Source organism: Echiichthys vipera (genome assembly GCF_963691815.1).
Source record: "Echiichthys vipera genome assembly, chromosome: 4".
Lineage (NCBI taxonomy): Eukaryota > Metazoa > Chordata > Actinopteri > Perciformes > Trachinidae > Echiichthys > Echiichthys vipera.
The window spans coordinates 26,390,294-26,513,569 of record NC_139829.1 but is presented as its reverse complement, the minus strand read 5'-3'; the positions used below and the strand labels follow the sequence as shown (position 1 = coordinate 26,513,569).

The following is a 123,276-nucleotide window of genomic DNA, read 5'->3' as shown; positions in this document are numbered from 1 at the left end:
CTTATAAATATCACGCCCAATACTAGCCTATGGATCAAGTTGTGAAACTGGCTTCATAGTACATCCAAATGTTGTTTATGCACTTGTTCCTGGTGATGTTCCATGATTTACCAGGTGCTACTTGAAGCAGGAAAATGGGGATTCCAAAAGGTCGATTGGCGGCTGTAAAAATATCCAAAGGGCGTCTTCGGGATCAAAAAACTGCTGCTTTTCACCAGATGTATGCTCTGGTAATTTAGTTCCTTCATGCTCTGTCTGGACAATGAACCAACATGGACGGTTTGTTTAATCCTTCATGACTCCAGTAATGGTCCAAGAACTTTTTTTCCAGCGACACAATTTCTTCTACTGCATACTTCCAAAACAAAGAGTGACAAGAACACGCTATACCCTAGGGTTTTGGGTGGACTACCAAGAACCCTATTGGGGTGAAAGGGATTATTCTGCCCTTATAAATATCACGCCCATTACTAGCCTATGGATCAAGTTGTGAAACTGGCTTCATAGTACATCCAAATGTTGTTTATGCACTTGTTCCTGGTGATGTTCCATGATTTACCAGGTGCTACTTGGAGGAAGGAAAATGGGGATTCCAAAAGGTCGATTGGCGACTGTAAAAATATCCAAAGGGCGTCTTCGGGATCAAAAAACTGCTGCTTTTCACCAGATGTATGTTCTGGTGATTTAGTTCCTTAATGCTCTGTCTGGACAATGAACCAACATGGACAATTTGTATAATCCTTCATGACTCCAGTAATGGTCCAAGAACTTTTTTTCCAGCGACACAATTTCTTCTACTGCATACTTCCAAAACAAAGAGTGACAAGAACACGCTATACCCTAGGGTTTTGGGTGGACTACCAAGAACCCTATTGGGGTGAAAGGGATTATTCTGCCCTTATAAATATCACGCCCAATACTAGCCTATGGATTAAGTTGTGAAACTGGCTTCATAGTACATCCAAATGTTGTTTATGCACTTGTTCCTGGTGATGTTCCATGATTTACCAGGTGCTACTTGGAGGAAGGAAAATGGGGATTCCAAAAGGTCGATTGGCGACTGTAAAAATATCCAAAGGGCGTCTTCGGGATCAAAAAACTGCTGCTTTTCACCAGATGTATGCTCTGGTAATTTAGTTCCTTCATGCTCTGTCTGGACAATGAACCAACATGGACGATTTGTATAATCCTTCATGACTCCAGTAATGGTCCAAGAACTTTTTTTCCAGCGACACAATTTCTTCTACTGCATACTTCCAAAACAATGAGTGACAAGAACACGCTAGACCCTAGGGTTATGGGTGGACTACCAAGAACCCTATTGGGGTGAAAGGGATTATTCTGCCCTTATAAATATCACGCCCAATACTAGCCTATGGATCAAGTTGTGAAACTGGCTTCATAGTACATCCAAATGTTGTTTATGCACTTGTTCCTGGTGATGTTCCATGATTTACCAGGTGCTACTTGAAGCAGGAAAATGGGGATTCCAAAAGGTCGATTGGCGGCTGTAAAAATATCCAAAGGGCGTCTTCGGGATCAAAAAACTGCTGCTTTTCACCAGATGTATGCTCTGGTAATTTAGTTCCTTCATGCTCTGTCTGGACAATGAAACAACATGGACGGTTTGTTTAATCCTTCATGACTCCAGTAATGGTCCAAGAACTTTTTTTCCAGCGACACAATTTCTTCTACTGCATACTTCCAAAACAAAGAGTGACAAGAACACGCTATACCCTAGGGTTTTGGGTGGACTACCAAGAACCCTATTGGGGTGAAAGGGATTATTCTGCCCTTATAAATATCACGCCCATTACTAGCCTATGGATCAAGTTGTGAAACTGGCTTCATAGTACATCCAAATGTTGTTTATGCACTTGTTCCTGGTGATGTTCCATGATTTACCAGGTGCTACTTGGAGGAAGGAAAATGGGGATTCCAAAAGGTCGATTGGCGACTGTAAAAATATCCAAAGGGCGTCTTCGGGATCAAAAAACTGCTGCTTTTCACCAGATGTATGTTCTGGTGATTTAGTTCCTTAATGCTCTGTCTGGACAATGAACCAACATGGACAATTTGTATAATCCTTCATGACTCCAGTAATGGTCCAAGAACTTTTTTTCCAGCGACACAATTTCTTCTACTGCATACTTCCAAAACAAAGAGTGACAAGAACACGCTATACCCTAGGGTTTTGGGTGGACTACCAAGAACCCTATTGGGGTGAAAGGGATTATTCTGCCCTTATAAATATCACGCCCAATACTAGCCTATGGATTAAGTTGTGAAACTGGCTTCATAGTACATCCAAATGTTGTTTATGCACTTGTTCCTGGTGATGTTCCATGATTTACCAGGTGCTACTTGGAGGAAGGAAAATGGGGATTCCAAAAGGTCGATTGGCGACTGTAAAAATATCCAAAGGGCGTCTTCGGGATCAAAAAACTGCTGCTTTTCACCAGATGTATGCTCTGGTAATTTAGTTCCTTCATGCTCTGTCTGGACAATGAACCAACATGGACGATTTGTATAATCCTTCATGACTCCAGTAATGGTCCAAGAACTTTTTTTCCAGCGACACAATTTCTTCTACTGCATACTTCCAAAACAATGAGTGACAAGAACACGCTAGACCCTAGGGTTATGGGTGGACTACCAAGAACCCTATTGGGGTGAAAGGGATTATTCTGCCCTTATAAATATCACGCCCAATACTAGCCTATGGATCAAGTTGTGAAACTGGCTTCATAGTACATCCAAATGTAGATGCACTTGTACCTGGTGATGTTCCATGATTTACCAAATGCTACTTGGAGAGTGGAAAATGGGGATTCCAAAAGGTCGATTGGCGGCTGTAAAAATATCCAAAGGGTCGCTTCGGGATCAAAAAACTGCTGCTTTTCACCAGATGTATGCTCTGGTAATTTAGTTCCTTCATGCTCTGTCTGGACAATGAACCAACATTGGACGATTTGTATAATCCTTCATGACTCCAGTATTGGTCCAAGAACTTTTTTTCCAGCGACACAATTTCTTCTACTGCATACTTCCAAAACAAAGAGTGACAAGAACACGCTAGACCCTAGGGTTATGGGTGGACTACCAAGAACCCTATTGGGGTGGAAGGGATTATTCTGCCCTTATAAATATCACGCCCAATACTAGCCTATGGATCAAGTTGTGAAACTGGCTTCATAGTACATCCAAATGTTGTTTATGCACTTGTTCCTGGTGATGTTCCATGATTTACCAGGTGCTACTTGAAGCAGGAAAATGGGGATTCCAAAAGGTCGATTGGCGGCTGTAAAAATATCCAAAGGGCGTCTTCGGGATCAAAAAACTGCTGCTTTTCACCAGATGTATGCTCTGGTAATTTAGTTCCTTCATGCTCTGTCTGGACAATGAACCAACATGGACGGTTTGTTTAATCCTTCATGACTCCAGTAATGGTCCAAGAACTTTTTTTCCAGCGACACAATTTCTTCTACTGCATACTTCCAAAACAAAGAGTGACAAGAACACGCTAGACCCTAGGGTTTTGGGTGGACTACCAAGAACCCTATTGGGGTGAAAGGGATTATTCTGCCCTTATAAATATCACGCCCATTACTAGCCTATGGATCAAGTTGTGAAACTGGCTTCATAGTACATCCAAATGTTGTTTATGCACTTGTACCTGGTGATGTTCCATGATTTACCAGGTGCTACTTGAAGACCGGAAAACTGGGACTCCAAAGGGTCGATTGGAGGCTGTAACAATATCCAAAGGGGTTCTTCGGGATCTGAAAACTTCTGCTTTTCACCAGATTTATGTTCTGGTAATTTAGTTCCTTAATGCTCTGTCTGGATAATGAACCAACACGGACGGTTTGTTTTATCCTGTATGACTCCAGTAATGGTCCAAGAACTTTTTTCCAGCGACACAATTTCTTCTACTGCATACTTCCAAAACAAAGAGTGACAAGAACACGCTAGACCCTAGGGTTTTGGGTGGACTACCAAGAACCCTATTGGGGTGAAAGGGATTATTCTGCCCTTATAAATATCACGCCCAATACTAACCTATGGATCAAGTTGTGAAACTGGCTTCATAGTACATCCAAATGTTTATGCACTTGTACCTGGTGATGTTCCATGATTTACCAGGTGCTACTTGAAGACAGGAAAATTGGGATTCCAAAAGGTCGGTTGGCGGCTGTAAAAATATCCAAAGGGCGTCTTCGGGATCAAAAAACTGCTGCTTTTCACCAGATGTATGCTCTGGTAATTTAGTTCCTTCATGCTCTGTCTGGACAATGAACCAACATGGACGGTTTGTTTAATCCTTCATGACTCCAGTAATGGTCCAAGAACTTTTTTTCCAGCGACACAATTTCTTCTACTGCATACTTCCAAAACAAAGAGTGACAAGAACACGCTAGACCCTAGGGTTTTGGGTGGACTACCAAGAACCCTATTGGGGTGAAAGGGATTATTCTGCCCTTATAAATATCACGCCCAATACTAGCCTATGGATCAAGTTGTGAAACTGGCTTCATAGTACATCCAAATGTTGTTTATGCACTTGTTCCTGGTGATGTTCCATGATTTACCAGGTGCTACTTGGAGGCAGGAAAATGGGGATTCCAAAAGGTCGATTGGCGGCTGTAAAAATATCCAAAGGGCGTCTTCGGGATCAAAAAACTGCTGCTTTTCACCAGATGTATTCTCTGGTAATTTAGTTCCTTCATGCTCTGTCTGGACAATGAACCAACATGGACGGTTTGTTTAATCCTTCACGACTCCAGTAATGGTCCAAGAACTTTTTTTCCAGCGACACAATTTCTTCTACTGCATACTTCCAAAACAAAGAGTGACAAGAACACGCTATACCCGAGGGTTTTGGGTGGACTACCAAGAACCCTATTGGGGTGAAAGGGATTATTCTGCCCTTATAAATATCACGCCCAATACTAGCCTATGGATCAAGTTGTGAAACTGGCTTCATAGTACATCCAAATGTTGTTTATGCACTTGTTCCTGGTGATGTTCCATGATTTACCAGGTGCTACTTGGAGGACGGAAAATGGGGATTCCAAAAGGTCGATTGGCGACTGTAAAAATATCCAAAGGGCGTCTTCGGGATCAAAAAACTGCTGCTTTTCACCAGATGTATGCTCTGGTAATTTAGTTCCTTCATGCTCTGTCTGGACAATGAACCAACATGGACGATTTGTATAATCCTTCATGACTCCAGTAATGGTCCAAGAACTTTTTTTCCAGCGACACAATTTCTTCTACTGCATACTTCCAAAACAAAGAGTGACAAGAACACGCTAGACCCTAGGGTTATGGGTGGACTACCAAGAACCCTATTGGGGTGAAAGGGATTATTCTGCCCTTATAAATATCACGCCCAATACTAGCCTATGGATCAAGTTGTGAAACTGGCTTCATAGTACATCCAAATGTTGTTTATGCACTTGTTCCTGGTGATGTTCCATGATTTACCAGGTGCTACTTGAAGCAGGAAAATGGGGATTCCAAAAGGTCGATTGGCAGCTGTAAAAATATCCAAAGGGCATCTTCGGGATCAAAAAACTGCTGCTTTTCACCAGATGTATGCTCTGGTAATTTAGTTCCTTCATGCTCTGTCTGGACAATGAACCAACATGGACGGTTTGTTTAATCCTTCATGACTCCAGTAATGGTCCAAGAACTTTTTTTCCAGCGACACAATTTCTTCTACTGCATACTTCCAAAACAAAGAGTGACAAGAACACGCTAGACCCTAGGGTTTTGGGTGGACTACCAAGAACCCTATTGGGGTGAAAGGGATTATTCTGCCCTTATAAATATCACGCCCAATACTAACCTATAGATCAAGTTGTCAAACTGGCTTCATAGTACATCCAAATGTTGTTTATGCACTTGTACCTGGTGATGTTCCATGATTTACCAGGTGCTACTTGAAGACCGGAAAACTGGGACTCCAAAGGGTCGATTGGCGGCTGTAACAATATCCAAAGGGGTTCTTCGGGATCTGAAAACTTCTGCTTTTCACCAGATTTATGTTCTGGTAATTTAGTTCCTTAATGCTCTGTCTGGATAATGAACCAACACGGACGGTTTGTTTTATCCTGTATGACTCCAGTAATGGTCCAAGAACTTTTTTCCAGCGACACAATTTCTTCTACTGCATACTTCCAAAACAAAGAGTGACAAGAACACGCTAGACCCTAGGGTTTTGGGTGGACTACCAAGAACCCTATTTGGGGTGAAAGGGATTATTCTGCCTTTATAAATATCACGCCCAATACTAACCTATGGATCAAGTTGTGAAACTGGCTTCATAGTACATCCAAATGTTTATGCACTTGTACCTGGTGATGTTCCATGATTTACCAGGTGCTACTTGAAGACAGGAAAATTGGGACTCAAAAGGGTCAATTAGCGGCTGTAAAAATATCCAAAGGGGTTCTTCGGGATCTGGAAAACTTCTGCTTTTCACCAGTTGTATGTTCTGGTAATTTAGTTCCTTAATGCTCTGTCTGGATAATGAACCAACACGGACGATTTGTATAATCCTTCATGACTCCAGTAATGGTCCAAGAACTTTTTTTCCAGCGACACAATTTCTTCTACTGCATACTTCCAAAACAAAGAGTGACAAGAACACGCTAGACCCTAGGGTTATGGGTGGACTACCAAGAACCCTATTGGGGTGAAAGGGATTATTCTGCCCTTATAAATATCACGCCCAATACTAACCTATGGATCAAGTTGTGAAACTGGCTTCATAGTACATCCAAATGTTGTTTATGCACTTGTTCCTGGTGATGTTCCATGATTTACCAGGTGCTACTTGAAGCAGAAAAATGGGGATTCCAAAAGGTCGGTTGGCGGCTGTAAAAATATCCAAAGGGCGTCTTCGGGATCAAAAAACTGCTGCTTTTCACCAGATGTATGCTCTGGTAATTTAGTTCCTTCATGCTCTGTCTGGACAATGAACCAACATGGACGGTTTGTTTAATCCTTCATGACTCCAGTAATGGTCCAAGAACTTTTTTTCCAGCGACACAATTTCTTCTACTGCATACTTCCAAAACAAAGAGTGACAAGAACACGCTAGACCCTAGGGTTTTGGGTGGACTACCAAGAACCCTATTGGGGTGAAAGGGATTATTCTGGCCTTATAAATATCACGCCCAATACTAGCCCATGGATCAAGTTGTGAAACTGGCCTCACAGTACATCCAAATGTTGTTATGCACTCGTACCTGGTGATGTTCCATAATTTACCAGGTGCTACTTGAAGACAGGAAAATTGGGACTCCAAAGGTTCGATTAGCGGCTGTAACAATATCCAAAGGGGTTCTTCGGGATCTGAAAACTTCTGCTTTGGGTATATATATATATATATATATATATATATATAGTGGGTATATATATATATATATATATATATATATATATATATATACCCACTATTGAAAGCACTTGTACTTGTGTCTTGCCCGGAAATATGAGTTTTGGGGCAACATTCCCTCGCTATATTAATATATATATATAAATACATAGAAATGCACAATCAGATGCAAAGGAAAATTAAATTAATAATATGATGGAAAAAAATAAAGTTGCAGAAAGTCAATCGATAATTTTCACAATTTATGGCCTAAAGTACAATAAAAATATGCCAATTTAGTTCTTCTAGACTTGAACAGAATTGTGGTTCATCGTAAGATATCACAGGCTCTAGGAATTGTGAACTACAGGAGTACACTTTTCAGCTCAGTGATGGCATTCTCTGAAAATAATATCTAGAATAAAATACCATACACCACAAGAAATGCAATCAAATTGAATCAAATAAAATAAGATACATCCAATAAACATATGAACAGGTGAATGAAATTACAATTTCAAACACACACATATTGAGACAGCCTAATGCTACAGAAAAAAACATTCATTGTGCACCTGCAAGCTAGTAACACCTTTTAGTTTTCTTAAACAATAGGTACAACAAAATTGTTAATTTAGGGGTTTTCTTTTGTAGATCTTGGTGTTATGTTAGCAATTCTGCGTTTCATTTTGGCACTCTATCATATTTTCATATTTCATTTTTTTGCTGCTATGCTGTACAGTAGCAATGATATCTTGTTTAAAAACCAAATTGACCATATGTACCTGGCCACATAATGTGGCCGTTGGGACAGCTGATTGGGTAGATGTGAGCCAACTCTATCAAATCAGCTATTTATGTATCTGGTAGCTTCTGTTATATTGCAGATTAACACTTCACATTCAAAAAGATATATATATATATAAAATATATTGCTATTGATGAGATACCCAAAAGTATATTAAATTATTGCTGGACAGTTTACATGTTGATTCATCAAAATAATGATACAGTAATATAATAATATAACTACTAACTGCCTAACAAATAGGGTAGTTTTACGTTTAGTCTTTAGTCTTTAAGTTGCTTATAATTGCTGGCAATATTTCTTGGAAGGCAATACTTCTACTTGTAACTGAGAATTTATAGTAGTGTGGTGTTACAACTTTTGATGACATGACAAATGGGCCTGCTACTTGGACCACTGAGGAGGGTCAGGCAGACAGTTATGAATGTTACTCATCATGTCATCCTGATAGCATATCAAGAGAGATGCTGCAGTGAGGAGCCAACTCAAATGCCAGTGCCTACAGTATGCATAACTACTTTAAAAGCAGATTAATGCAATATGAAAACATAACTTAATTGAAGCTACTTCTGTGAGTTATCATAAACTGTATGCTACTTTCTCTTATTGGCAATGCCTCAATGCATCAGTTTAGTTCAGGCTTTGAAAGTGTCAGGGTAGGTTACTCACCATAGTGACATGGGTTTCAAAAGGGCTCAAACTTACACATACTCTTATAGTATGTATGCTGCGGAGGTCCGGATGAAAAAAAAAGTTGTCTTGAGGTAGACATGACCCGCCCTACTCTGTCTCTTGTTGCCTTTGCATTGGTTAGATGTATCATCAGGTGGAGCCAATGAGAGGCAGAGAAGGGTGGGTCATGGTTCGATCATCCTAGGGAGAAAATATATTCCCTCTGGTTCAGATAAAAAAAAAGACTGGAGACGACTCTTTGAAGACTGCGAGCTGCTTGACCACCTGAGCTGCCAGCTGCTGGACTACCTGAGCTGGCCTGATGGATTGTGGAAGTTCTCAGCCGGTGATGACATAGTGAACTACTAGAATGCATCCAGTTCCATATGCAAATGAGAGAACACCTGACGCTCCAGGACATTTTCGCGGTTTTAAACATAAACATTCTAAACGCGCCCTTGTTTATTTCATGTTGCAGTGTATGTGAACGGGACCCGCTGGCAGGAAGTCAACAATATTGATAGAGTTATTAATGTTCATTTCATACATGAATTATACTTATTCTATAAGCTATTTTAGAGCCGTGATTATCAACTGAAACAGGCAATATTTGTAATCCACATATAAATAGACAGGACATTAGAAAAAAAGTTGCGGGCTGGATGACACTGTCAATAAAAACACGTGGTTCAATACAATTAGCATGTATTTTGGGCACTTTTTGAAACAAATTATAGAAGTGCGTTTGTGCACAGATGCGTAAAATCGACTAGATTCAACAGTACAATTAAATTAAATTAATTTCAATTCAATTTTATTTATAGTGCCAAATTATAACAAACGTTATCTCAGGAAACTTTACAGAGTAGGTATAGACCACACTCTATGACATATTTATGATTTACATAGACCCAACAATTCCCCCTTAGAGTACGGTGGCAACAAAAACCTTCCCTATAACAGGCAGGAACACCGGACAGAGCCAGCTCTATGGAGGACTGTTAGTACAGTTATGATTTAATAAAAAAGGATTATGAAGAAATCCAAACATGACAATAACTGTAGCTGAAATTTAGTGGGCAACAACCTCTATTTTATGAAACACTAACAGCCTGAAGGCCAGGAGGGCAGAGCTATTTTCCCAGGAGTCCTTCTGTCTGGTGAGGATTGCTAACAAATCATATTTTTTATTACCCATTGCAGGTACATTGTTTTGGCAGCAGGTGGGACTGTTGTACCATTTAGCAAGATGGTACATGAACCTATTCAGCAAGATGTTTATTACAAGTAACAGCATCCATATCAATCATCCAATAAACTATCCATAATTGATATTCAGACATTTGACATCTCTGCTCATTTCAAAAGCATCTGTAAGTAGGCAAATTCAGGAAAAAATAATCATTACACTGAAATGGTAAAGGCCAGGAGAAGAGGCAAGTGCTTCCCAAATACAAATAATAATAATAAAATAATAATCGTGGGGCAACTTTTGAGACAATCATTCAACTAAGAAGTCATCCATATACAAGTTAAGCACAAATTAAAATAAGATCTCATCCTTTCTAACTCTGTTACTGGATAGATTATGGTCTAACTTATATTCGTTAGATTTGATCAAATGTTTTGGAGGCATCTATCAAACAGCGGTGTTCAAAAATATCTGTGGTAAAACTCAAATTTCTCACAGTCACTTTAGAAAACATACCAGCCTTTCGGTTACAGTCTATAGCCAACAGTATTCATTTGACTCGTTGTATGTTTTCTGACAGAAACTAAAAGCAGTTAACTCAACTGAAGACGAAATGCCACAGACTCAAAAGCTTTGATGCAGAAAGCACATCTTAGATGTTCTGCAGTGATGTGTGATCAATTATTCCGGTCATTTAGCTTTCTTATCGCTTCAGACGTTATCAAACCTCACTACCATGACGGCCTCAACCTCAGTGTATGTACACAAACAAATCCTGGCAACGCTTTTGTAAAAAGTTAGCAGGCTTATGCTATCTTCATCGTATGAAATAATACACATGATGCTTGGTGCTCAGACAAGGTAGAAGATAACAGACTTCCCTGATGTCAAAGATGCTGGCTATAGTATCTGCCTGGAAAATTACTGTTTTTTTTGCTGCTGTTAACATTCCTCCTGATGCAAATTAAAAAAAATAATTCAACAGGAATGCCCAACTGTTTCTTTTGTTTTTCTTGTATAGCGTAAAGGGATTACAACTGCAATTTAATTTCCTTACAACACTGTGTTGTACAATGACAATAAACAAACCTGGAACCATGTAGATTATAGGTTTCAATGTTATTCACAGATCTATGAACAGTTCTGTTCACTCTCAGCACCCTCAGGAGGTCTGGAGATCAGCCATATGTACATCCATCTAGGTTTAGATTACAAATAAATGTTTGTTTGTCATACTGTGTCGCCTACTCTTTGGAGGAGACATAACAACACCAAAAATAAATATGACAAATCTAGACTGTCTGTGTCACGTGTTTTTGAATTTATGAATTTATTTCAGACATGTCAATAAAAAGAATGCAAAAGTATACAAAATTAAATTAAATTAGTTTTACAAATAAGATAGAAAAACAACAACAACAACAACCAAAACCTGTAACAACATATACAATTTATTCTGTCTGAAAAGGAGTAGGAAGACGTTTTCACTCAAGGTGCTCCCTTGAATGTTTTTGTGAGATGGTAATGTGAAAATAAAACTCCCCCAATGATGGTCATACATTTTATGGGAGGACGGTGTTTTTTGCCCTTTTGTTTTGATGTTAGTACAGTTCACAGTGAAATCATGTGTCAGCAGGGGCTTTATTTTGAAACCTGATACCGGAAGTTGTATACTTTTGTTTTGATGTTGTTGACACTTTGGGTGATTTTCAACGGCTGTCCATACAGGTGCACCCAGACATCTGTGGGTAATTTGCGGGCGACATGAGATGCGCGTTGACTGTGTGAGTGCATGCTGTTTTCGGCGTAACAGGCAGAGATGCGCGTCCACAGCCGAGCGGCTCTGAACGGCTCTGCACCTCACACGCTGAAAACCGTGCAACTGGGGCATGCATGCACTTTAACACAGCGGTCCAACAAGCTGCTGTAGTCTGTGGCACATCCACGGGAATAAAACGACGTCTTGGTTCTCTGCGATAACACTGGATTACTGGGGCTGCAGGAGGTGGGTCTGAAGGAAGATTTCATCTCTAAGGACACGGGGAAACGTACAAATCACAGATGTGAAAAGGCAGGTGCGTTTCGAGATTCGCACCTCGTTTTTTTTTTTCTTCTTCTGCAATCTGATTTTCGTTCGGAGCCTGTGAAATGCAGCCTCAACCTGACAGATGTGTGGCTCCACAACTGCAGCCTACAGGTCTGTATCGCTAGAATCAAGTCGTGCGTGTTGTGCATGCCATGAACAAAAAAAACATTCAAAACGAACCATAAGATTTAATAGTAAGGAATGGTAGAAGCAACAGAGCCTCTTGCCTTCTGCGTGGAACATGTCTGGATGATATTTTGTCTGCTAGGATTATGATGGCATCTGGCTGTTATGCACACTGCCCTGTCCCCTCTCTACAAATCTGATGACAATCACAATTATTTTGCAGCTGAAACAGCTCATATAGGCCTGCATTTTTTTGTCACTGCACTTAAAGTAAACAGAAATGCAAAGAGGTACAGGCCACTAATGAGACTATAGCACATAACTGTTTCCGTTTGTGTCATCTCCTCTGAAAAAGCGCTGTTTAGAAATAACTCATGGGCTAAATCACAGTATTTGTTTACCAATGTGTTTTTTTGCTCCTCTCTTTCGTTTAGAGAGCATCTCCTGTCTTCCTGCTGCTGATCTGCTGTGGTCGGCTGTAGAGGACTGAGGCTGCCACAGCTGCAAATCTCCTCAACATCAACGTCTGCCACTTCAAACACGACAAGACACAAGAGAACAGAGGCTGCTTTTGGCCCATCAAAGAGCCGGCAGTCACAGAGCACCTGTAGACGATGACTCCAGCAGAGGTGCTCACGTGAAAGCAGCATGAGATAATTTGAGGAGTACCCTACTGAACGCTGATTCAAGCCTTTTCCTGTTTGATGATGATGAAAATGTTCCAGTGTGTCAGTTGACTGACAGGGTTGCAGTGCTGTTCTAGCCCGGGACATAGCCAGAAGCTGAAGCGCTGACACCACGAAGAAGATGGCTCGTCCAGGATCAGGGTTGCTGGCGCCCGTCAATGGGCTGGGGTACCCCCCTCAGAACCTGGCCAGGGTGGTGGTCTGGGAGTGGCTGAACGAACACGGGCGCTGGAGGCCCTATACGGCAGCGGTTTGCCACCATATTGAGAATGTACTGAAGGGGGATGCCCGGGGAACTGTAGTCCTGGGGCAGGTGGATGCCCAGCTCGCTCCTTACATCATCGACCTGCAGTCCATGCACCAGTTTCGACAGGACACGGGTAAGAGACGTGGCCGTTTCCTGTCTTTGTACACTGATGTCACAGATGGGGGGTGCCAACAGTAACAACAGTCATCAATACATTAAAGGGCTGTTATACAGTAGTTCTGTCATCTGGATGAGGTAAATGAATGAATTATGTTTGGCTGTCTTTACCACAGATGATGTCATAGTATCACCTTGGGACTGATTAAAATAGAGCCCGCCCGGATGTGGTTTCTACACAATCCGTATGTAACTTTCAGGGGAATAAGTGAGCCCTGAATGCCCCGTGTAGATGAGCCACAGGTTAAACTGAGATGCTTTGCAACAAACAGGAAACAAAGATGACAAGTGTAGTAATGATTTATTCATTCAGCAGTGTCTTTATGCGGCTGCTGGAATGCCATGACCTTCCCAAAGGTCGCCATATGACTGTGCATCCATCATGAGTGCTGTAGCTCAGTGCGACACTCCTCACTCTTCTCAGCTGATTGTATTGATCAAGTGTGTTGTTCTGCAGTTGTAAGAATGGCAATCACAGTGGTTGGTGATAAAGTTACACAATTGCTGTATAAGACTGTGTTCTTTGAAGATCAGTTCACCTCAGTTTACAAACCGCCACATGATGGAAAGAATAAACAGTATGTATGAAAAAATCTGGTTATATATTTGATTTTGGAGCAGTATTCAAGTATGCCTAACTAGTGGCTAATTAAAAAGTTTATATGAAATGTGGGTTCTACAGGAGAGCATTGGACCAACAGTATCCAGAGTGAGGGATTGATTATCTCTGGCGATAACATGCTTACAGTAGTATGATAAAAGTAATAATAATATGTGTAATATGTGTCACGTTAGAGTGAAATTCACCCAGCACGTCCTTTATTTGGTCGACTGCAATTCTCTCTGATGACTACTACCTATGTAAATAAAACCAGATGGTTTTGTGCTGTGCTCCACCGAGGCTCAACACACTCTCTGTGTTCGTCTCTCTGTGTGCATTCACCTTCCTGCTGTTGCAGCGGTTGAAGCAAAGACATAGAGAGGTTTTAGACATCTGTTAGAAGAATCAGCCTCGACCGAATCTCACCTGCCCGAATCATTCTTCTCGTCTGATTCGGCTACACATCACTGTGTAAGAGTCAGTCATAAATCGAGCTTCTGTGTTAGATGCTCTAGGGACAGGTCGTGTAAACCATAAAAAACAATGTGTCATCACCTCATTGATTAGGTGAGGCATTTAGAGTAAACCTCCCACTGTAAATCAGATATGTTATTCCAGGGCGTTATGTAACCTCAGTGCATCACAAGACACACAGGGCATGGAGAATATACAGAAGGTGACCTCACTGAGCATGAATCTGCATGATGTCCCCTTTCATTAATTTGCAATGCCTCATTAACTTTTCATTAGTACATATTTGTGGATTTAGTGGGCAGTGTTATTTCAGAATGCACAATAATAAGGAATACTGCTGAATTTGTTCAAGTCCTTGTAGTCGCTGTCGGCCAAATAACTGATTTATTTATGGAAAATGCCGTCAAAGTGTAACGAAATGAAAAGCAAGCTGACCTGATTGAATTCAAACGGTGTAATTACCACAGATATATGTTCTTTTATTATTGCACTGGAACTGGCATAATCCTAGTGTAGTATTATTGTATATATATATATATATATATATATATATATATATATATATATTTTATTACGCACATGTTGATCGTGCTTATGTGATTTTTGAGAGACATTTCTCCCCGAGCTCTTTTCGCACGCTCAATTTTTTGACCTCCTTATTTTGCCATGTTATTACATTAATGCTGAGACTTTGTAGCACTGTTTACAAATTTCACTACATTTTATTATCACATTATCAGAAAAATCCCAGCATAGAAACCACACAAGTATAATCCTTTGATGCCTACAATACAACAGAAGGGCTACATAAAGAAATCCAAACCAGGTGTGAAGGCTTTTGAAAGCACTGAAAAGGCTAGGGACCCCATATGAAAAGTAGCCTTTTAAGCATTTAAGGAGGGCGGTCTGAGTTTCCACACAACAGAAAGATGTGTTATTAACCACCCAGCCAAATCTGAATTAATAAAAATATCCCCAAGTATAAAAAAATAATGTTATGCACAGTTATTGGCGCATGCTTGTAGCATCTATGTGCAATAAAGGATTTATTTTTCTTGTTAGGATGTTATTAATGAAGCTAACTTCCAGTAGAGCATGTATGGTAATGCACATTATGTGTTAGCATTGAGCTAGCCTACTAACTGTATCCACTTTCAGCTTCATAAAGGCTCAGTTTTCCTGTCTGTGTGGCTCCAGTGCATCATCGAGCCATGATTTCAGGCCTGCCCCCAAAAATGTGAAAACCTGTTTAATGCTCTAACTCCATAATTCAGTATTAGATGAATTGTCACATGTGTAATGTGTGTTACTCAGATTTTAATGTATTTGATTTATAGCAGTGACTCCCAACCAGGGGTACTCGGGGATACTACAGTTAGCATATGGTACGTGAAAAGATTGTAGGGTTAGGGTACTAGCTCAACTAATTTGGAAAAATAGAAATATGTGGTTGATAAGTTATTAAAAGAATATATCCACATATTAACACTATGTCAACTGTAAATACTTATTGCAGTTCAAATGTGTTTAAGTAGTAGCTAAAAGTTGTGAATAAATGGTAAAAAAAAAAAGAAATAGCCAAAAACAATGACTGAACAGTTGATTGATTAACAAAAAGTAATGAATAAACAGTTTAAGTAGTTTGCATTTGCTCTTTAAAGTTTGAAATGGTGAATATGAGAATGGCAGTATTCTGCATGACTGTCAGGATGGTTGTATAAGGTGCTACCTGGATGTATTTCTGCTGCTCCTGTTGGCTTCTTCCCCTCTGATAAAACATTGCACAGAGCAGCATGTGTGTCTGGGGTTGACTGGCTGCGAGATGAGCCACTGAGCCGTTTGTCAGCCATTACCACGGCGCTGGGGCTAGGCCTGACATTTATCGGTCCTCATTGTGCCGTTCGGTGTGTTACCTTCCCCCTCGGCTGGGATAACCTGTCACAGCATTGTCTGACGGACAGCAGCCCGGACACCCATTGCCTACTCTCCCTCCTCTTTCCTCCTCCTCTGAACACTCTATTCCTGTCCCCAAATATGGGAGAACCTCTACCAGGCCACAGCCATCGATCCGAGGTCTCATGAGGCCTAGCTTCCAGGCTGTAGTGATGTTGTTACGCTGCTAACACATAGGGCCTCAGTGAGTTTGTTGTAATGTGGATTATGATGCATCTGTTTCACATCGGGATATTTGCTACATTTGTAGCTTAGCAGGTGACCCGCAGCCACTTGCTCTGTTGTAGGCTTATAGTGTCCCTGTGGGGAAACCCCGTTTTGTTGTGGAGCCAGCGATCTCGTCCTCTGAGGCTGTTTTTTTAGCAAGAGCTGGCTCGAGCGGGCTTAGTGTCTCCTGTGTGTGCATATGTCCTTGTTTCTGTACATCTGTGAGTTTGCTGATGATGGTGCACTCTGCCAGCTGTGGTGTTTGGGTCCTCTCCCTGCAGGCTGTGTGGGGGTGCCCTGCTCCTCCTGTGGGTTTGGGAGGAGCTCCTGTGGGTGGGAACCAGGCAGGGCTCCTCGGACTAATGAGACAGCAGCTATAGTTTATCTCCATGGCTCCCTCTAATCAGAGCATCATGACGACAACACACGCACAACAGGCTACGCACCAGGGCCCCTCTCTGTGGAGAGCAGCCTAAACACATCCTCATTTAGTTGGCATTCAAAAACACAGGGTATAGAGTTCATAATATGGTGAAGAACTCCTGTCTGTGGCTAAATCCTGAACCCCACTGCTTTATGACTGAAGGCTTAGAAGCTCATATATAGTGTGGATGAATATCTGGCTGAAGGCAGGGAGAGGGTTGGCTCCCAGCCAAGGAGGATCGATCCGTTCTCCTCCCCAGAGGGGCATTTGAACCTCTAAACACTGCTGTGGACTGATCCCCTTTCACTACACCCACTCCTATAGCAAAACACATGGGCTTATCTGCCATCTCTATCATATACCAACACTTGTGGCCTGTCTGATGGATTTGACACCTCAGCTATTGCTCCTGCTGCTTGGCTTTTAAACATTTATCTCATCTGTATTGTCTCTTATGATGGAGAGGTGGCACAAAGCAGAGGGACCAGCAAGTGTGCATTCATGAAAGATAGATAAATCAGTAATGCCATCAGCACCATTCAGAACTTAGAATATTATTCTTAAATGAAGATAGATTCATTTAAGTTACTGTTTGGGCGCTATAGTCGTATAACTGCAAGAGGAATTTTCTTTACAACACATCGTTATTAAGGCACAGTAAAAGGTTCAATTACTGAAGTGAAGAAAGCTGAAGAAACCTGATCAGTAGCATTTTTAACTGAGGCAAATGTGTCCAACCTTGATGTTACATAAAGCATTTCATTTTTTAAAGTTACACTAAAAATAAAATACATTTTGCAGTTGCATTGTGTGTTTGTTGTTACTTGTACTGTTGGCTAAACTACTTTGGCTAAAAATTGTAAATTGTAAAATTGTTTTCAGTATCGACCGATGATGTCTGTTCTGTAATTTGATTGGTCCAATATGTGTGTTGGCGTGTACCAACAATATCACTTCAATATCACTTTAACCAGCTAAGGGACCGACGTTGTTATTTGTTGCGTAGTCTCATCTTTTATTTGAGCACTCCCTATGTTACTCCCTGCCTCCAAAGGTTATGTGTTGTGATTTGAAGCATGTATGGCGTGTTGAGGTTACAGAAGTAGATTTTTGACAGTCCAGCAATAGCCTTTACCAATAGATCCATTAAAAAACCTGTTGTGGGAGTTCTGTGCTAAAGTTTTCAAACTAGGCTTTGTAGCTTCTATTCAGCATAATTTGCAAGTACTTGTGGATAGGAATACAAACTTAAAGGGCCAGTGTGTAGGATTTAGTGGCATCCCCCTTTCCTCACCCCTCCCTTTCCAAGCATGTAGGAAAATCTTCAGTGGTCTTCAGGTAATGTATCTTAAAAAAACGTGAATGGTAATCTCTCTGGCCTGTGTCTGGTATGTCCGCCCCGGGCTACTGTAGAAACATGGCCTTGCAACATGGTGGGCTCCATGGAAGAGGACCTGCTTATTTTATGCTAAGGAAAACACAACAGTTCTTAGCCGCAGGAGATTATATGATGGGTCCTCTTAACGTTGAATGTTGTGAACAGAAGGACAGGTATTTTCATGAAGAAAGCACTGACTTGACTGATTCAGAAAAATATATTTTATTGCAATGATTTTGACTAGTATTGCAGTTGCAATATGACTGATGATGATGGAGGAAATATACAGGGATATGACAGGTAGTCGTGCGCCACAGTCTTTGACTGCGTCTCCTAGCAACGGTGGTCCGCACGTCAGTCAACCACTTCCAAGGGAAACACCCGACCAGAGGTTTGAAGCATGCTTTTCACTGTTTCATCCTCATTTGAAAATTGTAAAGAATAGCTGCAATATCATTAGAGTTTACATTTTCTGACATGCAACACATTTCAGTTCAACTTAAAGTCAAAAAGATGTAGCATGTAGTGTGCAATTTATGTCCAAGTCATTTCTGTTTGTGTTCCTGAAATGAAAAGGCCATAACAGTTGCTCGGTACTCACTGTTGTGAGATGGCCCATGTGTGACTGCAGAGATAACCCCTATCAGCGGCTGTCGGCTGCTGTGTTGCCGGAGTGGGGCTTTGTTTGTTTTGGTTCCACAGGCGTGAGAACCTCCCCTCCTCTGGCCCGTTTCCCTCGGGCCAGCAGCCCTCCCTGACTAATTACATTGAAAAACACCAGAAAACAAAGAAGAGATGGTCCTGTTCTCATGTCTGTTTTGTGTTAAGCTGACAAACAACAGTAGCTGTGGTTGTGGTTGGATACTGCCTGGAAACTTGCAGAGAATGTAACACTGCAGATTGTCGAAGAGGGCGGTGCTTTTTCTTCTTTAATGTAGTTTAGTATGTAGTAAATGTGTGTGGGAACTGTTTTGGTGGTCTGTGGGAGGAAGCTGTAAAAAAGGATTCCCGTTATGTACGTGCTAAAGGTCAGGTGCTGTATGCATCAGCTCTGACTGTGCAATCCCACTTGCGTCAGAAGAAAGCAGAATGAGCAAATAGTGGAGCCCGAAGGCACTAAACTGAGTTATTTAGCTCTGTATATGTTTCTTTCTGGCTTAGGCACTGTAAGACTGTTGTTTGTACAGAGGCCCTGAGAGGCAAGGGGATTTTTCTTTCCATTTTTCGCAGCCAATGCCTTTCTATAAACTTTTCACCTTACCCCTGAGGACTTCTGTATGTCCATGATTATACTTGATGATGTATAATCGAATTGATGTAGTATAGAGGTTGTTTATTGTATATAGATATCTATAGATACCAGCAAAGTCCACTCCTGACCATCCTCAGTCATGCAGAATAAAGATAAACAGACATGGCACATAATGACCAAGTTCTTTTTCTCTTAGACTCTTTTGTAATTAGTCAGTGAAGGCAGAATCAAAATGGTGCTTAGCCAAGGTGGTGCTAAGGTGTCATTGTATGTACACAAGGGTCCATTATGTCCCCAAACAGCTAGCTGAATTGCGGTTAGATGTTGGCAGGAAAGGGATTGGAGTGAAGCAGTGGAGAGGGAGGAGGAGGGGGTTGCTGACAGAGGCGAGGAGAGAAGGGAAACAGAGGGAGAGGTGGAGCGATTTCCTGATGGAAAGTGACAGTCAGGGTGGAGGGAGGGATAATAACACTGAAAAGACCCTCAGCTGTGCACATTCCCCTGCTGTTTCACTCTCACACACATACAGCCTTTTGTCTCTGCGCTCCCAAGTCTCCCATCCAGTGCTTATGTCAATTAAGAATAAATGTGAACATATTTTTGTCAATTATCTGACTTTATATTTTGTTTATGGAATATAAAGGACAGAGGCAGATGCCTGTCACAAGCTACCAGAGTCCAAAGTCCATTTTCATTGTTCTGACCATCAATGACCAATGCAATAAATAATACTCAAGATTCTTCGTTTATACTGACACGAAATGTAGAAAGCAAGTTGGGTTTACTACTTTTTACTTAAACAATAAAATGCCTGGAGCTCAAAAGCAAGCAGCAGCAAAACCCTTTTTTAAATTTCTAAATTATTGTTCAACCTGTAAATTCTTTCTTTTTCAGCTTTTTCGACATAGTCAATTGTGAAAAATTTCTACCTCTATTTCCAGAGCCTATTTGACCTCTTGAAATGACCTGTTTTGGTCAAACAATAGTCCAAGCTAGGGTCAGGACCTGACATGGGTCTCAAACCCATTTTTATTGGGTCGCCAATCAGCATAATGCATCACAAAGCAATGATATGCCTTTTCCTAATTAAGGGGAGACTCTACAGGTGCATAGAAGAAAAATAACTTACATATATCACCATGAAACTTCCCCAGTTGATTTACATTAAAACAAATGTTTTTTTTTGTATTACAAGTTTACTGAAATGTTAATGTTTAAATATGCAAATGAGGCATTGTCTAACGCTAACTTTTGGTGGATTTAGGCGAAATCTACAGACAGGCGGACAAAGTGTAGAACAATACATGTTTTCTTCCCAATAGTCTGAAGAAGAAATGTTAAGGAAGCAAAATAGCCCAAAATCTCAAAATTGACCAAATGAGGGTGTTTCTCCTTAAAATAGAATGAGTGTTCTGTTTTGCTGCCCTGGTCTGTTCAGCTCAGATGCTGTATGTGGGACTTACTTTCTCTCTCTTCTCGCAAACCTTGACCTAAAAGAATTGTTCACGCTCTCTGACTGAGGTAGCGAGTGTGACTTATGTGATTCCCTCAATCTCATTTGTGTGAATCCATGATGTATTTTTGTAAGTTTGGGTCCCAGGTAGACACTTAGTTGGGAACCCCTGTTGTAAAGCATTCCTGTAGTCAGGCTTCTATTCCCTCTTCGGAGCAACCTTTGTTCCTTCGATGGTAGTGTTTTGGTCTGCTCTGGTCACATCCTTCGTGCATTACAATGATGAGCGGGCTGTGCAGCTTCTCGCAGCCTCCAGCGCTGGTAGCAAAAGCGTCTCTCTGTATCGCCTTTTAACTTCTGATCCAGCGGGTCGCCACTTTCAACTTCTAAAATGGATATCGTTTATTTTATCAGGGAAGAAGCTTTAAAGCTTCTCTCTGCCCCGCTTGATTATCAGGCCGGTCAGTCACGTTGAAGGCTGTTGTCTGCTTCAGCTAGAATAGGAATGAGGGATCATCCCTAAACTGGGTAAACGGTCCTCCATCTCCTGGTTACATGTACTGACAGATCTCTTTTTGAAATGTTACCTAGTGTCTAGGATGTTATCTCGTATTCTAACTCTCCTCTCCCACTTTATAAAGCTTTATAGCACACGGCTCTTCAGTATAAAAACCACATGGTAGCTAGTTGTATTTTTCAAAAGGGACAGAGTGTTCCTGCTGTTGCAAATGGAGCGTCTTTGATCTACAGGAGTGCGTGGTCTAACATTTACAGAAAGCATTGTTTGATTGAGACCAGAGCTGCTCTGACGCAACTCGGGCTGCCAGCAGTTGCAGCAAGCCAAGATCCGAGCTCCCTTGATCAGTTTCAATGAGACCCAGAAACACAGCACAGGACTTATTGTTTGGGTCTCAGAATTTTCTCTCATTTTCCAAAAAAAGGCACCCTTAGCCCACTTTAACACAGCAGCAGCATGACAAATCGCTAAAGCCGAAACTGCGATGGCTCTCTCAAAAGCACCTTAGTGGTAAGACAGTCATTATTGTTCCAGTGTAAGCCACTGTAATGGCCAAAAATACCCTCCTAAAGTCTGAACACAAAGGCTGGAGTCACCTCTCTACTATGAGAATGTTACTCAAACAATCAAATTATTTTATTACATTTATTTTTTTCTACAATACGTTATTTATTCCACATAGGACCATTTAAAATGCACACAAATGCCAAAATCGCGCACATTTTCAGCTTGAAGGGGTACTTGCACACTTTATCCATGCTAGTGTCATGGTTCTGGGAATAGTGATCCCCTGACTTCTTATTCAGGTAAAAACTGAATGTATGACTTAATACAACTAGAAACACTAATGTTATTAGCCTCAGCTGCAGCCTACTTTTTATTTAGAGCTAATTAGCACATGTTAGCATGTTCACTGCAATATGATAAACATGGTAAACACATGGATGTATTATTAGACCTGGATGTCGGATCAATTCAATGAGAATTGCTGACCTAGCACGGGTGAGCAAAAAAGTTTCTAGGCTTTCGTTAAATGCAGCCCACTGAATATGAGCATTAGGCATTTGTTTCTCCCGCTTTCTGTGCCCGCAATTTCCCCCTTCACTCGCTTTGCTGGGTTTGAGAAACGTTTTACAAATATGAAATGAATTATAAGTTTATAATCGAAAGAGTCATAATTGTGTGCAGTGGGAGGTGTCCTGTCAACAGATTTACAGACGTTTCTTTTACAATGTTGGCCTATGGAGAGAATCCTTTTTTAACCGCAGGTGTATTTTTTTGTTGCAGTACCGTGAGTGGCCACTGTGCCCAAGAAATATTAAAGTTAAGATAAGATATTCCTTTATTAGTCCCACAAAAGGGACAATTCTTTTCACAGCAGCAAAGTGGTTAGCACACATAGAAGAAGCATCAATAGAAACAGTACATTGTAGAACATATAGGAAAAAATATATAAACAATATAAACAGGGAAAAATAAAATGTAAGAATAACAGGAACAATATATACAGATTTTTTTAAAGTATTTTAAGTGTGCACTAAGGCAAGTTATACTGTATATGAAGCAAAACTTGCAAACAACAATAGTCGTAGATTCACAAACGTGAAATTTTGTTGTATCATTGTGCATTGAATTTCTTTGAGCTTTGACCGTTAGTCAGACAAAAGAAGCCAATTGAGGACTACACCATGTGCTCTAGCAACTTGGCCCCAATGGTCATTTTCACAGTTTTAAGTTAGGAACTACTCAATTAGTCAAAATAAATAATACTAAAAATTGATATAACCATTATTTGCAGCCATGATGTAATGTAATTGAGTGAATGGTGCAATACTACACAGTTGTAGTGTCAATGGTGAAACATCCAGGACATGTAATAATGCTCATGGCTTCTTGCAGTTGTTTGTTAGTGTGTGTGTGTGTGTGTGTGTGTGTGTGTGTGTGTGTGTGTGTGTGTGTGTGTGTGTGTGTGTGTGTGTGTGTGTGTGTGTGTGTGTGTGTGTGTGTGTGTGTGTGTGTGTGTGTGTGTGTGTGTGTGTGTGTGTGTGTGTGTGTGTGTGTGTGTGTGTGTGTGTGTGTGTGTGTGTGTGTGTGTGTGTGTGTGTGTGTGTGTGTCTCTCACCCTCCTCCTCTTTCTGTGCCACCTGTAAGTGCTTCTAAATCATGGTGAGAGTCCAAGTCCTGTGACTTGTCAACGCCCTGATTCCTGCAGTAGCCTGTGTTAGAAGTGAATAACATTTGCCAGGTGCTCCTGGCAGAGGCCTCCACTATTGCTCCTCAAAGACGCTGCTCACACACCATCACTTTTCCAGATATTTCATTATTAATGAGAGCTTGCAAACTCTGAGGATTTATTTCACTGGTGCCTCAAGGTGAATTTTTATCAGACTTCAATAGTAATTGATTCTCCTCTGTTCTGTCCTTTGTATGGATGCATTTAGTCAGAGAGAGATTTGTCACTATGAAAGGGAATGAAATTCACCCCCACATGTCTTAAGTTGAAAGTTATATGGTTTCAGGCTATTATTTACTTCTTCACATGGAAGTCTGAACCAATTATATAAAAAAAACCTTCACACTTCACCAGTAGTGATGTTTTCATCAGGGGACTTGGTAAGGGCCGCCTCGACCAAGGATTTTCTTCGTCAACCAGTGGTCGTCATTAAGAGCCATTAGTCGACTAATTGAAGCATTGAAGCATTTTAAGGTGGTAGGTCAGGTTCCTCGTGGACCAGTGATGTTTGAAGGTTTTCTTGCAAAGTTTGCATGTGACCTTCTAGGGGGTTATCCTTGTTGGTTTCAAAAAAATCTCATCTTTAAGATGTTTTTCCTGACATGATTGGCTATTAACTGTTAACTGTCTAACCACAATGTACAGCCATGGGAGCTGCCGTGTTGAAAACTTCATGTATCTGGCCCTTCAAATTAAAAGCCCTCTAGCCTTTTAGGCCAGTGGCTCCAAATGTTAGTTTTTTCCCTGAAACCATTCGACTAATGAAATTTTGGTCTGCTAATGATTTTTTTGGTCGACCAGTGCGTGGTCGACTATTTGGGGGCAGCCCCAGCCTTGATACTATAGGGAAGAATTATTATTCCAGGAAAATGATCATAAGAAAAACAGAACATTACATAAATTAATATAAAGCATGATCTTCATATAGAGCTGCAATAAAGTACACTATGGAGCTAATTAACACATGAAGGGAATATAGTTACCTGTCCATCACCATGTCAGGAAAGGCAGTTTTCGTATGTGGCAACGTCAACATTGCATTGAGTTATCAGCAGCCTCAGTAAGCAGCTCATCAACAGCGTAAAACAGTACAAAACAGTAGCTGCAACACATACCCAAGCATTTTGCAGGTTTCCCACTGAAGGCAGGTGCTACATCTCAATAAAAGCTTGATGCAAACGGATGTATATAGCAAGCTAAAGCGAACTATTTTCTGTGCCTAGGGCTTTTTTTTTTAATTTTGCTGTGGTTTCAAAAGAGATTTCAAGTCCCATTCTTTTAAATGTGATATCTCAGGAACCCCTGGAGGGATTTTCTTCAGATTTGGTACAAATGTCCACCTGGATTCAAGGATGAATTTATCAGATTTTGGAGGTCAAAGGTCAAGGTCACACATGTGTCCCATTCTTGGGAATTCTTGGTACAGATGTCCACCTGGACTGGAAGATGAACTGTTTGGGTCATAACTCAAGAATTCTGATGCTTATTGTTCCAACAGTTCACACAAAGTCTAATAAGATAAAAAATATCAAGTGATGTCATTTTATATCCAAAGGGTCAAAGGTCAACTTCACTGTGACATTAACAATGTCTCTGTCCATTATTACTCAGGAACAGAAGGGGATACTTTTGGTGATGAATTATTCTTGAATGAATAAATCTTCTGTGCTGCCCGGTTGAAGACCAGAAATACACTTAATACCTTTTAATAAATTCCTTCAAAGTCTCCACTTAATAATTTAAGTCTAGTTTGGGTGCAAACTGTAAATGGAGGCATACAACTGCAGTGCAGTCATTCTAGTTTATACTAGTACTGTATCGATCGGTGGAAATGGGAGGTGTTGTCTGAATGCAAACAACTTTTTGTGAGAATTGCTCTCAACATGTGAGAATTAGCAGTTGGGAAAAGTGTTGAATATGACACAGTAAGTGTCAATAAATAAGTTCCCCTCCAGACATAAGACTACTCTGCTGGGAATTATACTTTGCTTCAGATAAGTTCAATAATAAAATGTTAAATTACCTTGTTAAGAATTCTACATCTACTCCTCCATCGCTGAAAAATTCAGGATCTATGAATATGCAAACATTTTCATTTCAAAGGTTGAACTGCTGGAAACAAAATGTCTCCTACTTTACTAAAAAGCCCATTCGCAGTGTATGTACATCAGAGGTTTTAAGATTCCACATATTGACAATAGTCTCCAAATGAGTTAACTCCATGTGTTAAACCCAGATTTAAAGTGAGCACAGAAAGACTTTCCTCCTTCAGCACATAAATGAGAAAATAGCCTTCCAGTGTCAAACTCTGTGCAGCATCATTCTGTGAAACTGAAACGTTCAACAGAAGTCACAATAAATAAAACACATTTTTGAGTGGAAGGGGACTTCAAAGTCACCTCAAACACTCACCTCCGGTCGGCATCAAAGGTCGGTGTTAGGTGTACAGTTCCAATAGTGACCAGATTTAACATTACGGATAAAAAAGTAGCAAAATTCTCAAACTATTACTGCAGCATAATCTACTTGGCTGCTTTCCAGTTCTGTGGTCAATATGTTACAAGCTGTGATCGTTTCTTCAAAAACATGGTATAATACCCGGCCTCCGGCTGGGCTTCAGATCTTTGAGGTAGCTCTCAGCACGTCTTTTGGGTGGTGTATTACTTCAAGCCCAATAATCCCACCCCTCCCACCCCCTAAGAGTAAAACATAAATTGAATTTCAAAGTTGACCCTCATATGTAGCCTAATTAAGCCTCCGCAGAAAATCCTCAATGATTTATTCACCATAGTCCCATATACATTATTAAGTTTCTTGCAGCGATAAGAGAGAGCAGGAAGTCATCAGCTTGAACTGATTCTACACCATAAACAACCTTCCATTATTATACATTATAAGAGTGACACAAAGTTGGGATCTACCTTCAATACACAGTTTCCCCTAACAACATCGTTTATATTTCAACAGCTCTCTTTCTTCTCTCTTCCCCATAACCAAACTGATGGCTTCTGAAGAGGGTATTTGTGAAATGAGTTTCTCTACAGGCTTTGACCCTCAAAGTCAATGTGCCGCTGTTACACCTCTGTAGGCTTTGGTAAAGCCCATCGGACTCATATTCAAGCTTTAAGCTTGATAAAAGCTTTTAGCGATCCAGCTGCAACTTTCCGAGGACATTACCCTGATTTTTTTTTTTCCAGCCCCTGACATTTAACCTCAGCAAGCACAAGTCTGTTCCCTGAATATCCTCCGTCCCTCTTAATAGAATTAATAGTCAAAATTTGGAAAAGTGAACGTCATACAAACAAGGCAGTAAAAAACAATTGAGCGATTTTAGATGAGCTATTAATACTACAGAAATGAATGTCTCTGCATTAATTTTGTACACAGAGGAGATGTGATTACACTTGTGATTCAGCAGGGAAAAGGTCTGGGCCTAATAATAAAAACTCCATGGGAAAGTAGAACATACTCAAGGAGAAGTTGTGGTCATTATAATATATGGATAAAACACAACTGTCCCCGTGGGGGGGTGTCAGGGACCTCTGACTTCTCTCACACCGTGTCCACTTTACTGCTGATTAAAGCTGACCAGTGTAGTCTAGCACAGAGACAGTTCGCTGTAATGTAGCCAGACGTTTGCTCTGATAAGACCTGACTATGTCTGACAGCCATGAAGTGGGTTATAAAAGCCTGCCTCAGCAAACTCATTTACTTCACGCTGCTCATCTCAATGAGTCAGACTCCTTTTATTTGTTAAATGTAATATTCAGAGCCGTTTTTTCCCCTCCAGGTGCCTCCCACGAACAGCCTTGATGTTATGATGTCATCTGGGGGAAATTGATATCTTTCTTTTATATCTCTGGGTACTTCAAAAGATTCTTTAAAGGTCCCATATTATGCACAATATCAGGTCCATATTTATATTCTGCTAGAGCATGCTTTAATGTTAAAAAACACACACCTTTTCTCATACTGTCTGTCCTAATAGACCTGTTTTAATATCTGTCTGAATTGGTCCTGAAGAAGCCCAGTGTGTTGTCATTAGTCAACGTTTCCAGGTCTTCTGCATCTGCACTCTCGGCGTCTCTGCGCCGTCATTGCACGACTGTAACGTCACTGTAGCAGCACTACCTACCTATGTGTAGTACAGTTGACACCACAACGATATGGAGTTTTTATGAAGTTTTATTTAGCAGGTGACGATCATGCAGAAAACATCCTCTTTCTAGAATTCCACCTTATGCAGCCGTCGTTTACGAAGGTCAGTTTGTGTCCAGTATGCATACACTTCATCGAGCGTGATTGATTCATGATGGTCATGTAGCAGGTAACGTTGCATGTATAGCATGCCAGAGGTCACCTCATGAAGAACCGCGTGCTATTCCTCAAAGTCTCCCCTGACATGGTACGGCCATCAATCGGCTCTCCGCTGAGCAGGCAAAATGGTTTCACTGATGTACAGTCTGTCGTGCTGGTGTGACGGCCGACATGAAATATTGTGTTGTCACAGATAAATACAGCACCGTGTGTGCGGGTGTGTGCGGGTGTGTGCGTGTGTGTGTGTGCGTGTGCGTGTGCATGTGCGTGTGTGTGTGTGTGTGTGTGTGTCTTTCTCTTGTATTAAGTGGAGGGAAGGGTGATGCAGTCTGCGGTGCAAGGTCAGCTGTAGGACTAAGTGGTGTGTTGGGAATCATTCGCAAACATCAACAATATTAATATTGACATCACATTAACGTCGCTATAGTTACATCAATATTGTTTACTTTCTAATGTTGATGTATGTCACGATATGGCAAATAAACACATAAATCGCAATTGCTTTTTAAAGTAAATCCACCAGGTGTTGGCGTGCCCTGGTAGCTCACTGGATAGAGTGCGTACTATAAAGGCTCAGTCCTTACTACAGCAGCCCGGGTTCGAGTGCACGTCATCCTCTCTCTCCCCTGCCTTTCCTGTTTGTCTCTCCCACCATCAAATAAAACACAAATGCCAAAACAAAATAAAGTTAACTAGCCTCATGAAAAGGTTACACAAACTAAACAAAACGATGCTGTCTATCTACAAAAGTAAAAACTAAATATAAAATAAATATTGGATTAGTGGATGGTTCTTTTTAGTCAACACTTAATATGAAACGATAATCTCTTGTTTTGGAAAGTAAATATTCAACATAAAAATGAAATTGAAAATATGAAAATGATGTCCAGATGAAAACCCTCACATTACTGCTTTTCAGATTTCCAGATTTCTTGTAGGAAAACATGTCCTCATTCATAGAAACCTAAGCCTCATGTAACTTGAACCTGAATACTGTTGACTGAAATGTATAGAGTGGTCATCAAATCATACCCGTTAGTTACTCCACAACAATGTTAATTATTTATACTTACGACACTAAAAATCATATTGTTATATGTTATATGCGTCAGGCATCTGTTCCCATTTGAGACATACTTTTAAGATTTTTAACATGTTGTGCAGTATTACTTGGCAGTGCTGTGTTCAAATTGGTCTGATGCCAGAATAGCAGAGTAGCACCCAGGCTTAAGAAGTCATCGGTTGACAGCTGTGGAAGAAATGTTGTGATGAAATAAAAAAAAGCCTCTGTAGTGCACGGTGGCTAAGAAGGCAAGAATCACAGAAAATTAGCAAATGTCAAACCTCGGAAGGAAACGCTGTCAGAAGCTGCACGGACCAAATACGCTGTCACTGTTTTCATTTTTGATCTGTCTTGACGGGTACAATGAACGTTGCAGGATTTTGTTTGCCCTGTGTGAAAGTGACTCCTCTCTGCTAACAAGAAATCTGTTTCACAGTAACCCTGACACTGCTCCTTGGCAGTGCTGCTGGCCTGCATCATGTGTAGCCAAGGCTGTGTGTGTGTGTGTGTGTGTGTGTGTGTGTGTGTGTGTGTGTGTGTGTGTGTGTGTGTGTGTGTGTGTGTGTGTGTGTGTGTGTGTGTGTGTGTGTGTGTGTGTGTGTGTGTGTGTGTGTGTGTGTGTGTGTGTGTGTGTGTGTGTGTGTGTGTGTGTGTGTGTGTGTGTGTGTGTGTGTGTGTGTGTGTGTGTGTGTGCGATGGCACAGCACGGTGCTGACACGCTAACAAGGTTCCTGTTGGCCGTGATGAGGCTGAAGTGGTGTGAAGTGGATGCAATTGTGTTGGTGAAACACACAAAGGCACACTCACCTCTTCAACGTGTAGCAGTACCACTTTACTCTCTTTACACTCTACCAGTCAGAGAGCATCTTTGGCAGAGCTGAAGCTCGTCAGCTGAGGACAGTCACGACGTCCACAGAGTCAGAGGGACGTTTCAGGGTCTTTTGCTTCACTGCGGTACAGGAGCTGGCAGGTAGACAGGACTATAACTTCATTTTCTTGAGATTTTTTTTATCCACTCTTTTTTTTTGTTACCCCGGTAACTGCAAACTCTGCACAAGTGCGCTGTAACGGGCCAGCTCCCTGGGCAGGGGTGTGGGAGAGTTTGGAGAGTTGAAGGGGCTGAGGATGAGGAGGGTTGCAGTGGGAGTTAAGCCACTTTTCCTCACCACTTTGTCTTGCTGGCATCAAAACTGTATTAGCGGGGCCTGTTTTACTGCAGTGTTCACTTTGAAAGCTCAGGCAGAAGTGAGACGTCCTCTTTTTTTATTGTTATTTGGCAGAAAACCTCCACTCATCACATGCCTCCCTCCCGCCCTTCCTAACGTAGAGTCTCTTCTCCTTTTTCTCCCGCCTCCCCTTTGCCTGGCCCTTCTCCAGCCCCCGTGTCACTTTCCTGCTCTCTTTTCCTTTTTCTTCCTCCTTTCCTCTCTTCTCCATCAGTGTCTCTTTCTTGCCTCCCGACACGCTTTTGTTCGCCCATCGCGTTTTCCAACAAAGAGGACGAGGAGGCTTTAGGGAATCCGAGTCGTTGCTCACTAGTGTGGTTCATTATAAAGAATTGCATTCTGGGAAAACGAAAGTGTCATCTCAGTATAGAAAGTGAGCTTTAATGTGTGATTTTGTGAGAGAGGAGCAGGGGGAGCCGTGATATTGTAACGTATAATGCTGTTAAATCAGCTTAATGCCAGACTGTCATCCTCATTATTATGGTCTCTGATCTCTGGGTATTTGGTAATGAGTAGATAATGCTCTTACAGATCCCTCAGACTTTGATATACAGGTATGACAACGCCTTTTGTTCAGGGGAGTTTTTACATCTTAAGCATCAGTGGTACAAGCGTTAATATGAAAAGTTCACTTCTTAACATATTCATATGCTGTAGTATCAGATCTTTTTGAGCCAGATGATGCATTTTTAACTGCTATGCAGTATTCTGTCTCTTCATCATCTCCAATAGCCAGCTCGGGTGTATTGTTTGTGAAGGCCTTTTTGGGAGATGAAAGTCCTTTTTTTCAAGCCGTGCTCTGGGGTTTATGTGAAAACATCAAACGCGCTTCAACTATTTTATTTTCCCCCATACTTTAGAATTTATTAGCATATTCATCATGTGTTCACTATTCATATATAGGATATTATGAAGGCTGTATGATGATAATTCATGGTCTGTGCCTATGCTGATGCTGTGCTAAAGCATCTCACAGCTTTGTAGGTCTTTTGTTTGAACAAAAGTTGATTAACTGTTAAATGAAACGAAGAACAACTTGCGCGGATTTAAACATGTGAAACTTGTTCGCCGGATCATGTTTTATTTTGGCTTATATGGAAGCCTCTATTAATGTGTATTAAGGAGCTGGGGAGGAGGCACAGCCAATGCGGCTTTGTAATACTAAGAAAGGAGCGTCTTGTTTCAGTTACCAGTGAGAAAGAAAGAAAGAAACAGATTAATTTTAGATAAGTTTAAAGGCTGATTATTTGCCAAAACAGTGCCAACGGTTTGTACTTACACATGGAAAAAGGTTGTCATGAAAACATCTATTTTATCTGTCATTGCGACAGTTGTGAGATAAACAGTAGAAATTCAGTGTTGTCATTACCAAGTAATGCTGCATTCATGGGGTGTCAGAATAATCGGGAAAATCAGTTTTCACTAACGCCCCTGCAAGTCAGCGCAACAATTCAGAAAATCTGCAAAAATTGGGGTGCACGACTTGCCGAGTTGCCGTCATATTACACAGATACGTGGCGGACAAATAATGGGTTGATTTTTTATTAAGTCGCGTATATCGCATATTCATTTTTTTCTCAAAAGTAATTTATAATATGGTATTAGGTTGTGACCTTTAGTTGCTGTCCACATAAAGTGACATATCCATTTTGAATTTGCTGTATTTAGAAGCAGTATTTTCTGTTTCCCAGAATTACAAGGACTCTCTGCTTTATGTCGCTCGAGCGTGATCAGCGACAATGTATCAAACAATACAAAAGGTTTTCTGGTAAAGTAAAAGTGAGAATAGGGTGAGAATAATCCTGTGGTCTACTGTGCCTTGTTCAAATAACAAAAAGCCAAAGGGAAAAGGGAGTTGTGTTTCACATCAGCAGCAAGCTGTGGCTGCACGTCGGTGGCTACAACTCAAGTAGAAATTGGTGTTCCTGTCTCTGCTGTGATGAATCTCACCTTGTGATTGGTGAGAATTGTGAGAAAATGAAAAGTATACCACCAAACCAACAAACAAATAATGGCAGAAATACAAAATACTCCACAGAGTAGTGCTAAAGTGATTTTACTATCACACTATCCACAAAGTTGGGGCACTATTCTATAAGAGATAGATTCAGAAAAAAATACTGCCTTTTATTGGTCAGGCTCTTAAATCCTGCAGTGTCCCGCATTTCCCATAATGCAGCTCAGTAGCATCTTTCTTTACCCCTACCGGATACATGTCCATGGTTGTGTTTTTTTCCATCTGTATTAAGGTTTCTGCATACTGCTTACTAAATGTATGATAAGGTGTGCCATTACCAACAGGCTGTTCACACTGAAGTAAACACAAATACATCTTCTCTGTATAACGTGATCGTACCAATCCAAACGTTACCAGTTTGAGCTGCTGTTGAATGAAAATTGTTTGTCACAAGTGTAAATCAACATCACATCTTCTACTCACTTTAATACTGTCCAGTATTATTCTGTTATTCTGTTTGTGTTTAATATTATCTCTACAGTAGCGCATGTGTGCTCCTGTGTTTTTCCTCTTAATTCATGTTACTCGCCATCATTTGTAATTATTTCACCCAGTGGGTTAATTATTTTGGTTATTCTGTCCGCCATTGCAATTGTCTAAAGAGATGTAATGCATTTTGGGGTGGTTGGGTGGTAGTATGGTATGTCTAGTAAGCTCACATCGCTTACTCAGAAATGATTGCTAATCTGGTATACAGCTGGGCATTCATGAACACAAAATCCACAAACTGTGCAGTTGGAACACACTACTGTCATGTCTGCCTGCCTACGTGTGATGCATTTAAACCGTTACAACTACATACTCTAATTTACGTCATACTTAGTATGAATAGATTTGAAAAGTCATTTAAGTCATTTATTAATCTACAATGCAAGATATTTTAATAATAATTAGGTTCAAGCTTCTGAAATATGAGGATTTGCTGCTGATTTGAATAGTTTTGGGGTTTGGGCCTGTTAGTGGACAAAAAAAACCAATCTGAAGATGTACCCTTGGACTCACACTTGCAGTTTCTATTTCACTATTTTTGGACAGTTTAAAAATCAAATGTTTAATTGATTAAATGGAAAAAATCACGGACAGTAATGTGTTGACAGCAACTTAAAGTGGTTTTCTCCACTCCTCAGACAGACACCAGTATTGTTTTCCGTAAGAGTTTTTTCTATTCTGTATATGAAGCATCTCCTCTGTGTCAGAGGTCTGCCTGTTTGCCAGCAGAGACCATAGATTAGCTACCTTGAAATACCTCCCAGACAGCATTGAGCCGTATGATTCTGGACCTGTTATTGGCCTCTCTCCTTCTTTAGTTAAAAGGAAAAATGCAGCACTATGTTTTAATAGGCTCAGAGCGGCCCCAGGGAAACTGATGAGGCTTGCCAGTTATAAGGCTATATTATAGAGCTTGATCAGGGCACTTCTGCCATTCCTCCCACAGCAGCAACAGCATGAGGAAGAACATTAACTACAAAGTGATGTGGGCCCTAATTCAGTGACGCAGATCTCTGCTCCCTGTGTTGAGAGTTGTGTGAGAGCAGGATGGGGTCCAGTGAGTGACAGGGTGGAAAATGTGAAGAATGGCTCAGCGAGACAGCGTTGGTGAGGAGCCAGGAGAGACAGTGGAGAGCGAGGGAAAAGCTGGCGTCAGCAGCAGATGAGTTGAGCGAGCGGAGGAGGAGTTGACTCTGATGCCGCTGTGCTCAGGGAAAGGAATAGTAGGAACGTTCACATACGGTATTCTCACAACTCCCAGCCCCAGGGACGGCTTCCATGACAACAAAACCTTTCCTTAGTGTTTCCGTGACAGCAAAGCCTGAACCTCATGCATTTTGCAGCAGCTGTTCAGGTATTACCTCTGGTAACACATCAGGTGCACGACACTTTCCATTAAGGGTTGTTCCATCTAGGGTTGGGCGATATTGAAATTCCCCTAATGATAATATTGCTTTAAGAAAAACAACGACAACTAAAACAAAAAGATGGAGAGTAAAGAACATAGATATAAATATCTATGGACTTTTGTCAAATGTGTTCCAATACCCGTAAGTGCCCACGAAGCAGCCACAATGTATAGACAGTAAGCGCTATTCTACAGGAGGGCATGCTGAGATCAGTCAGATCCATCAACTATCACTGATCAACATGGATTTATGGCCTACATGCTTAAACCAACCACAGACAGTTGCTTCGTTTGTGGAGTCCGGGGATTGCATTGCCATAGGCTGAATATAGGGGAAACACTGAAGGTATAGACCGAATAGCGCAAAATTCAATACAGTCGTTCTATGACACGTGAGGACCATTATCGCGGCCGACCAATATTGTGTTAAACGATAAAAGTGAGAGGAACACACTCATCAATAACATCAACGACAACTCTAGATAGATTTACTGGCCACTGTGTGGAGCGAAGCCGTTTTATTCCCTGGATGAGTTCTAACTAGTGAGAAGTGGATTTGGTGCCTCAGTGTCACTGCCATGATTTCGTTATTTAATTTACACTTATTTGATAATAATATAATAATAATAATAATTATACTAATATACATGCTTCTTTGAAGTTAAATGACATATTCAAGCCACACTGTATATCTTAAAAAAAAAATACAATATGTGCATGACTTGCATTGATTAACAGTTCTGGTGAAAGCATCTACCAAAGGGAACTACAGAGCATCAGTTGGCCCATCTACTGTCTTTCCCTCCAGCAAGCCTCTGAGGGCAGTCAAGGATGTCACAATGTAATGATGCATGTCCTTCCATTTAAAAGAGTTGTGCAGACAAGTTTCACTTCCAGAGGAAAACAAACTATCAAGGAAAGAGACTGGCACAGCCTCATATGGCGAACAGACTGCAGGAAGTCCCCCCCCCACACAGACACACACACACACACACACACCACCACCACCACCACCAAGTAAGATGTGAGAGGGCAGCCAAGCTCACCCTGAATGCACCTGGCCCTGTGTGACAGTGGGGTTAGACTCCCACTGCGACGCCTGATGTGGCTATACATCACACAGCTACAGCTCACCCAAGGAGAACCATGCTGATGTCGGGCAAAGACAGCTGGAGGACATCGTGGGAGAGAGGAGGAGGGAAGTGAGGGGAGGGGAGGAAAGATGGCTGCCAGAGGCACACAGGGTCAGACAGGAAGTGGCCACTCACGCTTAGTTTCCTGCTAGGAAATGCGTAAAGGGTCACAGGGAAAACATCAACAACTCAGGCCTGCCTTTTTGGCAGAGGTAGGTATATATACAGCAGTTAATTACAGCAGAATGGGTGGAAGTTTGCAGAGTTTCAGGCTTTGTGTTTTGAGTAGAACTTCCATCATGAGGCCCCAGGACTCTTGTGTTGTTGTGGCCTTTGCTCTTTTCTTCTCAAGGTCAGCAACATGTACACTCCCAGCACAGTAATGCAAATATTTGCTAATATAATTTATAATTTAAATAAATACTCAACTATCATTGGAAAGCTTGAGAAACTGGTTAAAATCGTTTTCAATATGCAACAGATGTTTTTGGGTTTTTTTGCCAGATAGTTGGAGGGTTCTCAAAATATTTTCAGAACATCATTAAGTCCTGTTGAACGCCCTTCTAGGCTTTTCAAAAATCGCCTGTTTTGGAATACTTGGGCCAAGCATTGTGACTTAAATGTAATGGTAATACATGAGAGTCACACATTGGGCTTATGCCTGTGAGTGTGAGTCTTCGCCTCGCTTTAGTTACAGTGTAGAAACCTGAGTGCCAAACAGCCATCCCTCTGAGCACACTGAACTGTTTTTAGAAAATCTTTCAGCTTAGCACATTTCATGCATCAGGCTTTATTGGAGCTCTCGTGAACAATTACCAGTACTAATCAGCTTTCAAAGAGAGAGATGCTGTTATCTCTACTCACCAAAGCTGAGATGTTTAAATTGATGCCTGGGAATAACACATATCCACCAACATTTCTGAAGCTCGTGTTAAACTAACCACTGAGCGAGACTGTGTAGAGCTGTGCCACTATCGATCGTGGCCAGAAACATGCAGTCATGCTGAAAGTGTTGAACCTAATGCATCCTCAGGAGCTGCAGTGATAAAGAGTTCAGATGTGCGGCTCGCCTGTGAGCAGGCACGGACGCAACTGGCAGAAAAAGTTGCGCATGACTGACTGAGTGAAGACGTGAGAGACACAGGCAGGGCAGCTGGCTCACTGAGCAGTCATCTGTGAGTGTGAGTGTGTGTGTGTGTGATTCTCAGCGGCTCCAAATGAAATTAGCCATCAAGCCAAGTCCTTTAGAAGCAGTCTGCAGCAGAGATTCAAGGTCAGACTTCCTGATTCTGCTGATGCATTTTGTTCTTCAGAGCCAGTACCAGGCTGCCGGATGAGGGGTTACCGCTGCCCACCAACCCCTCATTCCCACATCCATCCATCCTCTGCACACATCCCTCTCCCTCCATTATCACCCGGGTCCTCCCTGGCAGAGGAGTGTGCATTTACCCGTTAAATTAGGTGGGGGAAGGAGGGGGTTACGGTCTTTGTCGGAGTGCCCTTTGCGGACGTGCAGCAGTGAGATGGATAGGCTAGGGTGTCCTGATTTCCCATGTGACCACAGTAATTGTGTTATAATGGAGGTGGGAGCTGAGTGGCCATCAGCAGAGAGATAGAGGTACAAAGCTACCAGCTTTGTGTCCTCCTTCCTGTCACCGCACAGAACGGTGGACTACAGACTGAGACAGCAGGGGATTGTGGGTCTGTGCTCCTGAAAGGCCATGCATGCAGTTCAGTACACAGTCAGAGCTTTTTGACAGGAAGGATTTCACTATGTGTGCACCCCAGCCTGTTACAATTTGTTTGTATCTTGAGCCACTGACTTATTGCTACAGTTTGCAGCCACATTCCCTCAGGCAGGTAGAGAAGTGTTACACCTCATCTCCATCAGATGGTCAAGTTGCTGTCTCAACACTTGTTGGCTCACTTGATGAGAAATCAAGTAGCAACTGAATAAAGGAAACAAAGCAGCATTAAAACCAAATCTTGCCTCAAACCAGTGTGACCTGATATATGCGTGTTAATGTTTTTTTTCCTAGCTGTCATTAACACAATAATTGATTAATTTAATTAACTCACAAATAAAATGGCATAATCTCAGCACAGGTTAAGTTGAGTTGAGTTTTGATGCCATGAAATAGTGGAAAACAAGTGGCATTTTTAAAGCTGTTCCCAGGAAATATTTAGTATTTTTTTTAGTATCAACTTAGAATCATCTAATTTCTACCAATGGTCAAATCAGTGAATTAAAATGTATTAAAGGGGTTGATTTTACACATGAAGTTCAGTTTACTATCTCAGCTTAGGCTTGAGATCCTTTTTCACAGAAACACAAACTGGAGGTGTGGGGTTTGAAAAATTCAGGCCAGGGAGGGGAGCATTCAAATGTAGGAATTCAAAGTTTTTGGAGCTCGATCCACATTTGAGACGAAAAGTCCATCACTTTTTTTAACCTGTCTCTTGCAAGTCCCCCAGCTTTATGGAAGTGACCTGCTAAATTGAAGGAGTAACTTTTTTTGACACATATAATAAACATTCAAGCGACTTTAAAATTAGAACCATTTTCTGTGGACAAATCAGCTGATCAACTTCAATCTGTAATGGTATGGTCACACCAGCTGCGTAAACTAGCTTAATGTTAGTTGTTGTAGTTTGATCGCTTGGGTTGTAATGCTGGATACGAGAATGACGCGCTGGCATTGACGTTGCGTTGACTTTGTATATAATCGCACTGCACAAATAGTGCGAAACACTGTGGATGTGAATACGCCATAATGCGTATCAAAGATGCATAACATACAATCTGCACTTAAAAAATGCAATGACATTTTGTCTTATTAGTGGTCTTTTCTTCTCAGAACTTTATTCAGTCTCCTGCTCACATAGACGTGCATAGTAGCTGACCGCAACAAATATTTTTGTGATTGTTCTCATGTTCCCTCTCTCCTCTCTCCATTGCTTTTAGGCACCATGAGACCAGTGCAGAGGAACTTCTACGAGCCATCGTCTGCCCCAGGGAAAGGCGTAGTGTGGGAGTGGGAGAACGACAACGGCTCCTGGACGCCGTATGACATGGAGATCTGTGTGACCATCCAGAACGCCTACGAGAAGCAGCACCCCTGGCTTGACCTGACCTCTCTGGGCTTCTGCTACCTCATTGACTTCAATAGCATGTGTCAGACCAACAGGCAGAGCCAGCGCAAGCGACGCCTGCGAAGACGCATGGACTTGGCCTACCCGCTCATCATGGGTTCTATCCCTAAGTCGCAGTCGTGGCCCGTTGGTGCCAGCTCCGGACAGCCGTGCTCCTGCCAGCAGTGCATCCTGGTCAACAGCACGAGAGCCGCCTCTAATGCTATTCTGGCCTCCCAGCGGCGTAAGCTATACGGAGGGACAGCAGGCAACTCAGGCGCTACAGGAACCCTTGCTGTAGTGCGGCAGAGCAACACCTTTGCAGGAACCTCCCTCTGGTCTCCAACATCCGCCTCCTCCGGCCCCAACAACATTAACATAAGTATGGGAGGTGTGCAAGCCAAAGCCGAACAGGTGCAGTTGCCACTGTCGTCTGCCAACTTCCCTTGTTCCCCCGTGATGCCGTCTCTGTCATCCGCTCATGGCCACCACGCTCTCACGATCAACGGACAGAACAACCTGAACCGGCCGGGCACTCAGCGCATTTCCATGGGCACTGCCAGAGGAGCCATCCCACCAGGGTAATGATGTTTTCTAACACAATCATTCATCCCCTTATTTTCTAATGTGTATTTTCCGGAGTCTGCAGTAGCCCGTTACTTGTTCTAGCCGGAGCATAATGCTCAGATTCGGTTGAATTTACAGTTCAGCTGAGGCAATAGGAGGATATAAAATGCAAAGAGACAATCTCCGTTTCTGCTTGTCTGCTTTACAAAGCTTCAGCCTGCATGTGTCTGGGGTATAATTGCACTCTGTCATTTATGTCTTTTTCTTTCTGCTGATGTATGACTATTCTCTCTGATCAATTGATGTGCAGAAAAAGCCTTGGGTCCAGCTGATTTTACAGAGGAAGAACCCTTCTCTTTCATATGTGTGTCTGCCATGGTAACTGCTCCATAATGAGCTTACGTTGGCCCCAACAGGCGTGAAATACTGCAGCTCTTCTGAATCATTCTTTTGCCTCTGCTTTGAACTTATTTGTTACTATCACTCTACTGTACGTTTGTTGTGTCATGGGAACAAACGTGGAATATCTGGATGTGTGTGTGTGCATGTGTGTGTGCGTGTAACCACATCTTTGTTTTATGGTGTGTGTATGTGTATGCACGGGCAGGCATGTGAAGCGGGCACTGGTGTAGCTGTGGAAACCTATTTGCCATGGAGGCAGCGCTCCACTGGGGAAGAATGAATAACGGATCAAGGAAAAATGGGAGCTTCAGCTGAGCGCTCTGACCTCAGAGCGATTCAGCGAAAGGAGCCGAGGAAAAGAAGTGTGTCTGGTGTTGTAACCGATACGTCAGTCCCCTATTCTGCTTTCTTTTACTAAAATAAACCCTCTCCTGATCTAATTTGATTCCATTTTGTCCTCGCCGCTCATGGGGAGAGACACACTTACTGCATGTTTGAATAATATCGTCCTTCACCCGGGCACATGCTTTCACTTGCTGTGGCCTAATTCTGTGTCGCTGAAAGGAAATGTATATGGTTTTTGCTCATGCAGGCCATGACCTTGTTTTATACAGCGAGCAGGTGGGAAAGGATGATGTGCAAAGGTACACATGATAGAGAAAACCAGCGTGGGGTGACCTATTCAGGGTCGTTTCATTTGTAGTTTAAGAATTCGGTGAAAGCACACACAGCTGAGCGCGGAGTTGTGGATGGAATGGGACTTTTCCCCCTCGCAGCACAAACGTTTTTTGCAGAGACACAGAGAGCGTGAGGGAGAGAGAGAGGGGAAGCGATGGGGTGAGGTGGAGTGTGTCGGTTCCCAGGCGAGTGGCTCGACATACAGGATGAGTGTGGTTAACATACACACAGAAGGACATGAGAGCAACACACACATATCCAAACACACACACAGAAACTGAAATGTGAACGTGCGCGTTACCACAACCGAGCTACAGACGGATAACAGAGGAACCCACACGGAAGGTAAAAAACAAGCAGATCTGTTTTTCACACACCCACACCCCAATATAGCTGGTGCCGGGTGCGAGGAAGATATTTGGCTTGTTTACATGAGTTCCTGTTGCTGCTTTACATACACAAACAACCATACTGTATTTTTGCCATGAACATTTACATTTCAAAAAATACTCTTGCGTATGATTTATTTCTTATGTGCACAAGCTAACACAGCACAGTATGTTTGACCTGTGTGTACATCATTGAAGATGAAGTCTGGTGTTAAAATTATGATCTTTATATTGTCTGAAGAAGCCACTGGTGGTGGGCTATGAAAGGTGGTGGGGGCGTTTGTTTGTTGTCTAGCTTCATGCATCTGTCTCGCGTGCACAAATATTAGAAGTGGCACCATCTGCTGGTTTTTGTAAACACATCAGTTAATCTCATTTCTGGGTTGACACAGCACACTATACCACCATCTGCCTTTACATGCTACCTGTTAAGCTGAAGACCTGTGAAACAAGGTCATGTATTAACGACTATTCACGCTGTTGCATGTGTCATACTTACACTTGCTTATTATGGACTGTACTGTTAAATAAGTAGGACTGCACTTTAACATTATTTTCATTAGAAATGTTGAGAGATGTGATCTGAGCTGTGAGAAGTGATAATATCAGTCTGTCAGGTAGATACAGACACAAATGTTGAGGTGGAATGAACACAGGCAGAACGTCAAAAGATCTCTGGGGATTTTTCTCATGTCTTTTTTTTGTCAGCCAAACCACTTCCTCTTATGCACTTTCACATGCGCATTGGTATTAAATTGAGTTACGACATGCAATGCATTTTCAGACAAAAGGAGTGTATGTGTATGTGTGTGTGTGTGTGTGTGTGTGTGTGTGTGTGTGTGTGTGTGTGTGTGTGTGTGTGTGTGTGTGTGTGTGTGTGTGTGTGTGTGTGTGTGTGTGTGTGTGTGTGTGTGTGTGTGTGTGTGTGTGTGTGTGTGTGTGTGTGTGTGTGTGTGTGTGTGTGTGTGTGTGTGTGTGTGTGTGTGTGTGTGTGTGTGTGTGTGTATGCCCACGCTGCCATTGGCTGTGTTTACTGTTTGAGCTTCCCTCTGCTTGTGTTAAGACTGCTCATCTGAGTGTTGGCTGGAGGGCTGTGTGCCGAGTGCAGAGATCATTATCCCTCAGTGGGCTGCTGCACCGCTCTGGCGCTCACCACAAGATCAAAATTAATATTGAAAATAATGAATAAATCATGAGAGCTCATCAGGACCAAACTGATGCAATTTGGAAATTGTTGTTGTCATTATTGCCTATTCTCAGGGCATTTCAGGTGCACTGTAAAGTGCATTACCCATGTTGTAACACCCCCCCCACCCCCACCCCTTCAGTGTAGCAGGGGGCCCCTTACTGCTACTCACACATCAATATGCAATTAGGCACTCATGGAGTTCTCTCCCTCTAACCCCCCGCTCACCATCTTTATGGTGCATAATAAACAGATGAGGAGATATTACTCCTCCGTCAGCACTTTCCTAACTAGACCTAATGTGGTCTCTCTATTTGGGGAATCATATTGCTCTCAGTCAGATTAAGTCCTCAAGGCAAGCTGGAGATTCCCCCAGGAAAGGAAGGATGATACCGAGCAGGAGACAGAAGAGGGACAGTGACCCCTGTGTCATGAACTGACAGGGGCCATAATTAATGTGGTGTTAAAGGGTTAGGTATATACAGTGGGTACGGAAAGTATTCAGACCCCCTTAAATTTTTTACTCTTTGTTAAATTGCAGCCATGTGCTAAAATCATTTAAGTTCATTTTTTTTCCTTTTAATGTACACACAGCACCCCATATTGACAGAAAAACACAGAATTGTAGACATTTTTACAGATTTATTAAAAAAGAAAAACTGAAATATCACATGGACATAAGTATTCAGACCCTTTGCTGTGACACTTGTATATTTACCTCAGGTACTGTCCATTTCTTCTGATCATCCATGAGATGGTTCTACACCTTCATTGGAGTCCAGCTGTGTTTAATTCTAATGATTGGACTTGATATTGAAGCCACACACCTGTCTATATAAGACCTTACAGCTCACAGTGCATGTCAGAGCAGATGAGAATCATGAGGTCGAAGGAACTGCCTGAAGAGCTCAGAGACAGAATTGTGGCAAGGCACAGATCTGGCCATGGATACAAAAAAATTTCTGCTGCACTTAAAGTTCCCAAGAGCACAGTGGCCTCCATAATCCTTAAATGGAAGACGTATGGGATGACAAGAACTCTTCCAAGAGCTGGCCGTCCAACCAAACTGAGCAATCGGGGGAGAAGAGCCTTGGTGAGAGAGGTAAAGAAGAACCCAAAGATCACAGTGGCTGAACTCCAGAGATGCAGTGAGGAGATGGGAGAAAGTTCAAGAAAGTCAACCATCACTGCAGCCCTCCACCAGTCAGGGCTTTATGGCAGAGTGGCCCGACGGAAGCCTCTCCTCAGAGTAAGACACATGAAAGCCAGCATAGAATTTGCCAAAAAACACATGAAGGACTCCCAGACTATGATAAATAAGATTCTCTGGTCTGATGAGACAAAGATAGAACTTTTTGGCCTTAATTCTAAGCGGTATGTGTGGAGAAAACCAGGCACCGCTCATCACCTGCCCAACACCATCCCTACAGTCAAGTGTGGTGGTGGGAGCATCATGCTGTGGGGGTGTTTTGCAGCTGCAGGGACAGGACGACTGGTTGCAATTGAAGGAAAGATGAATGCGGCCAAGTACAGAGATATCCTGGACGAAAACCTTTTCCAGAGTGCTATGGACCTCAGACTGGGCCGACGGTTCACCTTCCAACAAGACAATGACCCTAAGCACACAGCTAAAATAACGAAGGAGTGGCTTCGGAACAACTCTGTGACTGTTCTTGAATGGCCCAGCCAGAGCCCTGACTTGAACCCAATTGAGCATCTCTGGAGAGACCTCAAAATGGCTGTCCACCAACGTTCACCATCCAACCTGACAGAACTGGAGAGGATCTGCAAGGAGGAATGGCAGAGGATCCCCAAATCCAGGTGTGAAAAACTAGTTGCATCATTCCCAAGAAGACTCACGGCTGTATTAGCTCAAAAGGGTGCTTCCACTCAATACTGAGCAAAGGGTCTGAATACTTATGTCCATGTGATATTTCAGTTTTTCTTTTTTAATAAATCTGTAAAAATGTCTACAATTCTGTGTTTTTCTGTCAATATGGGGTGCTGTGTGTACATTAATGAGGAAAAAAATGAACTTAAATGATTTTAGCACATGGCTGCAATTTAACAAAGAGTAAAAAATTTAAGGGGGTCTGAATACTTTCCGTACCCACTGTAGGTGCTCAATTTATCACGTAATTGCATCGGTTTTAGGTCAGATTGAAGCACTGAACGTGAAGAGTACCGCCATAGGAAATGGAAATTCCTCAGCGGCACACTACTGTCCTCTATCAAAGGTTTGAGTGTAGCCAGGCTCGATGGACAGAACGGAACAAAGAAGTGAACACAGGTCAGGAGGAGGAGAAAAACTAAAGTTGGCAGGGTGAAAGAAATTCAGTGGTGACCAGGATTATTCTGGTTCGCTGAACGTGCCTTGTCAGAACGTGGAAAGGCCAAACATCTGCTCTTGTTTACACCGGCGATGGAGTATAATTTCTTGTAAGATGTGAGCATAAGCCAAAGCAGCCTTTTGTCCCAGCTCGTTGGATACTCTCTGCATTGACTTTTGAGCATAGAAATGAGAGATTAGTAATGGCTATGGATTTTGATGCACTCCCAATGGAGATGATGGTGTTTTTATACAAATGTTACGTAAGAGAGGGGAAGGAATAAGGAGCAAGGGGGGGGGGGCATGTTATAGCCAGGGTTAAACCCTTGAAATCATCCAGCATTAGGGATTGTCAGCAGAGTGTGAAGAGATGGCATGTGTCTTAAGCCCTAGCGCTCCAGGCGCAGCCAGAACAGACAAGGTCAGTGCCTCCAGAAGTGCACATTTCTAAAAAAAACAAGATAAGAGAAAAGAGCTTAGCAGTGCCATAGACAGTATACAAGAAGAGGACATAGTCCACAAACCCACATCAGCCTTTGGTTTATGGACTACCATTTTGAACGCTCGAGTTTCACCATCTTGAATTTGTGAAAGTGGGTGTGAGCGTATTTGGACGAGAGGGTGGAGCTGAGTAGGAGAACTAAGCCAGTGTCAATTCGATGACGCTGCTCCAGGCAGCTAAACACTAAACACCAATGTGCATCATCTGGTGGACTTTTTCCGACGGATGAGCATGGAGCACCAGCTGCTGGCACTGTTCATTTGCATATACTGCCCGTGCTGCAGTGACATAGATCCGGATAAAAATCTGAAGAGTCTGCCTTAACTTACCAGCCAACCTTAGCATTAGCTAGTAAGCATGGTTAGCAAGGTGCAACCGAACACTGAACAAGACATTTTTAGGTCACCAAAATGTTACAGTTAGCTTTCATGATGAAAACACGGACCACACCCAAAAACAAGTTCACGGTTATTTTAATGACGGCCTACACAGTAGTGTGGATATGTATTACTAAGCCTCTATCCTGTCGTTAGCACACCAACCTGTAGGTCACAAGGTAGCCACGCCCTAACATATACCCTACTTTATCGTCCATTCTACTTTAAATGGGGCCATAATTAACAAAATGAACATAATACTGTATTGAAGATTGATCGATTGTGATCATAAACTAATTTGCTAAATGTTTACTCAATTACACAATACAGTGCAATGGGAAACTTCTTGCAAGATGTGGATCTCCCTATCTCTGTAAACTAGACCGTAAACAAAGTAGATAAGTGTGATAGCTTGTTACTTTCAGTTTAGCAGATAGAGATCATCAGTAGCTGCTGAAACAGCTGTGCAATCACACAGCTGTTTCATCAACATTGCATACTTATTATGCAATACACTCTCCAGCTGATATCTTTGCTAGAATTGGAAAGCAATAAAGATGAAAGGCATTCCTAATTAAAGTTACGTTATGTTATGAATCCTTACATATCCTCTGTATTGTATGTGTATAGGAGTGTTTAGTTTATTGCAAAGTGTGCAGACAGCCCACAATGAGATGGTCTTAGTGCTCTCATGGTGTGCTGTCCCATTTTTTATCCTAATGAAAATGATTTGTTTGATCACAGCGCTCTCACTGAATAAGATAAATTATACATGCGCTCATAAAGGGAAGCGTCTAGTTCACGACGTGTTTTGATTTGATTTGGGCCTAAGTGCATGTTTAAATGAGGGAGCAATACAGAAGCACCTAATTTGGTTTTAGTGAGTATCAAATTCGACCTTAGCCAATCACTTTCTACTTTTGATATTATATGTTTGCCTTAAAAATGTCCCTCAGCAGTGAAAACAGAATAGCTGATATTGACACTGGTACTGTCACTGAGTGATGGGCAGCTGAGTGCTGAGAACTATTGACTGCTTTGTTTTTGTTACATGCAGCGACTGCAGCAGTTGAGTTCACCCGTTAATTCCTTAGCTGCGGTTGAAGGTGCAAAATCACTCGCTGTGGTCTTTGCTTAAAATTAAATCCGACACCTAAAATCAAACCTCTCTCGGTTTCACACCCCTGGTTCCCACTCTCGGACAGAAGATGTTCATCACAATTGCACATCACTCTGCTTTCATTTATATTGACTAACATCAGTCTGGCACACTAGCTGATCCTGGTCTTTGATCCAGTGGTGTGAGACACAATGTGCAGTGAGTCCCGACTAGAGATGCGCACACATCAGCCTCAGCCATGCCTATTGTCCTTTTTCGTTATTGCACTCAGCTTATTGAAGGGCATCCCCTGGCAAAGGAACAGAGGCTCTCACTAATATCAAAGCAGTCTCTTGATGCGGATCTGTGAAATGCCTAAGAGTTGCGGGGCCAAAGATCTCAGTTGCTTCATGGTCAAAGACTAGAGAGATTTAGAGGTATGAACAGTGCCTGTAGAAAGTCATGATACCCTTTTGAAATAATCACTTTTTTTGTTTTACAGCCTGAAATGATAATACATTAAAATACATGTTTTTCCAGCGTGATTTACACATTTTGCCTTGCAGCATTTAAGTGAATTTTTAATTTTTTTTCAAAATGATGAGTCCCCAGATTTAATACTTTGTGGAGGCACCTTTTGCTTTAATTACAGCCATCGGTCTGTTTGAAAACGTCTCTACCAGCTTTGTGCATCTAGATTGGGAAATAATTCCCCATTCTTCCTGCAGAACTGTTCCAGTTCAGTCAAATTCTGTGGTGAGCAGCGATGGACTGCACTCTTCAAGTCCATCCACAGATGTTCTGTAGGATTCAGGTCAGGGCTCTGGCTCGGACACTGTGTTGTTTTTATGGCGGTGTGTTTTGGGTCGTTGTCATGCTGCAAGGTGAACCACATGCAAGTGTCTAACAGAGGGCTGCAGGTTTTCCTCAAGAATTTGGGTGTACTTGGCAGCATCCATTTTCCCTTTAATCCTGACCAAGTAACCAGTCCCTGCTGAAGAGAAACAAGCCCACAACATAATGCTGCCACCACCATGCTTCACTGTAGGGATGGTGTGTTTGGGGTGGTGTGCTGTGTTTGGTTTCTGCCAAACATAGCGCTTGGAGTTCAGCACAAAAAGTTAAATGTTGGTCTCATCCGACCATATAACCTTTTGCCACATGGCATCAGAATCTTCAATATGGTTTTTTTTACAAGACTCCGTGTGGCATTTTTTCAGAAGAGGCTTCTTTCTTGCCACCATGTCATACATGTAGAACTTGTGAAATTGTGTTCCCATGCACAGAGAGACCAATCTCTTCCATTAAGACTTGTAACTACTTTAAGACCACCATGAGCGTCTTAGTAGCTTCCCTGATCCATCTTTTCCTGGCTCGATCATCCAGTTTGGATGGGTGGCCCAATCTAGGCAAGGTCTGGGTGGAGCCATGTGCCTTCCACTTCTGGACAATACTCTGAACGGTACTCAGAGGGACAGTTGAAGCCTTTGAAAGCATCTTTCCAACCATGATGAATTATTATTTCTGTTATCATGCACTACTAGGTGTGGAATCCTCAAGAACAGCTGATTTTATTCTAAAGTAAAATCAAAAACACCACAATTGATGTCAGGTGGAGACCAATTAACTTGGTGTGTAATCTGGAAGGTGATTGGTTATACCTGAGAATGTTTATAACGGTTATTCTAAAGGGACTCATCACTTTTCCAACCCTGCTATTCTAGTTTTTCATTTTTTTATTAATTTTCAGAAATTTTGAATGGAAATCACTTGAGTGTTGTAAGGCAAAATGTGTAAATCCTGCTGGAAAATATGTTTTAATGCATTATCATTTTAGGCTGTAAAACAAAAAAGTGACTATTTCAAAAGGGTATCATGACTTTCTTTAGGCACTGTATATATGGGGCGCATGGGTGTGTGGATGTGGTTTGAATTATAAGATGAGATTAGATGATGGAAAGGTATCCTCTGCTATCAGTGTATCAATGTCTTTGTGAATGGGTGTAAAAGTGGTCAGAAGACTAGAAAGGTGTAATATAAGTACTCCAGTGGCCCATTTACACACAACTTTTATCTAGATCTAGTCAGAATAGTGTGTTGACACCAAAGCAAACTTCTCGTGGGCGATTACATACAAAGTCAATTCAAAGATGCAAATACGCTTAAGCTTAAGCTGAGATTCTGCTCAGGGTGACACAAAGTAAATGTTTCAACTTGAGCCAGAAATGTGTGTGACGCTGTGTATCCAAAAGATTTGCAGGATACCACTGTAACATAAGAAATTCCACACATAGTAGATTTTGGATGCTCAAAAACTGTACGCTAAATTGTATTGTGATATAAAACAGGATATTGATTGCAATTTCTTTTTTAATGAACCCATAATTTCCATCTAATGCTTTAACCTGAGTTTTTGTTAGTTGTCTTGTCACGACACACTGATGCTTAGGTTTAACCTGAGGAAAGGAAACTTGCTCTGCTGCCCTGTAGCCCCTTCCTGTGCGATGCTGGTTGATTTGAGGCTCATTGAGCCCTCTGAAAGGAGACTCACTGACTCGTATGCTCATAGTCATGCTTCAAGTGCTTTTGTCCGCTCTGCTCAACAGATCTGGAAGTGTGCGCAGGTCAACTGTCTCTGTCGTCTGTGTTCGCTGTGAACTCTAGCCTCTCCAAATGTCATCCTGAATCAGGCTCTGCTGCAGTGCTTCGTACATGAGTCAATCCGTCTCATCCCATTGCATTGCCTCTGTCTTTGTGGTGAAGCACATGTGACATTTTAACTTCAGTGTTTTTTTGTGGCATGCAGAGCAGAATGAGCTGCTCTTCTCACTTTTTTTCAGCTGTTGCCACAGCAGGCAGTGGTGCACGATCAGGACAACTGTTGTCCATTGTAGAGGTCACAGGGCCATTTAAAGAATGTGGTAAAATCTAAGTTTTGTTTGTAGGCACGACATGAAGCACCCAGAGGTGGTAATATGACCCTGATGGACGATGTGAATAAGGCACTGCCTGTGTCCATGAGGTACTTTAAAAACACCAGTCCAGGGAGTTATTTTTTCTTTTCTCTTGTAGGGTTCCTGCCCTCCCAGTAAAGAACCTGACTGGATCTGGACCAGTGCACCCAGCACTAGCAGGTTAGGCAATATTCATTAACCATCTGCTTAGAAAACAACTGAAAAGAGTGTTTTTTTGTGGTCAAACTGTTTCTGATCTTGACAGACATTTACAATGAGTGCCTTTTCCACTCTTCTTTGTGTATTTGTGTGTGTATGTGTGTGTGCTGTCCTTATGCATCAGGTATGACAGGTATCCTGATGTGCGCTGCAGGTCTGCCGGTTTGCCTGACTCGGGCCCCGAAGCCCATACTGCACCCACCACCCATCAACAAGAGCGACATGAAGCCTGTGCCAGGGATCAACGGCATGCGCCGGAAAACCAAGAAAAAGCACCTGAGGAGAGGTAAGATGGAGGAAATGAGAGGAGACGAGGAAGTGAAGAAAGTGTTAACGCTACCATTTTTATAGTGTGTTAGTGAGTACATTCAAACTGCACTGAGGAGTGGAATAGACCAACCACGAATAGTCAGCAGACTTTCTCTGTCCTGCAAGCTTTGCATGATGTTTCCGTCTCAGCTGTCTGTAAGTCTGTCGTTCAACATGCAAACAAAACCAGAGGTGGTTTTATTGTGATCATAGCTCCATAATTGTTCTTTAAACGCCTCCGAGCTCTGTAAGGTTGTTACAGTAAATCTAACCTTGCCCAAGGTCACTGACGATTAGTTAGGAAAACATTCCTGTACCTTTCAAGAAGCTCCTATAAAATGTAACAATGCTAGTTTAGATTTATGAGCAAATGCAGTGCAAACTGTAACAATTTTATAGGTGTTACACTACATGCAGATTGACATAGGCAGTTGTAAGGAAAGTAATTAACAAGGGCTTGTTGTACTGAGCTGGTAGGAGAGGGGATGCGGTGTTCAGTTGGACAGCTTTGTGCTTGAATAAGTGCTGGTCGATCTGTGTCGAGCTGTGGAAACCACCGGCCTCCCAAGGGACTCTTTGTCCTAATTGATCAGGCTGTTGGGCTTCCATCCCTGCACCGTGGTTGTCCTCTACAATCCTCCTATGATGCAGCAATACTTTATTTTATGGGTCTCATAGTTTCCTATAATTTACTAGGAAGCAACTGATTTGACTGTAAATTCAGAGGAAAGTTCCTGCAAAGGATAATGTCCCTAATTACAATTATAAATTTAAAGTGAATACATATTTAAGGGTGTTTAAATGGAGAATCAATAACTTCTGATGAACACCAACTTCGGAGGATATATCATGCTAATTTTCAGGTTCATACTCGTGCTTTTGATTTATTCTAGAACATTTTTACATGCTTTGATGTTCAAAAAACACATTATTTTTGCAGTCATGAATTCACCTTCAGTCTTAAAAACTGTGTTTTAGCCCCTCCTCCTGATTGGTCATGTTGTCCGGGTCTTTCACATATACAGTATATCGCATATATTTACCTATATATAGTATAGTTGTGACATCACAACTGTACAGAAGTCCTGACGGCTCATTTAAAGGCAACATTTCTGAATACGGGCTGCATGCATTTCTCTGTTTTGATACTTTCACAGTATTTATAAAGCACCTCAACCTGCATTTATAAGACATCGAAATCTCACTTTTTGCAGTATGGGACCCTCAACTCAAAGAGGGCCAAGAGTCAACAGTGGCTCTGTGAGTCTTTAACAGCATAACAGACCAACATTTCCATCCCTGAAGCTATATGCAGCTTGCATTTTGTCTCTATTTTCCCCTCTAATTTAATCCTAATGACATACTTCTTTCGAGAAAAATTCCTTGGAAACTATTAGGAAATTGTACCCTTTTAAAATATATCACCAGTATAGATTGAGGAATGAGGCTGGAGGCCAAATGTGCAACCTATATGTGCTGTCTGCAGACAGTGTGAACTCAGAGATACTGGAGGACTGCGAGTGCAATGGAATGGACATGTGTTTTTCTCATGCAGGGAGATTTGGGCTTATCCTTCTCTGCTTTCTGTACAGAGAAAGGTCAGAGAGGCTTTTGATCCGGCTAATGAAGACATCACATAGCAATAGCGTAAAATGTCTGTCTTTCTCGTCCTTTTGTGTTTTCTCTCCTCCCTCTCTTCACAGCTCTCTGCCTCCTCTATCTTCCCTACCCCATATACCTTTTTTTTGTTGCTCAGTCGGTCTCCCTCCCCTGCTTTCCCTCTCTCTTTTCGCTGGCTGTCCCTCAAATGAACAAACAAAGGCTCTGGGGGAAAAGAGGTTGCCTGTAAGCGTATTAGGGGTGTAAGCTGTGGGTGTGCTCTCAGCCATGCTAGTCTGGTTGCACACAGGGATTATCAGAGAGTGTGGGGATGGCTGGGTTGTTATGTGCCGGTTTGAAGGTGACCTCCCCTTTCAACATCGCAGACATATACACTACATTCACATGCACATTCGCACTCTTTGAAAAAAGCGGCGCTCAGGACAGAGCGACCGATGAAAATGATAAACGTCTGTCATCCTTCAAGATCTAGCTGTTATTCTCTTATGTTTTAATGACAAGCAAATGGCATCCAGTGGTCCGTCATGCACTTTTTTCATATTACTTGTGGTATGTGGGTGTAACTAAGTGGCAGGATTGGCTTTTCTCCAAGGGTCATCTCATCTCTCTTATGCTTTACTCCATGACAAGGCAAAAACCCAGAGGATGTGGTGCGAAGATACACAGAGAAGATTAAAGTGGCGCCAGATGAGGTGAGAAAAAGACACACACATACACACACAAATTTGACTTGAAAGTTCTGTGACCGTTTGTTGTCCTAACCAAGTGTTAAAGTCTCTTAAACGCAGTCACGTAGAATGGCAGCTGAAGTATTTTGGTTGGCTTTTCCAGGACTGTACCATCTGCATGGAGAGGCTGGTCATGTCATCCGGCTATGAAGGCGTCCTGCAGCACAAAGGCCTCAAGCCAGAGCTGGTGGGCAAACTTGGCAAGTGCGGGCACATGTACCATCTGCTGTGCCTGGTGGCCATGTACAACAATGGCAATAAGGTGGGTAAAAAGCTTGTGAGCCAGACTCTGTTATGATGTCACTCTAGACTCAAACGATAAACTCAGTGTCTCACCAGATTGCATGGCACTGGCAGATGATCACGCTCCAATATTGTCGTACACAGATGATGATTTTATACAGTCTTATCGGATCAGTTATATCAATCTTGACAGCAGAATACTTTGCAAAATCATTACACATTCTGCTCATTTTCATTCACTTTACTTGCATGAAATACAAATGTGATACTAATGCAGAAGAGGCCAATTCAAGCTGATTTCATGAGCAGCCATCAGTGCAACCTTAACAATCGTCGATCTAATGATATCAAATCAATTTATCAATTACTATTAAAAGGCCAGATCGTACAGATGGCATCATATTTCCTCCCTTGCCTCTAGTGGTATTTAGCCATGTAGATAGTTTTGGTTTTATTTGTACAGATTTTTTAAATATCAATCTCCAAGATGTCTTCACCCTGTTGTGGCTGTCAGAGCATTGTTGGAAAAACAAAATCCAACAGTACCTTTGGAGGAACAATATTTCAGGTACTCTCAATAACGCCCTGTCAACAGCTTTCTTTGGGACTACTGTCTCTGTAGAAAGTACAGCAGGAAGAAACCAGCACATTGTCTCTGGAAAGACATGTTGCTGTTGATTTTTTTAAAGCGGTATTCAGTTGATTTTTTGGCCACATTTGTAGCAGCAATGACATAATATCACTATAGAAATTGGATATGTCTAACGGCTTAGCAAACAGTTGTCCATTTACACATCCAGCAGACACAGAAGTTTGGACCTTAGACTGCATAAAATATGGACGCAGTCTCCGGGACGTCACCCTTAGGTTTCTGAAGAGACTAAATGAAGTGGGGTCGAATGAAGCCTACAGTCTATCAGTCAAAGCAGCCAAACTCTCAATTATGCATAACTTTAAGCCTTAATATAATTTTAATGGGTGAGTAATATAAAAATTTCAAAAAATCTCTTCAGCTGCTTCTTTTCACTAAAAAACAGCTGCCTGTGTAATAATAATAAAAAGTTTGAATTTTAGCATGACAACCTTGAAGCAATTCATGTCCCTCGTTTTGGAGTGAAGGCAGAAATATATCTCAAAAAGCAAAAAAAAAAACTATCTGCATCACTAGACTAGAGGTGAAGTAAAAAAAAAAATCCTGTGAACTGATCCTTTAAAACAATATGACATTAAGCAATAAATATGGCCTACAGTACAATAACATCGTATTGTGTGATTAATGTCAAGCCATACTGATTTATTTTTTCTTCAAACCAGGATGGCAGTCTTCAGTGTCCAACATGCAAAACCATCTATGGGGAGAAAACAGGGACCCAGCCTCCTGGGAAGATGGAGTACCACGTCATCCCCCACTGCCTGCCTGGCTACTTAGACTCCAAGACCATCCGCATCGTGTATGACATTCCTGCTGGGATCCAGGTCAGAACTATCTCATTTCACTAAATCCAACATGCTACTTTTGTGCCCTGATCCACCGTCGCTCTTCTCTAAGTCTTTAGCCCTTTTTACAACTGCTGCTTATCCGCTTTAGTTTGACGGTTGGTTATCAGTGCAGGAAGGTGAGGGGCTCTGGCTCCGTAAGCCACTGAGTGACGAAACAGCTTTCTTAGGGATCACACTAGTGTTTCTGGGCAGCAATAGAATCTTTACCACCATCTATTAATTTACAGGGTGTTTTTTAGGAAATAATGAATTATTTAGTATTTATATTAAACCAATGAATAGATTTTTAAAAATCGAAACAATGAAGGTCATTTTGAATTCACATTTGCTGTCGAGAGGAGAGCATGTTTTTGCAGCCTGGGTTTGGGTCGGTGAGATGAAAAGGTTGCGTATTTCATCCTGACTGCTGAGATGAGCTTTAATAGAGTCAATAAACTGACCTTTTTCCACCAGAGGAACAGGCTTAGTGTCCCCGGGGACAGAGAACACTGGGGGTCATCTGACAGATCAGGGCAGCACAGCAGCACTATTGCCAGGGAACATTTCTGTAGGTCTCCTGCCTCTTTTTCTCCTCTTGCTCCTCGGTCCACTCTTTAAACATCCCAATGTGCAACTCTGTAGTAGACTTAATGGACAACAGCAACATAACATTACTTACATTTTGAATATTGCAATCAGGGGGGAAAGGCAGTCAATGCAAAAAAGAAAAGAAAGAAGAAAGAAAGCATGCCTTTATTAGTCCCGCAAGGGGAAATACACTTTTCACTCACTGTTTTTCAACACACACACACACACGCGCGTGCCTCAAATATGCAAACATGCCCTATATACATGCATTAATGGAGAGATGTCAGAGCGAGAGGGCTGCAGTACGCAGTACCCAGGGTGAAATGGCACCTCTCCAGCCACTAGGCCACCCTCCTCTCTTGGTCCGTATGAGAACTTGAACCGGCGACGCTTCGGTTCCCAAGCTATGGACTGAGCCACTGCTGCCCAAAAAAAAACATTTTAATCTGCCCAATAAGTGTGGCTATCAAAGGCAGAACAACTCACAAAAATAACAATTGAAACCTCACTCGAAATAAAGAACAATATGTGACCAATTTATCATGACAAGGCAACTGTAACTACATCACATTGGAGCCTTTAGAGCAAGGGTGGGGTGGGAACCCATGCTCCTGGAGGGCTACTGTCCTGCATGTTTTAGGTGTCTCCCTGCCCTAACACACCTGAGTCTAATGATTATTAAACCCCAGACACGCTTCAGCTGCTTGATAACAAGCATAGCATTAGAATCAGGTGTGTTAGACTAGAGAGAAACCTAAAACATGCAGGGCAGCGGCCCTCCAGGAGCAGGGTTCCCCACCGCTGCTTTAGAGCAACTTTTTAAAATCTAATATTTAAAGAGATAGTTGGATATTCACAGTAACGTGATTGTAAGCATTGTGAAAAATAAAGCTCGCCCTGTGAGTCGTAATTGGAAAAGAAGGAATTGTAACGTTTGTTTTTTGCTCCTGAAACTTTTCACTAGACCAATGAGCACCCCAACCCCGGGAAGAAGTTCAGTGCAAGAGGGTTCCCTCGGCACTGCTACCTCCCTGACAATGAGAAAGGCAGGAAGGTAAGCTCTGACACCAGTCCGAGGAAACAACAGCATTAAAACCAGTGCACCTTGCTGCACAGAATTTCTTTCTTTAGCAGACATTTTTTCCTGCTCTTTGTGCAATATGTGCTTATATGCTTAAAGATATCTAAATATTTAAGTTACTTTTACTGTATAACCCTGGTTCTCTGAGTAGCATGAGTGAGCAAATGTTATGAAAGTGGACTTATATTATTGTTACTTTCTTCTTGTTACAGAGGGATGATAACTTCCTTCTCCATTCTCGTTTGTCTCTCCAGGTCCTGAAGCTGCTGATCATGGCCTGGGACCGACGTCTCATCTTCACCATCGGCACGTCCAGCACCACGGGCGAGTCGGACACAGTGGTGTGGAATGAAATTCACCACAAGACAGAATTCGGCTCCAATCTGACCGGCCACGGCTACCCCGACCCCAACTACCTGGACAACGTCCTGACAGAGCTATCAGCCCAGGGGGTCGGTGAGGACAACCTAAAGGACTGATGGCCGGCTGAGCTGGCATACAGGAACATGGCCCACCATGCCCCGCCGTCTCCAAGAGTACAGGACACTGCATGATGGGCCAACAAGCAGCCCACAAGTCTTTACACCCCACAAACGAAAAATATCCTGCAAATGTGGTGGCACAAGAGCAACGGAAGCAAAATAAATGATCTGGTTATGGTCAATACTTTGATTTGTATAACGTAAGATTTCCCCCCTCCCCCCTGCTGTCTCTTGATCAATGCCTTGAGCAAGTTGTGTTTGTGGCAGATTTTCTCAGTGGGTTGAAGGATGTAAGGACAAGGTGATATTTCGGTCTTAGGGAATGGTGTTTAACCCCTTTAGATTCATACTGAAGCTGTTCCTCTGCACTTGATGCGGGGCCAAAACTATACAAAAGCCTATCTATAAAGGCTGAACTCCAGAATGCATGGCCCAGACTTACGCTGCATAAAGGATGGGCGATTCCCTGCAATCAGCCGAGGTGTCGGTAGTTCAGTTGTCGCTTGATATTCTGAAGAGAAGTTCAGGAGAATTTCAGCATATTGAGTTGATCCAACTGAATTTATTATTTGCATCCCCCTTTTTCTCTAATTAATTGTTGTCCTGTAACAAGTGGTGAAACTTGGTTTTGTGATTTGAAGGAGATGATTTTGGCCTTTTTGGTGATGTGACTGTAAAGTTGCATTGGGCATCTCTTATCTCTATATCTCTATTTTTCCACTTCTGATACCTTAGGTCAGATGTTCTCTAAAATGGAAGTGTAGTAGTGCATGAAGTAGATTCCAGAGAGATAAAGGCTATGAAATATTAGTGTTTGGTAATAAACATATGTTGTATGGTTAACCTTGTGGACTGTCTATGCGAGGAGACATAAAATAGATGAAACGAGCATCTTACCAGTCAGTTTGATGCTTGTTACAAGGTGTTGTAACTTGACAGGCTGAGGTTGTGAAGCGGGATTTGCTACGCTCCAAGGTTAAACTCATTTGTTTTGTGGACACACTGATGACGCTGACCTCTGTGAATATAAAGCCTGCATTATTTTTCTCCCTGTTGGCGACAAACCCAGCCATCGGCACGATCCATCATGTTGACCACATGAGGGGGTGAGTGTTTGATTGCGTGCTCTGAGGCAATAATATGCTGGCTTGAGGTCCTTGAGGAGAAAGGCTTTACAGCAGCTTCTCGCAGATGGACGTTCCTCTTTCAAACACCAACAGTACTCCCTTGGAGATCAATCTCTGGCTCCTGCTGTCACAAGTCCCTTGTGAGCTTGTTTGCTGCTAGGCAGCGCGCAGCAGTGAAACATCGCATTCTCCGCGTGAGCTCACTCAGAGTTGTTAGTGCTGATCCTGATGTATGCCCCCACTTTCCTCCCCCTCCTCAGCAGCAGCAGAGCACTTCATTCTAGGAACCATGGGAATGTTGGTCTAGTATGTAGTTTGCTGGAAATGATTTTTCATACACTCTCCTCTTCCCCCTCAGCTGTATGCCCATGGGGTAACTTTTTGAAAATCCTGGTGGAGATCTTATGCCGTTTCTGTACTCTGAGATAAAAGATAATCCAGTGCTGCATAATTCTCCATAAATATATCTGATCAATTCTAATGAGTGGGGGTGTTAATGTAAGGTTTATCGTGTGGGCACCCAGCTGTGAGCTTAATTTTGGAGTGAATCATAGTCTTCCATAGCACTTTGAGGCTACAGTTTTGTTGATTCAGTTATTTAATTTTTAGGAAAATGTCTTAAATTGCAACTTAATCTGTCTTTTTTTAAGTTGGTGTTTATAAACCGGCTTGTGATGCTTTGAAAAAAATATATATAATATACATTTGCAGATGTGATATACCTTTAAATTCAAACTCAATTTGAGTGGATGGTGTAAGTTTAATTTATTTTTATACTCTTCTATATAGAAAAGATACAATTATCGACTGGCCCACATATCTATACAAAGGCACATGTTAACATGAATACATACAATCTGGCAAAGATGAATTTGTCAGTATGTCAGGGACTGTTGAAATATGTATGACATGTTATGGACGTCTTATATTACAAGTAGTCTTAGCGTATGCTGCTGTCGTTACCTTAATGTAGAATCTGTGTAGTTGATCCCTTGCAGGACTCCAATAAATACAGTTAATGTGTCTTTATTATTGGTGGGGGAGCTTTAGCAGCATGAAGATGTCCGTTCCCCCCAAATGGGCCATTTCTCTTTTTCTACTTGTCCAGAACATGGAAATGGATGCCGTCAGCAATCTTTGTTCAGTTTTAAGGTGAAAACAGCACACCTGGGTTAAATAGAAGCTACAAATAATTATTGGTGTTTGTTTTAGCTAACTGAAGCAACATATTGGTGCGATTGATTACAGTCTGTTGTCAATCTAAGTACAATGAATCACATTTTTTTAAAGGCCCTGACACCCTATTGTCTCAATCATCTTTTAACTATGTCTTACACAAAACCAACAGTACAATTATTCAACAATTAATGATAACAATTTGGTTATTTTGCATGAGATTTTTTGTATTTCTGTTTTTTTTCCCCCCGTCTTATAATGCCCTTTACTTTACAGCAGAATGCAGTCCGGTACAATAACAGTTCTGGTATTTATAGCTAATTTCCCCATTCATGACAACTGTACAGGAAGCTGATTTTTTTATAACTCAGCCATTTAAATTATATAAAGGCTCATACATAATTAAGGACGTGGCTGCATTAAGTGTCAGGTGGCTAGCAGACACTAGCCACCTTTCCAGTAGGCCTACTGTGCCACTCCAAGCTAGGGCTATCTTTGAGCCAGCCAGTGTAAATGGCCCTGAGAGAGCTGGGAGAACAGCATATGCATTGGAAGAAGTTAGCCCTGTGATCTGGTAATTCACAACTCTCTGCCCTGATGGTCAGCATCTCACAGATTTCACAGATTTTGCTGTTTCTCGTTCCTCTGATCAGCTGTTTCCTGTTTTTAAAACTCCCGGCAGTGGATCGCACTCATAGACTGTATGGTCACACAACAGTTCACGTCATCACACCTCCACCCAAGCCGCAAGACTCTAAACATGGAAATCGAGCCGCCAATATGTGTATGGTTGGAGCCAGCACATTGAGCCACTAAATCAGGCCGGCGGTCCAGCGTAAAAGCGCCTAGTATTTCTTTAAAACCCACACATAACATGTCGCTTTAGTGTAAACGTCAGCCATTCCTCCCAAACCAGCACAGATAAACAGACTCAGTGGTGTCCCGGTGGTCACCCATGGCCCATTAATCCTAAAACACCAATACTCCAAAAAATGTCCAATTGGACCAACAGTCTCACAGGTCTTTAAAAGCTCAGAACGGCGCGAGCCATATTACTTCCCCCACTCCGTTCATTGCTGTTACACACTATACTGCTAAATCATGTATGATGTGTAACGAAATTCATTTTCAGCATATATTTAACATGATTCTGTGTTAATTCTATTAACATGACCATATGAATAAACGTGGTGCTTCCCAGATAATGCTTGTCTGCCTTAACTGGAAGTGACAATGGAGAAGCAGCCGGCCATGACACGCTCAAGCTCACCCACATTGGCGCAGTAGTGAGAGACTGTTTTATGCAGTCTGTGGTTCAGAAAAAAAGCAAAGCATATTTTCATCTGCCATAATTCCTGCAAATTTAACCACTGGATGGTTTGTCCAGTTTCTGTTTATTTGCCAGTTTTATGTACCAGTGTCTGAAGCTAGCTAAAAAGTAGGTTGCCAGCTAGCTACAAAAGTTAGCTGTAAGCTAGCTCTGCAAGTGTTTAGCTAAACATTAGCTTTGACTGCTGCTTATTTAGTTATGAGTATTTCATATTTGAGATTTTTTTTTTCACCTCATGTTCAGGCTCCTTCAACTGTGTTTTCTGTGTATTCTCTATTAAACTTCAACTTTCCGGCACAGGCTAAAACAAGCCACTAAAAGTATTTGTAGGCTAAGTGTGATTTTTGACCCAGGTGTTGAAAACCTGTTCCATATCAAGTTTTCTCCGTCACAATCTTTTTGACTCCCTTTATAATACGGGACAGCAGGAGAAAATGCTTCCAACCTATCAGGGAATTTTTTTCCATGTTGAGTGAAGTTTCATCAACCAGAGAAATCCAAATGATTGCTTCTTCGACTTTTCCTTTCCGGCCTTTTGGTGTCAACGATTGCAGGCCCTTTAGACTTTTCAGGTGTGTACAGACTTACATGGGGATGATGAATAAAACATGGTTTTGTAGGCCTATTTGTCTGATTAAGAGAGAGAGAGACAGGTGGTGTTTATGCAATTTACTACTTTTAAGATCTAATAGCCTACATGATATATGTGTAGCAAGAAGGCAGAATATTTTGGTTTTAAATGACAATGGATGTTTTCTTTACGGGGTGCCTACCTCCAGGATTCTTAACAAAGGGGTCGGGATCCGAAGATGTTCACATGCTATGTATTAGAAAACATATATTTTTGATGTCTTTTTATTTTTTAATCATGATTGTCTCTCAAATAACTCTTACTACATAACATTGCTGTAACTCTTATTAAGATGCATTCCATATTATTTTCCATTTAATAAGAAGTGGGATAAGAGATTAAATCATTTTTATCCGAACATATGAAGTAATTACAGTTGTGCTCTCTCATGGTGTCAATTGCAAACTGTACTCACTTTTTTTGTGTGGATATATTGTGTATCTGTGTGTGTGTGCGTGCGTGTGTGTGTGTGTGTTGAATGTTCGTCTAGTAAACAAGTCGTAGGTTCATGTCCTTTAAAGATACAGTAATGTTCTCCAAGAGGTGCATGTTAACCAAACTGTGTTTGCGTATGAAAACATCATAGCTTCTTAAAGATATCACCCGGGTCTTCTGGGAATTTAGCACTGTGGTTTTGCATCTTACTCCAGTTAGTTAGAAAGGTTTGATTTTCACAGATGGGGACGAGGCAGCGTTTGGCTGCTCTCCTCACTCTTTTGACAACATGTTAAACATCCGAATGTTTCGCATTTGCGGCGCACATTTTAATTGACATTGTCAAATCATGATTTTGTGGCTTGATTTCTCTTAAATGTCTACATATTGCTATTTCAAATGTTTCACGAAGAGAAACTGAGATCAATTAAGCAAGATATAGAGAGACATTGATTCAACTATAAAGGGCTTCTTAATCCATCGGTCTTTATTGAATTGTGATGACCTTGTTGCATGTTTGTGTGTTTCTTGTTGAAAAAATAAATATGCCCTGGACAGGGGTAGTTTGTTTGACCCTTTTGTCACCTTGGCTCTCCCACATTCTTTCCCTCACTCATGTCCTCCTACATTTAGCTCCTCCATTTCCTCCTCCTCCTCCTCCTCGGGCAGCTCCTTGCTCTACACCTCTTTATATGGATATAAATGAGCTTTGCTGGAGCTGTGGAGTGCAGCAGAAACAGTTCTCACTGGCAGTAAATTTGCTTTATGGTCTTTTTCTGTCACTGGCTGCTGTATGTTGGTGCTGTGGTGAAGAGCTGTGGTTGGTGCATACTAAAGCAGGTTGTTCACCAAGGCCTGCAGAGAATCAGCCTCCCCCTCAACACACCCCTCTTTACCTCTTTACCTCTACAGTACTGACCCTCAGGGGTCAGTCTCCTCTTAGCTCTGGTACCTAAACCCCCTCCCCTGCCTCCTCCCATCGCTCACCTCTCATGCCTAATGAGAGAGCTGGAAGGGAGACTCTGCGGCATCACTGCAGGTAGGTCTGGTCTCATTACCATTTAAATAAAGCCGGAAGGAGGAACAGCTGAAAACACTGTGTTTGTGTGGCATAATTTAACATTCGATTATTACTCCTGTTGGATTGTAAAGTATGTGGTTATGGTGGTTTGATTCAATTATTAATTTGATCCAAGGGCCAGTGTGGTAACCATGACACTCTCTCATGATGCTGCTCTGCAATCTGTGAGACATGAAATGTTATTTCCTGTATGAATGTCCTTGCCTGTGCTGACAACAGACCTGGAAACAAGAAAGAAAATTACATACTCAACATTAATAACGTTTGCCCTTAATTAATTAATTAACAAAAATCATGTGGTGTTATTTTTGTTTTCCTGGGTACAAATTTGACACTGATACTTAATAGATGAAATAATAGTTAACGGAATAATACAGTTGTGTTTAATTCACAGTAACAATCCACTTGGAACAAACCATCATGGTGTATTTGCAAAATAGAGTACAGGCGATAGTGTATTTCTTTCTTTTTTTTCTGAATAAAGATTCTCATTCAGGGTATATCAAGTTCACAAGCAACATCTGATGTTTACTTTGATGGTGTATCAATGTCAAATATTGATTGTCATGCCTGGCATGTGTACTATAGTGTTACATGTAAAGGCAGGAAGAATTTTTACTCCACACATAAATCTCCCACGGTTCTTCCTCTAAAAGAAAGACGGACACTATGGCCTGCTGAGACTATGTGAGATCACAAATCTGATCTCTTTCATGCTCACTGACCTTCTCTGTTTTAAAGGAAACACACCAAACATTACTAGCTCTACAGGAAATGGCTTTACAACATGTTAGTGTACAGTTTGTGTGATATGTAAGTTGTGTGATTTGAGTGCTTCATAATTGTTTTTTGCTTGTTTTTAACATTTTAAAAACAAATTTGGCATCTCAAACATATCCTGACACCTGTGAGCCAAATATAGTGGCACCAAAAACTTCAAGAAAATGTAAACGTATCAAATTGGAACATGTCACATCATTGTTAGTCTACCGTCTCAGTTATACGTATGGACATTATATTGTTCACAGGTAAATATTACCCTCACGACTTCAGGAATGGCTACATCAAAGGTAAGGACATTTGAAATACGTAAATTACATCAAAATTGAACGTGTGAGTTGATGGCCATAGCACCAAACAAAAGCACATTGTTTTGTATGAAGGGGCAAAAGCAACAATTCAAATATTATTCACTTTGCTCACTATACAGGCAGCGTTATTCTGTGGCATGTGCACCAGCATTTCAAACTCGTGGTGGTATAACCCATAAAGGTAACACAAAATTGCAACAGTGGTGGTGATAAATTGCCATAACAAAATACAAAACGTTGATAAAAGCAATATTAAAACACCTTACATTCAGGTACTGTAGAATACACTACAACAAGCTTTTTGCATAAAAATGTGTGACCCTGACTGAAATCCTGTACAGTATCTCAAAATATAAAAGCTTCTTTTCACATTTCACAACAAGTGGATGCAGGCCATGCAAGAGATTGCTTGTTATCTACATGAAAAAAAAAAAATCAAGTCAAATAATGCTTCAAAGTCCCCTTTGTTGTCAAGTATCATCATCATTCTTCGGCGCTGTTGAAGTCGATGGCACTCAGAAAATACAAAAAGTTTCAAAGTGGCAGAATTCCCTCTGCTCTTTACAGCGGGAAATGTACTAAAAAAGCTGGAAGAGGTTGCACCCTGTGGCCGTATATATGATGCTCGCTCGTGTTGGAACAGGATGCTGCCCCCCCCTTTCATGCATTAGTAGTGGATCCCAGTCTGTGTCGAATCTAGGGATTCAGAATGACACCGGTGCCGTCCTCTTTTTCTCTGCGCTGGAAGGTGGCGTGAGCCTGCTCCAGATCCTCTATCACTGCCAACAGCCGAGCGGCAATGCTCTGACCAGGCTTCATCAGCTGCATGTTGCATTCTGCACCATCTATGAGGCAGAAAGTAAGCAATGCTATCAAACAAAATGATGATAACACAACACACACACACATTTAAACACATCCACGTGGCAGAAAATGTACAGTTTGGATGCAGCTGCAGCCTCACCGGGGTGAATGTCAGAGTTGATCTCTTCTTTATTGCTGGACGTCTCATCAGCGTCTGGCATCTCGACATATTTTTTCCTTCAGTATCATTCAGAAAAATTATGATAAAATAATATGATCACTGCCTATTCTCTAGAAGCTGATTTGTCTGTTCATAGTGACAGTTAAACATTTGATTGTATCAGCGGCTGAGCAGTGCACTCCTGTGTTGCAACATTGACCTCTTGTGTACGATTAATGAACTGCATCCAGGCTTAGGATGTTTACACACTGTTTTTCTCCACTGACCTGAGTTTGTCTTTGCCCTGAAGCAGCTGCTTGTATATGGTCTGCGTCTCTACGTCGGGATCCAGTGGGTCACTCCAGTCACCCAGAGTCACAGCTGAGTGGGTTCTACTGCAGCCCGTAACTGAGAGACAGCCTTTTATTCAACAACGGGGCTCTACAGATGAACCTTGCACAGGTTAACATAATATCCTTCAACTTGACAGTTTTATGGAGGCCAAGAGTTTGTACGTTTTTAAAATGTAAATAGCCTTGGTGGTAATGAAACCCTGAAACCTGGTATTACTGGGAACACATGACATAAATAATAACTGATGCTACAATTCTGCTGTCCAGGACTGTGAAGAACCACACAAGAAATTGAATCAGATGTGGCATGTAGACAGTGACTAAATGTAATTGGTCAGAGAAAATTGCATTATGATTCTCAGAGCTCTTTCTCCACTGAGGCAAAAAACAAAAACATGGCAGCTACAAAACGGGGGTTTTAACATTAAATATGGAGTGCCAGGAGCACCAGTATTCAGATGCTGTTTATTCATAATGATACGTCTGGGGGGCGAAATGGGTGTAATTCAAAAACAGATTAGGTAGTTACACTACACCCTGAGTTTTAATAGAAGGATTTTAAAGTTGGTGCAGCTATCAGAAGTGATAAAAGCAGGATTACCAGCACGGTCCACCTGGAGGCAGCAGGTCCACTTGCCACTGCGATGAGCCCCCGGGTGGAAAGAGGGCAGCATGCGCTCATTGTAGATGCTGACTTTCCTGATCGCCGACAGCCACTGGTTCAGCTCATTCACATTCTACACACACACACACACACACACACACACACATACACACACACACACACACACACACACACACAGACACACACACACACACACACACACACACACACACACACACACACACACACACACACACACACACACACACACACACACACACACACACATATACCATGAACTATTCATTTGGTGGTCCTCACACTGAAATCAAAGCATGAAAAATGTTGCTATCCAAAAGTAATCAACTGTAAATCATTTAACAAATAAAGTAAATTAAAGGAAAAAAGGTTTTATCAGGTTTTATCATACATTAGATTCTATCACTACCACTGTCAGCAGAATTCTATTTGATCTCAACTTCATCATGACACAGACAAATGTCAACAAAGTAGTGGATACATACAAATAATTTTACGTCTGTGCCGAAGTTTAAAAAACAACAACATTTTTCTGGCAAATTGAAGAAGGTCAAGAACTTTGTAGGTGACTGACTGGTGTCAGTACCAATGCACCTTGCACTGGATGAACATGGTCTGCAGCTGTCCGTCGTTGTCCTGGGTGATGACCTGCATTACATTCTGCTGCTGAAAGGCATTTTCATCCACCCTCTCCACAGCACACACGCACTGAATAGGGATTGAGGAGCGCACCTGCAACAATTCAGACACAAACCACCACACCAATTACACATACACGTATGCAGGCTGGTAATGATGCATCAGGCTCTTGCCTTGAGCAGTGTTCACTAAGGTTTAAGTGAAATAAAAGTGGCATTTGATCACAGAGCAAATTAATGGATCAGTGTCTTGTACAGAAATGTTTTGCACACATTAGGCTAGGAGGAACAGTGTGGGCCAAGGAGGAAGTGAAGATGAGATAGGCATCGCAGGAAAGGCCACTTTAAAGTGTAAATCAGCCACTTCCAGAGGGAGCTCGTTTCACTGACACTGGAGTGCACCAACATTGAGGAAAGGGGCCAGGACATTGTCTGAAATCTGATTTGCAATGTTAGCATGAATATCCACAGCCTTCAATTACCCCTCGCCTTTATTCCAGTCACACAAAGCCAACACTGGCTCAAAGAGAGAGCTTTTTACTGGGCTAGAGAGAGCCTGCTCCCCTCTCCGTCTCCCTCTCTCTGGCTGGTGAAAGAGAGGAGATCGTTATCACAAAGCTAGGCACCACATGGTCATAACACTAATGATGTTCTCACATGGAGATCAACACAAACACAAGAAAGTGAGCTGAGAATGACGGAAATGTTTTTTTAATGAACCAAGTTGATAAACGTCCTTCAAAGGGTAGACATCGTAACTCATTTATCATCAAAGGACATATCAGCTTCTAATAAGGAATGAGTCACTTTACAGTTTACACATCTATTTGTGGCTTGTATATAAGACAAGGAGAATAACAATACATTTATCCTACAGGCATTACTGTTTAGATTCAGATGTCAGAGCAGAAGACCCTGTTTCGCTACCTAGCCAAATGTTAAGAACTTGAAACTGTGGCTGGTTGCTAAATCTGCTGGTTAAGTAGATAAACATAAATAGACAATATAAAGGTACCAACCTGCCAATCAGGCGTCTTGGCGTAGGACAGCGTCTCACTAGTAAGCCAGAAGTAGCGTTTCTTAAAGGCAAAGCGGGACAGCAGTTGGGGTCCCTCTGCCTTGTGTTTGTGGAGGTACCCCTCTTTAACTGTGACTGATGGCATGAATACAGCCCTCTGTGGCACCTCAGACACTGCAGGGTGAGGTTGAAAGAGTTTCAAACAGAGAATACATATACATATAATGTATGTTCACCCATAGACACAAGGTGGTGCTGCAGCAATAAACAGAGTGTTTTTTTTATTGTGAAACTACAGTTCAAGTCTTCGTTTTTCCGCACTTTGTTATTGATGCCACCTCAGCCTCCTTCATCGCCACATGAAGGATGGCTTCAAAGAGGCATAACAAGCGTGCACTTCTGCCCGACAAACTCACCTGAAGAGCATTAAATGTCAAACTGGCCTTTTAGAGACAAGAGTGGGTGTGATGTGCAGGAGGCGGCTGAAACGCGATATATCAGAGGAGGAAGAAGTTTCACAACAACAGCCTCAGCGATGTTGGGTAACCAGTGTGGCGTGTTCAAACGCCTGTGGCTTCTCACTCCAGCGCCCCGCCAGCTCGTCAACCATGTCATCTCTTTTATGGGCTTCAAGCTAGTTATGAATATTTCACCACTACAGTATTGTTTTGCTTGATCTTGATATCAGCTGGGAGCTGCTATGCTTGCAGCTGGCCTGTGGCTGATTAGTACAACAGCATGACTTGCTTTCCTTTTACGTTTAGTGGTGTGTTCACTATTGAGAGCCTTACCAATGTCATGATCTATGTCGATCAACTTGTCAAGGAAGTCTTTCACGGAGGCCACACTGCGTAGGATGATTGGATGAAGAGGCACCATCCACTGCTCCTTTCCGTGACCCAGTTGAAGACCCAAGTTCCCAACACTTTGCAGTGCCTGTCGACCATAAAGACATAATATTCACTCACATCTTCCGCACATCAAATCCCCAGTACCTGACAGAACTCAGTGTGAGTGACTGCATATCTCAAAGTCAGAGATCAAAAGGGTCCCTGAGGCCAAGCATGCTGTGAGGGCCTTTGTCCAGCCCACACCTGGCCTAGGGCAAAGAGGAAGTCCCTCTCTACACCCCTCTCTGCTCGGCTTTGAACCACAGTCTGGTCGCAGCAGAGACAGAGGTAAAAATAGCCCGTTGCTTTTTTCTGAAGAGGACCCATGGCAACAGCACTTCAGCACCATGGACAGCAACAGAACCCACACGAAGGGAGAACAATGAGGTTTCAGTTTTCTTCAATTGTGAAAACCACGAAACCCTTATTTTTAAGGATGGGAGTTTATGAGAGTGACAGTAAGTGACAGTTAGTGGCACTAACAACCCACTGCATACTTGGTGTTGTAAAGTAAAGCAATCCACTGTCAGATCTGTGGTGCATGATCTTGAGTAGTCACAAATTTCTACTGATACAGAATAAATTCATTCCAGCCTCTGGGACACTAACACAGTGTTGAGGGTACAGGAAATGTGGCCTTTAAGGGTGTTATTAATTGTACGTATGCTTACAGATTACCAATCAAATCTCCATGAACACAGTTTTTATTTTGACATAAAAGTAAAAAGTTACTTTGGGTCAATATTGCTGACCAACAGCATGATGTAATTACTTCACAAGAAGAAAAAACAAGGAACAGCTCAGTGCTTAAGCCGCTGTTATTGGGGAAAAGCACAAATTGGATCAGCCTGCATGTATATTGAAAACATTATATGTTGCCTTCCTGCTTCCCCCTATTTGTTTGTTTAACACTTGCAAATTAAAAACGGCATAAGATATTCATAGCAGTGTCTGTGCGTATGTCCGCACCTTGGCAAGCAGCAGCAGCGTTCTGCTTGTACGCGTATCAGCATGCTGATCCCTCAGCTGGAAGAGTTTAGGTGTGAGGATTGCCGGAGCAAAAAATCGCAGGAAAAAAAATCCACTGATGGCCAGATACTTCACATCCTGTGAAAATGAACAGATGTAGCTGAATATACCGTATAACATGTAATGGTAATACACAAGCCTTGCAGATACATTAAAATGCAGTGAAAGTGTGTTTCTAGCTGTTTTTCTTCCGTGTGACGGACTGACCTCATTCTCAGGTTCAGAAAACTGTTCCTCTACTCTCTTGTGTAGCTGTTTGAAGGCCACTCTCATGACAGGAGGACACTGATCGACTGAGCCCACGATTGATTCAATGATGCTAGTTAAGTAGCTCTGCAGCATCTCTACACTGCTGTCCCGCACCTCTGCCTCTGACACGGCACCCTTGAATGAAATCCGTCTTCGGAGAGAGAGAAATACGTATATTGTAAATGATTGAAAGAAAATAGAGTATACACCATTCTTAGACAAAGCTACCGCTGTTTTGTGTATTGATTTGGCTAAAATAAAGCCAATAGTTATAGTTTAAAATGTCTCTTACAACTGTTGACCTCTCTGTTCCTGGTAATGTCATTAAATGCGAGAGTATTCAATGAGATTGAGTGCTGAATTGAAAATGTCTAGAGAGATATGAAGACACGAAGTGGAGACAACAAATAAGGTGATGGCAAGCACATCCACTGTAGACATAGAGCACATGAGATCCTCGATCTCCCTCCATGTCAGAGATAGACATCTCAGGGGGCTCATAGCAGTTGCCAAGCAACAGCCTTCCCCCTTTTTACATTCCTTTTTTTTCATTTTCTCACATTGATGTTTTCCTCTCAGGGGTGAAGTGTAAAGGACATCTCCTGTGGCAGTTTTTCCATTTGACCATTTTAACGAATAGATTGTGCTACACACATAAACCTACAACCCCCATTTGTCATTTGTGGCTCAAGAACAAGCATCTGTGAAGCATATATGGGCTATTCTAAGGTCACAATATAACCATAGTATAGTGAGATCCAGCAGGATATGTGTTTGGTCTGTTTTACCTTGTGCGGTTCAGATCGATCTTACATGGGTCCAGCTCAATATACTTCTTCTCATCAAAGATGCGGTTGATGATGGGCTTCAGCACCTCGTGCAGATACAGCATGCCAACAGCCTGACAGCAAAACAATACCATATGTTGAGGACATCTCATTTGCATCAATTCTTCAGGCGAGGAATGTAAATTTGCATATAAGAGTAAACAAGGTACAGGCCCTAAGGTATGTAACTAACTCAGTGGAAGGTTCAGGAAAACTGGAAATAATTACAATTCCTTTTAGAACAAAACAACAGATACATCAATGCACCTTCATGAACTGTTCCATGGCCTTAGAGGAAAGTGAGTTGGAGCGAAATAAAGTGTTTGGATCAGCTATGAGAGAAAACAGAAAAGAGATTGATTTGGTAAATAATAACATAATTGAACACAACATCTCCACATAGATTTAGATAAAACACTGGCACTGCCCCCCTTTTGTTGCATGTCATTCTCCATCTCTCTACCATGTCTGTCTATTAAAGGTCCACAACGCCCCAAAAATGTGTAAAAACGAATGAGTTCGATGTGTCTCCGAGGGCAGAAACAAAAAAAGGATCCCTCCACTTTATTAAATTTGCTGAAAGCTAACAGTGTGTGTATCCTCAGTCTGTCTCTCCCCTCTATTCCGGCTTCTGGTCTTGTGGTGTTGAGGCTTTTTTCTGTTTGATGTATGTTTATCGACCAAGAATTGATCTGCTATAGAAACACAGCTCGATTAACTGAGAGCAGACTGGCCTTGCTGCAGCATCACTTAAATCCTTCAAGGTGGCGATACAAAAATATCCACAGTAACAGGATTGTATCAGATAAAATTATTTTGGTTTTAAAGAGCAGGACATGTGGCGAAATGTGGGGTTCTGATTGCAGCCCAGTGGGTGTACAGTACATTTTTCTTTTCTTTACCCCTGTGCCCGACTTTAATGTCTGGCTGCCTGTGCCATCTATTCCTGATCAAGCAGTTACCATTGGAATCATGTGCAGTTTCTATGGAAACGTGGGCACTATGCTTATTATTTCAAACTACACCAACTAAACAGAACCGAAACACCAGCACACAACTCTGTGTGAATTAGCAATGTGGATGCGGTGCGGAGGCAAAAACATGACTAATACAGAGCACAGAGAGGCTATGAAAAGACCGTTGGGTGAGTAAATAATTGGCATCAGGGTAGTAAATATAGTGCTGGTCGACGTGAACTGCCCACACGCAGAGCATTGGATGTTCAGAGACCTTGATGTCACTTCAGAGTTTAAATAGAAGCAGCTCTCAGAAGGTCTCTGGAGAGTGGAGCAATAACAGTAAACTGGCATGTCCCAAACTCTTACTAATACAAATACCGACCAATAACTGACTAATACCGACAAGACTTCGATGCTTTGCACACTGTGTATTTTGTAATCACAGTTCTTACATGATGAAATGTTTTGAGCTAATAAATGGAGTCACTAACGATGCAAATATTTAAATAATACTTCTCTATCAAGAATGCATAAATATAAGTATCATCTTTGTTGACTCGTGAAATTATGAGTAGGCTATCTAAGCTAGTACAAAAAATGATAAAATATTTAATGTTAAACTTATTGGTTTTCACTGACAATGGTCTAACATTAAATAGCTCTGATGTTGTTCCTTCAATCTTACTGGTGTGGTTGACCTCCCGGGTGTTAAGGTAATCCAGGAATGGCACCACCAGGCCCTGGCCCAAGTAAATCTTCACCAGGGTCATCGCCACATCCTGCCGGCTCTCGACCGTGTTCATCTCCTCCAGCATGGTCAGAGCACTGCTATCCTCCACCTGGTGAGAAGAGGACTCAGGTCATGACACGCTACTGACATTAGCAAAGAGTTCTTCGGTCATCGGAAAACCAACACGAAATTATGGAATTAACAAAGTGGAGTCAATTGCATATCAGTACTGGAAAAAAATGGCGATGCCGACCTCTGTAGGGGAGATGACTGACTCTACCAGAAGATGAATGAGGGGCTGATAGTATACAGACGGCAGGATCCGATCCTCCACCAAACGCACCTTCAGACGCAGAGCTCCCAGCTTGCCACTGCAACAAAGGAAAATACAGCACAATCAAAAAAAGAGGAGATTTCCTGCTTACCTTGATCTTATCGTGAGGTTAGCTCCCATTAAAACATATCCTGGAAGAGGGGGAAAAGTGTTTAGGACAGAATCTGGAGCTTCTGGATTATTCTGATTTTCTGTAAGTGAGGACAACCAAGGACATTTGATTTCCTGTGGCTTTGTTTAAATATATCATTTGTATTGGTTCTGTGTAGGATTTCATATGTAGGAATTGTCTGAAAAACCGCAGAAACTGATTTGACAAAAAAAATGTTATTTCACAGCCACTTGCACTAACATACTGGACCGTATCACAGCACACAACAAAGAAACTCACATTACAACACACACAGAGAAGGTGAGTGGCTTCATTCTGTGCTCAAGACGTCATTACTCCGCTGTATCTTTACTTAGCAAATATTTGTTTACAGCTATGTTAATGCTCTAAATGTCAAGTACAGTTCCTTTAAAGGTCCCAAATTATGCTAATTTTCAGGTTCATGTCTGTATTTTGGGTTTTTACCACCACATGTTGACATAAATACCACAGTGTGCTCCCTTCAAAAAAAAACTTAAACTGAGTCATTTCCCGAATGAACTTGTTTGGTGGATCCCAGTCTCTTTGTTCTAATATTATCTCAAAGAACAGATGCTGTTAGAGACCTGGCTATTAATACACCTGTGAACGCTCATTTAAATGCATGGAAGAAAGAATGGAGGGGAACAAATACTTTCCTTGAGTGCATTTTAAAACACTGATTGCGGCTCAATTTGGGTATCCAAAAAATGCCAAAGGCACAATGCTTGTCTCAGTTATACAAACACCCAAAGTCACCAGATTGGACAAACAAGCACACCCATTATCCTCACCCAGCATCGACCTCATTGTTTCCCAAGGGAAGCAAGCGAAACCAGCCCTCTAACGGAGGTGTCTTGTGCAAACAAGCAAAAGGGATTTCCACCTGTGGAAAGAAAGAAAACTCAAGGACACAATATCAGACAGGACAAATAACGCTAAATACATATATTTTACTTCCAGGTGAAGCATAAATATGATAATTATGGCAACCTCACCTTTCCCAGAAAGTCATTCTTGCCCACCATGTCCCAGTCCCAGACTTCCACAGTGACGGTTCCCTCCTCACTCAGCTCCTCTGGATCCAACTCCAGCTCCAGGGTCTCCGCCCAGTGAGGGAAGCGGGTCTTCTTGATAATCTAAAACCCAACAGGCTGGGGTGTTAGGAAATCCTACAACATATTGTGTGCAGTAATATGTAATAAAATGACAGACAACCACCAATAACAATGGCAGAACATGTTCTTCTGGCTCCAGAAACCAATACATACTGCACTGTACAGCCACGCACACAGAGCTCACCGAGGTCTCTGCACTGCGGTTGTTGAAAATAACTCTTGCAAATGGATCAGAGGTTCCAGAAATGTCTCTTGGAGCCAAGTCTCTATGGGTGTCACCAGAACAAAAGAACACAGAACTGATTAATACACCCAAAGGGCTCAGCAAACTCGGATCACCTCTACTGCAAAGCTAGCGAGTAACACAGTCAAAAAACACTGCTTTCCACTTGACCTTATTCCTTCAAACTTGATTCACATTAATCCGAGCATGTTTGAATAACACAGTGTCAAGCTCTGATTGACATGCTCATTAGCGCCCTGCCTGAGAGGAAGAGATTGTAGCCGGGGACGCACAGATGGGGCAGTGAGTGGTGTGATAGTGGCAGAATGACTCAGGAGGGGAGTGTGGAGGCCTGCGGGGTGATGGTGATAAGATTCCAGCACAGAAACAGTGATGACAGTGCCAGGTTGCAGCTACGGTAATGTAACTTCTGACTGATCATCTTAAAACTATACACAGTACTGTATGTAACTTTGGAGTCTACCTACCCTTTTGGTCACAGGTCTGCTAATCTAATGTCCATTGTTTTTAAATGAGCTAAATTTCCTCACAGCAGTGGCAAGATTTAAAGCTCACAGTTATGTTACCTGGCTTCAATGACTTGACATCGCAGGCTGAACTTCTCTGTATCTTTCAGTAGCTGCAGACTCAGATGGATCTCTCCCTGGACTTCTTCATCGGGGTCGACCCTCGTGAGGTTCAGCCAGCTATCTAGTCCTGACAATAGAGACATGATTCATTAATACAAGACTCCTGTCAACTGTGAACCATCACATTTTATAAGGGATATGTTTTGTTCATTTTCAGGTTCATATTTGTTTTCCTTTTTAAATGCTTTAATGTTAAAAAAACAGATTATTTTACTCATATTGTCTGTCTGAATATACTTGTATTCGCCCTCTGCGTGAAACGCCTGAAAAAGCTCAGTCTGCTCTGATTGGTCATTGTTTCCAGGTCTTCATTGCACATTGCACTTTCTGCGTCTCTGCGCTGTCATTGCAGCCGGGGAATGACTGTAACTGCACTGTAGAGACACTTTCTACCTATATATATATATAGTTGTGACATCACAACCACACAATTCCTGAATACGGACTGGGCGTCTATACAATAGTATGAATTCATTAACATTGATATAAAATAAACACAGAAACCAAGGGTGCAAATTATATTATATCATCGCTTTAGCACAACAGTTAGTTCTTATCTTAATGAATGTCGTTGAACAAAAAAAAAATAGTGATATATCCTATGGCAGGAATTTGTTTAGAGCTGGAACTTTTTGTCAATTAATCAATGAGTTGAAAAAATAATCTGCATCTACTTTGATAATCACTTGATTTTTCAATCAAATCATTCCCTTATCCAGTTTGTCAGCTGGGAGGCATTTGTATCTTTCCTTGTTCAATAGAAAACAAGCAATTTCATAACATCATCTTGGGCATTGATTTTACTACTTTCTGACATTTCATGATCTAATTAATTAACTACCTCATAATGTCTTCATGTATAAAGTAGTAATTACATACTTTAAAATAGCAAATGTGCAAAAGTGTCTATAATGCTGGCGAGTACAAGACAAGGCGAAGGCATGCACAGTCCAAAAAAGCCTGCAATATGGTCCTTGGAAGTCTGAACAACACATAAGTTATATGATATTGTTTTGTCATGTCACGTTCAATCGTTCTGTAATATTCTGAACAATCACACATAAGAGAGGCTACAATGTCAAGGCTAAACTCTGAGAATATTCCTCTGAGGGTGTAACTGACTCAGTGTACCACTATGTAGCAATGAATCACACGAGTGAAGGCCACGCCGGGTGGCTCTCAGAAGAGGCGTATCAGTATGCAGCAAACATACCCTGGTAAAGCAATTTAATAAACTACGGCTTCATCACAACGTACCGTACTTTAAATGCTGCAAAGTCTGACAGTGTAGAAAGTTCTAGGGTTCATGTTGAGGTAAACAGTGTGACTCATTTCTTGAATGTGAAAGCCTTTGTAAGAGAGCCAGGCATTAAATGGTTTGAAGCCATTTGAAATGGTTTAGTTGTTCTCATTTCACAGCGCCGCGGGCTTCCGCAACAAAAGGATGGTTTATAATGCCCGATAATAAACAAACAGAGTTTATGCAGCCGAGCACCAGACGAGCCATCGTGATAACACATATGTATCAATGTAAATGCTAATTTCATTGCCTGTGACTCTCGACTCTCAAATAAATGTAAGCAATTGAAATAAAATGTGTAAGAGAGCGCTGAGAAACATTCCCAGGGTCTGCGTCTAAAAAAGGGCATGCCTCCTCAATCACTCAGACCTTTGACTCGGTCATGAGAAGCCATGTGTGTTTGACCTATGAGCTTTGGTCAGGCGTTTGCTCCGTCGTACCTTTAGTTTGGGATCCAATGGCTTCTTTGCTCAGAGTTATCTTTCCAATAACATCATCATGGCTGTTGAAAAAATCAGATTAAATGACAGATTACCAGGCAGAAGTTATTGGAAACGCTGTCAAAGTTGTTTGATGTTGCTTTGAGTTAAATTAGGTGAATTTGAAGGCAGGCTGATTAGACTACTGTTGATCACGAGAAGAGGAGAATAAACAACACTCTATCTGGGCGACCATCTGTCTGATGATGTTTGTTTATTCAAAGCTTGGAGGGGTTTTTTCCCAAAACATTTAAGCTGTACACGAGGTCCACGTTTGCTCATTCATGACGCAAGTCAAGCAAACAGCCACGGCTTGAAGGACTATAAATCCACTGGCAAACTCTGTCATTCAGCAGTAATGGCTGAATATGGAATCGTTTTGGTAGAGCTTTGGATGGCGGTGTTACCCAATCGTGTCCTCATCCATGACGTGAAAGGAGAGTGAATGGAACCCCATCGGGAGGTGCAGTGTGTACTCTTCACCCCAGAAGGGACTGAGGTTCTTCCACACTGTGGCAGTCCTGAAAAGAGAGGTTTCACATGCTTGCTAACCAGACCTTACGCAGTAACATATCACATAAATGTAAGCAACAATACAGGCAGATTAGTGGCAGGGGTCTAAATGTTTTTGTTCATGTGGCAGCAGTATAAGCCCTCACTCACATACTTTGTAAGTGTACCTGAGGGTAGACAGCTTTTTTAATGCTTTTTCCAGTGATGTGCAAAAAATACTGTAGTCTGGAATTCCTCCAAGGGTTCACAGGATGATTAACGGCAGAGGAAAGAAGAGAAAAACATGGGTCTGCCTTTTCTGAATTTTATCCAATTTTTGCAGTTTTTGTAATATACCCTGCTGGACAGTTTTATCAGTTTGAGCCCTTAAAATAAGTCACATTAAACAATCTGAGAAATCAATCTTTGGTGGATCTCTTCACAACTTAGCGAAAAATAGGCATTGTTTCATTTTAAAGTATCATATGGTAAAAAATGGTTAGCAATCACTGCCCTGCAGCAAGTTAAATCTATCTAAAAACCTTACTGAAGGTAGGATTACGTTTGTTTTCTGGATATATAATTTCATAAGGGCTCATGTCATTGATCACTATATAATATTGCATTACGTGTATACTTTTTCTGATATAGATGGGCATGTGCAAACTATAAATGAATGAATGCTTCATCATTTTTACTGCTGTTTTAGAAAAAAAAATATATATATACTGCAGGCATTGTGATGCCCAAGGCAAATTCCCCCCGACATAATAAAGTCTTTATTATCTTAAAGTCAAAAAGTATTCTGAGGACAAACAGGGCCGTTAATGGAAACTCAATACTTTTTGGATATTTTTGAATACGTTTTGGCACAGAATGCCTGGTCAGATTTGGAGTCTTTGTCGATGAGTATAGTTCCTGATTTAGATTATTATTCTTCCCATTTTGGATCACCTACATTTTTTTTTTTTTTAAAGTCATAGGTTTGAAAATCGTTAGAATCAGGTGAGTTAAAGCAGGGAGAAACCTAAAACTTGCAGGACAGTGGCCCTCCAGGACCAGAATTGGGCACCCCTGATATATAGTGTCCATAGGTTTAAAATATTTCAAGGAATACCATAGTAACAATCTTTGAACCCTGTTTTTGTTTCTAAGAGTGCACTGTACCCATTATTTCCCACCACAATCTACCAGCTACATCATCCATGAACATCACACCCGAGGAGTCAGTTGGCCAGTAACACTGTAAGCACCAGATAATTAGTGTGAGTGTCTGCACTGAATCATAGTGCCAGATGGAACAATAGCCGCTGAATTCACCAAATGTTCTTGAACACAAAGAAATCTGGATTGCTGTCAAATAGTACCGCATGGGAATAATAGGCTGTACTGTATAACTGCTATTGAAATAACATTTTTTTTTTTTTTTTTTGTATTTGAGCATTTCGGAGGATGAAATCATCTGCACTTTTGCACTCAAACTGAGAAAACCTGTGAACCAGCTCCTCCCAGCATTCTCCTTGCTTACACCAGGAGCTCCCTGCAATAATTGATGCATGCTCTCCATGGTTACCTGCGGGTGTTTTAAAGGCCACACCAGTATCAGGTTCTCTGTGTTGGAGGAGTCATGCTGTGGGCACCACCACCCTGATCATACACACACTCCACCCGGGTTTACATGTGCAGAGTAGCGGGAGCTCAGCCAGAAAACTGATACTGCAAATATCAACTATGATGACAGATATTCAAATATGAGCACTTAGGCTACATAGGTCTAGGTTGTAACTGGCTGTGTCGCTATATAAAACAACAAACCATGCATGCATATTTATGCAGATCTTCATTCATAATCAGAGAGAACTCACCTGGCCACAACTTCATTGTCAACTTTTACAATGCAGTATGGATCACTGGTCCCGGAGCTTAATGACAAGAACAAGATATGACAGCATGAGACATATCAGCAAAATTAATTTTCCTGGTGGTTAGCTCAATTACATGTATCTGTTGTCTTTACTTATGCTGAGATCAGCTGAGCGGACAGACCTGACCATCTCACCTGCAATGCATTCAATGAATGTAGCAGATATTGGCGTTTCAAATAGACCGAACTCATCTTCTTATCTAATTCACCTGATAATAAGTCATTATTAAACAATGTTGAGGCTGCATATTGCAAGAGATAAGACCTGAGCACAGAAGCATCACATGCCATTGAGAAATTACTTACACGTCTTTGGCCGGGAGGTTCCTGCCCTCGACAATCCTAAAATAAAGAGATGTGTTTCTGGCCATTTTTTAATCGAGTAAGATATTAATCCAATTTCCTCCTATGTTCCCATGCGCGCTCTTATAAATAGTGCTCTTTCTCTGCGCGAGTGAGTTTTCTTCATTTCGTGGCACCTTCGGCGCGTGACGGAGCACAGCCCACTACCAGTAGCGCGCGACACAGGCGCGCATGCAGCCAGTCAGTGAGTCCAGCACGTTGGAAACAGTGGAGCACAGCAGCGTGGGCAGCTGCACTGGGTTCCTCGTTCCGCGTTGTAAGTCTTATAACAGCTCTTCTTTTAAACGAACCAAATGGATGAAAGGGTGAGAAATGTCCACTCTGAAACGAATAAACTGCAGTCACAACAGCCCCGCTGGAGGGGATTTGTTTTCATATCTCAGTATGTGTTTGTATTTGGCGTTATTGCCTTCTTATAGATAGGGTGTCGTGCTAATTCCTTATACCCGTAAATATATAGTCACACCTGTGTGTCAGGTCCTCAGGAGCGCGTGCGTCTGTGATGCAATGCGCCACCTGGCGAACCCGCGGCGCTTCTGCATGCGCCATTTTAGTCAGGCATATTGACAGGCAGCCACATTGACAGGCAGCCACTCGGGGTCCTCTTCAGAGTGAATGGAAGCTAACGAAGCTCATAACAACACACAGCGGACACACTTTCACTCTCCTGTTCGCGAGTTGGTTTAGTAACTTTGACAGTTTTGTGACCTTACGAACACCATCTGATCATCTAAGAACTTTAAACTATACATTTAGTGAAGTTAGAACTTCCTGAATGTGTTGAACCTGCTGTGTTCATCTCCAGTGAAGTGATGGATGGTTACCCCGGAGTCACTGACGGCGACTCTACAAAACACCAAGAAAGACATTACTACCTGTTATCTGAACTGCAAACCTTAGTCAAAGATTTACCAAGGTAATGTTACTGTACCTTCAATGGAGACTGTGTACATAGGCTATTATTATAATTTGTGTTTTTCATCTGTTATTGATGCTTTTGTTATTTGCACTATCCTCCTTTGCTGCTGTAACATTGTATGAATTTATGAATGAATGCAGTTTTATTTTCGTGTCTGGTCCTGTTACCATGACCCATCCCATACTGGATTATACAGACACCTAATGTACACAGCCAAAACTAAGCATCCCGGTATGCCATCGTACTGTATGTCCACAATAACCAAAAACTAAGCATATAAGTAAATAAAGATAAAGTAGAATAGGATATGTGCAGATTCAGATACATGGCCCCATAAACGACAAAACGACACAATACATGAGCATAAACACAGGAGTTTTTTCACGTTTTTCATTCATAAGTCAGTTTCCTCCTGTCCCAGGCTTTGGACACATATTCAGAAAATGCATACACATTATCAATAAGAAGTTCAATCAAAGCCCCATCCTCCAAACCTATTAAATCAACATCAGGAGCATCTACTTTTTGACACAACTTTTGGCGTGAATCATGATTTAAAGAGCAGTATAAAATAAATGTCTATTTCTCTAGATTCATGGACTACATATCGGTTTTAACTGTAGGGCACTTTAAAACTACACATTGATAATTATTGATTGTTTTGTTTTTCTCCATGGTTAGCTCCTTCCAGCAGCGCCTGTCCTACAGCACGCTGGGGGACCTGGCTCTAGCACTGATAGATGGGACGGTGTATGAGATTGTGCAAGGACTCCTGGATATCCAGCATCTGACAGAGAAAAATCTGTACAACCAGAGGCAAAAACTGCACGGTGAACACAAAGGTTGGTTCTCTGCCCTCTCCCTGTCTCTATCTGGACAACACGCAGTGACCAATGGGGCCTGTTCCAAGAATCAATGTTGATTAAAAGCAGGAAATCCCTTCAAATAAAGAACTATATCGAGAGCCAAACCTGTTTCTTGGAGCAGGCCCTCAGTGTAATGTTGTAATTGCATATGTAAGTGTGCTCCTTGACTGTTTATCCCTTTTGTGTGTAGCGCTCAAACAAGATCTTGTACGAAAACACAAAGATGCTCTGCAGTCATGCAAGTCTCACAACCTTGTGCTTCTCAAATCTAACCACCAAGCAGAGCTAGAGGTAAGGCATTGAAATACAAATACATCTGATCACTGAAAGGGTGATGGTTATTGCCATATTCCAGAGATTGGAGTTGTGGCTTTAACGAGTCATCCCCATGCCATGTATTTGTTCTGCTCAGTCACTGAACCAGCTGACTATCAACAATCAGCACGGCTCTACAGCCAGGGAGATGAGCCAATTAGTAAATGCACCTGGTTCAGTGACTGAGCAGAACAAATACATGGCATCATGGAGATGACTTTTTGAAGCCACAATTCCCGTCTCTGCCAAATGCTTTTTGGTTGACTAATAGTTCCCTGTTGTTTTGTCAGTCTCTGGAAATCCGTGTGCGAGAGGAACAAAGAATGATGGATAAGAAGATTGTAGCTGAAATGGATCAAAAAGTGATCGACCAGCAGAACACCTTGGAGAAAGCAGGAGTCCCTGGATTTTATATCACCACTAATCCTCAGGTTAACATCTTCACCTTTCTGCTCACCGTAGTTAAAATGCACACTAATAACATCCCAAATGATACGGTAGCATCGAAAACATGAGCTTTGTGATGCAGACAAATGTCCAGCAGATGGCGATGCATGTCCTGACTAATTGCTCTTTAACTATTATGTGTTATTTCAGGAGTTGACAATGCAGATGAATCTACTCGAGTTGATCCTCAAGCTTCAACAGAAGGAGTCCCAGTCTGGAATCCTTTAAGGAAGATGCCTTATTGTGCCAAAAGAAGGGGAAACAAATCATGCAACGGCTGAAGACTGTGAATGTACACATTTCAGTAATTGTTAGAATCAGCATTTGTCGTTCAGCACGTGACACTGCTCTCTTTAACAACATGGTCGAGGCTGGTTCTCTAGAGTGGACAGGTAAAACGTTTGCAGTCCTGGAAGAGAGCAGTAGCAGGTTGTGACAACAGATTATAAAGCATTTAAATTCCATGTCGCATATTATGAAACAAGGAAGTTGGTGTGTTGCAAATTCTTTACAGATACATGATGTATTTAAGCAGATTATTGAGGGAGCAGGCTCTCAGAAATTAAATAGAGGGTCAATATGTTGCTGAAGCACACAGAGATGGCTGTAACTGGGACTGCTGTTGTGACCTTCCTGCAGTGAGATGGTCTCCCCATAAGGACCTCCTGATGCCTTTGACTGAAGTGTCGGCCACACTTTATTTATTTAAACAGTATTGTAATACATTTCTTACTTTTTTCTCATGTTTTTGCTACTGTCGCTCCTTTATTTTAGTTGTTTTACATGCTTAATTGAATTAATGATATGCATATAAGCAAAACCAGTACGGACAGTAGCATTAAGTGTCTTTGTGTTGAATGAATATCTGTTTTCATAAAACAAGTGTTCTAAAAGTCTCTCATTGTATTTGTGAATTGGCTTTTGTTATTATAAATATTGCTTAGTACTGTAATTTGGGTAGCACTGGGCTCCGGCTTATTTCGCTGGAAGACTACCCCTCATCATCGCTCCATGTAGAGCCAGTTAAAACATGCACTTGTTCATCTCTTGAGAAACACTTGCTAACTTTGTCCTGTTCTGTCTTAAGATGAAATGGATGTGTGTGTTGTATGTGTGTTGTTTTCATCCCACTTGGACTTTAATGTCTTATATCCATTTTTACATCATAGGTGAACCATAAGAGGACCAGAATGCTGCTGCTAAGCCTTTGGCAGGGCCCGGTCTCACAGCACATCCATCTTCTTTACACAAGCTACTGACCAAATGTAAGGTTTTTATGATCGCCTATAAAGGCTCAGTGGTGCTGACTACATTGTGATTTATTGTGCCCCTAAATCTTCACTTGGCCTCTTGAGTCTCCTGGCAGAGACTGAAGGGGATGAAACATGTTTGCCTTTCCGGGTTGATCCTGTTTTGTGTTATATTTGAAGGCCACTGTGCTTTGCCACTGATTTTTTATGAAATCCACATTTTTTAATTGCTTAAGCTGATTTCTTAAAGTCTCTTCCATAGTTATCTTCATATGATTCCCAAACTTGTTTAAATTTATATTGAGCGAACGCATATCTATATATATAATCAGGGTCCGGGGACCCCCTCTCTGGGAGCACCGGTTTCGGATAATCTCCCATTCTGCTGTAATGTGGGTGGGGCGCAGTGGGGAAGCCCTCTGGATGGGACTGCGCCTTTAAGAAGCAGCCCAGCCGTGCGTGTTGCCTCTATTCCTCGGCGCACCTTCTGCTCCAGCAGCGGGCGATGCACACCGGCAACTTCTCACAACACCGGGCCCGCAGCACTGATGACAGACCCTGAACAACAACGGTAACGCGATGACTGTTTTTCTTTTGTTATGGCCGATGTTTCTCTTTGTGTGGTGAAAAAGAGGAATCCGGATGAATTATCACACCTGCTCACGCGCGCATCAAAAGTGCGACGTCGCTCTGTGTAATCGACAGGCTCCATCCAGGAGAGAGGAAGCAGTCCGACGCACTAACGATCCTATTTTGGCGTCCGTTTCCATTTTGTTTTAAATTATTAATACATTAAAACGACGCCAATTCCATTCGTTTGCTATGTCACTCAACCGTAGGGTAGCCTATGTGATCTTGCTATGATATACCTTATGAAGATGAAAAGCTAGTGTAAAGGAATCGTGTATTTTATGGCGCGGTGCTTATTTCTAGAGGGGAATAAAGCGTTACGTAATTATAACGGAGGCGTCCTGCTGTCGCCATATGCCCATCGAGGGCAGGAATCGGATGTTGCACCGCCCAGACCAAGAGGATGAACACTGGGTCACACTGATGAAAAGCCTTAACACGTTGTTACCATTCAAACAAATCAGAAATGCATCTTCTACAGCTCCTGTCGTTACTGCGGGAGCTTTTATTTTACACAACACCGCCCCGGATGTCTTTTTAGATGACGTGGACTGGCCTCCTAGGTAATGAGTGATGTGTCCAGAGCCACACATGCAGGCCTCAGTGTCAAAAGATGGGCAACTTAAAGTGGTAAAGTGCCAGGTAGACTACATTTTAAAAAGGCTTGCTGAGTCGTGGTTTTCTGCAAGCAAATATGCATTTTTTTTTTTACAACTACTTACAAAGCAAAATGGCGCTATAATACTATTACAATTAGAAATGTAACAGTCGGGTCTACTGCGTGGAATATTTCGGAAGTTCCTTTTCAATCAATGTATGATGTCTATTATAGTAACTGTCACCAAATCTTTGCAAAATGCATGTGTATTGACAGTGTTTCCAGTATGAACATAAAATGTGTTAAGTTCAAACTTAATTCTTTTTTTAAGGGAGCTGAATGTAGACAATAAGGATGGATACGGATAAACAGTGTGTAGGTTATTATTGACTGGAATATAAATGCACAATTATGAGATTGCTTCGATGACTGAACGCATGATTTGTTCTCTTGCAGCTATAATAATCAAAATTCTACCAAAATCTTTGTCGTTCACTTATTGCTTTGTTTAAAAAAACAATGTTTATGTATTGGTGAAAAGTTACAAGGATTATAAAGAAAAAGTAAGCCTCTTTCACAATAGGTTGTGATTACAGCAATTCTAAAACTGGAACGGCATGTCTGAATGAAATGTCACATCTGGTTAAACACTTAGGGTCACATAAACCACAGTGGCTTTTCCTGTTCTGATGTCAATATTTTGTTTGTGCTCTGTCTCGCAGCTCCATAGACAGATAATGGATCCAGTGTGACTGTTTCTACACCATCCTGCCCAGCTGGCCTTTCTTACTCTGTAGCTATGGAAACTTGTCCGAGAGGCTGCACCCCAGCGGTGCGTCTTTGTCAGAGACTGAACCGACTCAAGACACTGGATGATGACATGATGGCCACGTCGCTGAAACGCTGCCTGTCCACCCTGGACCTGACTCTATTGGGAGTGGGTGGCATGGTGGGCTCTGGGCTCTATGTCCTGACGGGAACAGTGGCTAAAGACATGGTTGGGCCTGCTGTCATCCTATCCTTCCTTTTTGCAGGTTTTGCATCTCTACTGGCTGCCTTTTGTTATGCAGAGTTTGGAGCACGCATTCCCAAAACAGGATCTGCCTACATGTTTACCTACGTCTCCGTGGGAGAGGTCTGGGCCTTTCTCATTGGTTGGAATGTGATTCTGGAGAACATGATTGGTGGGGCTGCTGTGGCACGTGCCTGGAGTGGCTATCTGGACTCCATTTTTAACCACGCCATCCAGAACTTCACAGAAACACACATTATGCAGTGGAACGTGCCCTTCCTTGCCCATTACCCTGACCTCCTTGCAGCAGGGATTCTAGTTGTTGCCTCGTTCTTCATTTCCTTTGGAGTTCAAGTGTCCTCTTACCTCAACCATATTTTCTCCGTTATTAGCATGGGTGTCATCGTTTTCATCCTGGTATTTGGCTTTATGCTGGCTGAACCAGCCAATTGGAGCCAAAAAGAAGGCGGTTTTGCACCTTTCGGGCTATCAGGAATACTGGCGGGCTCAGCCACGTGCTTCTACGCATTTGTGGGCTTCGATGTAATTGCGTCCTCGAGCGAAGAGGCAAAGAACCCACAGAAAGCTGTTCCCGTTGCCACTGCGATCTCCCTTGCACTGGCAGCAACAGCTTACATCCTGGTCTCCATGGTGCTCACACTAATGGTACCCTGGCACACACTGGACCCCAACTCCGCTCTGGCAGATGCTTTCTTCCGCCGGGGTTACAGTTGGGCTGGAATTATTGTGGCAGTCGGTTCCATCTGTGGTGAGTGTCAACCTTCAATTGAGACGTACAAATTAAATTGCTATTAGACTCAGTATAAAAACAAAGATATGGCAGTAGTATTGACTGCAAAGTGTTGTACTAATGTTCTGATAATGACTCTCTGTTCCCATCTCTAGCAATGAACACTGTGCTGCTCTGCAATCTCTTTTCCCTCCCTCGGATTGTGTACGCCATGGCCGAGGATGGGTTGTTTTTCTCTATTTTCGCACGGGTCAATCCCGTCACCAAAGTCCCTGTCAATGCTATATTGGTGTTTGGGATCCTCATGGCCATCATGGCTCTCATCTTTGACCTGGAGGCGTTGGTTCAGTTCTTGTCCATTGGCACCCTCCTGGCATACAGCTTTGTCGCTGCAAGTGTTATTGTGCTGCGCTTCCAGCCTGACAAAACCAGCTCTAAGGGAACTGCTTCCACATCTCCCAACCCTAATGCTGAGCCTTCCCCTGCCCCTTCGGAGTCTCAGACCATAACCGAGGACAGCGGGGAGCTGAAGCAGTACGAGTCCTTCTCTGACAAACTCCAGTTGGTAGAGAGACAGGCGACAGGAGAGCGGCGCGGGGTGGGGCAGCTGAAGGCGTACTGGGATCCGTACCTGGGCAGGCTGCTGGGTGACTGTGAGCCGGGCGAGGTGGTGGCCTTCTGTGTGCTGAGTCTGATAGTGAGCTCGGTCTCCCTCTGTGCCGTGCTAGAGTTTGGAACCCAACAGCTGCAGCTGCCGTTCTGGAGCTTCACAATGCTGCTGGTGATTTTCAGCTTAGCTCTTCTCATCAGCTTGTTGCTCATATGGATTCACGAGCCACAAACCAACAGCAAAACATTCCAGGTGATGTCCTTTATGGTTTTTACAACAATTACACAACTCTCTGTCATATGATGATTGAATGCTGCTGTCGCCCAATTTGTTTGGTCCTCAGATAAACGTTTGTACACTCGTTACGTAACCCATTTCATCTCAGTTAAATTGATACATCAATTTGAAGCCACTTGTTATTGTCATGAAAGATACATTAACTATGATTGTAGTATGACTGATGTTTGATTGTTGTACAGGTACCTTTGGTTCCATTGACTCCAGCTGCCAGTATCCTCATTAATGTATTCCTCATGATGAAGCTCAGCCATCTGACATGGATTCGGTTCACTGTATGGATCGCTGTAGGTAAGAAGGCACCAGAACTCAGGCAGAATACAGAGTGGCTAAAGAAAAACTTACACTCCTCAATTGAATAGTGTCTGGTCTACACAAACTCTGCTTTCAAATTTGTTGAGGTCATATCCGTTACTTAAAGGCAGACTAATCCAGAGTGCACACATGACCTGAAATGAATGCTATCTCAGTAAGTTATTTGAATACACTATCATAAAACATCTTCCTAGTGAGTGTGTTACATCACCACATTAAACAAACATAATAAAGGGAATAGAGAAAGTTCCCTTTTGACAGCAACCCTCTGAGGATGTAGATGATTGTCAAACAGCGTTAATGCCCCATCAGTAAGGGGGGGGGGGGGGGGGGGGGTCACCACGGAAACATGATTAGCTGCATTAGCTTAAGGCTTCTCTGGACCAGTAAACCATTTAAAGACTTCTGTCACACTGCAGCAAGTTAACAAGATGCATTTGCATGGAAAATTACACTTGACAGGGTCTTAGGCTAGGCTCTCTGTCTCAGAACACGTTTCCCTAGAGAAAGTAACGGCCACTTACCTGCCTTATTATTCAATGGTGAAAAATGGTGTGGGATTTTTTCATTCCACTCAGACTATAGGTGGAGTTAAAGCCAAATAATTATCCTTACACCAAAGAGTATGCTAAATACAAATTGATAAATGTACTGCCTTGTGGCAAATTGTGGACAGACTGCAACGACAGTAACAGCAGTGCTAGGTAACAATGATGATGATGAACTGTATTAATACAGGTGACATTCCAAGTGTTTATCAGGCGCCGCCATCAGGTCAACATTTAGATTCCCTTCAGCCAATTTGTGTTTACTGTTCATTAGCAATTGTTAGCATGCAAGCACACTAAACTATGATTGTGAACATGGTAAAGATAAGGATCAAACCTGCTTAACATCAGCTTGTAAGTGTCCTTATTGTTGCATGCTAGCATGCTGACTTTAGCATTTATCTAGACGCACTGCTACAAGAGAAATTGCTGTAGACCCTTAGTCTTGTTGGCTAAAGTATAACAAATAGCGACATAAAAGCTATTATAACAACCTGGTTATGGCTTTTGATAACACAAATAACAAATGTTGCCCCTAGATAATCATATATGAAATCCCTTTACATTTCACAAACAGATGACACATGCAGACACTTTTCTTACTACTCACCTTTACACAGCGTGCCCTGACCTTAAAGGTCCTATATTAAGCCTGTGAATGTTCTTATTTGTCCAGGTCATTGTTATCCCCAAAGCAATTTCCGTCAAAAGCAACTGGACTTGGTTATTTGTCTAGAAAGATGTTTCACCACTCATCCAAGAGGCTTCATCAGTTCATGTACGCATCTGACCAGACTGGGACTGGTCCAACTAAATGGTGTGAGAGGTTAAATACCTGGATCTCCACACCAGTTAGTTGGACCAGTCCCAGCCTGGTCAGATGAGTACATGAACTGATAAGGCCTCTTGGATGAGAGGTGAAATGTCTTTCTAGATAAATAACCAAGTCCAGTTTCTTTTGACTGCAATGGCTTTGGGGATAAGGTCCCATATTGTAAAAAAATAGGTTTCCATGTCTGTTTGTTTATAAAACAGGTATAGGTGTTATGTAATTATTGTGCAAGTAACCTAAATGCTCAATCCACAGTGAAATGCACACAGCCAATATTCAGAAACTATGACTTTAAACAAGCCGTCAGGACTTCCATATGGTTGTTATGTCACAACTGGGCTATAGGTAGAAAGTGGTTCTACAGCGCTGTTACAGTCATTCCCCGGCTGCAATGATGGAGCAGAGATGCCGAGCTGCTAAAACGGAGCGTTTCAGACAGAGGGTGAATTCAGATATATTCAGACAGACAATATGCAATTTTTTTGTCAACATAATAGCATATGAACATGTCCTAGCAGAAACCCCAAAATACAAGTATGAACCTGAAAATTAGTATTTCATGCTGTCTTACTTCTCACCTGTGTGCAGTGTGCCCTGACTTTAATTCTGAGTCATTACGGTTACAAGTGTGTTGTGTTCTCTCGTTCCCAGGTCTCTTGGTGTATTTTGGCTATGGGATCTGGCACAGCAAGGAAGGCATGCGGGAACTGCAGCCCAAAGACATGGCCGCCCGGTATGTGGTGCTACCAAGCGGCAGCCTGGTAGAGACAGTGCAGTCTGTCCAGCCCGATGGACAAGTAGACACCTCTGCGCCGCACATCAGCCCCTCCATTGCTCCGACAGTTGAGGAGTACCCAGGAAAGAGATGATGTGTGACCAAACATAGTCATCACTACTGCCTGGTATTGTCTGTTGTCTCCCAATCATACGCTGTACTTTTACTAGTGTTCTCTTTGTATCTCACTCCCTTTAGCGTGTGACTGGCCTGCCACAGTCTATACCCGTTGCTCTGCAGATGTAAGCACACCACAGGATGGCATGCACGCTCTCTGTCTCGTTGTGAAGCATATTTGTATATCTTGTAATACTCGAATGTACAGTAGAGAGCTTTATTACTGTCCTGTAAACTCCTAGCATCAAAGTTGTGTTATATCTTTAAAGACCAGCTCTTCTCTTGCCACCTTGCCAGTTTGTCAGGATCCCAGTGGTTTAGGTTATATATGGTGCTTTCTTTGTGACAAATTTATTAGTATACTCAGTGGATGATTTTTGTAAAACGCTAACGAAGATCTGGAGCTGGAAAATCCAAATTCACCCAAACCGCTGTTTTTGAAGATATCATTTTTCGAGCATATTAAACATTCATACATTGCATTTTCTTTTAGCTGAGCAGAGGAATGCACAGTCTCTTGTGAGTTTACATTTCTTTTGCCTTTTTCTCTCATTCCTCTCACCAAAGCCTCCGGGGATACTACAAGCTCTAACAATTTGGATCCTCCTTAGTCCATGTCCTCCTTGGTACTCGTGCACTGCCCTCAATATAGTGGTTTCTTGCAAATTATATAATCCCATATTCTAAAATGTGTATTTATTTTTCTATCATTACTATTGACATTTTTGCTTTTATACAGACCTCATTAGCTTCATTTTTTTTCTGAGATGTCATCGTCCTTTTTGTGTATCACGGTATCTGTGTTATATATGTTTTTGCATGCACATCTATTAGTCTCCATCAGTAATTTGTGTTCACCTTTTAAGTGGCTGACAACACTTCAGCGCTTCGCTTAATCCCCTAAATCTAATCCCATGACCCTGTTCTTTTTTGCATCACTGATCTTGTTCAGCATTTTCTCACGTACATTGAGACAAGTCTTTGACCACAATTCCCCATGTTCGTATGAAATTAGAAACCAAAGCACATAGATTATTGACATTTTATTCTCTTATTATTTTCCAAGATTACCTGAAAGGCATTTAGATTACTGGATATATATAAGGCAAGCACAAACCTACTGAATAGGAATCGTCACACACAGGGTAGAATATTAGCCGGCAGGAAGACTTTGTTGTTTTGTTAAACCTGGGATTTGAATCATCTCTCTGAGGCCTCCGTAATCCCAGCAGATTTGCATTAGTCCCTGTCGCCAGTCTGCAGTTTGACCTAGATTAGAGAAAGGCACACTACGTGAGAACATTTATATTACACGGATGACATTCCCACAGCCTACACAGCCAGCAAATGTACTGAAAAAGATCCCAAATGAGTATGTTTTTATTCATTTCCGTCTGTTTGCATGTGTTGCATAAGAAACCAATGGCCTTAACTGTGTTGTAATAAATGCAGACTGATTCCCAAAGTCAAAATAATCAGTCTTAATGATTTAGTTGATCCATTTATTTGTCTGTTAGATTAAAACAATTCTTACACAGGAATTCATACTTTCTGATTTCTTAAAGTACAAACATGGAAGAGAATGTACAGTTAGGCATTTTGGCATCATTTCAGAGAATTTTGTATAACTTTGCACACTGAACTCTACTGTCTTGTCATTTTCTGTTTCACAGTTAAGATTTGGATGTGACAGATATTGATACTGTGGTGCTTCTTCAAGCTGATTGTTCTCTCACCTCTTTCTCTGTCTTTTATTATGCCAGCCAGCACCGTTATAAATGATCCCATTTTTACTTCTGAATAGTATTGTACTCTTGCACATTATGTCCTCAAATCTTTTAGTTATAGTGTATGTCTGTATAAAATGCAAAAGGCCGTGTTATCAATGAAAAATAAATGTTTTGAAGCAGCATTTACAGAAACGTCAATTGTGGAATAATCTGACTGCAGTATCACTTTGGGGAATCATGTCCAACCAAGTTTATAATCCATAAATTATGAAATCGTTTGTAATTGTTTGAGAAAGTCAAATCCTCACACACAACACACTTATGAAAATATTCACATAAATAAGAAGAAAACTATAAGAAACGACACAAATAAATTCAATATGTAACCTAAACATATGAGCAATAAACGAAATGGTAAGTAGCATTTAACACAAACAATGTGTCTAGTATGCAGGTCTTTAGTACACTCAACCACCATTAAACAGTCATTTGGACTGCACAACAGGCATTCGGCTTGCTGCTAAATACTGAACCTAAATTATTAATACTAATGTGCTGAAAATGTTCTACCTAAAACTGTTTCTTTATTCTCATCAGAAATGAAGCATATGATATTATTCTATACAGTCTGTTGGCGAACCTCTTGCTGCTTATGCTAATAGAAATCCACAGTTCTTGATTGTATATGTTACATTTTCTTGCAACTCACCTTAAGAAACATTTTCTAATATAAACTTTTGGACATTTTTTAACCAGATAAACATTGATCAGATAGGTCACAACGGTATGAACAGTCCAGTACAATAACAATCCTCCCGTCACCACTGTATTTCAGAATAGACTCATCTGATATTCAGTGTGGCCTGTTACATAAATATGAAGAGTGTAGGCTTCAGTAACGGCTCTTTGGTGAAATTGACTTAATATAATGTGATATTTGCATTGTCAACTTCCGTTTCATGCTTGGTAACACAGCTGTAGTTAACCCAATTTAAGGATTAGCCTAACCTTAAATAGGGTTAACTAAAAGGTCACTATACAGGTTGATCAGGTCATGAGCTGTCTTTTAAGTGAATGAAATCATAGATCAGGTGTTCATCCTGGTAGTATGGTGAGAGATCAGAGTGTTAGGGTGATTAGTAATGTCAGTCGGGTCAGTAACTACTAATACTTACTAATTTTCACAAGTTTTAATAACTTTATTTAACTAAGAAGTCATTGAGATTCAAATCTATTTTGCAAGTGAGACCTAGTTTATGAAAACAGAGACCTAAGATGTGTTTGACTTGAACAGCTCTGACACAAGCGAAGTCTGTTGGGCTCCCTATTAGACTCAGACTGCACAACTGAGCTCGTGGCATCTCAAATTACCACTGCAAAGCGAGCCTGGTGACGTGTGCAGCGCTAAACACAAAGATGAAAGGCGTTAACTCACATCGAATTACAGTATGTGCGGTCTCGATCTCGACGCACTAACAGGGACTAACTCGACAGATTATTGACTGGAATAAAGGTCTGTAGCGATTCAGAAGAGCATGAATCCTGCGAGCACTTGTGTTTCCATGGAAACATCCCACTCCCAACCCTGGTCAGATAGTGGCACTTAAAAGCTATCAACATGTCTGTCTCTGTGTCATTGTTTGTGTGACACTCAAGGTTGAACAAACTGCCCATTTACACAGTGACTCATCTGCTGTGAAGGCTAACCATTCAAAAACATCCAGCATATCATGTACCCAGTAACCAAATATGAACATCACTTTAAAATGCAGTAACATAAGAGTCCTTCTATACACATCCACAATACGTTTATTAAACACAAATTCCACTTAACATATGAGAAATGTAGTGTAGTACACAATGACAATTTGTACAAACGTATTAGAAGAAGAAGAATTCCTTTATTTGTCCTGCAATTTTTTCATTTTACACACACACGACCTATATACATGCAACTAATGGAGAGATGTTAGAGCGAGGGGGCTGCCAGTGACCGGCGCCCCGAGCAGTTGGGGGTTTGGTGCCTTGCTCAACAGCACCTCGGCAGTGCCCAGGAGATGAACTGGCACCTCTCCAGCCACCAGTCCACGCTCCATTCATGGTCCACACAGGGGTTGAACCAGCGACCCTCCAGTTCCCAGGTCACCTACTGACTGAGCTAGTGTGCTATTATCATGTATAATAATGTACAATATACAGCAGCAAGCAAGCTGGACAAGCTGGACAAGCTGGACAAGAGTGTCTTCTGTTTGAGTGCATTAACATTTTCAGGGTTTTGTTTTTTTCCTGTGAGTCAAGCTTCTAGAGTGAGAGAAGAGAGAACCACTGTGTGTTTTCGGACGGCTTCTCGCAGCACTGGAGCCTGTGTCGAGGTGGAGTGTTTGAAGCTGAAGTTGCAGGGAAGAGGGGGAGGCGGGGGCAGTGGACACGCGATCCTCTGACCCGGCTGACTCCAGAGCACTTTCCCCTCGCTTTACTTCCCTCACTCTGTTACCAAATCCCAGCCCCGTTGCACTGCTGCTCTGCCTGCGGTACAAAGGAGAAATAAGGACATACCAGAAACCCAGTGTGATAATTAATCATTTATAAAAATGCAATGCCTAACCTGTGATTAAGTGTGACATTTTTAACAAATCTAACTTACAATGGACTCTTTTGCATTTGTGTCAGGTGATTTTGTTGTGTTTCTACTGGTGTGCCGGGCAGAGAGGGGCTCCATGTCTGCTGAGGTGATGCTTCCTGTTGATAAAGATGCAAAATATCATTTTCAGCATCCACAAATCCAGCGTGTAGCAGCTGAATGTACCTTTTTCTTTCAAGATCATTCATTTATCATACACCTACAGATTTTTTTCAGTCGTCCTACCCTGGTTGCATGCTGTTGCGCTCTTTCCCTCAGTTTCACAAGGCTGGTGTACAGGGTAGTGTTTTCCTGCTCCAGAGTATTTATACGAATATTATTTGCCCGCAGCTGTTGCTCCATATCCAAAAGCACATTTCCTGTACCTTGAAAATAAACAACATGTTAAAACTACCTGACTACAGTACTAAAAAAAGAAGCAGTTGGGAAGTAAATGACTGGATACAAGATGCACACATTATTTGTTCAAGTTGTGGGTGGGTCTGGCCGGTTATGTTTTATGTACATATAATTATGTTATGTCAGCCACTGGTTGATTCATGCAAAACTATAATATTTTCCAGACAAATATTAAATAATTGCATACTCTGTGGTTGGGCCTGAGCAAGAGGGCTGAGCTCTGGGAAAGCCACTAGCAGCCTCTCCCTCTCCCTTAAAGCTTGCACGTATTCCTTCAGCTCAGCCACACTGTTCTTTAGCTCGCCTATGTGTGTTTCCAGTGTCTGCTTCTCCCTTTGGAGCTCCAAACACAGGTCCTGTTGGAAAGAAGCATCACATCGTCAGTCTTTATTATGAAATGCTGGGGTATTGGGCACTAAAAGAAGTCCAATGTACCTGCTGCTGAGCGAGCTGAGCCTGCACTTGTTCCTTCTCCTCGGACATCTGTTGCAGCTGATTGTGAAGGTCGATCTGTCTCTCCTCCCCTTCTCCACACTGCCTCTGCAGCTCTTCGCACTCCTCATCGAGCGCGTCAACTCTCTCCAACAAAGACTTCTGCTTTGCCTGCATTGACTAGACGCACCCACACACAAAAAACAAGCCTGTATAAATCTATTATGGTCTCCTGCAACATATCTCCCAGTTTTTCCTGATACTGACCTCTTGCTGACGACAGGCGCTGTGGTACTTGGCGTTCTCTTTGTCGAGAGACAGTTGAGTTTCCGAGATTTGACTCTCTAACTGCTGGATCCTCTGCTGTAGTTTACGACAGGCCACCTCCTCTACGTGCAAGGTCCGAACTTTCTCCTGCAGCACATTTATTTCATGTTCTACCACATAATAAAACCATCCATCATACAGCACATCAGGGTTTTTTACGTGTAGAAGACCAGTGTATTTTATACAATACTGCAAAATGTGATTATGTACTTACCAAGTGCCTGTAATGCATCTTGCTGGGCTGCTTCTTTCTCTTTTAGTGTGGAATTACTCTCCTCCAGGCACAACGTTTCTGTTGCAAAAAATATGAAACATAGCAGTGGATGTGATCTCACTGAGTTCCCACCATATTCATTTGTGATTTTTCTGCACCTCTCTTGAATTGTCGTTGCTCCTCTTGCAGCCTCTGCTCTGTTTCTTTCAGGGATCTCTGTGATTTATTTAGTGAAAACTCCAACTGGACTATGTTTGCTTGGTGTTTTTCCCTCTCTTCTTTGAACTCTTTCTGCGTTTTTTCCAGTTGAGCCTTGAATCTCTCCTGCTCTGCTTTAAGAGGCTGCACAGTACCCCGCACATCTTGCAGATGTTTTGCCAGCCGGCGCATGTCTCTAAGCTGCTCTTTGGCCCACTGGGCGACATCGCCTGCAGTCATATGTCCCAGCTCCAGGGTGTCTTCCACTGCTACCAAGAGCGGCTGCAGAGACGAGGGCAGGCTCTCGCTCTGAAGCAGTTCCACAAAAGCATGTCCCGTTTGGATCAAAGTGGATTGCACTTCGTGGCATGCGTTGCACGGAATAAGGGACGATTCAACAGTCTGGCAACTCACATTGTATCTGTCAACTTTAGGGTAGCGTAGGGTGTTGTGGGTAGCACTGGAGGGAACATGATTTTGTGGCGAAATCTTTAAGGAGCTTGCTGAAGAACAGGCAGATAAACCACGTCTGCTTGTGCTCGTTTGGGGGGAGACCGATGACACTGTGTCTGTTCCATCACAGTCAAATGTCTGTTTCTTGATGTCTTTATAAGTCCCCTAAAAGAAGAACAAAGGCATTTAAAATGTAAGGAGATCTATCAGTTTTCTGTAAATATGTTGAGATGATTTTTACATGTTTATCTTATCTTTAAAAAAAAAGCCATTTCCCTACCTTAAGGTTGGCAAATTGAATTAAATTACTCCAATAGTTTCTGACTACAAGACCAACTGACAGGCAACTCTTCTGCTGGGTTTCTCCTCTCCTGTGGCTGCACTTCATCTGCTCAACATAAGCATTGAAGCTTTGTAGAAGAAGCAGTAATCTTGTTCAGTGAGAGGAGAGAGAAGACAAGTCCTGTTTTATTTTTAAATATCAAATATGTGTGAATGTGCGTTATTAACATCGAGCCTACCTGTCAATCACCAGTTCCAATAACACAATGTGGGAGTGCTGATTGAATACATCCTCTCCGTTCACAAAGTCATAATGTTCCAGCAGAGCTAACATGTCCAAATTACATGAGAATTTATCAGGATACTTCCAAGAGGAAAAGTGAACTGGTCCAGTTCTAGAAAAGACGTCCAGGATCGCACCTTGAAGGTCGACCACGTCTTTTCGGAGGCTTTCGATGCAGTCCTGACGACCCAACAACTGACTCATGTCTCACAATATATGCTATCTGATATTATCTTATATTTCTGTCTGGCATAGCAATGAGAGCGAGTATGTGTAGCTTGTTGACATCACATCTCCCTGGCAACCTACAAACTGCAAGTCCCACAATGCTTTTCGGCGTGTGTCCGGACGTAATACGTCGCCATTCGGGTCAACGAAACCGCGACGCAGTAAGTACCCACCAACAGCAAATTTAGACTTTTAGCTGGTATATATTTTGTTCTTAGCACAATATGTGGTATAATATATGTTTTTAAGATAACAAACTGTTGTTTTTGGTTTGGTGTTTGCAGGTTACTTTTAGTTTTGTAAAAAAAGAAGACGTCGCCATGCCGCCTGGGCCTGTTCAAATAGTTCAGCCGGAGCCCAACAACAAGGTGATTATACCGCTGCTAGCTGGCTAATGTTAGCAACGTAGCTAATATACAGTTTATGTGGGGGGAAACTAGCTTTCACTTTACATTACTGTAGATATTATAGATTAATGTGAATTTCAGAGCAAGTAAGCACCACTAGGCAACTACCACGAGGCGTAAATCTTGTTGCTTTCTTTGTCAATTTGATGAGTAGCTGCCGAAACGTTTATCAGTCACCCTAAAACAACCGAGGTGCAGTGAGATTTACTTTTGCTAGCTAAATGTGTTGAAATTGACATTTAGAAAACAAGGGTACTTTCCAGAAATACCGTTGTGGTTATGGAGGATAATACACATGTTTAACTGCGGTACTGTACTGAAAGAGAGGCAACGTTCAGTTTCTATGCACCACATATCTGGAACAAACTTAAAGAAAACTGCAGGTTTGCTGCAACTCTCAGTTCTTTTAAATCAAGACTGAATACTTTTTTGTCGCTGCCTTTCAGTAAACAATACAATTTATTAATGGCTTAAAAGAATAGAAGTTACAGTGCAGTCACTGTAACTTCTATTCTTTTTGATATTCTTGGTTTTCTTTTCTAATTATTTATCTGCTTGTTTTTTTTGTTTGTTTTTATTTGTCATTTTATATGTTTCTTTCCGATGCTTTCAATGTTTTGTGTAAATCAATATGAATTACCTTGTTGTTGAAAGGTGCTTTACCAATAAACCATAAGTAGACAAAGGTTCACCATGAGGACTTTTACACCAAAATATGTGCATTATCTGCAGTAAACCATAGATAATTCTCTTGAATGTGCTTGAAAAGATTTTTAATTTTTTTTCAAATGATATTGATAGTTTCAGTGCCACAATTTCTCTTTCCTCTTAGTATTGAAATGTTGGTAGAAGCATTAGGTCAACACATCTTTATTGTCTGTTTAGGTGAACAAATATTTTAAGTAAGTTGAAGTTCCTGTGTTGGTAGTGAGTACTAGATGTGATTTTTATTACAGCCTAACAAATGTAAGTTTTGCCAACAGAACGATGCACCAGCAGAAGAAACCCCAGCTACTAAACCCATCGTTGGTATTATATATCCACCTCCTGAGGTCCGAAACATAGTTGACAAAACAGCCAGCTTCGTTGCCAGGTATATTACTCCATGCACGTCAATTTTATAATCTGTTATACAGCTGCAGTCTTAATTACATGTTATGTCTTTGATTTAACCAATTTTCTTGTCGTTTCACAGGAATGGCCCAGAGTTTGAAGCAAGAATCCGTCAGAATGAGATCAACAATCCAAAGTTTAATTTTCTCAACCCAAATGACCCGTACCATGCCTACTACCGTCACAAGGTCAATGAATTTAAGGAGGGAAAAGCTCAGGAACCATCCGCGGCAGTGCCTAAGGTTATGCAGCAGGCCATGCTGCAGGCCCAACTTCCTTCAAAAGTAAGACATGGCATTTCTGCTCATCTTTATTTTATTTCTTATAATTTGTAGTATTTGTTCATAGTAATAAATCATCAATATCATAACAATAACTGTTGTTTTTCTGTTTGTCAATAGGTGCAGGTGATTCAAGAGACCGTTGTTCCCAAAGAACCACCTCCGGAGTACGAGTTCATTGCCGATCCTCCTTCAATCTCTGCGTTTGATCTGGATGTTGTCAAGCTCACTGCCCAGTTTGTCGCTCGCAATGGCCGCCAGTTTCTTACCCAGCTCATGCAGAAAGAACAGAGGAACTACCAGTTTGACTTTCTGAGGCCACAGCACAGCCTTTTCAACTACTTCACCAAACTGGTTGAGCAGTACACTAAGGTGACCTGAAAAATTCTGCCTCTCTGATATTATTATTATTCTATGTTGGGGTGGTGACGCTAAACTGTATCTTGATCTTGTCTCACAACATGTAGATTCTGATCCCTCCCAAAGGCCTTCTGACCAAGCTGAAGAGAGAGGCCGAGAATCCAAGAGAGGTTATGGACCAGGTAATCCATTTAAACTGTGACTGTTTCTCGGAGTAAGTACTTAATATCATGTTGCCCATGTTAATCAGCTGTCTTTCCACACAACCATTAGGTGAGGTACCGCGTTGAGTGGGCAAAGTTCCAGGAACGTGAAAGAAAGAAGGAGGAGGAGGAAAGGGAGAAAGAACGGGTGGCATATGCTCAAATCGACTGGCATGACTTTGTAGTGGTTGAGACGGTGGATTTCCAGCCCAATGAACAAGGTAATGTAACCACAATTATAATCCTCAAATTTTTAAGCCCCTAAATGTAGCTAGAAGGATTTCTATTTATTGGCACCTCTATTTCCCCAGGCCACTTCCCCCCACCTACCACACCAGAGGAACTTGGTGCGCGCATCCTAATCCAAGAGCGCTACGAGAAGTATGGAGAGAGTGAGGAGGTGGAGATGGAGGTTGAGAGTGAGGATGAAGACGATGTACGGGAGGTTCGCAACGAAGGCCATCCCTCACAACCTGATCAAGACACACAATTGCAGGACATGGATGAGGTAAGAACTGGTTAAGTAATTGATCACTGCACCGTGTACCAGGCTGTTCATTAGAATACTTAAATTCATAGGGATATCCCTAGTTTGTTGCCCTCTTCTCTTTTCCACCCAACTAATTTGACAGCCTATGTTTGCTAACCCTGGAAATAATAAGATGACCATAAATGTTGGTTACAACCTAATCTATATGCCACATGCTTTGTTCAGGGATCTGATGAAGACGATGATGGCATGAAAGCTCCACTGCCACCAGACAACCCCATGCCACCCCCACTGCCCCCAACTCCAGACCAGGTTATTATTCGCAAAGACTACGATCCCAAAGGTAATAAATGATTCCTTCGATGAGGGAATGCCAATTGCGTAACAAGCTTTTACCATGTAAAGTGAATGCTAATCTCATCTTTTCCTTGCAGCTTCCAAGCCTCAGCCCTCAATTTCAACTCCAGATGACTACCTCATCTCACCAATTACTGGTGAAAAGATCCAAGCCAGTAAGATGCAAGAGCACATGCGTATTGGTCTGCTGGATCCGCGCTGGCTGGAGCAAAGGGACCGCAGCATCAGAGAGAGGCAGACAGAAGATGAAGTCTATGCTCCTGGTTTGGATATCGAGAGCAGCTTGAAACAACTGGCTGAGAGGCGTACCGATATCTTCGGTGTGGAAGAGACGGCCATTGGTAAGAAGATTGGGGAAGAAGAAATCCAGAAGCCAGAGGAAAAGGTGAGAACCATAATGGGTTTACGCTACACAGTTTTGGTGTTAAAAGAATTCTTGACTTCAATAAAATTGAGTCAATAAATTTTTTATCTTTTCGTGTTACCAGGTTACTTGGGATGGCCACTCAGGAAGCATGGCTCGTACCCAGCAGGCCGCACAGGCCAACATCACCCTGCAAGAGCAGATTGAAGCTATTCACAAGGCCAAAGGACTGGTGGGAGAGGACGACACTAAAGAGAAAATTGGCCCGAGCAAGCCCAGTGAAATTCATCACCAGCCTCCCATGCCTCCTGCAATGAGTATGCCTAAACCCAATCCCCCGATGTCTATGGCTCGTCCACCCCACTCTGTGAGTTGCTTAAAACAGTACATTTTTCATTACATTAAATAATACAAAATGATTAATTAATGTGTTCTTTGTCAACAGGTGGCACCTGTGCGCACCACTCTTCTGTCTGCTGTTCCTGTAATGCAAAGACCGCCTGTGTCTAATGTGGTGCGCCTTGCACCTGGACAAGTTTTAGCATCCATGCCTCCCATGATTCCTGCTACCCGCATCAATGTGGTCCCCATGCCGCCATCAGCGCCTCACATTATGGCCCCCAGACCACCTCCCATGGTTGTTCCTACTGGTAAGATGGTATCCAAACACCTGTCACTGATATTGAAAATGAATATGCATCATTCAGGATATTAACTGAACCTTTCTCACATAGGCCTTCTTTTATTATTTGAAATTTAAAAAGAACTGTTTTTATTCTTCCAGCATTTGTCCCTGCCCCTCCGGTACCACAACCCCCACCCTCTGCCCCTGCTCCACCATCCCACCCACACCCTCACCCACCCCCACCTCACGAGGATGAGCCAGTCAACAAGAAGATGAAGACAGAGGACAACCTTATGCCAGAGGAGGAGTTCCTTCGTAGGAATAAGGTTTGATAAAGCCTTGAATATTATTGGTTTATTTCTAGTAGTTAATGGTGCAACCTGCATCAAGACAAAATGAATTCAAGCAGCCAAATTTATTGTCAGGTCTTTTAAATATACCGTCTTTTCTCTCTTGCTGTACGTTAACTTGACCCATGATTTTGCCCATTCTGCAGGGTCCTGTGGCAGTTAAAGTACAGGTGCCCAACATGCAGGACAAGACCGAATGGAAGCTGAATGGCCAAGTGCTGAATTTCACTGTCCCACTCACAGATCAGGTATGCAAACATTGACTTATTGTTGACCTGTTTTTAAAGATATGAAACCAGTGCACCTACTGCATTCTTATGGATCTGCAAATGCAATGTCTCCACAGGTGTCTGTTATTAAAGTCAAAATCCATGAAGCTACAGGCATGGCAGCAGGGAAACAGAAGTTGCAGTATGAGGTAAACTTATTTCTTAACCCAGTTTAACCCCTTAACATTCCTGTTAACCTGACTGATTTAATAATGCGGGTTTTTTGTTGTTTTTAGGGTATTTTCATTAAGGATTCTAACTCCCTGGCTTACTACAACATGAACAATGGTTCAGTCATTCACTTGGCTCTGAAGGAGAGAGGTGGAAGAAAGAAGTGAGCCATGCAGCAAGAAGGAAGAGATTTTACCTGTGGTAGTTTTGTTACTCACTCCCGCCATGGCATTTGAGTTTAATGACAATTTTCAGAATTACAATGTGCTTTTCTTACAGTTTTGTGGGAACAGTATGCTTTTTTTCTTAAATCTTATCTCAATGCTAAATGAATTATATTGTACCCTGGTGGGCGGGCATGACTTCACACTATTGGTTCAACTCTTTATTTTTTTTTCATGGTGATATACAATAATTGGTAACTTGTAACAGTATGTAGAGCCTCATAATGCTAAATAAAGGAATAAAAGAATCCAAATCGGCTTTTTTGTTGCTTCATGCTGATCAGAGTCAAAGTCGGCTTTATTGTCAATTTCTGCAATTTGTGCCAGACACACAGAGGGATCGAAAATACGTTTATCTCAGACCCATGGTGCGATAAGTACAAAAGTAATATATACAAAAATACATTCTAAAATAGTGCTAAAGTAATAGAAAACACTTAATGGCGCATAAGAAAACGAGATTGAAAGCGTGCAATGTAAAGGACACACTGTACATGGGCAATATACATATAAATAAATTAAAAAAGTAAAATATAAATGATATAAAAGACTAAATAGAAATTTAAAGGCACTAATGAAGTGGTGTCCCTGATAGAGATGAAGTGACTGGTGCTGTTTATGATGACGTGTAAAAGGTTAGCAAATGGTTCAAATGTGATTTATTGAATACCACAAGCATTGATAGTCCAAGATTAGTGATTCAGGAGTAGACAACAGCCTAGTCTACATTTGTGGTTTACTTGGAGATCCGGAGAGATGCATTTTTTCCAGACATAAGATGAACTTCCTAAAGGTAGCCACCAGGAGTACCCGTGTCATTAGATGGTAAAACGAACTAACCCAGGACGGCAGGCTGGGCTGAGGCAAAATCAATCCAGCACACTCGGGATGACAGGACAGCGAACCAAGACATGATAAACTATCTTTCCAGCTGACATAGTTAGTTAATGGCTAACTATGAAATACAAGCTGACAATGCAGCGTTAGTTTGTTAAAGGTAGGGTCAATATAGAAGTAGTTTTGGATTGTGTTGGCACTAGCAGTTAAGGCTAACTTTACATTAGCGAGCCACCATTAGCTAGCTAATGCTAAATCTGAATAAGCATTCAAGTTGACGTAGCGAGCTAACGCATAACATATGTAATGTGGCCTGACAGCTGTAGTGTCGCTTAACGTCGGATAACATTTATAGAGAGAACAGCTCGTTGGAAAGTTTTAACTGTCGTCGATAAATCATGGCGTCGAAGCTGTTCAGTTGGACAACATTAGCAGAGGAGCAGTTTTGACTTTGGGCTGTCAACAAGCTCGCTGACGTTAGCTAAGTTAGCTCTCTGGTGCTACCATGGCCAGAATAGAGAACGGCCGTCAGTCAGTGGACACCAGGAGCATCCGGACCATCAGCAGCAGTCACATGGACGATGAAAGCTCCCTGGGGTCAGACTCGGAGATCAACGGCTTCACCAGCGACAGACAAACCGATAAATATGGATTCATTGGCGGGGCGCAGCAGCACACGGAGGCGTCGTAAGTTTGCCTCCACTCTCCACTGATTCATTGCCATTTACTTATAATCTGTGTTAGTCTTCAGTCGACTATCGTGTTTTTTTTTAATCCACTTGAGTCAAAATTGAGAGCAGAGTGTAGCAGTTAATCCAGTTATGATCGCATACCACAGATTGTGTTAGTGTTGTTCCCTCTGCACAACACTGCTCCCAACCAGCTGCGTGGCACAATGTGGTTTTTTTTTTGTATGTCCAGTCTATGTCCTGCTTTACTCAGTACGACACATGTTTAAAAGCTAGAGGCAAACAGATGAAGATGGATTGATAACATGCAACTCTGCATAATTCCTCTTCATTTCCCTCATGTTGCTATGACCTAGTTATATTGTGGGGGAAATTAAAAAAATGCAATTCATACTGCTTTGTGTTTTCATTTGAATCAATTTATTCATAGCCTTTGAGGCAAGTTGCAGTGCTTTTTTTTTTTTTTTTACTGGGGGCCTTCAGCCCACATTACAGCAATGAAATAGTGGAAGGAGTGAGAGTAAGTTGTGCCAAGCACTAGCTGGCTGGGAGCTTCCTGTTCTGAAGTTTTGGCAGACTTGGAGCCACAGCTCTGGTGCCCCGTTACCAGAGGGCCTCTTTTGGCTCCCAACTTTATTGGTACTCTGGTCAAAAACCCAGGGTTTAATTTACACTTTTTTGGCAGTGATTGAAAGTAACAACTCATCATCGCTTAAGGTCTTTAGCTGCTGAAGGTGGAGTATAACACATTGTTGTACTGATCTCCAACATATAAGCCTACAGCTTCTTTTTTAACTGAAAGAGGGCTGTCCCGAGTTTAAAAAAAGCCGTCTTTGAAGACGTTTGAACCCTACAATTACAGGCTTGCGCTGATGAGATAATAACATACCTTAGTAAAGCATCAGACCTCATTCATAATGTAGGTTAGACTTGCCTACGTTCTCTTTTTTGAGACTGTTATGTGCAGCCCCTGCTTTTTCTTGCCTGTAAATGTTCTGAAGTTGAATTACAACTTAAAACAGACAAATCCTCACTAGTATCTTTTAGTCTCATCAAAACAAGGTTCGTAGTTGTAAATTTTGACTCACTGAGCGACGGCCACCCACGCAGATCTGATGGTTCACACAGACAGATGAACGGCCTGTCTGAGGATGTCTTGTTTTTGACACACCCTCCCAACACACTGCTTCAACAACCTTTTTATGTCTCAGACTTACCTTACTGGAAAATATACACGCTTTTTTCAGATGTTGTTCAGTCTCATTTGGTTTAATGTTGATTTGAATGTGAAAAATTATGAAATGCACCTTTCCCATCTTTTCTGTGATGTCCCCAGAGCGCAGGATTTGCCTACAGCGGTGCTCAGGCAAAGGGAGGTGAAGTGGCTTGACATGCTCAGCCACTGGGACAAATGGATGATCAAGAGATTCAATAAGGTCAGCATCAAGTGTGAACTCAATAATACACAATGTCAAGTGGCTTGTTTGTATGTTTTGCATGGTGCAAGGTTTCTAAAGCCGGCTGTTGGCTCCAGGCAGCAGTTTTTCAACCATGAGTGGTTTGTATACATGATCAGACAGGGCAAATGACATTGCTCAAGTATTTAATTGTACAAGGACAAGGACTTTTGTGGACACATTTGCAGCTTCACTTGTCTGGCAGGTTCTGTGTGAAATGCTCTCAGCAATTCAGCACAGCGCTGCAACTTCACTTCGTTTCCATGAGTCAGCAGCAGGGCAGGACACGACCCATCCCTTTACTGCAGCATGTGACAAATTGACAGTCTCAGATTCAGGGTGGGGCTGTAGCGACTTCCTATGAGACAACCATGTAATAAAGGTGCTGTGAGTATGAAGGGTAGCTGTCCAAATGCAAGACAAAATTTAGAGGGAAAATCACCTTATGAGAAGAAAAAAACAGTGTATTTGAGCTGGAAGCGTGTCAAATACCTGAGGAGGTCAGTGTGTCTGGTCCCTTATTGTGCTCCTTTGGTTTACAGTAATGTTACAGCAGACTCTCCCTGGGGAAGTGTGCTAGCTTCATACCAGGAAAAATGAAAAATAATCCAGAAATGGCAATGCAAGTCAAACAAACATCAGTGTCAGTTAGATCAGTCTGTTGTGTCAAAAGTGTCTTGTGACGCTTTGTGAAAGATTAAAGCTTCACCACTACTTGGACCCTGCCCAAGTTATGTCTGGTATTCCAAGGTGATGTGTACTTTTGCACCACAGTACACAGTAACAACATGCAGTGTGGGTCCATTAAGGCTACTTGATTTTTCTTTCATTCAGAATCAATACCAAGCAGAAAGTAAGTCAGTAATTAATACTAATAATTAATGTGCATGTGAACTTAGCTGCTGGTAAAATTCTTATTTTGGATAAGAAAGTGATGTTGTATAACTTGAACCTTGGCTTGTGACAGATGCAGCAAGTCTTTGGTAAAAAAGCAGCCACATACATGCAAAATAGGGTTCCGTACATAACTATTGCCCCCGTCTGCTGTTTTTTGACATTACGATGGAAACTATATAGAAAAAGACACTGTTTGTGTCCTCCTTTTTTGGTGATCCCTTGTTCTTCTGTGACGCAGGTAAGGCTGCGGTGCCAGAAAGGAATCCCTCCTTCTCTCCGAGGCCGTGCATGGCTCTACCTGTCGGGAGGGAAAGTGAAGAAAGAGCAGAACCAAGGGAAGTTTCAGGTCAGAGAGATTTCTCTTTCACTTCCTCCTCACATCATCTGTTATGCTGTGTATTGGCTCATTTCATTTTTCTATTTCTAGAGAAATACAAACGTCTTAAAGCAAGTATTACAATGCTGTTAATGTGTCAAAGATATCTCAAAGTCTCGTCCATATGTTTTCTCAGGAACTGGATAGCCAGCCTGGGGATCCCAAATGGATAGATGTGATTGAGAAAGACCTCCATCGACAGTTTCCTTTCCATGAGATGTTTGTGTCACGGGGAGGACACGGGTACGCTGTCTGACATGATATGACCTCACACACAGGGATTTATGACGACGTCCCGTTTGACTATTCATTTGATTGTTTAACTGTTATTGGGGTTTTGACGCTCCACAGGCAGCAGGACCTGTTCCGTGTTCTGAAGGCCTACACTCTGTACAGACCAGAGGAGGGATACTGCCAGGCTCAGGCTCCCATCGCTGCTGTGTTGCTTATGCACATGCCTGCTGAGGTACGCCCCCTCCACCGCAAATGGCATTTAAACTGCCTTGTTTGGTGTGAGTTTACTGTCACCATATGTAGCTAGGGTCTGTGATACTTGGCTGTGGAGCTATTGGTTGTCTGGGTCGCAGTGCTAAAAGATAAAGTTCTGAAGACTTGTTCACTTTTTGGTCTTAAAAAGTGAAATCAATTTGACATTTTACAGCTTTGTGTTAATTCCTGACCTTGGATGAGTCTATTTTTAAGCTGAACAGCACAGACTGTACAGATGATGTCATCTTGAGATAAATCCTGGAGCTGCTCCAGAGACTGAATGATAGCAGACTGCTGCCACGGTGACTTTTCTAGGGGAGGAGATGTCAGTTCTCTTATTCACAGCCGTTAAACTCCAAATACAAATTTCTCTCAAACAAATTCTGCTCATTTCTGTTTAGCATTCCCAGCTTAGTTATTAAGGTTTGTAAATAGTGTTAATTAAACAGCAGTCAAGTCAAGTTAAAATTAAACCTAACCAACTGGTAAATGATGAACATTAATAGAGTGTAGTTGATGTAGCTGCTGCTGACTCTGTGTCCTGAAGTGACCCTCCTTAGTGGTAGTGTAGTGGTGAATTATTTTCTCATCCATGGGTTCTTGAAATCCTCACAGTTTGTGAATTTGTGGTTGAAAAGTAGACATAAATAGATATTGACATAACCTGACAGGCCATGACAAATATGGGAAGGGAAACAGTGGATGATGGTAAATTAAAGATATTTCTGTAGTAACAACTCAAGAAATGACTAATGTGGGGTGTGTTAGTCAGTGAGGTACATGTGAGTGACACAATAAAGTGTAAGGTCTTGTAAGAGGAAAGCCAAACAAAGACAAAAGTGTGCAGATGCTGGATGGGACGAGTTCAGGTGAGAGGGAGGACCAGAGCAGCTCCGGCCCAGGTGCTCTGAATCTGCCTGTCTGCTACTGCGTGCCTGTGGTACCTTCATGGACGCATCAGAAACATGCCATTGTTTCACGTGTCAGGCTGCCAGCTGCCAACATTAATATTTACCTTGATCCAAACTATGCTGTGTTGGGTCCTTGAATTTGAGAGAATTGGATCTGGGAAGTTTTTGAAAAGTCATTTAATTTGTGGTTTAATAAGTAGTGGAGAAACCCTGAAAGATTATTTTGTATTAACACTATATGCTCTATTACACATCCAGAGTGCATTATTAAAGCAGCGTCAAAGTTTCCCATAATAGCCTGCCTCATGTGAACATGTGGAAATGTCCTGTAAAATGATCGGTTCCACTGAGTTCCTGACATCATCTGTGTGTGTTTCCACAGGATGCCTTCTGGGGGCTGGTCCAAATTTGTGAGAAGTACCTTCCTGGCTACTACAGTCCTGGACTGGTGAGACTGAAACACATACAATCATGCATGATGACATCACCAGGTGCTGGAAATGGAGAAAGAGAGAGCATATTACTTCATTTGATTTTGCTTTTTCAACAACTATAATCCAGATGAGTTATTCTGGCTGTGATTATAAAACTGGAATGCATTTTGTGTCCACAGTGTGCAGTGCGAGTGTTATGAAACCAATGGGGCGTTGTCAAGCTTATCATTTATTCATTTTTATTTGATTACTTACTTAAAGCAGGAATAATCTTCTTGTAATCTTGTAAGTCATTTTGCGTGCCGTATACTGTTCAACATCATTGTTTTCTTATAATGTAATGCGTTTTAAATGGACTTACTGTATTTTCCGCACTATAAGGCGCCCCACATTATAAGGCGCACCTTCAATGAATGGCTTACTTTGAAACTTTTTTCATATATAAGGCGCACCGCATTATAAGGCGCATAGAATAGACGCTACAGTCGAGGCTGGGGTTACGTTAAGGACCACTTCTAAATTCATTGATGTTAAGTTTGTGTGCTAGCGCTGTTGCCTTCAGTCGAATAGTGATTGTACTGACACTTCTACTTGCTGCTCTCTGTTCAACAACCCACTGTTCGAGTTTGTCCTCCAACTTTATCCATCTCGCTCTGTTCCCTCGGAAACTCTGTTCAGTTTTCTTTACTTGGCGCAGGTCGTCTTGTTGCTTCCTCCACTTCCGCACCATTGATTCGTTAATGTTAAACTCTCTCGCTGCTGCTCTGTTCCCGTGTTCTACTGCGTGAGTAATCGCCTTGAGTTTAAACTCTGCGTCGTAAGCGTGTCTCTTAATAGGAGCCATTTTGGAGTCTTTACACAAACACACAAATGGAAATGAAACGGCACGCGCAGTCATATGTCTCAACATGCACCGCGCGTTACTTCTTCTACGGGGGAAAATAGAGTCGGCGGCTGCTCACCGTAGTTGCGAGACCTGTTGTGGCTCAATATTGGTCCATATATAAGGCGCACTGTCGGCTTTTGAGAAATTTGAAGGTTTTTAAGTGCGGAAAATATGTTACTAATGAAATGTTTCCTTGAGAAAACAAACAGCAACATGATGCATTTGGACTGGTTTACTTTTAATGGGTGAACATCTACATCCAGATCAGGTTTCAGCCCAGACAATAAAGAGTACAATGGCTTTTTTTTCTCTTTGTTAATGCTTGCCTACCTGTGTCTCTTTCAGGAAGCTATACAGTTAGATGGCGAGATCCTGTTCGCTCTGCTGCGACGCGTCTCCCCGCTAGCCTTCCGCCATCTGGAGAAACACAAGATCGACCCCATCCTCTACATGACTGAATGGTTTATGTGTGCCTTCTCCAGGACGCTGCCCTGGGCCTCTGTGCTGCGTGTCTGGGACATGTTCCTCTGTGACGGTAACAATGGCTTATAGCACAGTAGTTGCAGTGGTACCAGATGTTGTAGAACCTCCTCCCACTGGTACTTAATCACCTTGCTCTTCTCCCTCTCCCAGGAGTGAAGATAATCTTTCGTGTGGGTTTGGTGCTGCTGAAGTGCATGCTGGGGACCCGGGAGAAGCTGAAGGCCTGCCAGGGCCAGTATGAAACCATGGAGCTTCTCAGGGCCATAGAGCCCCGGTACATGCAGGAGGGCTTCCTTGTCCGAGAGGTAACAGCAGAGGATCAGCGACATGGTGTAGTGACAAGGGAGATGCGTCTTTTAAACAGAATGCATGTGCTTTAAGTGGCTTGTTGCTGCTCAACTGTTCATGCATGAAATTCTCAATCTCCACCAAATGCTGGAGGAGTTAAATTAGTTGGTTGGAATACTGGTTCCTGAAAACTACAGCACAAATTACATTCTTCTGACTTGTCACAGGTTTAAGTGCTTTTGTTATATGTTTATTATGTTGTTTTTCAGTTGTTAGGGGAGCTATTTTGCTTGTATAAACAACCTAAATCGACCTATGGAGGCAATGTAGGTCATAATGCAACAAAAACTATTGCCTTGCGTAAACCCGTTTTTGTTTACGTCTTCTACTACAGTTTGCTTTAGAATTGAACAGTCTTTGTCACTGACAAGAAGTCATATTACACTGCCGTAATCCTTGAAAGATGTAATGGAGTGTTGTGTCGCTCATGAACAGTGGGTGTTCAGAAATGCAGCTGGGGAAACTGCAGAGACTCTGGAGCGTGAATTGAAGTGATGCAGAGACAAATTGACCAGAGTGCAGACTGGTCAGTGTCTGGTTCCTGTGCAGAGCTTTGTGTGAGTCTCTGTCCAGGCTAACAATACCGCCTCTTATATGAAGGGTTGTCTGACCATACAGCCCTGAGGCCCTTTGCCATTTACTGACAAAGTTCAAATTTTTAACACAATGGCCAAACACAGAAGGAACATACTGTATTTTCCAGCAAGGGCTGGTCTGTTGTTCCCCACACAGTTCCTTTGAAAGTGATCTATATGTTGAAAATGACTCTATCTGTGACCTAATGACGTGTCTCTTCCTGTTGCAGATTCTGGAGGTGCCAGTGACAGCGCGAGACGTTGAAAGGGAGAATCACACCCAGCTGAAGCGCTGGAAGAAGAACCGCGGCGAGCTTAATTTCAAATCCCCTCCAAGGCTGCACGGAGCTCGGATCATCATGTTGGCTGAGCCGCCACGCCGCCAGGACCTGCAGCAGAACCCCACCATTGTACTTGAGGTGCCTCAGCCCACCCCGCAGCTGAAGAAAGGAAAGGAGGAAAAGAAAAGCAAGAAGAAGAGGAGCATAAAGAAATCCCAGCCCATTTTGGAGATCCCTAATCCGTACACTCTTCCCAGTGACCCTCCACCGCCACCCTCAGATCCGCCAGCTCCACCTCAAGTCAGCAGTGAGACACCAGAGACTGTGCCACAGACTGAAACAGACCCACTTCACCAGCAGCAAGCGCCTCCTCCCCCTGCCAAAGAATCCCCTCTTCAGCGATCCACACAAAGCCTTTGCAGCACAGACCAGGATACATACCTGTAGCTGTACAGCAGTCACTGTGTGTGTATGTGTGTTTTGTGTGCGTGTGTGTGTGTATGTGGGGACAAAGCACCAGCACTCTCCAGCCAACTAACAGCCAGCCTTGCCAACGCATATTATTCTAATGTTGGACTGTTTAGTATTCCTTTTTTCAGTTTAGACACCGTTTACCCACAATGATATTGCTGTACACTAAAGCATCATTGCTACATGTAAACTACTTTGATGCTTACATCATCCTCCACATGAAGCTGAAGTGACCTCCTGTTGATCTTTGATTCTCTTATTCGTAAGTTTAGTATTTTGTTTGCAAGGGAGACATGTTACTGAGTTATTGGGAGCAAAGTCATTTCTTCAGATCAGTGTGCGTGCAAGGTTTAAATGGGTCTTGGGGAACAATAAGGTGCCACAGCTTGTGCAGTTTTCTATACATTTCCACTTAAATGCAACACTATTGAGTTCATTAGTAATCCTGGGCAGCAGTGGATGTTAATGTGCCAACTCAATGCTTTTCAACTTCTGAAGCCATTATATGTTGTGTGGGGTTTTGTCCACTAGAGGGCAGTCTGGCAGATGTTTGGGCTCTTACATTCCCTGTTAGTAACGCAGATCACAGCAGACACGGGACTCATTTAAGGATTCACTAACTTTGGGAGATCAAGATCAAATGGAGATCCATTTTTTTTTCCTTTCGTATTTCATGTTTTATAATCTCAAATTACTAAATTGAATTGACAAATCATCTTTCCGAATCCATCAGATTGAGTCACGCGACACTGTGTTCATGCAAGTTCTTTCCTTATTAGCGCTATTTATTTAAAGAAATGTTTAAACATGAATTTTGTTGTTTGTGCATGGCCTGCGAGTGCACAAAGGGTCACTTTTTTCCGAGTCTGTTGAGTTGAATGTGGTTTAACTCTGTTTTAACTCCAACTAATTCACTGTGCCAGGCACTTCCAGCCACTTTAGAGCAGCAGTAATTCACGTTACTTTGGCAGCAGAGAGGAGAACACTGGACATTCCTCAATGCCTGACACATTCCTGCCTTGTTAAAAGCTAATCAGTCTAAAAGCTGTCTCTTGCCAAATGCAAATCTGTCTAATGTATGTGTTTGTGCATATGTTTCCTGTGACATCTTGGACAGTGAGCGAGTGCATATCACCTAATGGTGCTGACTTTCCTCTTGGCTTTGCTCAAATATCCAGTTGGAGCCAAGGACATCTTTTAGTGTGTTTGGGTATGTTTTTTTTTATATTTTGCTAGAATTCCCAAAGCAGATCAAGACTGTTGTTTTGAGAGGATCACCAACCCTTACCTGTCACCACACGTATTCTGTTAGTACAGTCAAGAGGGATCATGGGATTTCATGAATTCTTTGGGATAATTGTAGCAGTACTCTTAAAAACCTGGCTAATGTTTCTTTGGTGAAATATGGAGACCTGTTGGACAATCTTTTTTATGACGGTTCAAGTCTGTTTTCTAACTTTCATCACAACGATAAAAGGTAAAGGGAGTTTTGACGAGCAGAAATGCGTGTAAGATGTGTTTGTGTATATAATTAATCTAAAAAAAAGCCTGCGTGTGTTGGGTCATTTATCGAAAGCAGTGGGATTTAAAAGAATAACACATTTTCAAGCAGCCACTTGCCTTTATGCAATAGTTCCTTAGTGCTTACATTACACACCTCACATTTCGCTGACGTTATATTTTTAATTTAATGCTTGTGTAGATACGACGTGTAAAATAACAATTTGTTTTGTAAGGAAATCTATTTTTCAATGTATAATGCTTTATTTTATTGAGCAGTTACGGAAACTGCAGATGATATGATCTAAATTTGAAGTGTAGGTGAATATCTTGAATCAGCATTTGTAACACTAGAGAAATCTGAAATTTGGGGGTAACTTTTACAAGTGAAAATGTTTTTCATACTCTATACTAAAGATGGGTTGGTATTATTTTACCATTCACCTTGGGGTTATAAAAAAGAGCTTTGACAACCATTGGGAGGTATGCATCATCATGAGTTTAAATTTTACAAATAAATGTTTGTTTAAAGCCAACTCAAACACATTTTTGTTGCATGTTTTATTGATCAGAATCAGAATCAGAATCAGAAAACCTTTAATGTCCCGCAGACGGGGAAATTCTTTTGTTACAGCAGCAACAGAGTATGACAAAATAAGATAAAAAATAGCAAAAATAAACAAAGTTAAATTTAGAAAAGGAAGAAATGGAAAAATAGACATATATACATATTGACCTGATATAGTGCAGTTGTTCTTGTTTTGTTTGTTTTGTAATAATGTGATTTGGAGTGAATAAATATGATTAAATAAGTCCAAATAGTGCAAAAAGCAGAAGTGACCTTGGTACAGGCATATTGCACAGTGCAGGGTACAGGATGAGGTCAGTAGTCTATTGTAAATTGGGTAATTGTCATGTTTTCACCACCAGATGGTGCTCCAGAACCGTCACTTTGAACTGAAGCAGTATTTTCTGACTTGCATGGTACAACTTTGGGACATCTTAAGGAAGGACTGAAAAACCGGTGTGTGTTCAATTTCATTTTTTTTTTTATTGTAGATTATAATATTGTTTAAACAAAACAGGATATGAGAAATGCTTATCAAAAGCATAACCATAAAACCTATGGTTATGCAGTGAAGCCACAGTTACTGGTCCATTTAACCTCTCTACCTTTGAACAAAAATTAACCATGCATATTAGCATACTCACATTTGTGTGTAACAGGTTACATCTGCTGGGTCCTTTTATTTCAGAGAATATTAGTTCATATATGGGAAATAGACTACATTTAGTATTTTGTCTTTACAGTGTCATTTTTCCCCCACCTGCACCACATTTTTAGATGGCAACAAGGCTACCAGCCAATCAGAGGCAAATAGGGCCGGTCTTTGTAACGTGGAGGAAATAGTTTGACATTTTGGGCAATGTGCGTAATTGTTGTCTTGCCGCAGGTAATGCCAGATGTATACTTGCTATTGTATTTAACCATAAATTAGCTTGGACGATGTGTAGCGTTAATTTTTTGAGGAGCTGCAAGCCATCGGTTCAAATGGACACCGGATACGCGTGGCAGCCATCATGCATTTGTGTACGCTTGTAAGTATTTTTCCGGCTTCAGTTGAGAAAGGGATGTGCACAAGGCCGAGTTAAAGTTGCCTGAGCAAGCTCATCACAACAGCCCATCTGTCCTTATTGCTGATCTGCCCCTCTTGAGAAAGAAAAAGTTTTAATTTTGCTCTTGTGGGTGCATAATTGCCAAATACACCAAATTAAGTCACATCTTCCAATCTTTTGGATATTGGTAGGACTTAGAGTTACTTGATGTTCTTCTATCATACTTTTCTTATTGGGACGGTTTTCATTTAGAAGATGTGGTTACACTGTGTGTGTGTGATAAAAGATGTCTCTGCCAGAGTGCAGCAGGGGGTGTGGGGAGCTGCTAGCTTTTGAAGACGCAATTCAGACCACACCACAGCTTCACATCGTTCTATTCCATGGACATCCATCCGCACTATTGTTCTTGAGGATCCATCCACCAACGACAACCCCAACTGTACCTCCGTAATAATGAGCTCGCTGCTCACAAGCACAGAAGGCAGTGCTGCCTAGGGCCTTGTCTGAGGGACGTGCTATGGTAAGCTAACCCACCTCAGCTTCTCTCCGATATTTGAAGGCAGCCCTAGGCAGACCAAACTATTCCAGGCATGCCTCACACACATGCTAACATGTAGGCAGCAGGCCCCATGCGAAATAACTTTACGTAACTAACTTAACTTGTGAAATTTACTGTATGTTACGACCATTACATTAAGCACGTGTTCTGTAGAAATACAGGGGGTTTGGGCCTTTTTTTTTAAGTCAGAGCAACAGCCCCTTAAAGTATTTGCATATGCCCCTGAAGAGAAGAATGACTCTTCCCCACTGATAAAAAAATATGAAGCTTCAGCAAGTTAGCCAGGCGTAATTAGACTGCAAACGCAGTCTTTATACTTCCTGTTTGTTTAATCCATTAAAATGAAATGGGTTATGTTTTGGCTTAATTAGTGATCTTTAGAAGTGCTATTATGTTGTTACATTACAGATGAGGCTAGCTGTTTCCCTGTGTCTGGTCTTTATGCTAAGCTAAGATATGCTAACCTGCTGCTTGCTCCAAACATGTTTAGATGATGATTCACGATATTTCTCAAAGATGTGGATTGACAGTGGATTCACACTACAGAAAAATGTATTATTAACCACCTAGCCAAATTTGAATGTATAAAAATACCACGTATGAAGAAATAATGTTTCACAAAAACTAAGCAGTAGGCTAATCTCTTCTCTGAAACACTGGGGGTGCTGAAACCACGACCACTCGCCTCTCTCAACTGTCAGTCAAAAAATCATCAACTGAAGGAAGAGAAATTGATACTTTTGCTGCAAACAAAGGTTAGGCGTACTAAATTCTGTAGGGGACACTAAAGCATTTTGACATGTTGTTTTATATGAATGTGAAGTGGATTGTATGTTAGGATAGGGTTTGTTGTTTGTTTGTTTCCATTTTTCCGTTTAATGGCCATTTCCATTATGTGTTAGCACTGAGCTAGCAGACTTTTAATTGAATGTTTTATTGTCAATCAGTTAATATTGCAATGATGCAAGTGAACACATCTAACGGACTAAGCGCTAATTATTTGCTTCGTGGACGTAGCACTTATGCTAGCTAAAAGAGTTATTTTTCTAGTTAGGATAATATGATATTCGCAAAGCTAATTTTCATTAGTGTTCATTCATTCATTCATTCATCTTCAACCGCTTGTCCCTGTCAGGGTTGCAGGGGGGCTGGAGCCGATCCCAGCTGACATCGGGCGTGAAGTGGGGTCCACCCTGGACAGGAAATTCCCATTATGTATCAACATCGAGCTAAAGCTTGTATCCACGTTTGACTTCATAAAGGATCAGTTTATTTCACTCTGAAGCTTGTAAAAACGTAGTTATGGGTTCTTTGCCGTCTTGGTTGTACATCCCACCACACAGCAGCTTTTAGGCATATTTCTGTCTTTTGCTAGCAGACAGAATGGACAAGGAGGCACCCTCACACAATGCAAATTCAGCGGAGAGCAGTGGATTGTTTCCCCTGCGGTGTGGGGCGAGGCACTCGGTCTCTGTGGCTTCAGTGCGTCATTGAGCCATGATTTCAGTCCTGCCCAAAAATTGTGAAAAACTGTTCAATGCTCTAACTCCATAATTCAGTATTATATGGATTGCAGTCGGTTCACATTTTGACAGCAGTCATTCTCTAACATGTATAATGTGTTTTGAAACAAATCTCGGAATTTACCTTACACAGATTTTAAAAATGATTGAGAACCGACTGAGTACAGCAGTGGTCTCCGCCAAGTGGACTCTGGGATTCTAGAGCTTTCTAAATACATGATTATTCACTATCACTGTAAATGTATGTATGCATGTATGTATAATGATGGCATTTGGACTCCACAGTGATCAACTTTCTTTTCCTTCGCTGTGTAATTCTCCACTGTCAAATCTATCACCTCAGACAGGACTACATGGCACACAATCTTATCAAATGAAGTCTGTGTCTTTTGTTTATCTGTCTGGACATTCTGCAAATGAAAAAAAGATAGTGAAGCTACTGTAGGAGTGTATCCATTCATGACGCAAATATTTGACCTCTCCCCTCTACAACCCTCCCACCCCCATCCCCCTCCCAAAAAAGGTCAGTCCTGGTCTATCTCCTCGTTTAGACTAATAACAGGTTGCTATTATTTCCTTAATTCACTGTTTGAACTGCCAAATGCCTCTTTTCTCCACCGTGAGGTGTGGGATATTTGAAGGTTTTGCCTTAGGGTTGATGGAGTTCATTGCAAATTGCTACCTTGATGACCTCAGAAAGCCTGCTAACTCTTCTTCTAATCGTCCAGCAAGGCGTGAGCTGCAGCTGTTGACCTCTGGTCATCAGGGGCTCAGACCAGGGATTACAAGAGAAGTTGCATGTGATTTGGGAGTCATTGTCTTTACAATTACTATTTGTTTTTTTTATTATCAGTCTAATTGCGGGTGCAGGTAGGTCAGGTGTGTGTAGATATGATTAATATCTCCCTTAGATATGAATACTGGTTATATTAGTCATACTTACCAATTGTGTCACTCCACCGAGGTCATTATGAACCATTATGGGATCTGTTGATGTTTGCCCACATAAGGCACAGCAACAGTTAATGGTCTAGGTCCCTGAGGAATGCATGCACCGTCACGCTTTCCCTCTTTGCATTGGACACCTGGCCCTCTTTCAGTGCCACCGTGCCATTTACATCTCAAAGGGGGACAACCAAGAAGGCTCTCTCTGTGCTCCCTTCCTTACTCCAGAAATGATCTGATTTATCTCTTCATCAACGGAAATATATGCCTTTAGAGGGCCATCCCGCCTCGCTCATCCCCAGCTAACAGAGGTGGGAGAGGGAGCAGTAAAAAGAGAGACTTGTGGTCCTCCGTGTGATCCCAGACCCAACGGACCCCTGTCACAGTGCTTGATTCATGTGATGCGGGTGACTTTCTCTCTGCTCCCAGGCTCAATGTGTTAAGGCACAGAGGGGGTGGATGGCATAACGCAGAGCAAAGGCGCCTGTGTTCCTGAGGTATCCGATTCCCACGTTTGATGAAGCATGACAGGTTGGCTCAGGTCAAATTAAAAGGCCGCAGTAACAAATATGAGCGCAGGCATTGTGATCGTCTGTGCAGGTGAACTTTCCGTGGCAGTGGGAATAAAAAGTTATTTATCGCGCCGAGGGAAAACATTAGTCTTTGTGGCATTAAGAGGGGGGATCCCTGTGTGAGAGCCAGGGTGGATAATTGAATCATCCCTGTGTTGTTCTTTCAGAGTGGACCTCGTATGTTCATCTGCCAAAGGAAAAGCCCTCACTTTTATTACCCTCTCGTAGCATTATGGATGACTGTTCTTTTTCCGTATCAGACCTTTAAAACTAATCATAACGGGCCTTTATTTCTACAGGATTGTCATTAATAATACTTGTCTCAAGTCTCTGGCCCTGCCATGACAGCCCTCTTTTCAGACATAGCTTTGTAAATGTTCTCTTTCCTCTGGCTCCTGTCAGCTATGTCTGACCATCCTAAACAAAGACTACTGTTAAAACATTAGCAGGCATTATAACATTATTTAAGTCTGGACCAGTGCCTGCAGACTCAGATATTCCATCATGCCATATACAAGGCTCTATGTACCTTGGAAATGTAGTTTTGGCACCTATGCTGTTTCCACTGTATAATTTGACTTCCATTTATGGTCCACTTATATAAACGGCTAATACTTAGCTGGTAAATTTAACAAAGAATAACAACCAAAAGTCCTCATGGGTGCATTTAGTATAATGCTTAAAATGTCATCATAGTTCTCATTCCAGCTTCTCCCAGTGGACACACGCCCTGCATTAGGGACCATATGAAACTATCAGGGCTGAACTTTCTGTTTGACATTGACTCTCCTCAGGTTTATGATTATTTGGTTTGGACCCTCCCCTTAAATAAAAAAAAAAATCCCAACACCTTCCCCCCTAATTTCCAAACCCTGATTTTAAGTTTTATACGTTAATGGGACGATCATTTTTACAAAAATGATGACAAAAATGTGTGTGACACAGTAGAACAAGTTGGGTTGTGTTGAACATTATATTATATGAATAACAATATATATTCAATTTTGCTATAGGTCTGTTATAATGCTAAATAAAGTGAAAGAGACTGTTGGCTGGTGAAGAAACAGTGTGCTTTTAAGAGACATAATGTTCAGTCAAGACGGATGTTAACTATAAAGATCAGAATCCACTGTTTCAAAACCAACATATTTGTCCCGTCAACCACAAAATTAAGCCCTAATGTAGAGACATGATTATTGTCCTAACTATTTTGATGTAACTTTTCAATCCTTTTATAGTATACCTCATGGAAAGGACGAAGTAAACACAAATCGGGGGCACGGAAGAATAAAATATTAAACTTTTAAACTCTGAAAATGTTTAAGTCATCCCTTCAGAAAAAACTAAAAATATCCCTCCCTTTTCTGACCCCTGCTCCCGAACAATTTTCATACAGTCCCTTAGCACAGGTAAAAAAAACTAAAGTGATTTAGTGGTTTTAGGGCGTTCAAGTCACATGAAGGAACAAGGCTGTCTCTGTCAAATGAGATTCAAACATGCGGGTGAGTGTTAAAAAGGTAAGTGAGGCATAGTAATTGTGTCTGCTAATCACCTGCCTGCTGCTACGCCTACAGGATATTTTAGCTCCAAACGATGGGTGTGTGGGGGCTATGTGGGGGTAAGTGCTGCACACCTGCGTGGCTGTCATACACCTTGAGGAGTTTTAGGCGTTTAATTTGATCTCCATCAGTTGCCCCCCCCCCCCCCCCCCCCCGCACCCATCCTCCTGACCTCTTAACCCTCTACATCCCCTGGCTCAGTGATGCCAGAGGCATGCGCAATTACGGCTGTGAAGTCTTGTCAAGTAAATGAAGCATAAGCGGCAGCTACATTATCCCTGACGCTTATGAAGTCTGTTGACTAGACCAGGCCCTCATTCCCTGCTTGCTGTAATTCAAGTTGTCATAATTGCTTTTTCATATCCCTGTGTTCTGAGCTATTTTTCCACAAATTCCCCCCATAATGAGGACAATGAACCAACCTGAAGTTACTGGGCCCCCAGTCACAGCTGGCTCCTCATTATCCCTGCTTATGTCTCTCCACTGGCTCCTGTCCTCTTCTTTTTGGGTGGCACTGATAATCAGTAATTAACAAAGCCAGGTAGAGAATTAGCTGTTAAATGGCTCTCTCTGGGTGTTTGTTTACTTGTGTGTGTGCCTGCGGAGGCTCCTGGCCGGTTGGTGATGAGTTACAGACACAGATGGTGGGCATCAGCAGGCTGGCTGGGGGCAGATTAGCATCCTCCCATGTCTGAGCAGCCCACTCCCACTCCCACTGAGCCCCAGAGGAGTGCCTGTCTGTAACTCTACTCGCTTTGGCAAGCCTCATGTGTTGATGGAGGCCGACCATAGGCTTATCTCGTCTCATTCCACCACCAGTGGGTCTAGCAGGCTCGGGGCTCCCAGAGAGAAGGGGTGGGGGTGTGTGTTGGGGTGTCTGGTGGGGTTGTCTGTATGAAAACAGCCTTGTTTTGAAAAGGTAATGCTGTTGCCTTTAAGTGGCACAGATTTTGTAATTAGAGGTAACTTTACACCACAGAATGATGGCTTATCTAAATGCATACTCATTTGCACTTTTATAGCATGGCGTCTAGGTGTTAAACCTTCTTACTAAGCCTTTGTGATTTTTTATGATTCATAATCAAAGGTCTGGGATTTAACTCTGTGTGCCCATGTGTGAGGAGGCGGCTGCCACATGTACCACCTCCATGGGGATACGTTGGTAATCCCCTCTTCCGCTGCATGAAAATTGCTAACAGTGCAGATTTTGCCATGATGCCACATGTATGTTACACTGGACAGGAAGCACAGTTCAAACAGTCCAGGTCAAAGGTCAGCCAGATGCAATGTTGAGGACGCAGGAGGGGGGAAACTGGGCAGGCTGTAGGTTAGCGTTCTGGGGCCTGTTTATTTTATAAACAGTGGGAGCAGATTAGTATTGGAGCCAGGCTCTCTCAGCCATATGGGGAGGATGTCCTCTGTGTTAGGAGGCTCTTAACAAACCATTGTGTTCAAAGTTGGAGACACACAGTCACTGGCATTATTTCTGGTCGCCACTAATGATGAGATGATGTCGTTACACATGTTTGGACCCAAGGATGCATGGTCTGAACTGCTTCCATTCTGAGCATAATAGGGTATTGAATGATTGCGTTAGTAGCGGCTCACAAGTTTTGAGTCATTAGTGGTGTTGGCACACGCAGGTCCTCATCACCGTATAGCTGAGAGGTAAAAACAGGAAATGGATGGACCGCCACTCCACCCACACCCGAACTTCAGCGCCAGTCTAATGAATCCTGCTTGAAGATGTTGTGTTGTGTGTGTGGCTCATCTCCTGAAGACTCACAGCCCCTTCCTGCCTTTGTTTGGGGTTTTTGTGAGATGCAGTGGCAGCACACTCTCTTTGATGACTCCAACTGTCATCGCTCGGCCGGACTGATGGGTCTCTCTCAACACTTGAGGATTTACGCATACACCCTGTTGTTTGATGGTTTAAATGCTCTCACCTAGAGCACCTAACTGTAACAGAAATACATAGGATCGAAGGCCGCAGTGGGAAATCAAACCCCAAACCTGGACACATTTTATCTGTGCATACCCGTCAACCAGCATAGCACCACGGCTTTCTGATAAAAATTCAAATAAACCATTACAATGCACCATTTATATTATTTATCAACCTTCTGGCTGAGAAATGTTTACTTGGCTGGCTGCTGAAAACTTCTCCCGACAGTGAAGCTGTCAGCCAGATGAACTTTAACTGTGCCAGGACACTACAGTGCTGCTAACAAGTCTGCTGCAGGGAAACATATGTGTGTATGTAATCTTCTGCGGTAGCAGCATCATTAAAACTCCTTGCTGAAGCATCAGTGGGTCGCAAGCGACCCGATGTCTGACCTACGCCCACAAGCCTAGCAGATGAGCCCAAGTGCCTCCGTCATCGACACCACTCATCATATTCCAATAAGTTCCTTTAAATGGATTTTAAACTGGATATTTATATACACTTTTATAAAAAGTGGGTGTTGTTACAATATTTTTTTTTCATAGATATTGTCAGTGTATGTTGCTTTGGTTGAGATACTAATTGGAGTGGCAGAAGTTGGACATTTCAACCATGTATCCGTTACTTTTATAGCAAATGATGATGGTGCTGGTGCTGGTGTTGATGTGATGGCACTTTGTTCAGTGAAATGTGGTTTTATTCCTCCACCAACCCAATTTTTCTAAAATAAGTTAAAGGTCGGACGGGTCAGAGTTGGGGATTATGTTATTGCCTCTTAATCAGAACAGTATAATAAATGAACAATAATCAACCTTTATGTCACTCTGAACGCTCCTGTAGGTGGATTTAATGATTGAAAGAATCAGTAATGAGCAGGGACTGATACTATAGAGACATTGTAATAGTTGTGGAGTCTCAAAGCCTCTTTTTTGTTTCTCCTATATCCGACAGTACAGATTCCCAAGTTGGAGCCGATAAATACCCCCACACAGCTTATGTTTTATATAGACCAGATGAGCAGAAACCTGAGCGTTACCGACCAGGAACCATAAACCTAAACAATAATTTTGATGTTCAGGTATGTAGATGGGGTCTCTCAAGAAGAACTGGCCCTGGAGTCCATACTGTGAGGAAGACAGGCCAACAGCACTTGAGCAGGGTGGATGTACACACTGAAGAACACAAAGCAGGTTTGTTTCCCATGGAGGGAGCTTGAGTTTGGCTTTTCTGTTATTTACAATGAGCTGTGGGGATGAAACAGCAGCTCATATATCAGCACAGAGGGTGTTGTGTCTTCAGAGCCGTATGGACAAAGCCCCTTCATCTCCAGGCCGGGGTATGATGGAAGAGGATCAGAGCACAGCGGTGGGACTTGTTAACACTAATGTTATGGACCGCTGTCTGAAGGTTTCAGTTATAGCCAGTGGGCTGGATCTGGTTGCTAAATATTGTTGGTTTATACTAGATTACAACTCACAAGGATTGATTGTTGATTAATTTTGTTACGCCAGCTCAGCCTCTGTGCTACTGAAGGCGTTACTGGAGGGTCAGTTGCAGGACAATTCCTAACTCTTTAAACTCCTAATCCTAAATATAAATCCTACAGATGCTAGTGGTAACACCGGTTGCTTTATGTAGCTCAAAAAGAATCATTTGAGAGGGTGATTCAGAGGAGAATGAGGCTGAAAGGCAATAATTACAGCGATTTAACAAGAATGATTACACCTACATTGAGTTCACCCTCACTTTTATTTACTAGGTACTTGTTCAGTTTCTTATGTTGACATAAATCTGTACATTTTGAAGCACATCCACTAAGCGGTCACAACTGTGATATAATAAGTTAGGTGTGTTTACATATATTGCAAAAGGAAGAAAATAAATCATATTAAAAGGCTGATGAAGGCTTATCCGTCTGTTGTTAGTGCAGTCCAAATATTAATTTCCATTGGCTATTTCAAGGCACTACATTGGTGGCTTTTGAAGTTCACTGTAATAAAAATAAAGAGTCTCTTCAGAGGAAAAATATCTTGGATGTGACTGGAGTCGATGAAGGCACGTAAGAGCACATCTGGAGTTTGGGCTTCAGTTAAGGTTTTGTTCATGCATTAATATGAACTCATTATCCCATATCATAAATCTTGCTGCTGCCGTGATTGCCTGTGTGTGCTGTTGTCACCCAAACTCAACCCTAGACTTTTACATCTGCTCTGGGCCTTGCATCATGATAGATGTAAGAACATGATTGCTGCAGATGAGAGGAGGAAAGCACTAATTCTTAACCACTGAGAAACACATGAACCGGTGAGTGAGTCAGAGATGATTTGTTGAGTTTGCCCTTTGCATTTAACTGCAATTAAAAGGAGCCCTAACAATAAATACAGTGCATTTATTAACTAGCAGCTGAGTGGGGTCAAATGTGATTGCACTTTTTCAACGTCCTTCATTTCTGCTATCTGATCTGTGCTTTGGATAGAAGGTTATACGAGGAGGCCCTGTAAGAAGGATGCATAAGGGAGAAGGGCCCTGAGAAACAGGAGTTATGCTGGGATGGCGTGCAGGCCACGGCGGCCATGGAGATTAGAAATGAGAAGAGAGAGCAAGCAGGCGCTGCCAGCGATAACAGCAGGAAAGATAATAAAGGAGAAGGTGTTTCCTGTGAGTGTTCCCTCAGGAAAAGTTCCTTCCATCCACTACTGTGGGTTTATTGTGGACTAGATGCAGGCTAAATCCCCGGCCGCCATCTTGAACTGATTTGCTTTAGGCTTGCACATCAAATAAAACTTTACTGATCTTTGCTACAGGAAGGGAGGGGGTTGCAGGCATTTTAAAGGATACACTGTACATACAGATGGACATGCACACATATACATACACACTTAAGCTCTCAAGATCCTATTGTGTATACTATCCTTCGCCCCAGTCAAGACAAACAATGGTTTTGGCTCCTAACACGTGTCCTCACTGACTCAGATGGTTGTTGTCCCTCTCCCGATGTTATTAGCTATTGTCCTGATGTTCCGCTGCTTTGCTCTGAAGATGAACCCCTGTGTGATTCAGCTCCCCAGATGTCACAGGTGCTCTCAGTTTCGTCGCAAATTATTTGCTCAATCACGTTACTCCTAACTTCTGTGAACCCCCATCACAGAGAAACGTCACCACCAA

The 123,276-nt window shown here is 42.0% G+C and overlaps 7 protein-coding genes across 7 annotated transcripts; 5 read left to right on the top strand and 2 right to left on the bottom strand.

The window, feature by feature from the left end:
* Positions 1–12,115: 12,115 nt before the first annotated feature.
* dtx1 (deltex 1, E3 ubiquitin ligase) lies at positions 12,116–55,887 on the top strand (the record flags this gene model as incomplete). The annotated part of the gene is made up of 10 exons (XM_083913192.1): positions 12,116–12,256; positions 12,706–13,337; positions 38,492–39,239; positions 49,260–49,321; positions 49,485–49,646; positions 51,920–51,981; positions 52,121–52,279; positions 53,575–53,736; positions 55,292–55,381; positions 55,663–55,887. Exons 2-10 carry the CDS (start codon positions 13,079–13,081, stop codon positions 55,885–55,887), a joined length of 1,929 nt encoding a protein of 642 aa, XP_083769318.1. The 5' UTR covers positions 12,116–12,256; positions 12,706–13,078.
* A 7,570-nt stretch (positions 55,888–63,457) lies between these two features.
* rasal1 (RAS protein activator like 1) lies at positions 63,458–78,115 on the bottom strand (the record flags this gene model as incomplete). The annotated part of the gene is made up of 21 exons (XM_083912122.1): positions 78,018–78,115; positions 77,653–77,709; positions 75,703–75,816; positions 75,257–75,318; positions 73,454–73,583; positions 72,828–72,909; positions 72,524–72,664; positions 72,320–72,411; positions 71,315–71,432; positions 71,017–71,170; positions 69,640–69,704; positions 69,334–69,446; positions 68,504–68,696; positions 68,237–68,374; positions 67,169–67,313; positions 66,379–66,551; positions 65,316–65,453; positions 64,680–64,815; positions 64,013–64,133; positions 63,726–63,802; positions 63,458–63,606 (listed from the first exon to the last, which is right to left on the bottom strand). The coding sequence occupies exons 1-21, from the start codon at positions 78,080–78,082 to the stop codon at positions 63,458–63,460; spliced, it is 2,463 nt and encodes an 820-aa protein (XP_083768248.1). The 5' UTR covers positions 78,083–78,115.
* A 771-nt stretch (positions 78,116–78,886) lies between these two features.
* On the top strand, positions 78,887–81,230 carry dgcr6 (DiGeorge syndrome critical region gene 6; the record flags this gene model as incomplete). The annotated part of the gene is made up of 5 exons (XM_083911710.1): positions 78,887–78,990; positions 79,675–79,835; positions 80,050–80,150; positions 80,465–80,605; positions 80,772–81,230. 5 exons carry the CDS (start codon positions 78,887–78,889, stop codon positions 80,847–80,849), a joined length of 585 nt encoding a protein of 194 aa, XP_083767836.1. The 3' UTR covers positions 80,850–81,230.
* Positions 81,231–83,898: 2,668 nt separating this feature from the next.
* Positions 83,899–88,333, top strand: slc7a4 (solute carrier family 7 member 4; the record flags this gene model as incomplete). The annotated part of the gene is made up of 4 exons (XM_083911884.1): positions 83,899–84,880; positions 85,018–85,724; positions 85,952–86,060; positions 88,116–88,333. The coding sequence occupies 4 exons, from the start codon at positions 83,899–83,901 to the stop codon at positions 88,331–88,333; spliced, it is 2,016 nt and encodes a 671-aa protein (XP_083768010.1).
* Positions 88,334–89,595: 1,262 nt separating this feature from the next.
* Positions 89,596–95,519, bottom strand: ccdc157 (coiled-coil domain containing 157; the record flags this gene model as incomplete). Its single annotated transcript, XM_083912798.1, has 11 exons — positions 89,596–89,625; positions 92,438–92,612; positions 92,731–92,825; positions 92,953–93,092; positions 93,314–93,482; positions 93,562–93,738; positions 93,826–93,995; positions 94,100–94,177; positions 94,258–94,915; positions 95,031–95,181; positions 95,272–95,519. The coding sequence occupies 11 exons, from the start codon at positions 95,517–95,519 to the stop codon at positions 89,596–89,598; spliced, it is 2,091 nt and encodes a 696-aa protein (XP_083768924.1).
* Positions 95,520–95,672: 153 nt separating this feature from the next.
* Positions 95,673–101,011, top strand: sf3a1 (splicing factor 3a, subunit 1). The gene is made up of 16 exons (XM_083911678.1): positions 95,673–95,704; positions 95,828–95,911; positions 96,934–97,043; positions 97,146–97,347; positions 97,465–97,716; positions 97,812–97,886; positions 97,978–98,128; positions 98,219–98,415; positions 98,623–98,740; positions 98,832–99,139; positions 99,243–99,485; positions 99,564–99,768; positions 99,903–100,069; positions 100,240–100,341; positions 100,440–100,511; positions 100,599–101,011. The coding sequence occupies exons 2-16, from the start codon at positions 95,864–95,866 to the stop codon at positions 100,698–100,700; spliced, it is 2,352 nt and encodes a 783-aa protein (XP_083767804.1). The 5' UTR covers positions 95,673–95,704; positions 95,828–95,863; the 3' UTR covers positions 100,701–101,011.
* A 598-nt stretch (positions 101,012–101,609) lies between these two features.
* LOC310945967 (TBC1 domain family member 10A-like) lies at positions 101,610–111,868 on the top strand. Its single transcript, XM_083912233.1, has 9 exons — positions 101,610–102,281; positions 103,620–103,719; positions 104,876–104,983; positions 105,150–105,256; positions 105,365–105,479; positions 106,796–106,861; positions 108,079–108,268; positions 108,367–108,521; positions 109,370–111,868. The coding sequence occupies exons 1-9, from the start codon at positions 102,100–102,102 to the stop codon at positions 109,865–109,867; spliced, it is 1,521 nt and encodes a 506-aa protein (XP_083768359.1). The 5' UTR covers positions 101,610–102,099; the 3' UTR covers positions 109,868–111,868.
* The last annotated feature ends 11,408 nt before the right edge of the window (positions 111,869–123,276 follow it).

Bases quoted from the DNA above. Each gene is read 5' to 3' on its own strand.
- sf3a1 (XM_083911678.1), top strand. From the start codon at position 95,864: ATGCCGCCTGGGCCTGTTCAAATAGTTCAGCCGGAGCCCAACAACAAG. The intron at 97,348-97,464 runs GTAAGACATGGC...GTTTGTCAATAG, and splicing joins AGGCCCAACTTCCTTCAAAA to GTGCAGGTGATTCAAGAGAC. The intron at 97,887-97,977 runs GTAATCCATTTA...CACAACCATTAG, and splicing joins CAAGAGAGGTTATGGACCAG to GTGAGGTACCGCGTTGAGTG.
- LOC310945967 (XM_083912233.1), top strand. From the start codon at position 102,100: ATGGCCAGAATAGAGAACGGCCGTCAGTCAGTGGACACCAGGAGCATC. The intron at 104,984-105,149 runs GTCAGAGAGATT...ATGTTTTCTCAG, and splicing joins AGAACCAAGGGAAGTTTCAG to GAACTGGATAGCCAGCCTGG. The intron at 106,862-108,078 runs GTGAGACTGAAA...TGTCTCTTTCAG, and splicing joins GCTACTACAGTCCTGGACTG to GAAGCTATACAGTTAGATGG.